The 144,179-nt window shown below is 36.8% G+C and overlaps 7 protein-coding genes across 12 annotated transcripts; 4 read left to right on the forward strand and 3 right to left on the reverse strand.

Moving 5' to 3' along the window:
- Nucleotides 1–5,279: 5,279 nt before the first annotated feature.
- Nucleotides 5,280–8,624, reverse strand: LOC111917630 (histone-lysine N-methyltransferase ASHH3). 5 transcript variants are annotated; one of them, XM_023913298.3, is made up of 14 exons: nt 8,300–8,622; nt 8,038–8,126; nt 7,811–7,865; nt 7,552–7,678; nt 7,350–7,467; nt 7,105–7,204; nt 6,943–7,021; nt 6,685–6,856; nt 6,502–6,582; nt 6,293–6,422; nt 6,087–6,114; nt 5,902–5,989; nt 5,779–5,827; nt 5,280–5,688 (listed from the first exon to the last, which is right to left on the reverse strand). In XM_023913298.3, exons 3-14 carry the CDS (start codon nt 7,826–7,828, stop codon nt 5,599–5,601), a joined length of 1,080 nt encoding a protein of 359 aa, XP_023769066.1. In that variant the 5' UTR covers nt 7,829–7,865; nt 8,038–8,126; nt 8,300–8,622; the 3' UTR covers nt 5,280–5,598. The 5 variants fall into 5 exon arrangements, 4 of the variants coding, with proteins under 4 accessions (XP_023769066.1, XP_023769063.1, XP_023769067.1 ...); XM_023913295.3 differs by having other exon boundaries at nt 6,245–6,422; nt 8,300–8,617; XM_023913299.3 differs by having other exon boundaries at nt 6,245–6,422; nt 7,788–7,865; nt 8,300–8,616.
- Nucleotides 8,625–73,092: 64,468 nt separating this feature from the next.
- LOC111917628 (ARM REPEAT PROTEIN INTERACTING WITH ABF2) lies at nt 73,093–78,623 on the forward strand. Its single transcript, XM_023913293.3, has 19 exons — nt 73,093–73,421; nt 73,782–73,939; nt 74,794–74,966; nt 75,050–75,170; nt 75,251–75,325; nt 75,423–75,517; nt 75,719–75,794; nt 75,917–76,024; nt 76,304–76,432; nt 76,540–76,608; nt 76,704–76,763; nt 76,837–76,960; nt 77,049–77,188; nt 77,288–77,351; nt 77,450–77,529; nt 77,622–77,686; nt 77,769–77,886; nt 77,981–78,105; nt 78,204–78,623. The coding sequence occupies exons 1-19, from the start codon at nt 73,178–73,180 to the stop codon at nt 78,295–78,297; spliced, it is 2,118 nt and encodes a 705-aa protein (XP_023769061.1). The 5' UTR covers nt 73,093–73,177; the 3' UTR covers nt 78,298–78,623.
- A 72-nt stretch (nt 78,624–78,695) lies between these two features.
- On the reverse strand, nt 78,696–81,337 carry LOC111917629 (cyclin-P3-1). Of its 2 annotated transcripts, none has more exons than XM_042901962.2 (3): nt 81,027–81,337; nt 79,276–79,708; nt 78,696–79,180 (listed from the first exon to the last, which is right to left on the reverse strand). In XM_042901962.2, the coding sequence occupies exons 2-3, from the start codon at nt 79,692–79,694 to the stop codon at nt 78,904–78,906; spliced, it is 696 nt and encodes a 231-aa protein (XP_042757896.1). In that variant the 5' UTR covers nt 79,695–79,708; nt 81,027–81,337; the 3' UTR covers nt 78,696–78,903. The 2 variants fall into 2 exon arrangements, with proteins under 2 accessions (XP_042757896.1, XP_023769062.1); XM_023913294.3 differs by having other exon boundaries at nt 79,276–79,688; nt 81,027–81,327.
- Nucleotides 81,338–88,676: 7,339 nt separating this feature from the next.
- LOC111917597 (uncharacterized) lies at nt 88,677–92,302 on the forward strand. Its single transcript, XM_023913261.2, has 5 exons — nt 88,677–88,923; nt 89,217–89,273; nt 89,696–89,753; nt 89,808–90,613; nt 90,819–92,302. The coding sequence occupies exons 1-5, from the start codon at nt 88,677–88,679 to the stop codon at nt 92,300–92,302; spliced, it is 2,652 nt and encodes an 883-aa protein (XP_023769029.2).
- A 13,499-nt stretch (nt 92,303–105,801) lies between these two features.
- LOC111917626 (RAN GTPase-activating protein 2) lies at nt 105,802–108,715 on the forward strand. The gene is made up of 2 exons (XM_023913292.2): nt 105,802–105,917; nt 106,716–108,715. The coding sequence occupies exon 2, from the start codon at nt 106,727–106,729 to the stop codon at nt 108,290–108,292; it is 1,566 nt and encodes a 521-aa protein (XP_023769060.1). The 5' UTR covers nt 105,802–105,917; nt 106,716–106,726; the 3' UTR covers nt 108,293–108,715.
- A 376-nt stretch (nt 108,716–109,091) lies between these two features.
- Nucleotides 109,092–111,328, reverse strand: LOC111917614 (NAD-dependent protein deacetylase HST1). The gene is made up of 4 exons (XM_023913276.3): nt 111,194–111,328; nt 109,993–110,406; nt 109,835–109,915; nt 109,092–109,439 (listed from the first exon to the last, which is right to left on the reverse strand). The coding sequence occupies exons 1-4, from the start codon at nt 111,239–111,241 to the stop codon at nt 109,407–109,409; spliced, it is 576 nt and encodes a 191-aa protein (XP_023769044.3). The 5' UTR covers nt 111,242–111,328; the 3' UTR covers nt 109,092–109,406.
- Nucleotides 111,329–141,968: 30,640 nt separating this feature from the next.
- LOC111917625 (protein FANTASTIC FOUR 1) lies at nt 141,969–143,176 on the forward strand. The gene has a single exon (XM_023913291.3). The coding sequence runs from the start codon at nt 142,099–142,101 to the stop codon at nt 143,002–143,004; it is 906 nt and encodes a 301-aa protein (XP_023769059.1). The 5' UTR covers nt 141,969–142,098; the 3' UTR covers nt 143,005–143,176.
- Nucleotides 143,177–144,179: the final 1,003 nt, after the last annotated feature.

Genomic DNA, 144,179 nt, shown 5'->3' on the forward strand with positions numbered 1-144,179 from the left:
TTGAGTCAAAATCGAAGGAATTGGAGAATTATTAAGGTTCCACCTTGGTTCGGTGCTATTCGGCTCTCGGGAGCGATCAATGCAGGGAGTAAGCGTGTTTTTGTGTTTCCTTGGGTCTTCGATTCAGGTGAGTTTCCTCACTATACTATATATTACAGTGTATATCCTTGTATGTTACGATATAGGAGTAGTGGTATGTTGGTTAGAGTACCAATAGGTTGGTGATAGTCTACTTGAGTGTCCTAGGGGATGTATGTAGTCACGTAGGATAGCTCGAGAACTCTTGATCTCGGCTTTATTGCATGTTTCTTGTTTGGTTGTGGCTCTAGATTGGGATCTCCTGTTTGAATATCTATCTCACATGCGGTTACATATAGTTATGCATTCCTTAGAGATCTACCAGTAGTGGCATAGTATATTGTATGAGGCATGGTATGCAGTAGTAAGCTGTTAGATGGGTAGGCTATGGTAGATAGCTACTTGTGTTTATGTGTTTACTTGATTGCTTGATTGTATCATATGTCGACATATTGTCCTGGGTTTGTTAAGGCAATCCTGCTTTATATTGTAGTCCAACATACTCGGGCGAGCTACTAGTGTGCAATACGCCAGTGGTGGGTCAACTGTCTGTCGAGAGCGGTCCAGGTGTATTATAGGCCTTTTAAGGTGGTTCAGTCAAACTGTAGGCTCAAGAGCGGTCCATGCATGTTTTAGGCCTTGTAAGATGGACCAAACAGACTAAAGACTCATGTGTGTGTGCATGCATTGTATCTATATTGTGGTGTGTAGTATTTTGGGGGAACTCACTAAGCTTTGGCTTATAGTTGTGGATTAAATATTTTTCTCGTACCAATGGTGATCATGGGAAGGCGAAGGCGTTACTGTACATATTCATCAGCAACCATGGAGATTCCGCATTTATTACATTTATCTAATTTTCAAACAAATGTATTTTGTGTAACATCCGGACACTGAGGTATATTTTAATTAAGTAAATTATAATTTTTTGGGCTTGCCATGACGTGGTGGAGGAACCACCACGATGTGGCCAAGCGTTATTAAACGTGTGTTCGGTTTTGGTTCCTACGGTGTGGTAGTATTTTGGGCATAGAGTGGCGGCCGCCTAATGACCAAAACCCTAATTTTTCGGGTTTAAACCCTTTTTAAAGGAAAGTGAGGGCTATGTTTTGCTCATCCCTAGCCTCTATCACTCTCTAAACTCAAAAACCCCAACCCTAGCCTCTCTTTGGTGAATTTTGCACCTTTTGGTGCTCTTGGTAGCTTGGAGAAGAAGAAGAATGTGCTTTAGAGTGTGGATTCAGCAAGCAAGCCTCATCATCTTTCTCTTGTGCATTCTCTGGACCTTTGTAAGTGTCCAAGATCTAATTTTTATGTTACTTACTTCTAGATCTAGGCCTTTTGTTCCTTAATCTTCATGGGTTGGAAGTTTGGAAGGTTGGATTCCATAAAGTTGGTAACTTTATGGATCCTTGTGGTCATCTAAGTGTTGTATGTTCCATATTTGAGGATCCTTGGAGTTTTGGTCCCATGCACAAGCTTTGAGTTCGTAATTGCCATGTTTTTTTTTACCTAAAATGGAAGGGACATGCATTGGGCATGCATGTCCATAAAGCTATGATTTTTTATGGTCCATTAGGTGTAGGAAACCCTTCTGGAAACTTTGGAGTAGTATTTCTAATGATTAAGTGCTTAATGAGTGTTTGCATTACTTGAGTTGCCTTTAAGGACTTAGGGTTTGAGATCTTAACATATTAAGATGTCTTAATGGATAAAGTTGGAAACTTTATCCATCAAGACCCTGGGAAGGACAAGATCTGAACTTTTGAGCTCTTGGAAATGTTGGAAAACAACTAATTATGTTTAGTTGTTCAGACTAGTCCCCACGACGTGGCCTTTAGCCTGCCACGGTGTGGCGACTAAGTAAGGACACGACTGTTTTGTCCTTACGTTGTCATAGCGTGGCCGATGGATGACCATGACGTGGCAACTCGCTAATTAGGATTTTTGGGGTTGTTGACTTGACCGTTAACCATGGGGGTTGACCTGTTGACACTCTGACTTAATTGACTTTCAGTTAACTTGTGAGTTTGGGTTTGGACTGAGGTTGAGTTCCTATTGTCTTATAGGTGACTTGTGGTGTCGGCTTTGATCTCGGGAGGGAGCTATTGTATTATTTACTTGATTTCGAGTTGAGTCTTCTCACTATGCCTATGGGTCTAAGGCACCAAGGCCAGCCCACACGATTTTGTTATGTTATAGCGATATGATAGGCATGTAGATTTGTTATGCTTACCTGTGTTTTCTTGATATTGTTTATATGTATATGTCGACATGTTATGGTTTGGTTGAGGCGGTCTAGTTGATACTGTAAGCCCAAGGTAAGCGGTCCAGCTATTATAGGCCTTACGAGGCGGGCCAGCAGTAGAGCGGTCCAGGCGGACTTAAGGCTCATGCTTGCATGCATTGTAATTGTATTTGTTGTATATGGTATTTTAGGGAGCTCACTAAGTGTTGGCTTACAGTTGTGGATTTCAATGTTTCAGGTACTTCAGAGGATCGGGAAAAAGTAAAGGCGTGATCGTGCACATTATCCCATGGATTTGATATTTAAGAGATGTATTGATACTTTTTTTTGTTTGATGTTTTGGTAAACATTGTTTTATTGACTTGAGGTTTTAAAGAAAATGGTTTTGAAAAACAAAAATTTTATTATGAGTTTTAGGGGGTTACATTTTGGAACGAATGAATTTATTAACATAACGTGATATTTTACCTTAATTAAAATGGAATTTTTTGTTGTGAAATGGGATGTTACGGTTTTTTTTCTATATTTTGTTTCAATTAGTAAATGTTGTTAAAGACAATATTGTGTTGGATTTTTTTTTGGGTGTTTTTATGATTAACTCGTTTGTATTCAAAATAACAATTTTTTTATAATTTAAAATGACTTATTGGTTTTTGAAAAAAAAAAGTGATTTTTTTGCAGTGGATTCGTTTTTATGAACAACAACCGACCAAATAAAAACAATCGAACCATTATCCGTAAAAATTTAATACTTTTTTAGACTAAATTATAGAATTTGTTCAAGTGTTTATATGAAATGACTACTTTATAATCCGTGGGAACTATGGTTATAAAATTAATTAAAATTTTATAGTAAAAAGTTAAAATTATTAATCAGTTATTTTAAATAAATTATAAATTTAAGAGATAGTTTTTTAGTTATGCAAAATTATAATCATTGATTCAAATAAATATGTAAAATTAATTTTTAATATATATTAGACATTTTTTATTTGTAAATTAATGCAAACATTAAGATAAAACTTAAATTTTAAAATAGAGAATAAATACATTGACAAATAGCATCACATTAATGAGGAGGTCTAAAAAATTTAAAATGGAGAACTAATATATTGACAAGTGGCAACACATTAATTAAGAGGTCTAATATGACGACACATGCAAAAGAACTACTCTTTTATTAGTATAGGGATAAGCACCAATTGTGTGGTTTGGTTTTTTCATAAAAAACCGAAATTGAATGGTTTTTCAACATAAAAAACTGAAATGGTGCTGTATAAATCAAAATTAGATGGTTCTTCAAAAAACACTACAATTAAATCATAAAAACTGAAACCGAATGGGTTTTCAATAAAAAAAAATAACTTTACGATTTAACATTAACATACATCGATATAAATGTGTGCTTGCGGAGAATAGAAGCTTATATATTTTTATATATTATCTTTTTTCGATAAAAATAAGCACTAATTTGAATATATATATATATATATATATATATATATATATATATATATATATATATATATATATATATAGAGAGAGAGAGAGAGAGAGAGAGAGAGAGAGAGAGAGAGAGAGAGAGAGAGAGAGAGAGAGAGAGAGAGAGAGAGAGAGAGAGAGAGAGAGAGAGAGAGAGAGAGAGGTTGCTATAGGACTTTTTAAAATATGGGTAGGTTTTTTAGAACAAAAAAAAGGCAAAACCAACAGTTGCATATCATAACTATGGCAATAGAAATTTATCTAAATACAGATGGTTTTTCAAACACAAGTTAAAATTAGGTTGTTAAATCGAAAAAAAAAAATCATATGATTATTATGAATTTAATATTTAATATTAAACATTATAATGTAAAAAAAAATAGTTCAAATTTAATAAAGGATTAAAGGTTAAATAATAAGAGAGATAAATGGGATATTAATAAATATAGAAGGTTAATTGTGTCAAACATTTAACTAAAAAAATTTAGTAATTCCAACCATTTTGTATTATTGACCCAAAAACAATTATCTCCAGTAGTAAAAATATTATTATAGCATTTATAATGTTTAATCAACTTAACAAAATATATTAGAGACAACTAAAAAAATGTAATTAAATTTTATACAAGCTAAAGGTTGTTCATTATTGTCTAGAATCCATATGTATACAAATTGATTATCGATTTCGAATGTATTATGTTTCTTGGGAGCTGGATCATATCTTAAAACACAAGTTTGGTATGAAACAAAAAAATCTTAGTGCCAACTAAACCAAATATAAAACTTCATTTGTTATGCTAATATAAGACAAGAAAGAAAGAAAAAAGTTGTACTGATAAAAATGCTTTGAAACCCAAACTTTATATAGCAATGTGTTATTGTACAAGGCAACATTTTCTAAAAGTAATGCTATGAAACCCTAATCTTACATGACAATGTGTTTGCTGCACAATGCAACCTTTTCTAAAAGTGTGCATTTGACTGTTTCGTGTCGTATAGTACCTTTTGTTTATATATAATCTTTTTTATATTGTGACTTGTTTATTGTTTTACAATAATTCAAAAATTATCATCTAATAGGAAATTATATGGTTATTACAACTCAGTAGAGGTCTTTGAGTTTGTTTATAACACTTTATACGTCTATATAAAGTCATTAAATATCATCTTTTTTTATCAATGCTTCATCCTTTTTATCTCGACTTTTCCCTTGGGATTTTTCAGCCTTGTGTACAATCTCACGTTGTTGATTTTATAAGAGAAATATGATGCATTAGTTGTATTGATATCTTGTCATTACAAACAATATAAATACACCATAATCGAAAAATAACCCTAAAAGTTTTGTCCAATTATGCACATTGTGACAAACACAATCTAAGTGGTCTTATTCATCCGTTAATGCCAAAAAAGAAAAACCCAACCTCTCTAAACCAAGTTTCATGTCTTTCAATCCAACCTTATAACACGATTAAAAAATCATAAAACTTTCATTAAATGACAAGGTTAGGCTAACCAAAAACAATACTTCGTTCACAATTATCAAGCAAATTTACAAAGAATTAAAACGTGTTCAAGAGCTCAAAACATCACTGACAAATTACATATAGAACCCAAGGATTTTGCATTGAGCAACACCCCTTAAAATAAAATTTGCACCAAAAAAAAACTCACCGAGGGTTTGAGTTACCACTTTGTCAGTGAGATCAAGACAACACATTTTGCATCTATGTTTCAGCCCACGAGGTTTATAAACAACACTATATGTGTCAAGAGAGGATTTTACGGTTTTACCCCTGTAAAAAGCTTGCTAAGTTACAAAGCTCCCAATCAACTTGCGCCAAATCAAGAAGCTCAGTCACACCATCTTCAAACATGATCTATGTGAAAACATAACCGAATTTGTCAACCATAAAAAAAAAAAACACAAAATATAAGCATAAATGACAAACAAAAAAATTTATACTTACCAAGTGTTTTCTTGTATTGATGTCAAACCGTTTGATCATACCAAATGAACTAAAAAAAACAACACATAAATCGTTAAAAAACAAAAGGGTATTCACGTCTTTTGCACATAAATGAAAGTATACCTCGTTGAAGCAGGGCGTACTATTCTGAGAACTTCCCCTATGCAATTATGAGGTATTCTTGTTTCATCAATGACATGTCTTGAATATGCTATAAACACAAAACATAACTTGCAACTTATAAAACTTTCATACAAATTAATACAAAATATATATAAAATAATTACAAAGTGAGTTAGACTTTGTACCTGGTTGTCGAACACCATAGTTGTAACCCTTTATAACATAACAAACAACAGCTCAAATTAGTTTCATTTTAATCAAATGACACAAAATGAAATATCGGTTTTTTAAAAGATTACACCATAAGCTTTATATATATAAAAAAAAAACCATACATACATACATCTTTCCCAGAAAGAAGTGCTTTTACTTTTGGAGAATTTATAGCCACCTGACATGCAACCATCTTTAAAGCGGTATCTGAAGAAGGAAACTTTGACTTATTTGGTTTGACTCCAAGTTTCTGTCTACACCCTTTTGCCCCACAATGACAGTCTTGGTCTGCACCAAACTGCACAAACCTGATAATTTCATTAAAATTTTAAAAATGTTTTCTGGTTTATAGAATATTATTAATAAAATTTAAAATGGTCATCATACTGATAATCATAGGTCAAATGCTCCCCCTCTTTTATATCCCGAGTTGCAAAAATCCCGATTCTTGTTTCACCATCAATCCGCCTGTTTTTGTTAGAAAACAAAACTATGGTTATTAATTTATTTATGATGCTTGATGATGAAATTCAAAATTAAAAAAATAAGGGGAAAATTAAAAAGTAAAACCATTTTTGCATTTCGGTATTTGGAGAACAACTATGATTTATATATCTTGATTGGTTTCCTTTGAATGTAGCATCAATCACCATGTCACGATTAATCTCACACAAATAAAAATTTGTTTCTCCTTGTCTCTTCATTCTCCATAGCCTTTCCTCACATGTTTTGTCATCAATAACTGCATTTTTGGGTAAAAATAATAAATAATGTTTAAAAAAATATTTGAGAAAAAACACCTACACACTTGAGAGCAAAGTTGGTTACCTTCTCCCACATATTCAATAATAAACTCTCCTCGCATGATGTTTTCTTCAGCAACAACCCCTGACCCACATTTTTCAGTCTAAGAAAACACATTAGCTTAATAAATAAAATGACATAAAATAATAATAATGACATCAGCAAAATAGATTAATTCAGTAATACCTGCACTATCTTCATTTTCTTCATAGGGCGTCTGTGGAATGGTTTATTGAGGCATGAATTATCACATTTACAGTTAGAGGAACAGCTTGATAATAGCATCCTGCAACAGATAACAGAGTATAAATTACAAAAATCTTGTTTTTGAGGGAGGGTTAAAAGTGTAAAAGTACACACATTGTGTATATATATATATATATATATATATATATATATATATATATATATAAGTAGTCATTAGTTCTTACCCACAGTGGCAATCTCTACCACAAGCTGCAGAAGAACCTGGTGTTGAGGTGCAAGAGCAGAATATTCCATCATCTTCCTCTCTTATTCGTTTCTTAACCTTCTTTGTTAGATATATATCTTAAATCTTGATTAAAAGAAAGCATAACTAGGAACATAAAATGTATAGTATAATCATTCATTCATAACACTTGAAAAGGATACTGCGCTTTATGATGCTATAGTTAGGCTTCCATTTATTCAACCAATCAGGAAGTTCAAATTCAACAGGTTCTCCAATCTCCTTCATCAATCGTTCAAACAATTGCCTGATATCACCAGGTTCAGTCTTCTGGATTAAGTAACCAATCAACAAAAACAAAAGAGTCAAAACAGTAAGTATACTATCTATAACTGCTGTTACAGCAAAAAAAAAAAACACATAGAGATAATCTAATTACACTAAAAACTTTCACAGTTGGACCTTCGTCATGGCAGGCATGGCGTTACTTGAATATGTATGTAGTTTCGAAATTTTCCTAGACCAAAGAAAGAAGAGATCAGTAAAAAAGGCAAAATCGACGCAAATAGATAACTCATTGAAAATTGCAGCAAAGTGAGGAATGGTAACATGAATTTTATACAATGCTTCAGATCTAAAAAGAATCTATGTTACAATTTCAAAAACTTCAGTCCTATTTCATAACAAACCTCAAGAAGAAACCCTAGCCGTCTGCCACATCGCCGTCGCAGATCTTGATACAGACTGTGCGTGCGCGAGTGTGGGTGACTTTTTGAAACTGCTTTCAGAAAGAGAGAGAGGATTAGACGTGGATTAGAAAGATAGAGAGGCATGGGTTTTGTAAACCCTGTTGCTGTTACAGTGTTACTGTTGCCGTCAACGATTGGGCGTTTGTATATAAAATCCAAAGTAACGGTAATGACGAAGAATAGAAGAGAGTGGAGACTGTACCGGTAAAAGGAGTTGAAGAAACTACCGCCCGCGGCACGGCAGGGGTTGAAGTTGAACCGAATCGGAAGTGGATTTTGAACGCTGCCACGCAGCAGGGTTCGCCGGAAGTGATGCAAGATTAGATTTTGTTGTGTTTGTGTTATTTCCGCAAAAGAAACCGACTCCACCCCTGGCGATCAATCAGAAGGTATGCTCGATTCTCAGTTTGGTCGAACCTGATTAAACTAGCTGAATCAAATAATTACTGTCCGTTCGATTTGAAATATTATCAAAGTACAGAATGGTTTACTGTTTAGTGGATTTACATTTTATATTTAAAAATTCAGAGGAAACTATAAATTTGGTCACGGGTACAATTTTAAGCGAGGGAGCTTATGAGGAGGGTTTTTACGGGCGTACACCGCCTCAAGTTCTAATGATTAGCTTGTAGAGTGAGGTTTTTACCCGCCTCCTACTTAAGTGAATGGCGTCTCTGTCTTTTTGTTCTTTCATCATTTTTTTTCATTTTTCTTCACCCCTAAACATCATTTTCATAGTCATGTGAAATGGTTGTGGAATTGTTAAATAATGATATTTTTCTTCACCCTTAAACATCATTTCCATAGTGATGTGAAATGGTTGTGGAATTGTTAAATCATCAGATACCGAATAGCTTAAAAATTTTTAATTTGCACTCATCATCAAACACACGAAATCTTTTTGTGGATTTATTTCTTTCCAAACTTGAAATTGGTATTTTATCTTTTGAACTTTATTTACAACTTTTTATTTATTTTAACATGTTGGTTGTTACTTAAAAAAACGTCTTACCTCCCAAAATAAACCAACGCATATTCTCCCTCTCTCTCAAATGCGTGCGAAACCAAGCTTCTATCGTCGGCCTTACCTTTATTGGCAGCAACTGAGTTTCTCTCCTCTCCACCCTATTTTCTTCCTAATCCCACACATGGGGCACCATGTACTCCGCCATCACCATAGAATTCCTTACCCTCGTTGTACCCTCAAAGAAATCGGAGGTGGTAGAGACCAAAGACGAATAGGAGAAATAAATAGACGACGTAGACTCATACATACATACATACATACATCTCTCTCTCTCTCTCCCTCCTAATTACATACGACAAATAGAGATTGAAGACAAAAAAGAAACTCATGGTGATGATGATGATTGACGATGACTATAAAGAAATCAATGGCATAGGTATATATCTCTCTTTATGTCTTTTATGCTCTACACATATTTGTTGTGTGGATGATGAAGGAGGCGGTCAAGTCATGGTTGAGGACAAAGAGTGTCGAAGTTGTTTAAAAAAAAAGACAGGAGATGTGTAAAGTACCACCTCTGTCAGTTATTGTACATCCCTCTCTCACCATTGTCGGACCACCACAAGAGTTTCCATCGTTGCCGCTCACCGTAGTCGGACCGTCACCGACCCCCGTCGACACTTCTCCATCCTTCTCTGCCATAGGTCTGCTCATATATGCTTGTAACATGTCAGCGGATGAATTCAATTATATTTGTCTGTAACAACCTTTTCTCACCTTTATCGGACCTCCACTGCAATCAAACCTAATGTTGATTTTCATATTCAACATATGAGGATGACTACACACTACACATACACACCAAATCATACCGGAAAATTCATTTCATGCTCCTCCTGATGAAGATCTATGTTATCTGATGTTAAAAATATATATTGGTTCAAACTTGACATGTCGGTTATTGTAGGGGTTAAATACAAAATAGTTTCAGGATTGATTTTGATATTTATTATGTGATTTTGGTTGTTTGTGAAATTGTTATGAAGTAGTGGGTTACGGTGCCTATTTGTAATAAGTGATACAGGTTAACACGCGGGTTAAATGGTCCATGTACCTGAAGTATATCTTCAAAGTTACAGTGCAATTTGGATTCACTCATTCGTAGACATTTCAGATCATTCTTTATTATCTCACATTATTTTTCCTTTTCGTTGTGTTAGGGTTTGTATACTCGTTTATGAGTTATTGAGTTGTTCTTAATCTTCATTGTAGATTAGTTTTGAGTGGTTGTAATGAGAATAGATTAGGGTTTATGCAGTGAGGATTTCTTTTGTAAGTACCTGAAAACCATCTGTCTATTTGTTCTAAATTTATATAATAGATGATGATGTTGGGAATATTTGTTTCTACGTTTTTTCACATGGTGTTAGAGCTTTAGGGCTCCGATTTTGTGCTTCGACTTTCATGGGTGGTCTAACGATCGTCTAAGTAGAAAGGTATCTCTCGTTTTTCTTTTGTTTTTTGGTCAGATCCTTGTAGATCTTCACAGTTTGGTTCATCTTGAGGTTTTTATTGAAATCTCTGATTTATTTGATCTATTTGTGGACATCTAGGGTTTTTCCGTTTCCAATTTAGGGTCTTCCTTTTGGATTTTCACCTAAATTGAAAACGTTGCCTGTTTACTGTTGTTTCTTAAGATCCTGGTACTACGAGTTCTTGTTTGATCTTGCAAGTTTGTCTCCGAGTGGAGATCCTTGGGTGACAAATCGTCGTCAAGTAGATTCCCTTAAGTGACGAATCAAGTATGAATCAATTCATCAATTGATTAATCATGTTCTCTGAAATAACTATTTTGTTAACGAATTTCATCACTGCTAACACTTATAGAGAGCGGAATAATAGGAGTCGATCCATGTTGGTTCTTCTGCTTACTGCTCTGTGAGCGTTTCTTGTTCCCTTCTACCCTTGTTCTAGCTGTAGTTGTCGAAAATCCTAGTTGTCTTGTGTACACCAGTTATTGTTTGTTGTTATTTGTTTCTTGTGATTGATTTTTTGACTCTACAACTCTTTTCTTGGGCCCCAATATACTATGGTGACCATCTGGACGCTTAAGGATCACAGTAGTTTGTGTTCTATTTGATTGTTTTTTGTGTTTTCTGTTTGATTAACTTTGTGCTTGCAATATGATTGATTCTACAACTCCTCCTGAGTCTGGTAGTGGTTTTAAGGTTGATCCTGTGAACTACGATGATCCTTTGTATATACATCCTTATGATAATACTGTTACTATAATTGTAAATTTCAAATTAACTGGGACCAAAAATTTCCGTGTATGGCGTAGCTCTATGATTAGAATTCTTAAGGCTATAAATAAATTAGGGCTTGTAGATGGGATTGTAGTAAAGGACTCTACTGATGAACTTAAATCCTTGAAATGGGAACGGGCTAATGTTATAGTATGTTCTTGGATCCTTCGATCATTGTCTAAATCAATTTACTCTAGTCATGCATACTCTGAGTCGGCTGTAGATATCTAGAACGAACTTTTTGAAACCTATAACATGGAATATGGCTCTGTTATCTTTAATGTACATCAACATATTAATTCATTTAATCGAGATGGGTCTTCTTTGTCTAATTATTTTAATAAAATTGATACTCTTTGGAAAGAATTGATGGTCTTACTAATTCTGCTGAGTGTACTTGTGAAGTTGCTACTAAATATAATAATCATTCAAAACTTATGAAGTTAATGCAGTTTTTAAGTGGTCTTGATTACACATTTAACAAAGTAAAGAGTGATCATATTCTTCTGATGGATCCTCTTCCAAATGTTAAAATTGTTTTCTCAATTGTTTCAAGAGAGGAATCTCATCAGAAGAATTGGGCTCTTCGTCTACCTCTAGTGTGTCTAAAACTCAGTCATCTGCATTTAACAGTAGGTTTAATGATAAAAGAAGTCAAAATTCTAATTCTAATATGGGAAGGAATCAGAACTTAGAATGTAAGAATTGCGGTCTTAAGGGACACCTTATTGAAAGGTGTTATAATGAAACATCCCAAAAATCATGACCAAAAAATTTCATTTTTAATTATTAAATAAAACTATAGTTATCAAACATAAGTCAAAACATCATAAACGATATACCCATATCAAAACATCCGTCAAATATATCATAGTAAACATACCAGGCTAAACATCATGGTGTGTACAATGCAGTTTTCCCGAGTTCTTCCCTTTGCTATCGGAAGTACCTCAAACCAAAACTGAAAACTGTAACCACGGAGCTTAGTGAGTCTCCCCAAACTACCACATACCATACACATAATGTCCCTTATGTTTTGAAAGGTCTCAAAACTTGCCCTCAAGTTTTGGGATTTAAAAGTTGATTAAAAGTTTAATTTTGAAATGTTAAATTCTAAAACCCTAGTAATTTGAAAAAGTTCAAATCTCACCCTTATGGTTTTATTAATTAATTAACATGTATAATTAAAAGTGATTTAATAAATCCATAAAGTTTTGGTTTACATTTAATTAAATTAAAAGTATAATTCACTAAATTAAACCACCTAGTATTTTAAAAGTGTAAAATACACCCTATACTATATATAACATTAAAAGTCTAATATTATATATGTATGAGTAATCAGTCAATCTTACCGTTAGTAGGCCTCATTCACGAAGCTGGTCTATAAGGGGTGTTTAAGGAAATTGCCTATAAAATGGCGATTGAATGGGTATCCACTCTTGCCCACCGCACTCTTGACTAGTGGAGGGTCGTTAGCCGAACAGGTAGGATAGGACAGAAACCTTCCATTATAAGTATAATGAAGTACAAAGTAACTAAATGCCTTTTCAAATTCCCAAATCATAGTTACTTTAGGAAAAATGTGAAATTGTATGCTAATCCATAGAATTACACTTCATACCCCTGTCAAACGTTAGTGGAGCGTGTGTGGTTAACCGGCACACTAATTTGGGGATGACATTGGTAGCGAAGGGTGACTCGATGTTTGTCATAGATCAATGGAGCGTGTGTGGCTAACCGGCACATTGATTAGGTGATTGTAGCATTGGGTGCACCACGTGATTCGTATGGTTATTCACACCTCGTTTGTGATCCTCGGCATCCCAGTCACAAATAGTAGGGCATAATCGAGATTAAACATGCCATTGAAAAGTTCAATGAATCTCAAAAGATCTAGGAGTTTCAATTCATTTAAAACTTAATCTTCTTTTTCGTTTTTCATGGTGGAAATTGGTAAATCGTCATTTACCTACCTTCAAATATTTTGCAACTAGATTACGGCATCCCTTTTCTAGGTTGTAGAATATTGTGTTGGATCCTAACTTGATGTTTCATTTGGGTGTTACATCAAGAATCCTAATCAACATAACTTGAATTTTCTCCCGTTTTGTAGATGTCTGAATCTTACAATGGTCTTCCCAAATCCTTTGGAACAAGCTTTCCAAATGAAGATGACGTTCCGAGATACGATCAAGGAAATGAGAGTCATGCTTCACTTCCTCCATCTCCTCCAATTGTTCTCCCTGACCCACAAGTTCAAAGGCTTGAAAAGTTCAAGCTCACTCAAGCCCTTTTGGCAAGTAAACACGAAGATGGGAAACCTGTGTGTGCACACGTCTTAGAGATGAAGTCACACATTGATAGGTTAAGCATGTTGGGTGTCGAGATTTTAAGCGAGTTGGCTGCTGACTGGGTTCTTCAGTCACTTCCTGAATCATATAGTGAGTTCGTTAGAGAGTACTATATGATGGATCACGACGTGACCCTCATTAATCTCACCTATTTGCTTATAGCTGTTGAATCAGCAATGATTTGGCGTGCTGGTCAAGCAAACTTGTCTGGTGAATCAAACTCCCAAACTTCAATGGACACTGGCAACATTGGAAGTGCAGAAAGAACTAAGTCTGTGATTGTCCGATGTGCTGTGCCAAAGGAGTCCATTTGCTTTTATTGCCAAGAGAAGGGGCATTGGAGCCGAAGCTGCCCTAACTACCTGAGAGATCTAAGAGATGGGAGAGTCAAGACGTATGGCTCTGCTTCAGGTAAAATCCATTATCTAACTCTTTTGAGTTCCTATTCTAGATTCTTAATACATGATGTGATAAGATTACATTTTGATGTTTTGTAGGATCGAAGAAAAGAGAGGAAGCTTGAGGGAAGAAGTGAGCCGAATCTAATCATGAAGAAATGGATTTCGATCGCATTACTTGAAGAATGGATTCTTGAGCTACTACTTGGAGTTAGAATAGATTGTTAAGAAATATGTAATAACATAGTTTTTCAATTGAATTGCATTGTAAGGACAATTTTTTTCCGCAATAAAATGAATTTTGATTTTATCTTATTTATTTATCCTTGCGATGGCATGTATGAAAAAATTGATGTTTGAATGTTTCTATTATTAGCAACAATGGATTTGATTCTTAATTATGTTATTTGTGGACATATCAAAAGTTTACCAAATAGGGAGAGTTTCTCATCGCCCAAGTTTCAATTGGACAGAAACTTGGAATCATGCAATGTGTATTGTATGATGAATGAAAAACTTTCACATTTGGGAAACTTAGACTAATTCTTTGACAAAGTGTCAATTGAAGGACTAGGAGATCAAGTACACTAGGTTGTGTGTTGATCAAGTCCACCACAAGAGTGACAAAGATATTCGTCATGATTTACTAAAGTTTAGTAAATATGATTATACTTATAAGATTAAGTGTAATTGTAAGTTGATTGAAAGAGTTTCAATGAATAGTAGAACGAATAAAGAAGAATCAAGTAGGCAGAAAGATAAAATTTTCTCCATTCTAAGAAGAAGGGAGAGTACCTTTTATTGTGTTTTATGATGAAGTCTTAATGATTAAGAACCATATCTCAATTGATCCTCTAAGTGAGTCTTAGTGCATTTGCATGTCTAAGAAGAGGAATCGAGAATTGTAGAAATGGTTAAATAAAAGAGTCAATCATACTTCGTTCCAATATCAAGTCTTAGAGTCATACTCCAAGATTGTGACATTGAGTGACAAGTATTAAGTAGGTTTATAACACTCATCAAATGTGGAATTTGGAAAAGTTTTCTTATTCTTGCACATTAGAAATTGGTAAGTTGTGATGTCTTGGATAAGACAAAGACTAACTAGGACCAATTTGTGAAGTGTTTTGTCTTGATAAGAACTACTCTAACTCTTGAATATTTGCTTTGTCAAGAAATGTTTCTTGACAAGAGAATCTTATATGTCAAGGAGTCAGTGGGAGTCTTAATGGTCTTGAAAGGTTTCAAGAACAAATCAAGAATATACCTTATCGATCATCACTAGCACACGACTTGAGGTTTGCAACCTATCGTGCTGACATTATTTTGTTTTTGTGCCATTCCAATTGAGTTAATTGCGTATGTAAGTTCTATAAGTTCTCATTTGAATGCATACTAGGGCCTTAGTCGATGGAAAGTACATTGATATGTAAGGACAAGTTACTAAACTACTTGGAAGACATGGTGGGTACTCGTGTTACCATAAGGCAAGAAATCAAGATTAAGAAAGTTCAGTCCATATGAGTTTGGATTTGTCCCAAACCTTGGTTTTGGAAAATTCACATGGATAGAAACTCATACACCATAAAATCTAAGTGTCATAACATTCCCTCCTTCATGAAAATGATTGTGAGGAAATGCTTTCACTAAAAGAGATTTTAAGAAGATAGCGATTGTGAAAATTGTATTCTCAAAATTCGATTATGGTTACGACATCCCTTTCATAGTTCGAATTATGAGATTTGGCAATTAGTTTCAACATTTGGAACTTAGTAACATAAGTTTTGAATTGTTTAAACACATATATGAGCTATCTAAGACAAAGGTGTATAAGGTTAAGAAGCCTAGATAAAGGCTTATCGAAGCATCTGGTATTAGAAATATGAATTTCAGAAATTCAATAGGCATTGTTTTCTGAAAGTTCATTTGTTTTCTGAATACATGTCAAAGCTAGTGGGAGCATAAGTGTTATGCTTATATGATAATAATCATCATGATAGTGGGAGCATAAGTGTTATGCTTGTATGATTATCATGGCGAGTATTGCAAGTTAGCAATATTAATTATAGAAAAACAAAGATTCAATTTGCAAAGTTGCATGGGTTGAAAAGTTGTTTTAATATAATTAAGGGAGAGAATATTATACTTCGTTTCAAAATCTAAAGCTTAGATTGAGAAATTTTAATATTTTCAGTCAAAGGATACATTGTGTGTTCTTAAAATTCGATTATGATTACGGCATCCCTCTTCATAGTTCGAATTGTGAGAACATGACACATAAAATATTATGGCAAAAGATTGGTAAAGTATCATATCTTTATGTAAGACATCATGCATCGTGTCCCATACGCTTCGGGTATAGGATCGATTGCAAATGTTATAATATTTGACCATTCTAAAATTTTCCAAATGTCTAGCGCATTAAGTGGGAAAAGGGATTAGAATCAGTTTTGACTAAAATAATTAAACAACTATCAAAGGACGATCCAAAGTTCACTGAGGATTGGTCGCTTGTGAGTAGTTGGAAGTATGGTATTGAATGGACCATATCGACATTATTATGAATAGATAAGATTCTATTAAGAATGAGTTGTCATATGGAAAATGTGGAAATGTTTCCATATTGGGAGTTGCATATTAAGAATCTATGTCTAGATTAGAAACTTTTATGCAAGAAGAATGTTCAAAGGAATGTACTTCGAATGTGAGACTTCACGTCTATAGAATTGTCTTGTAACAATTTGTGATAGAGTACTTTGTAATGTCATTGCCCAAGTCTTGGTGACTTTTGTACTATGACTTTGCGAAAGGATCGTTGCGTAAAATGTTAGAATCTAGCATATTCTAGTAGTGGCAAGAACCTTGTGTGCTTACACTGACAATGGGGATTAAGGAATTGTGAAATGAGCATCATTGAAAAGGTTTTTCAATTGATCTATTTCACAAAGTAAGGACCATAGGAAACATAGTGTGCATGCTTTATGCATGGGACAACTATTGTTGTAATTTGAGTAATAAGTTAATTTTCTGAAACAGTAAATGATAATAATAAGTAATCAATATGGTGGTTAAATAGAAGTGTTTTATTTACTCTCACAAGTTTGAGGCCATATAGGATTAAGTATTATTATTATGTTTCAGTTTGCATGTTTTGACTTCCAGAATAACTAGGTTATTCAAACATCCACAGTCGGTCATACGTTGGGAGTAGGTATGAATAAAGACTGTCATGAATCTGTCTGTAGATTGTCTGAAGTGTTTAGACATAGCACAAGTTTGCTGCAGAGTTCATGAGTGCTTTGATAAGATTAGAGTATTGTATTAAACCCACGCTCACTTTGATCACTTCATAGATTTATCACGAGTGATTAGTGAGACGATAATATTGTATATTCTTGAAACCGAGACATGTGAGTTGTTATTTGTTGGTCGGTTGCACATTGATAATAAGTAAACGCACCAGTAACTTGGTGTTATAAAACTTATTGTTGTGTGTGATTCGATCAGTAAATTCAAGCGAGTATTTGAGTCGAAGTTTATCCATTCCTTTTACCCAAAGTGGGATAAAAGCGATATATGTGGGCCTCTCGGTGATTTAGTGATGACACCTAAGCGCTTGGCCAAGCCGGGACTAAGTTGATGTGTTCAATTATAGTCTGTTATCAGTCGTCATAAATCGGAAGTCGGGAAACAGTATAGAGAGAATGATTGAAATTCATGTCCTTTGTCTATACGATATCTTGAGAATGGAGGATATATAATCCCTTATCTAGAGGACACGCTATCTGATAAGATCAGAGTTGACAACGGTTTTTGAAAGCTACGATTGCTGATCAGGTTCTGAAGTCATACGAAAAATAATTATTAGACTTATCCAAGTGGGAGACTGTTGGATTAGTGTCTAAGTCCATAACTATTTTGGTATGTACTTGACCCGATTATGAGCATGGTCCTTTTGGGTTGCCTTCACCATAGCAATATGTATGATGAATTAAGGAGAGAGAGGTTTAAATATGATTTATTAATATATTATGAGAATAATATATTAAAGGGGAAATCATATTGTTTAATTAATATTAGTCAATAATTAATTATGAATTAATTTTGTGGCTAAAAGAGATTAATTAAATTTAGGGGACTGGACTGCAATTATTGGATAATTGAGTTATTGGGCTAAAGAATGCTAAAGGAATAAGGGGTGAACGAAATTATGATGGAAGCCCATCATATTTTCGTCCATGGCCTTATCCAGAAGGTTCCATGGGCTGCTTAGAGTTTAAGTTGTCCATTAGGGTTTTGACTGAAACCCTAGCAACCTACACAAGTATATAACGGACCCCTTAGGCTCCAAAAACGTGTGGAACTGATTCTCTAGGGTTTCTAGTCGTTTTTGGGAAGCCTCCTTTCTTCTCCTCTTCATCCAAGTTGTATATGGTGTTTGTGACTCCATTAGAGGTGCAACACTTGAGGCACTAAGCTTTTGAAGCCAATCCAAGCAAGGAATTGATTGTTATTGCTATATAACAATCAAAGGTAATTCTCCAAACCCTAATTCAGTTTATAATATGTTGGATATAAGTTTATTAGTCTTGGATTCAAAGCATGTACAATAAAGAAACCTAGATCCAAGCATTAGGGTTTGTATGAGCACATAGGATTGTTCTTATGCCTAAAACCCATCAGTTGTATCATATATTTATAAATATAGATCATTCAAACTTGTACAATTTCACCATATAAAGGAAACTCTTATCCCACCCCATCGATCCTCACAACGACACGATCTAAACTCTCGTATCTAAAATTTTCCTCTTTACCTGATCCCTACTCATGGATCTAAAACTAACATTTTCACCCAATCCATACTCACGGATCTAAAACTAACATTTTCCCCTAATCCATACTCACGGATCTAAAACTACCTGATCCATACTCACAGATCTAAAACTAACCTCCTGATCTGATCCTTACTCCCGGATCAATAATTGTATCCATTCCATACTCTCGGAATAGGGACAATTAACTATACCTTAATCCTGATCTGATCCATACTCCCGGATCTATAATTGTGCCCAATCCATACTCCCGGACTAGGGACAATTAACTTAGTCTTAATCCATATCTGATCCATACTCCCGGATCTATAATTGTGCCCAATCCATACTCTCGGACTAGGGACAATTAACTTAGTCTTAATCCATACTCCCGGACTAATAGCAAGTTTATCTCTTTACTTGATCCATACTCTCGGATCTAAAACTAACCTCTTGGTCTACTCCATACTCACGGATCTAAAACTAGCCTCTTGATTTGATTCCTACTCACGGGTCTAAACTAATCTCTTGATCTGATCCATACTCACGGATCTCATCTACCCATGTCCTACCCAACATATTTATAGTTACAAAATACATATACAGTTTAACTCATTAAAACCTATATAATTCATGCATTCCACCAACATCTCAAATAAACAACAATATATAAACGCATAGCACGTGTTTCATAGCAAATATTTAATATTTATGTGTTAGAAGAAAGTGACCACACACTCACTTGATTAGAAGATGACCGGGCAACACTACGGCTTGTAGAAGTAGTATCCTTCGGTGAAACTGTGATCTCTTCACACACCAGACTTCTCGCGGGCAGAGCTTCGGCTCGGAAACTCTTTTCTTCTCGAGATCTTCGGTGCTTCGGGACTCGCTTCGGGTCTCGGGATGATATCGGGGCTTTAGGGGGTTAAAATTGCACATAAAACGATGTAATATGGGAGAGAGATGAGAGAATGAGCAACCAAACTCGGCTGGCCCTTCAAATCTATTTATAGGGCAAAATCTGCCCTTGCCACGTTGTGACACCTTTTTCCACGTCGTGGGCTTGGTCGTCATTGCATGCGTCATCGCAAGTTGCATATGGGGGGACTCCTAGAGGTGTCAGAAGACTTGCCACGTCGTGGCACTGCTTGCCACGTTGTGGTATCTGACAGTTTTGGGATTTCGCGCCACGAACATCAGAAATTCATAACTTTCGCATACGAACTCCGTTTTCGATGTTCTTTATATCGACGCGTAGGTGAGATTATGATATACAACTCTCGTTTAGACTCCATTGGCTAATTTTGACTTTATTTTTAATATATTATAAATATATTACTTATATATTATCTTTAGTAGGCCGGGACAGAAAAACTTCGTTCGAAATTCATAACTCCTTCATATGAACTCCGTTTTCATATGTCTTTTTATCGTTGAACTACTATCGAAGACATCTTCGACTCTCATTTACATCACTAAGGATAAATATCTATCTACCTTAAATTCACTATTTACGTCGCGCTGGGTCGTGCCGGTTCTGTCGCGAAACTTCGACAGGTCATAACTTCTTCGTTATAACTCGGATTTTGGCATTCTTTATATGCATGGAAACCTTGTAACATATACTAAAACTTGGTTAAGATTACTCCTTCTAAATAATCTTCCATCAAAAAGTCATTTTTGATGCTTATTGTCTCTAAATTGACTAGCCCGGATCTACGGGCGTTACACCACACTTAGCTACTAATCAGCACACATAACATACACGGGCCGACATTGGTGCCTTCGACCCATTCAAAACAGGAGGAAACTCACCTCGCAAAGCTAAATGCAAAATGTAACACCCATAAAATCATGCCAAATTTGAACTTTAAAAAAAAAACATTTCAAAACCATTAAATCATTAAAAACTTGTTTTCAAGATGTATAATATCAGAGTTTTTCCCAAAAACATAAAGAAAACATGAGGAGCTGTACGATCACGCATTTGCCTTGCTGCGATCCCCTAATGTACCTGAAACAATAAACTGAAAACTGTAAGCCCGAAAGCTTAGTGCGTTTCCCCTAAAATACTGATACTCTACACATAACACATATATAAATAACAACATGTACTAGTCCACAACTTTACAGACTGGATTACCCCTAGGGCCACATTGTGAGTTTAGATTGACTTAGGGGCCCACAACTCACATCTGGATTGCAATCGAGCCCACGGTACGAGTCTCCCTCAGCTCGTATTTGGAATGCTCCGGGGTTTGTTGGTTGTCGTTGTAACATCCATAAAATTCAAGCCAACTTAAAACTTTTTTTTAAAATATTCAAAACCATTAAGTTATTACAGTTTGTTATCAAAATAGTTTAATCATCAGAGTTTCCCAAAATCAAATCATAAAACATGAGGAGGTGCACGATCATGCCTTCGCCTTCCCGCGATCAACGTAAGTACCTGAAACAATAATCGATAAATGTAAGCTCAAAGGCTTAGTGAGTAACCCCTAAAATACCAACGCTACATATATATAACCATATCATATAAACATATAAGCAAACAACATGCATAATGAGCCTTCAGCTTGACTGGACCGCCTCGCAGGCCTACAACCTATCTGGACCACTCTCGAGTCTTCGGCATGACTGGACCGCCTCGCAGGGCCTACAACCTATATGGACTACTCGTTGGGCCTTTGGCGTGACTGGACTGCCTCGCAGGGCCTACAACATATCCGGACCGCCCCGAGTATGTTGGCCTTCAGCACAAAGCAGGACCGCCTCTACTCAACCATAACCACATATGTCGACATATATATAACACATAATCAATCAATAAACACAGATCATACAGACTGCTAAGAACAGCATCATCCTATCTACCAGGATATCAATATAACAGATCATAACCGCATAACAACACCCTAACTACCAGGGTACCGATCTAACAGATCATGAAAACATAACAACACCCTAACTACTAGGGTACCGATCTAACAGATCATGACAGCATAACAACACCCTGACTACCAAGGTACCGATCTAAAAGATCATGAATGTATAGCAACATACTAAATCCAGGATAAAAATCCAAAGCGACCGACCTAGTGTCGTAGACCCTGTCACTATAGTGAGGAGAACTCACATGGCACTGCTGAAGTCTCGTGAATGAAACTCTAGATGTTGGTTGACAGCTTCCTGAACTGTCAACATCAAACAATACCCAATTAATAATTGGGTTCCAAGCCTAAGGTCCAACTCACACTCTAAAGGCCCAAAAGTCAAGTAATGGGCCAAAAACCAATATATGGCCCAATTTTCCAAATTGGGCCCAGACCTCTACATGGTCTTTCCTTAAGGCCCATCCAATTATTCTAGTCCAAACCCTTGGTATTCCCATGGCCCAATATCACACAATCATAAAGGCCAAATTATGGCCCATCTATGGCCCAATTTTCAAAATTGGGCCCAAGTCCCTCACATGGTCCTTACCCTAAAACCCATATAAATATTCTAATTCATATGCTTGTCCTTGGATGGCCCATCAATAACCCAATAAAAAAAGTCCAATAGAAAGGCCCAGCACATGACCCAAGTGAAATTAGGGTTTTCACATGAAATGACGATTAGGGTTAAGTATTCCTACTTAACCCATTAAGGACTTAATCCATTAAGTCCAATATTATCTTAGGTTAACTTGAAATGATTATTAATTAACATTTTAAGTTTAGTAGTTAATTCAAGTACGGGTCCCGATCATTCCCAAATTTAGGGTTTCATGACATTAGGGTTTTCCGAACCCTAATTAGGGTTTCCAGCCCAATACTAGCCCATTAGTTACATGGTTGGGCTTTTAGGTCAATTAGGGTTTCACTAGTCGGGCACCACCCACTACCATCTCGGGTAGTGGTGGTCAACGGCGGCTCACGGTGGTGGTGACAATTTTTCTTTACTTTTCCAATTGATTACAACTTACAATACAATCTAAATAACACACACACACAAATAAAAAAATACACATACACAACTGTAACACCTGTGTTTCCGGTCTTGCCATTTTTAGCAATGTGATAGTCTAGGTTAACCTTTGTAACCCGTTTTGAAATAATAAGAATGTATTATTTGAGTATTATGTGTTTTGTGCTTAATTGCTTAATTATGTGGTTTGATTAATTAAGAATAAAAATAAGCGTCAAAATTTAAGTGTAAAATAAAGTTTATATCATTGGATAATGTTGTAGTGGTTGAAACGAGGTTTCCGAATATATATAGAACGCCCAAATCTGACTTCGTATGAGGAAGTTATGATTTATCGAAGTTTCGGCTTAGCGGTATGCAGCCTGAAATACTTGATTTGAGATCGAGCGATTTTTAGTCGAATCGATCTAAAAGAGAATCAAAGATCTCGTTGTTGGTATCGAAGCGATGAAAAGTTAGGAGAGAACGAACGTCAAACGAAGAAGTTATGAATTTATAACGAAGTTTTTCTGTCCCGGTCTATTAAAAATAAATAATAAAAATAAAGTTAAAATTAGCCGACAGAGTCTAAACGAAAGTTGTAGAGCGTAGTCTCACCTTCGTGTGGATATAAAGAACGTCGAAAACGGAGTTCGTATGAAGAAGATATGAATTTCCGAAGTTTATTAAATAATTTGTATTTAAATTTAATTGGAAAATCCGGCATTATCCGAAGAGGAGTCATCGTACTCATCCGAAGTACGCCCCGCGTACACCGAGGAATGTCGACACTCGCACTCGAGCACTTCGGATACGTAAGCAATGACGTTTCGGAGCAGTACGCCCCGCGTACTCCGAGGCTCCAGCCTCCTATAAATAGGATGCGAGGGCAGCCGACTCTTTTGCTATTTTTCTCTCTTCTCTCTCCCGTTTTGCATCGATTTGCGTGCCAGAAGTACCCAGAAGCCCCAGTAATATTCTCGAGCCCCGAAGCAAGTACCGAGATCCCGAAGATCCCGAGAAGTGCGATTCCCGAGCCGAAGCTCTGTTCGCGAGAAGTTCGATTTTTGGGAAGATCTTCCAGATCTGCTAAGGATTACTACTTTTGTAAGTCGTAGTGCTGTCCAATCATCTTCTGATCAAGTGAGTGTATACTACCTTTCATAAACACGATAATAATACAAATATGGTTTGAGTGTATTAAGTATATTGTTGTTTATATGTGTGAGTGTGTAGTTACTTTCTTCTAACGCATAATTATGAAGTATTTTATACGGAATGCCTATTATGTGTGTGAATGTGTATTCACTTTCTTCTATCTCATAGATATGATTTATTCTCTATGAAATACGTGTTATGTGTGTGTGCCTCATCTGTTATGTGGAATATGTATTGATTAAAGCATGCTATACAGGTTTTTAAACTATGTATAAAAATGTATATTTTTATCTACTAATATGTTGGGTAGAACATGGGTAGATAGTTGGTGTGTAATAAACAGATGAGAGGCCTCGTTGTTGTTTGATTTAGTCATCCAGCGGAGTTTAGATGACGACCACAGACTTTTCTAAACAGTCTTGTGGAACATTAGCAGGTTCGCCACATGTAGGTGTTAATGAACTTGGGTGTTCATTCGCTGTACTCCATCCCCCTCATGGTTGCCTTATTTGACTTATATTGCTGAGGAACCCCCGAAGCATGTGTTGTCGCCCCGATGAAATATTCTTAGATTAGGTCCCTTATGTTAGTTGTTTTAGGGACATAAAGTGAGAATAACGGGAATGTGTAATTGAGTTATTGTTGGTTGGTGGAAATTAAATATAATTATTTATTGTGGGTTGAAAACCCTATATGCTCACCAGGCTCCCAAGCCTGGCCCACTCAGTTTTATTTGTATTACAGGAAGTGGCGCAAGGGCATAAGATGGACGAACCATCAAGTTGTTTTGTTTACAAGTCTGTATGTGTATATATTTGTTGAATGACTTGTAATGTTATCGTTTATGCTTATTGGTCTGTATCGGAACATGACACCCCGAGTTTTGATTATATAATGAAAATACATTTCTTTTATGAAATGCTTTGGTAAACATTGTTTTATTATGTTTTGTTTTTGGGAACAAATTCCGCAACTCTTTCAAATCAAAAGGATTTACTCTAAAATTATTTTAAAAGCATAAATGAAAATCGGTCTTTTCTGGCCGAGATTTTGGGGATGTCACAACAACTAATAAAAATAAACATACACACAACCACCTAGTGGTGGTCGGTGGTGGTATATGGTGGCAGAAGAGCAACATCCGACCGATAGCCACCATAGTTGGCTGCCATGGTGGTCCCAACGTTCTCCAGCTGGCCCAAAAACACATCCACACGCTGACGTGAACAGAACCACGCACATAATCACCCACCTTACGGTGGCGCACAGCGATGGCCACCACCTTACGGTGGTGGCGATGCAACAGAAAATGGAGAAGCGAAGAGGGTGGCGACTCCGTCTTTCAAACAACAGCCATGATGGGTCACAACAATGATTCTCCAAATCATCCACTACCTCGTTGTCCAAGGCAACCCTCGTCTTCATGGTCAGTAGCATCGGCAACGGCTCAGAGTGGTATTGACGCCTTAACAGATGGCGAAAGGTGGTGCTGGAAAGGTCATCGGAACTGCAGCAATGGCGAAGCACCGAAACTGTTCTTCTTCAACCACGAAAGGCAGCAGCGACAACCATGGTTCGTCGTTGTCGGCAATGGAACAGTGCCCTTGAATATCTTGTCGGTAGCAGCGGTTCACAGTGGACTTTGGTGGTCGATAGCGGCGGTTGAAAGGGCGAGTGTAGTGAGGATGGCAGCTGGAAGATGACTAGGTTTAGGGTTAGGGTCTACTATATATATATATATATATATATATATATATATATATATATATATATATATATATATATATATATATATATATATATATATATATATAAAAGTTAAAGAGGGTGACGGGTTCACCCGTATCCCCTACAATGTCATATGATTTTACACTTCCAGCCCCTCCTCCCATTATTATTTTCAAGAAAAAGTCCTTAATTTACCATTTAAACCCCTCCTTCTGAAATTCCTTTCAAATTAAGTCTCATATTTATTCTTTAATCCCCTGCTTTCATAAATTCTTTTATATTAAGTCCAAATGATACCAAATAGTCCCTCCTCTACAAAACCTTTCAAAATAACTGCCGAAATTACACTTTAACCCCTAAAACTAACATCACGCTAATTATTATTTGATTTTGGGCTATAAAATAATAATGAAAATTACTTCTCGGGGTTTCGGGTTTTATTATTTAATTATTCTATTTTAAACAGGATGTTACAGTCGCACGGAGCAGCATCACCTCAACCCATCCCACATAATATGTCGACATATAACACAACTAATGCACATACAGATAATCACATAATACTACAGGTAGTCCTACAGATCCACCTAACTGGCATAGCAACTAACATGCAACACTAACTCATACTCATCATACTACAAACTGCTAGGATATCATATCCAATGGACCGGCCTTGGTGCCTTAGACCCCTTAGTATAGTGAGGTAACTCACCTCGCAACGACCGACTCGAAAGATAGGCTCAAACTCTCGGATCGCCGCCACAAACTCCACCACCTATATTCATCGTAGAACTATAATTGTAAATTTCCAATTTCCCAAAATGCCCCAGAAGTCAAATAGTCAACTCTTGGTCAATAATCCATGTTGATCTGACTCGTCGAGTGCAATCACTGACTCGTCGAGTCCTTCTAGAATTTCGAGTAGTTGTGAAATCCCCCAACTGACTCGTCGAGTTTTCTGTGCAACTCGCCAAGTCCATGTGTATACAAAAGTCAGGAAAACCCCAGTTGACTCGCCGAGTCACCCTACTGACTCGTCGAGTCCATGTAGAAGTCCAAGCACAACAATCTTCATCGAAATCGTTGAGTTGACCATACAACTCACCGATTCCCTTCAGTCCATTATCCATTCAGATGCTTATTAAGCCATTTTAAGGTTCCATATTGCAGATCCAACTTCCCAAGGCTTGTTTATCACGTAAAGTTGCAAACTTTACGTGCATGCAAGGCTCTAAATTCTTATAATGCCAAAACCAACTTTATAATGAAGCTGTACACTTAAGGAGAGGTTTTCACTTGCTAAAGCTGAAAGATTTATGTACTTAGAGACCAAAGAGAGTTCGTATATGAAGTTACAACTTCAGATCTGAACTCATACCCAAGAATAGCTTCATAATATGTTAGAAAAGCCCTAATATTTAACCAAATGAGATCTAGAAGGAAATAAGGTCAAGGTAACGACTTGATACCTTCCAAAAGATACTAACTGAGGTAGATATTAGATCCCCACACGTTCCTTGCTTCTAGCCACTTGCTCTCCAAACTCTTCTCACTAAGATCCACCTTCCAAAGCTCAAAACACACAAGAATGGAGCACACACACGGATTAGGGTTTGTTGGACTCTCAAGAGGCTGTAAGGGGGCTAAAGGAGGCTTATGATCCTTTAAATATGGTGCAAAACCCCGTAAATTAGGGTTTCATCCTCCAGCTCCTACTCTTCGAGTCCTATCTTGGACTCGGCGAGTAGGTTACTTAAACACTTGGCTCAATCCGCTTCAATTCGACGAATCAGGGCATATAATTCGTCGGATAGGCCTTGAAATTATGAAAATTAAAGCCATAAAATAATCACCTGAGAGTCCGGGCGTTACAATGCTCCCCCACTTGAACTAGACTTCGTCCTTGAAGTCTGCTACGATGAACAACCCTGGATAGTGCTCCCGCATTTCCGCCTCCGGATCCCATGTCCACTCGGACCCTCTTCGGTGCTCCCATTGTACCTTGACCAAAGGTATTTCTTTGTTCCGCAGAACCTTCACCTTCCTCTCCATAATGGCCACGAGCCTCTCAACATAATTCAGGTGTTCATCGACTTGAATGTCATCCAATGATACTACTGTCTCCCCATCCATAATGCACTTTCCACAATTGTGAAATATGAAAGGTGTTGTGGATCCAATTAAGCTTCTTCGGTAGCTCTAATCTGTATGCCACCTTGCCAACCTTGGCAACGATCCTGAATGACCTAATGTATCGGGGACCCAATTTCCCCTCTTCCTGAAGCGGATCACACTCTTCCAGGGTGAGACCTTCAGGAGTACCATGTCACTGACCTGGAACTCTAACTCAGATCGGCGCCTATCGGCATAACTCTTCTGCCAACTCTGAGCGGTCTGTAGCCGCTACCTGATCTACTGAATCTTCTCGGTAGTCTGCAAGACTACCTCCGTCCGCCCCATCACCCTATGTCCGACCTCACCCCAACAAATCGGGTTGTGACATCTCCGACCATACAACAGTTCGAAAGGTGGGGTGCCAATGTTGGAATGATAGTTGTTGTTGTAGGCGAACTTTGCAAAGGGGTAAGTGGGAATCCCAACTCCCACCGGAGTCGATGACACATGCCCTCAACATATCTTCGAGGGTCTGAATGGTCCATTCGCTTTGACCGTCATTCTACGGATGAAATGTTGTGCTAAAATGCAGCCGCGTCCTCAATTCCTCGTGGAACTTCTGACAGAAACGGGACGTAAATCTAACATCTCGATCAGAAACAATGGAAACCGGAACCCCATGGTGAACGACGATCTCGCGAACATACACATCAGCCAACTTCTCGGCCGAAGAACTCTCCCGTATATCCAAGAAATGGGCACTCCTGGTCAATTGATCTATGATGGCCCATATAGCATCAAACCCCTTCGCCGTCCTCGACAGTTTGGTAATGAAATACATCGTGATCTGTTCCCATTTCCACATGGGAATCTCCAGGGGCTGCAGCATACCATGTGGCCTCTGATGCTCAGTCTTGACCATCCTACAGGTCAAGCACCTACCTACGTACCAAGTGATCTCTCGCTTCATACATGGCCACCAGTAACTCAAACTCAGGTCTCTGTACATCTTGGTGGCCCCCGGGTGAATAGAGAAGTGAGACTTATGAGCCTCCTCCATGACTGTCTGTCTGACCCCACCATACATAGGAACCCATACCCGACGGCGTCGGGTCAATAATCCCCAACTATCTTGCACAAACCAGGTGTTCTCGCCCCTGATCCTCTCCAGCTTCCAGTTCTCTGGTCACATGCCCTCGACCTGAGCATCTCTGATCAAACTCACAAGTGAATAATCCACCGTTATCCTCATACATGTCGCTGGGGTAGAAGACCCAGCTGACTTGTGTCTCAAGGCGTCCGCCACCACATTCGCTTTACCGGGGTGGTAAAGGATCTCGCAATCATAGTCCTTGACTACATCCAGCCACCTGCGCTGCCTCATGTTCAGGTTCTGCTGATCCCTGATATGCCTCAAGCTCTTGTGATCCGTGTATATGGTACAATGGACCCCATACATGTAATGCCTCCAAATCTTGAGAGCGAATACCACCGCCCCCAACTCCATATCATGCGCAGGGTATCTAGTCTCGTGCGGTTTCAGCTGTTGCGATGCGTAGGCTGTCACTAGTCCTCTCTGTATGAGGACCGCCCCTAAACCTATGATGGATGCATCACAGAACACCGCAAAATCCTCAACTCCCTCCGTGAGAGCCAAAATTGGAGCCTCACACAAACGCTATCGGAAGGTCTCAGACACCCTCTACGTCTCAGGGCCCCACCGGAAATCCATCCCCTTCCTTGTCAGACAAGTGAGGGGTACTGCAATCTTGGAGAAATCCCAAATAAATCTCCGATAGTACCCTGGTAATCCCAGAAAAGTGATGATGTCTAAAGGAGATCTCGACACCTCCCACTACATGACTGCCTCGATTTTGGCCGGGTCAACCAAAATCCTGTCCTGGTTAACGAGATGTTTGAGGAAATAGACCTCTCGTAACCAAAACTCACACTTCGAGAACTTGGCATACATCCGTTCTCGTCTCATAACTCCCAGTAACTCCCTGAGGTGAACCTCGTGTTGTTCTCGGGTCTTAGAATACACTAAGATATCATCTATAAACACGATAACCGAGTGATCAGGCACCAGTCTGCAAACCCGATTCATCAAGTCCATGAATATTGTCGGCGTGTTGGTGAGCCCAAACGGTATCACCACAAACTCATAATGTCCATAACGGGTCCGAAACGCGGTCTTCTCTACGTCCTCCTCTCTGATCCGGACCTGATGATACCCATACCTCATATATATCTTGGAAAACCAAGATGCACCATGCAACTGATCGAATAGATCATTTATCCTCGGGAGTGGATAACGGTTCTTCACCGTCAACTTTTTCAACTCCCTATAATCAATGCTACATCCAGTGCGAACTGTCCTTCTTCCTGACAAAGAGTATCGCCGCTCCCCACGAGGAACTACTCGATCAAAGGAACTGCTTGCCCAACAGTTCTTGCAGTTGTGACGACACCTCCTGCATCACTGGTGGCGCCAACCGGTACGACGCCTTGGCGATAGGGGCCACACCCGACACAAGGTCGATCCAAAACTCGACCTACCTCTCCGGAGGTATCCCTGGCAACTCCTCCGGAAACACATCAGTAAACTCCCTGACTACTGGAACCTCTGTAACTAAAATCTGATCCTTGGTTCGCGTATCCACCACATACGCTAGATAACCCGCACGCCCGTGCTGAATATACTGTCAAGCTCTAGCAGCTAAACAAAACCCTGATCCCACTCTGGTTCCTTAGCCATATACAATTAGTTCTCCCCCACTTGGGGTTCGAACTACCACTCGCTGACCCTCATAATCCATCATGGCACCGAATCGACTAAGCCAGTCCATCCCCACAATCACGCACACCTCCCCCATGGGAATCGGAATCAAGTCTATCGGGAAGGACACCTCAGAAATCTCCAACTCACATCCTCGGTAGACCAAAGAAGCAGAAACCCCGTGTTCGTTGGCGATAGAGACTCGCAACGGACACTCAAGCTCGCATACTGGCATACTGAACTCCCTACTAAATGTATGTGATACAAATGACCGACTCGCCCCCAGGTCAAACAAAACCAATGCAGGCAGGGAGTTCACTAAGAACGTACCTAACCATAGGTACAACATATAAGCATAAAACAGATATAATAAAAGATATATAGAGAATAGAAACATACCAACAACCACGTCCGGCGCTGCCCTGGCCTTCTCAGCCATAAGCTGGAAGGCACACCCCTGAGCCTTCAGAGGCTCTGTCTTAACTGGCCTCCCATCTGAAATCCTCGATGTAGCCAGCGCGAGAGCCTGCACCGGCTTAGCGGCAAGCAACAGACAGTTGGCCTTCAAATGGCCAACATGATCACAGTGATAACATAACCTCATACTCAGAACCGGAGAGGTCTGGCGACAATCCTTCGCATAATTCCCCTCCTTGCCACACTTGTGGAACCCACTACCAGCTCGACAAACCCCATAATGACTCTTGTCGCACTTTCCACGAGTGCGGCTCTGCTGACCCCCGATTCTGGAATCTGCGGTCTTAAACCGTTTTGGCACCGGCTGTGACTGTGTTGGGGCCTGCCGCTGCTCCCTCAACTGCAGCTCAATCTCCAAATCACACCGCCTGTAACGCCTGTGTTTCGGGCTTGCCATTTGTAGCAATGTAATAGTCTAGGTTGACCTTTGTAACCCGTTTTGAAATAATAAAAGTGTATTATTTGAGTATTATGTGTTTTGTGCTTAATTGCTTAATTATGTGGTTTGATTAATTAAGAATAAAAATAAGCGTCAAAATTTAAGTGTAAAATAAACTTAATGTCTTTGGTTAATGTTGTAGTAATTGAAACGAGGTTTCCGAATATATATAGAACGCCCAAATCTGACTTCGTATGAGGAAGTTATGATTTATCGAAGTTCCGGCTTAGCGATATACAGCCTGTTTTACTCGATTTGAGATCGAGCGGTTGTTAGCCGAAGCAATCTAAATGAGAATCGAAGATCTCATTGTTGGTATTGAAACGATAAAAAGTTAGGCGAGAACGGACGTCAAACGAAGAAGTTATGAATTTATAACGAAAGTTTCTGTCCCGGCCTATTAAAAATAATTAATAAAAATAAAGTCAAAATTAGCCGACGGAGTCTAAACGAAAGTCGTAGAGCGTGGTCTCACCTTCGCGTGGATATAAAGAACGTTGAAAACGGAGTTCGTATGAAGAAGTTATAAATTTCCGAAGTTTATTAATCATTTTGTATTTATATTTAAATCAAAATTCGGAAGCATTATCCGAAGGAGTCACCGATCTGATCCGAGGTACGCCCCGCGTACTCCGAGGGATGTCGACACTCGCACTCGAGCACTTCGGATACGTAAGCAATGACGTTTTGGGCAGTACGCCCCGCGTACTCCGATGCTCCAGCCTCTATATAAAGGATCCGAAGACAGCCTTCTTTTTTGTTCAATTTCTTCTCTTCTCTCTAGTCTTTTGCATAGTTTTTCGTGCCGAAGCTATCCCGAAGTCCCGGTATCATACTCTAGCCCCGAGGCAAGTCCCGAGACCCCGAAGATCCCGAGAAGTGCGGTTCCCGAGTCGAAGCTCTGCCCGCGAGAAGTTCGATTTTTGTGAAGATCTTCCAGATCTGTTGTGGATTACTACTTCTATAAGCCGTAGTGCTGTCGGATCATCTTCTGATCAAGTGAGTGTGTAGTTATTTTCTTCTAATACAATAATACGAAGTATTTTATATAAAAATACGTGCTATGTGTATATATTTGGTTGTGTTATGTGTGAATGAGTATTCACTCTCTTCTATCTTATAGATCTGCTTATTTCTTTATGAGATACGTGTTATGTGTGTGTGTGCCTCATCTGTTATGTGATATATGTGTTGATTAAAGCATGCTATACAGGTTTTCTTTAAACTATGTATACAAATGTATATTTTTATCTACTAATATGTTGGGTAGAACATGGGTAGACCGTTGGTGTGTAATAAACAGATGAGAGGCCTCGTTGTTGTTTGATTGAGTCATCTAGCGGAGTTTAGATGACGACCACTGGCTATTCTAGACAGTCTTGTGGAAACATTAGCAGGTTCGCCACCTGTAGGTGTTAATGAACTTGGGTGTTCATTCGCTGTACTCCATCCCCCTCATGGTTGCCTTATTTGACTTATATTGCTGAGGTATCCCCGAAGCATGTGTTGTCGCCCCGATGAAATATTCTTAGACTAGGTCCCTTATGTTAGTTGTTTTAGGGACATTAAAGTGAGAATAACGGGAATGGGTAATTGGGTTATTGTTGGTTGGTGAAAATTAAATATGATATTTATTGTGGGTTGAAAACCCTATATGCTCACCAGGCTCCCAAGCCTGACCCACTCAGTTTTAAATTGTATTACAGGTAGTGGCGGAAGGGCATGAGATGGATGAACCATCAAGTTGTTTTGTTTACAAGTCTGCATATGTTTATATTTGTTATATGACTTGTAATGTATTCGTTTATGCTTATTGGTCTGTATCGGAACATGACACCCCGAGTTTTGATTATAATGAAAATACATTTCTTTTATGAAATGCTTCGGTAAACAATGTTTTATCATGTTTTGTTTTTGGGAACAAATTCCGCAACTCTTTCAAATCAAAAGGATTTACTCTGAAAATATTTAAAAGCATAAATGAAAATCGGTCTTTTCTGGCCGAGATTTTGGGGATGTCACAGTTGGTATCAGAGCATTAGTTTAAGCGAACTAGGAATTTGTTGGATTTCTAGACTTAAACTTAGAATGCTAAGTGAAGTTTTGAGATGCGTGTCTGTTATGTTTTAGACACGAGCACTAGTTTATTTTAGGAAAGTTGCCTAAAATGCTTTATGTGCTAAATGTTATATGTTGCCATATATGATATTATTTGTTCGGATCTATGGTCTGTTGCCGACTGGATCTAGAAACCTTATGTGTGTAGGATTCTAAGCGTACGTCTACGATATTAGAACTAGCATGTAAACGTTTCGGAGTGATAAGGATGATTTGAATATCTATCATGATTGAGGATCTAATTTCACCTTATTCGGTGTAGATCAAAATGGTGAGAACAAGAAGTGGAGTTGGAAATGCTGACGAAAACAGGAATCAACCACCAGTGATTGAGCCAATACCTGTCGTAGCAGCAGCACCTGAGCCAATAACCATGGCTGGTGTGCAATTGATGATTCAGACGATGTTGGATCGTCAGATGGATGAAACTAGACGGTTGCTTCAACAAAATCGTGAAGAACTGTCGATTCGTGTGGAAGAGCCTGAACTGAATGAAGGGCACTCGGAAGGTGGAAACTTCAGTGGGTCTGTTGGTCCAGCCAACCCACCGATAGTTAGGCAAGATAACCATGATGGAAGGAATGATGGAATGGGATGCAAGTACAAGGACTTTTTGACTTGTAAACCATCGACCTTCAATGGAAAGGAGGATCCGATTGGGGTTATGGATTGGATCTCCGAAATGGAGCTAGCCTTCATGACGTGTGGCTGCAGAGGTAAGTTGCAAACTATCTATGCCGTGCGTCAATTCCGAGGTGGAGCTGTTCGTTGGTGGAACACTCTAGGGAAGACCTTAAGCCCTAATGAGCCACTGCAATTGTCATGGGCAGAGTTCTTGGTGCAGTTCAAGCGCAAGTTCTGCTCGGCTCAAAATCTGTTGGAGTTGGAGAACAAGTTTCTGACATTGACGAAAGGTAGCATGTCAGTTGATGAATACACCAATAACTTCACCGATAAGATGGAGTTTGCCTTGCGTATCGTTCCAGACGAGCTGACAAAGGTGGATCTGTATGCGAAGGGACTTCCATGGGAGTACGAGGTGCCGGTACGTCAGGCACTTACTCTAGAGGCAGCTATCTGGGCTGCCAAGTCTGTGGAGAACATGATCAAGGGGAGAACCACCGTCAAGGTTGAGGTTGGTGAGAAAAGGAAGTTTGAAGGAACATCTGGTTCCAGTAAGAAGAGCAAATTCTCGAAATCTGATTCGAAAAAGTTTGGAGGAAAAGAAGGCGAAGCAAAGTGGTGTGATAAGTGTAAGAAAAGGCACTTTGGGAAATGTAGCAAGGATGTGACCTGCTACAAGTGTGGAAAGGTTGGACATTTTGCTAATGAATGTCCGAACAACAAAAGGATGTGTTTTGGGTGTAATGAAGAGGGGCATATTTTGAAAGACTGTCCGAAGAAGAAGGAGGCAGCTAGGCCCAACATTCCACCAAAGCCGAAGGCAAGAGCCTTCCAGATGACACTTGAGGCTGCTAAAGATGAAGCTGATGTCGCTTCAGGTACCTTTCTCGTAAACGAATTACCTGCTCATATATTGTTTGATTCTGGAGCCAACTACTCCTTTATTTCGCATGAGTTTGGTAGAAAGCTAGTTTTTCCTGTTGATAGACTAAATAATGCTTTATTAGTCGAAGTAGCTAGTGGAAAGTTTGTACCTGTTAGCCATCGTATGAAAAACGTCTTGATCGACCTTAATGGGAACAAGTTTCTCGAGGAATTATTGCCTATCGAACTAAATGGTTTCGACATCGTGTTGGGAATGGATTGGCTTAGCGCCAATGATGCCGAAATTTTGTGCAAGAAGAAGATAGTTAAAGTAAACCCGCCTGGGAAAGATTCGTTTATGGTGTATGGGGACAAACGCAGAGTGAATTCTGGAATCATTTCTCTAATGAAAGCCAGAAAGTGTTTGACCAAGGGATGTACATCATATTTAGCATTCGTGATTGATGCTAAGAAAGAAAAGAAGGTGATGCAGAGTATTCCAGTGGTGTGTGATTATCCGGAAGTATTTCCCGAGGATCTTCCTGGATTACCACCTGATAGACAAGTGGAGTTCAGAATAGACTTGTTACCAGGAACCACGCCAATAGCAAAAGCACCTTATCGATTAGCACCGACGGAGATGAAGGAGCTAATGATGCAACTTCAGGAGTTATTGGACAAAGGTTTCATTAGACCTAGTTCATCGCCCTGGGGAGCTCCGGTGTTATTTGTAAAGAAGAAAGATGGAAGTATGAGAATGTGCATCGATTACAGAGAGCTGAACAAGGCAACAATAAAGAATAGATATCCATTGCCGAGGATTGATGACCTGTTTGATCAATTGCAAGGTTCGAGCTATTTCTCGAAGATCGACCTAAGGTCAGGATATCATCAGCTAAAAGTAAGAGAGCAAGATATCGAGAAGACTGCATTCAGAACTAGATATGGACACTACGAGTTCTTGGTTATGTCGTTTGGACTAACCAATGCTCCAGCAGCGTTCATGGATTTGATGAATAGGGTTTGTAATCCTTTCCTTGATAAATCCATGATAGTGTTCATAGACGACATTCTGATTTACTCAAAAAGCCAGGAGGAGCATGGCAGACACTTGCGAGAAGTGTTAGAAGTTTTGAAGAAGGAGAAGCTTTATGCAAAGTTCTCCAAATGTGATTTTTGGATTCGTGAAGTCCAATTCTTGGGTCACGTGGTCAACCAAGAAGGGATAATGGTTGATCCAGCGAAGATCGAAGCTGTAACAAAGTGGGAACAACCGAAAAGTCCCACGGAGATCCGAAGCTTTTTAGGATTAGCCGGATATTACCGAAGGTTTATCCAAGGCTTTTCTTCGATCGCTAGTCCATTATTAGCTTTGACCCACAAAGGAGCTACTTATGCTTGGGATGAGAAGCATAAAGAAGCATTCGAGAAGCTAAAGAAGAAGCTATGCGAGGCACCGATACTTTCTCTACCCGATGGAGTTGAAGACTTCGCTATCTATAGCAATGCGTCTGGTGTTGGTTTGGGTTGTGTTTTGACCCAAAGAGAAAAGGTGATAGCATATGCGTCTCGACAGTTGAAAGAGCATGAAAAGAATTACCCGACTCATGATTTGGAGTTGGCAGCGGTAGTTTTCGCTCTGAAAATATGGAGTCATTACCTCTATGGCACGAAGTGCAAACTTTTCACTGATCATAAGAGTCTCCAATACCTCTTTAATCAGAAAGAATTGAATATGAGGCAACGACGCTGGCTAGAATTACTTAAAGACTACGACTGCGAGATACTTTACCACCCCGGTAAAGCTAATGTTGTTGCTGATGCTCTCAGTCGGAAGGTCAATCTTGAAAGGAAGAGGCCAAGAGCGTTGAGAATTGAAGTTTTCTCGACTATTGTGGAAAGTATAAAGAAAGCTCAAGAGGAAGCTTCTGAGAAAAATGACCGAAAGGAGGAACGTTTGGGTAAAACGTTGGTGTTTGGTACTAACGGTCATGGACTGAAGGTATTTCAAGATCGTATTTGGGTACCTAAGTCAGGAGGAATTAGGGATCTTCTGATGGAAGAAGCTCACAAGACCATGTACTCGATTCATCCGGGTAGCACTAAAATGTATAGGGACCTGAAACCCTACTACTGGTGGCCGACGATGAAGCTTGATGTTGCAAAGTATGTGGCCGAGTGTGTGACTTGTGCGAGAGTCAAGACACAACATCAGAAACCATACGGGAGTTTAGAACCTTTGTCTGTGCCTATGGGTAAGTGGGAAGACATTGCTATGGATTTTGTCACTAAACTGCACAGAACAAAGAATGGTCACGACATGATTTGGGTGGTCGTTGATCGATTCACTAAGAGTGCGCATTTCATAGCGGCCAGGGAGAAATGGTCTATGGAAAAGCTTGCGAATTCTTACGTGAAGGAAATTGTGAGGCTTCACGGTGTTCCGTTAACGATTGTATCGGATCGTGATAGCCGTTTCACCTCAAGGTTTTGGAAAAGTCTACAAGAGGAAATGGGTACCAAGTTATGTTTAAGCACAGCTTACCATCCGCAGACTGATGGTCAGAGTGAAAGAACAATACAAACACTTGAAGATATGTTGAGAGCATGTACCTTGGAATTCCTAGGTAATTGGGATGAACATTTACCGTTGGTAGAATTTTCCTATAATAATAGTTTTCACTCGAGTATTAAGATGGCACCTTATCAAGCTTTGTATGGACAGAAGTGTCGTACGCCGTCTTGTTGGCTTGAGGCTGGGGAAAAGCAGTTTATGGGACCGGAGATGGTTCATCAAACTGCTGAAAAGTTGAAAATAATTAGGGAAAGAATGTTAGCAGCTCAAGATCGTCAAAAGAGCTATGTTGACAAGAAGCGAAGACCGATGACTTTTGAGGTTGGAGATTCGGTTTTGCTTAAAGTCTCGCCGTGGAAGGGACTTATAAGATTTGGTAAAAGGGGAAAGTTGAGTCCAAGGTTTATTGGACCTTTTAAAGTTCTTCAGAGGGTTGGGAACCAAGCTTACAAGCTCGAATTACCCGAAGAATTGAATGGAATTCACAACACCTTTCATGTGTGTTATTTTAGGAAGTTCACGGGAGAAGTTCCCGATATAATTCCAATTTCTGAATTGAGAATTGATCAGAACAAAAGGTTGATTGAAGAACCAGAGGCAATTGTTGACCGAAAGACTAAGAAGTTGCGACGCAAAATGGTTGGGTTAGTGCTTGTCCGATGGAAACACACGAATGGGCCGAATCTCACCTGGGAGACGGAGAGTGACATGTTGAGTCGCTATCCGCATTTGTTTGTTGATGTGTGATTCCGGGGATGGAATCATTCTAAGGTGGAGAGAATTGTAACGCCTGTGTTTTGGGCTTGCCATTTGTAGCAATGTAATAGTCTAGGTTGACCTTTGTAACCCGTTTTGAAATAATAAAAGTGTATTATTTGAGTATTATGTGTTTTGTGCTTAATTGCTTAATTATGTGGTTTGATTAATTAAGAATAAAAATAAGCGTCAAAATTTAAGTGTAAAATAAACTTAATGTCTTTGGTTAATGTTGTAGTAATTGAAACGAGGTTTCCGAATATATATAGAACGCCCAAATCTGACTTCGTATGAGGAAGTTATGATTTATCGAAGTTCCGGCTTAGCGATATACAGCCTGTTTTACTCGATTTGAGATCGAGCGGTTGTTAGCCGAAGCAATCTAAATGAGAATCGAAGATCTCATTGTTGGTATTGAAACGATAAAAAGTTAGGCGAGAACGGACGTCAAACGAAGAAGTTATGAATTTATAACGAAAGTTTCTGTCCCGGCCTATTAAAAATAATTAATAAAAATAAAGTCAAAATTAGCCGACGGAGTCTAAACGAAAGTCGTAGAGCGTGGTCTCACCTTCGCGTGGATATAAAGAACGTCGAAAACGGAGTTCGTATGAAGAAGTTATGAATTTCCGAAGTTTATTAATCATTTTGTATTTATATTTAAATCAAAATTCGGAAGCATTATCCGAAGGAGTCACCGATCTGATCCGAGGTACGCCCCGCGTACTCCGAGGGATGTCGACACTCGCACTCGAGCACTTCGGATACGTAAGCAATGACGTTTTGGGCAGTACGCCCCGCGTAACGTAGTACGCCCCGCGTACTCCGATGCTCCAGCCTCTATATAAAGGATCCGAAGACAGCCTTCTTTTTTGTTCAATTTCTTCTCTTCTCTCTAGTCTTTTGCATAGTTTTTCGTGCCGAAGCTATCCCGAAGTCCCGGTATCATACTCTAGCCCCGAGGCAAGTCCCGAGACCCCGAAGATCCCGAGAAGTGCGGTTCCCGAGTCGAAGCTCTGCCCGCGAGAAGTTCGATTTTTGTGAAGATCTTCCAGATCTGCTGTGGATTACTACTTCTATAAGCCGTAGTGCTGTCGGATCATCTTCTGATCAAGTGAGTGTGTAGTTATTTTCTTCTAATACAATAATACGAAGTATTTTATATAAAAATACGTGCTATGTGTATATATTTGGTTGTGTTATGTGTGAATGAGTATTCACTCTCTTCTATCTTATAGATCTGCTTATTTCTTTATGAGATACGTGTTATGTGTGTGTGTGCCTCATCTGTTATGTGATATATGTGTTGATTAAAGCATGCTATACAGGTTTTCTTTAAACTATGTATACAAATGTATATTTTTATCTACTAATATGTTGGGTAGAACATGGGTAGACCGTTGGTGTGTAATAAACAGATGAGAGGCCTCGTTGTTGTTTGATTGAGTCATCTAGCGGAGTTTAGATGACGACCACTGGCTATTCTAGACAGTCTTGTGGAAACATTAGCAGGTTCGCCACCTGTAGGTGTTAATGAACTTGGGTGTTCATTCGCTGTACTCCATCCCCCTCATGGTTGCCTTATTTGACTTATATTGCTGAGGTATCCCCGAAGCATGTGTTGTCGCCCCGATGAAATATTCTTAGACTAGGTCCCTTATGTTAGTTGTTTTAGGGACATTAAAGTGAGAATAACGGGAATGGGTAATTGGGTTATTGTTGGTTGGTGAAAATTAAATATGATATTTATTGTGGGTTGAAAACCCTATATGCTCACCAGGCTCCCAAGCCTGACCCACTCAGTTTTAAATTGTATTACAGGTAGTGGCGGAAGGGCATGAGATGGATGAACCATCAAGTTGTTTTGTTTACAAGTCTGCATATGTTTATATTTGTTATATGACTTGTAATGTATTCGTTTATGCTTATTGGTCTGTATCGGAACATGACACCCCGAGTTTTGATTATAATGAAAATACATTTCTTTTATGAAATGCTTCGGTAAACAATGTTTTATCATGTTTTGTTTTTGGGAACAAATTCCGCAACTCTTTCAAATCAAAAGGATTTACTCTGAAAATATTTAAAAGCATAAATGAAAATCGGTCTTTTCTGGCCGAGATTTTGGGGATGTCACACCGCCTCACGGCCTCCTGTAAATCCAGAAGAGTATCACATCGTTGGGTTGACACAAACTGTCAGATGTCAGTCTTGAGCATGCTCAGATAACGAGTCATTTGAACCTGCTCGGAAGCAAGCTCTGGTCATAACATTTCCCTCTCTATGAACATGCAGGTGATCTCCGTCACCGACTCCCCGTCTTGTCTCAAACTCAAAAACTCCTGGGCCAATCGTTCCCACTCAACCCAAGGGATGTAACAAGCGCGGAACATATCCCTGAACTGCTCCCAAGTAACAACAACTATCTGATCATCAGTGTACAACCCTGTTGTCAATCTCCACCAGTCTTTGGCCCCGGACCTAAGCAGGTTCAGATCACACCTGACCTTCCGGTCAGTAGGACACGAATAGGTAAAAAAGCCCCCTTCCACATCAGAAACCCACCTCATAGCCTTGATGGGGTCTTGATTCCTATCAAAAGTAGGGGGATTTGTGTTATCGAAGTCCCTGTACTGGAAGCCCCGACTGGCTCCCCCTCCTCCTGCCGATGTTACAGCCGATGCAGTTGCAGCGACAGCTATCTCTGCAAGGGCTGCATAACGCTCGTCAAAATACTCGACCATGGTGGTCTTAATAGACTCAGACATCTCTGATATTTGTGCCCGGAACAAAGTGGCAACCTCATCATGCAGGATCTCTTGAATCCTGGCGTCTAGCTCATTTTTCCCCATTTGCACCACAGCCCAAGGTGCTGCTGGCCCTTCCTGGCCTCCGACTCCTGATCCTGATCCTGACCCGGATCCAGTTACAAAGCGTCTCGTCATCACCATTCTAAAAACATACCAAAAAATATAATATAATCCATATAAATAATGGGGAACCAACTCCCGACTAAACCTTAGGGGTTGTGACTTCCTTGCTACGTGTATAGGTCATGTGCTTTTAGTAGTACGGTCCATACTACCTTCCACACCTACCGCTATTTGTCTCAAGTATCATCACAACACCCTAACAATATATATTGACATAGTGGTCACTTAATCCTCACTCCTAGAGGAAAGCTAACTGCCTCATATCGACCTACCAGCCTCACACAACTCACTCATCCATGAAACTTCCACCAACCCTGCAACAATAGTGTATGCTAGCCATACACAACGTTGGACCCTATATACTTTCGAATATTTGATCCTGCCCTAAGTCCCTAGTCAACAAGAACACAACATAAGGCCAAATCAAACTTTCTCAGGTTATAAGATCATAATTATGTATAGTCGTGATACATACACAAGCAACTGCAGTAATGATGTCAATCTCATATAAGGAATGCCCTAGGCTAGCAGGCATCATGTAATCAGGCAATTCTATCATGCAATTTCAGAAGATCCCTAGCCTAGTACTAGAATACTATTCTAACATATCACAATATCAAATAACCGTATGGTATTTTGGGGTCTACTTACTGGCTCCGACTGATCATACACCCTACATCCTCCTTTTCTCATTTTGAAAACCATTTTAAAACTATTTGAAAATCCTTCCATGGTTTGAGACTGGATTCATACAAATGTTCCTCCAATTCACTCAAACCAAGACTCTGATACCAACTTGTAACACCTATAAAATCATGTCAAATTTTAACTTTAAAAAAACATTTCAAAAACATTAAATCATTACAAACTTGTTTTCAAAATGTATAATATCAGAGTTTTTCCCAGAAACATAAACAAAACATGAGGAGTTGTACGATCACACCTTTGCCTTGCCGCGATCCCCTGATGTACATGGAACAATAAACTGAAAACTGTAAGCCCGAAAGCTTAGTGAGTTTCCCCTAAAATACCGATACTCTTCACATAACAAGTATATAAAATAACAACATGTACTAGTCCACAACTTTACAGACTGGATTACCCCTGGTCCCATAGTGTGAGTCTGGAATGCCTTCCAGGCCCACAGCTCACATCTAGATTTCCATCGAGCCCACAGTACGAGTCTCCCTCAGCTCGTATCTGGAATGCTCCTGGGATTGTTAGTTGTCGCATGGAGCAGCATCACCTCAACCCATCCCACATAATATGTCGACATATAACACAACTAATGCACATACAGATAATCACATAATACTACAGGTAGTCCTACAAATCTACCTAACTGGCATAGCAACTAACATGCAACACTAACTCATACTCATCATACTACAAACTGCTAGGATATCATATCCAATGGGCTGCCCTTGGTGCTGTAACGACGTAAAATTTTAAAACAATTTTTCTTTCATATCTAAACCATAACATATCTCATAAACATAATCATTTCAAAACACAATTGTATCAAAAGTTATCACAATAGAACATATCCCAAAATCTCAACTACAAAAATCTTCTATCAGTGTGTACTAATCATGCTGGCGCCTTCCCGCGATCCTCGCTAGTACCTGCAACACATATCACATAACATGGTAAGCATAAATGCTTAGTGAGTTTCCCCAAAATACTACATACAACACATAAGCCACTCAAGGCTACAACTCTACGAGACCTTCCGGTCAATGTGTCTGAGGGGCCTTCTGGTCCCACAATCTGAGTAGACCTTCCAGTCCATACCATATCAACCTTCTGGTCCATCCACTGCTGACCTTCTGGTCCATACCCTGTTGACCATCCGGTCCATACCATACTACTCATAACATACATAACATATACATATCACATGGAAACATATATTACATATTCATCATAGCACATAAGACCTTCTAGTCACACATAATTACCATTCAAGGTAAAGCATATGAGAAGACTCACCTCGAATGATGTCTAGTGTACTCTCATTCTCGATATGCTCGATCTAGCCTCCTCCTATCAAAATGATAATATCTTTAATCAATACTCTCTTTATGTTCTCATCTCTTAAGAATGGGTAGAAGACCATTCTACCCTTCCATGACCTCTCTTGAATCAGTTTGACCAAAACCCTAAGGTCAACGGAAATCAACTCCAGTCAATGGTCCAACTTTGATCAGACTCATCGAGTGCACTCGCGTGACTCGGCAAGTTCATGCATGTCCTCTGAATCCTCCTAAGGCCTCACTCGACTCGTCGAGTTAACCTTTCACTCGACGGGTTACCACCGGTCACGAATCACGGGGCAACCCGATCTGACTCGTCGAGTCCTCTCATGGACTCGGCGAGTTTCCTCCATGATACTACTCATTTGACCTTCTGAGGTCAGATCTGCCCCTCTAACTTATAGATATGGCCTCCTAGCGCTCAAAAGTCACGTAAAGGTTCAATCTTTATGTCCATGCATCACACATCTAGCTCTATTAGGTAAAGTATCCCTTATAATGATGTCCTAGGCTCAATACTATTATGTGACTGCATAAAGCTAGGTTGTTGGGACTCTCTGGACCTCTTAAGGTCCAGATCTAATGTATGTGCCTCAAGGGGACACCACATACTCCATAACTCAACTCAAAAGGGGCAAGAAAACCCTAGATTCATGAGATCCACTATATACACGAAAATAGGCATGGATTCATACCTTAAACATCAATCTTTGATGAGGTGATAGAAGATTTGAGCTCGCCAATTGGCCTAGCTTGAATCCCTTCCTTCATTCTTGCAAGAATGCACAAATGGTGATGAAATTAGCTCCTTCCCTCACTCTCTATGCTCTCTGGTTCGTTTAGGGTTTCTCAAGAGTGTGTGGCCGCAAATGAAGGCCATAAGGACCCTTAAATAGGGCACATGCCCAAAGATTTAGGGTTTCTGTCCACAACGCGGACTCGTCGAGTCGACTTGCCGACTTGTCGAGTCCATTCATTAATCCGAGTCATCAGTCGCATTCCTACTCGACGAGTTTAGGCGTCAACTCGTCGAGTCCCTCTTCTTGACTCAAAAATAAATACTTAAATTATGATACCTGGAAATCCAAATGCTACAGGTGCCTTAGACCCTTTAGTATAGTGAGGTAACTCGCCTCGCAGCTGTCGACTCGAAAGATAGGCTTAAACTCTCGGATCACCGCCATAAACTCCACCACCTATATTCATTATAGAACCATACTTGTAAATTTCCAATTTCCCAAATGACCTAGAAGTCAAATAGTCAACCCTTGGTTAATAGTTAAAGTCAATGGTCAAGGTCAACAGTCCATGTTGACCCGACTCGTCGAGTGCAGTCACTGACTCGTCGAGTCCTTCCAAAACTTCGAGTAGTCTTGAAATCCCTCACTGACTCGTCGAGTTTTCCCTGCAACTCGCCGAGTCCACGTGTGTCCAAAAGTCGAGAATACCCCAGTTGATTCATCGAGTCACCCCACTAACTCGCCGAGTCCATGCAAAAGTCCAACCACGACAATATTCATTGGACTTGTCGAGTTGACCATGCAACTCGTCGAGTCCCTTAAGTCCATTATCCATTCAGATGCTTATTAAGCCATTTTAAGGTTTCCATATTACATATCCAACTTCCCAAGGCATGTTTATCACGTAAAGTTGCAAACTTTACGTGCATGCAAGGCTCTAAACTCTTATAATGACAAAACCAAGCTTGTAATGGAGTTTTACACTTAAGGAGAGGTTCACACTTGCTAAAGCTGAAAGCTTTATGGAGTTAGAGACCAAAGAGAGTTCAGATCTGAAGTTACAATTTCAGATCTGAGCTCATACCCAAGAATAGCTTCATAATATGCTAGAAAAAGCCCTAATCTTTAACCAAATGAGATCTAGAAGGAAATGAGGTCAATTTAACGACTTGATACCTTCCAAAAGGTGCTAAATGAGGTAGATATCAGATCCCCACACGTTCCTGGCTTATATCCACTTGCTCTCCAAACTCTTCTCACTAAGATCCACCTTCCAAAGCTTAAAACACAAAAGAATGGAGCACACACATGGATTAGGGTTTACTGGACTCTCAAGAGGCTTATAGGGGCTAAAGGAGGCTTATGATCCTTTAAATAGGGTGCAAAACCCCGGAAATTAGGGTTTCATCCTCCAGCTCCTACTCGTCGAGTCCTATCTTGGACTCGGCCAGTAGGTTAATTAAACATGTGGCCCAATCCGCTTCAACTCGACTAGTCAGGGCATCCAACTTGTTGAGTAGACCTTGAAATTATGAAAATTAAAGACAAAAATTTATCACCTCAGAGTCGGGGCGTTACACAAAATCTCACGGTAAGAAATCTCTAGCGACTACTCCGACGACTCCCCGAGCTATGAGTAGAAAATAACACTTAGTCAAAACCCAATAATCCTTCTTAGGGTAAAATGACCGTTTTACTCCTGATTTAATCTAATCCATTTTACCCCTCATCTAATCTAATCCATAACCTAGGCCCAAATCCATAACATGAAAGGCCCAATTCTTGATTGCCTTACCAAGCCCACTAGTGTCTCACCAATGGTCCGATTTTCTAAATTGGGCCTAACTCCTCAAATGGGCATTTTCTTAAGCATAAACATATTCTTAGCTAAAAACAACTGATTTCTGATGGCCCACTATGGCCTAAAATAGCAAAGTCCAAGGAATGGACCACCCGAGGCCCAAATAACACAAAGCCCAAATCTAGTGAGTACGAGGGGCGTACTCCTCTATACGCTAATAGTACAAGTTGCATGGCGTGTACACAGTGCGTATGGGGTTGTACGCCCAACGTACTACCCTGTTAAGCCAAAATCTCAAAAAGATCTTAACCCGTTAAGACCTAAAGCTCCAAACACATATATGAGTCCAATAAAGTGTCTTAACCCATAAAGTCGATTGCTTGGTGGCTTGAAAACCCCCAAATGGACCCAAACTTGAAATATGACAACCTACTTCCATGGAAACGACTAATACTCATGCATGGCCACATTAAGACCTTCAAGATTGTAACTTTTTTGTCTTTGGGACTCAAATAGCACTAAGGGTGGCAACCCTAAGCCTATAAACGGATTTAGAACCATAAAGTTCCATTCTTGGGACCAAAAAGGTCCAAAACCCAATTATAAGAGATCTAAGCATTCATGAGGCATGTTTTGAGTTTTTTTTTACCTCAAATGAGTGCTAAATGATGATGATGTCTCAGATCTTTAAGCTCAAGCTACACAAGTTCTTCTTAACCAATTTCATCTTTCTCCTTCCAAGCTCCAAGCTACTAAAGTGGACTTCACAAGAACAAGATCACACAAAGATGAAGAAGATTGGTTTTCAAGGGTTTTTGAGTTAAAGAGGCTGGGGTTTGGGACATAATGATGTATATATATGGCCTAAACCCTAAAAATTAGCGTTTTGAGTCAACTCGCGTACGATGCGCGTACCCTTTGGTACGCTGTGTGTACGTGCTTCATCCCTCCCGCATCCAATGCTCCAACTACACCCAACATACGACTTCAGTCAGCCTGACTCAATAAAGGCCCAACTCAATGAAGGCCCAACATTAATCACATGGTCCAGCAATTAATTACAAGATTAAATAGTTAGCATTACCTCAAGTCACAGATGTTATAATTCTCCCCCACTTGAATCATATTGCGTCCTCGAAGTCCGCTGCCCTGAACAACTTCGGATAGTGCTCCCTCATATCCTCCTCGGGCTCCCATGTCCACTTGGACCCGTAGCAGTGCCGCCACTACACCTTTACCAACTCTACCCTCTTGTTCCTCGGCTCCTTCGTCTTCCTGTCGAGAATGGCTACTGGTCTCTCGATGTAGTTCAGGTTGTCATCCACTGAAATATCCTCTAAAGGCACAATTGCGGAGTCATCCATTAAGCACTTCTATAACTGGGATACATGAAAAGTGTTGTTAATCTGGCTAAGCTTAGCTGGCAAATCTAATCGATATGCAACCCGGCCCGCCCGAGCCAAAACCTTGAACGAACCGATGTACGTGGGGCCCAGCTTGCGCCGCTTCTTGAACCAGATGACGCCTTTCCAAGGTGAGACCTTCAGGAGAACCATGTCCCCTACCTGAAACTCTAGGTTTGATCGGCGCTTGTAGACATGGCTTTTCTTCCGACTCTGAGCAGTCTGGAGCCAGCTCCGGACCTGCTAGATATTCTCCATGATATTTAGCACCACCTTAGTACTCCCTGTGACTCTTTGACCGACCTCGTCCCAACAGATTGGGGTCCTACACTTCCTCCCGTAGAGCATCTCGAAGGGAGGTTGGTCTATGCTAGTGTGATAATTGTTATTATACGAAAATTTCGCTAACGGAATATATGTATCCCAACACCCTCGAAAATCTAATACGCACGCATCATGTCCTCTAGAGTCCGAATCGTCCTATCACTCTGCCCATCCGTCTGAGGGTAAAAATTTGTACTGAAGTGAAGACGAGTACCCATATCGTCATGAAACCGCTTCCAAAACTTGGAAGTGAAGTGAACATCTCGGTCTGACACAACTGACACCGACACTCCATGACGTGCCACCACCTCGCGTACATAGATCTCGACTAGCTTCTCAACCGATATACTCTCCTGGATCACGATGAAATGAGCCCTCTTGGTTAACCGATCCATGATAACCCAAATCAAATCCACCCCACAAGCGGTCCTGGGAAGTTTTGTGATGAAATCTGTAATGATGTATTCCCATTTCCACACAAGAATCTCCAACGGCTGCATCTTGCCATGGGGTCGCTGGTGTTCGGCCTTGAATTTTCTGCAAGTCAAGCATCGCTCCACATACCATGCTATGTCCCGCTTCATGCAGGGCCACCAATAATCAGGGCGAAGATCCCGATACATTTTCGTCGCATCGGGATGGATGGAGAATCTCGGCTTGTGATCCTCCTCCATCAGAACCCGGCGTACACCGCCCCAGTAAGGAACCCAGACCTCCTATGCAGGGTCAGCAACCTAGGATTGTCGTAATCAAATGAAGCCACCTGACCTATGATTCGCTCACACTTCCGACACTCTTCTTCTATACCCTCGACCCGCGCCTCCCAAATCTGTTCCATCAACAGACATTGTCATCCTCAGGCATACATCTTGAAACGAAGTCACGACCGCCTTGCGTCCAAGAGATTCGACCACCATATTGGTCTTCCCCGGGTGATAAAGGATCTCATAGTCATAATCCTTCGCCACATCTAACCAACGACATTGCCACATATTCAGATTCGGCTGATTCATCAAGTAACTCAGGATCTTGTGGTCTGTGTAAATGGTACAACGAACCCCATAGAGGTAGTGTCGCCAAATCTTGAGGGCGAAAACCACAACCCCCAGCTCCAAATCGTACGTCGAATAGTTTTCATCACGAGGCTTCAGCTGCCTCGACGCGTACGCAATCACGTGACCCCGCTGCATCAGCACTGCGCCCATACCCGTGATCGAAATGTCACAGTAAACCACAAAATCTTCGACACCCTCCAGCAAGGTCAGAATCGGTGCCTCACACAAACATTGTCTGAGAGTCTCGAAAGCTGCATATTGCTCAGGCCCCCAACGGAATGTCATCGAGTTCTTGGTCATTCGGGTCAATGGAACAGAAGTCTTGGAGAAATACTAGATGAATCTTCGATAATAACCGGCCAGACCAAGAAAACTCTGAATCTCGGATGGAGACCTCGGAAACTCCCACTGCATCACGACCTCTACCTTGGCTGGATTGACCAGACAGATAGTCAGAGTGAGCAGAACATCCAGACCTTGGAGTACATGTTGCGAGTGTACGTATTAGACTTAAGTGGTAGTTGTGATACCTAACTTCCCTTGGCAGAGTTTTCCTACAATAATAACTACCACACGATCATCGACCGTCCTCCCTTTGAGATGTTATATGGAAGGAAGTGCAGAACCTCGATATTATGGGGTGAGGTTGGACATAGGGTCATGGGTAGTACCGAAGTGGTACTCAAGACGACTGAGAGGATCCAACAGGTTTAGAGCAGACTTCAGACTGCTCAGAGTCGGCAGAAAAGTTATGCTGACAAGCGTCGTTCAGACCTAGAGTTTAAGGTAGGAGATATGGTTCTCCTGAAGGTGTCACCTTGGAAGGGTATCATCCAGTTCAGGAAACGGGGAAAGTTGGGCCCCAGGTGTTGGATATAGTGTCTAAGTCCATAACTATATTTGGTATGTACTTGACCCGACCCGACATGGTCCATTTGGGTTGCACTTCACCCGAACAATTTATGGATAATCTTTTGAGAATAGTACAAGTTATGAGTTATTAATATATTATAAGTTCTAATATATTAATATAAGATCATATTATTTAATTAGTATTGATCTATAATTAATCTAGGATTAATTTAGAGATCAAAGATATTACTAATTAAATATGGGATTCTATATTTATATAGTGTGGGCTAATGCTTATTTGGAATGGGCTAGGCTTGCATGGAAAGTCCATGGATACTCCATGGAGATTTAACCCATGGATCTTATGGAAATGAAGAGACATGAGTATTAGGGTTTACATGGATGTAACCCTAATCCACCACACTATATAAAGGAGGTTTTGGTTCTTGAAATCACACTAGTTGAGGTGAGTAAAGCAAGAGGGTCGATTTCAAGATAGCAATTTGTGGTGATTTGTAATTTCCATTTGAGGCATCCACGCTATTGGTGCTAGGCTCTAAAACTCCAAGGAATCAACTACAACTACAAGGTAAGTGTTTCTACTAGCTTTATTTGATTCAAGTTCCCCATGTCATGCTAGTTAGGATATGAACCTTGGAAAAATAATTATTTGCATGTATCTTAGACAAACCTAGATCCAAGGTTTATTAGGGTTGCATGTACACTTAGGAAGTGTTAGAATGCTCAAAACCCATCAGTGGTATCAGAGCCTAGGCTTGTTTGTTTAATACTTGATGCAAATAGTGGAAAAAGTCAAAAAACTTGCTGTCTGCCTGATGAACTCGTCGAGTCCATGGGGGGACTCGCTGAGTTCATGTGAATCTTCAACCTACTTGTCGAGTAGGTTCATGCACTCGGCGAGTAGAAGCCTCAGAGTGCAGATTTTCGACTTTAGGTGCTGGAAATGGGCTAGAAACATTACCCTAAACTGTTTTGGTACTTGAAAACTTGTTTTAGATGGTGTAATGTCTTTGCTAATCCATTTACAACAACTTGTTATCAAAATTATAAAGTTTTAAGTGTAATTTTTGATTCATGAAAGTGTTCATATTGATGTTCTTGATCTTATGATGTTTAGATGATCATAGGAATTATTTGTAACATATGTGGTAGATTAATTCATGATCATTATGTGTTTTAATGGAGTCCATAACTTGTCCTCAAGTTATGGAAAACCAAAAGTCACTTGAATTAAAACCATTAAAAGAACATAAGAGTTAGAAAAATGAAGAGTCTTCATTTTTATTACTCTATTTAACTCATAAGTTACAAGAAATGAAAAGTTTTGAAAGTTTACAAAACTTGCCCTCAAGTTTTGGAACAAGTAAAGTCATATTAAAAACTTTAGTTCCAACCCTTAGAATTTTAAAAGTTAAAATTCAACCCTTATACTTATAATATTATAAGTTAATAATAATATATATATGTATAAGATTAAAGTCGTCTTACCGCTAGTACGAATCATTCACGAAGTCGGTGTATAAGGTTGTTGCCTATAAAATGGCAACTTAATGGGTGTCCACTCTCACCCACCGCTTTCTTGACTGGTGGAGGGTCGTTAGCCAAACGGGTAAGACAAGGACTTATAAATTCTCATTAAAAGTATGATGAATATTATAAAGTAACTAAATGTTTTATTAAATTCCCAATCTTAGTTACTTTAGGAAAAATGTGAGTAAGGTGCTAATCCATGAAATTACACTTTACACTTTGTCTAAGTCGTTAGTGGAGCGTGTGTGGTTAATCGACATACTAACTTGGACTTAACAAGGTAGGTAAAGGGTGACTTAATATTTATCATGGTATCGATGGAGCGTGTGTGGTTAACCGGCACATCGATTGAGGGGTAATTTATTAAGGGTACCAAGTAATTTGCATGGTTACTTCACACCTCGTTTTGTGATCCTCGGCATCTCAGTCACAAAACTTGGAGGGCACACTCGAGATTGAAACATGCATTTGAAAAGTTCATTGAATCTCAAAAGAATCTAGGAGTTTCTAAAAAACAAATTAAATATTTTTTAATATTTCGACTTTGGTGGAAATTGGTGAATCGTCATTCACCTACCTTTCAAATATGTTCTTACTTAGATTACGGCATACCTCTTCTAAGTATAATATATTGTGATTGGGTCCTAGCCTTAATATTACATTTGGGTGTTTTATTAAGCACTATCTCTATATCTAAACTAATCTAATCCTAGTGGCTCCTTTTCTCTTATGAACTTGTGTGGGAAAGTCACTTTTGATGGATCCAACTTTAATGAATGGATCAGAAACATCAGAATTATTACTCGCTACGAGGACAAGGAATATGTCCTCGATAAGGAGCTTAAGGAGATTGATGAGACAGTTGCTACTCCTCAAGAGATCGCTGAGTTAGGGCACATGAAAGGGATGCCACCAAAGTGGCATGCATCATGATGGCCACTATGACCGCAGATGTCCAAAAATCCTATGAATATTTCTACCCCTATGAGATGCACCAAGACTTGATGGAAAGATACCATCAAAGTGCTCGTCAAGAGAGGTATGAAATCATCTCCTCCGTGATAACAACCCGCATGAAGGATGGCGAACCCATCACGGGCCACATGCAGAAAATGCAAAGATTTGTGGACCGGTTGCTGAAGCTTAATGTGAACTTCCCCGAGGAGCTTGCAATAGATATCATTTTGCACTCCTTACCTTCATGTTATGATCAATTCTGCATGACATACCACATGAACAAGGAAGAGGTCACACTCAGCAAACTTCAAGGACTCTTAAAGACCGCGGAAAGTGGTCTTAAGGGTAAGGCGGTTGTTACTACCCCTACTCATACCAACTTCGCCCCTGTCTTGGCAATCGGGAAAGGACGAGGGAAGAAGAGAAAGAGTTCTTCAAAGGGTACCAAGGTTAGGACCCTTGATGGCTCTCCTTCAAGTGGAACTAAGAAAGGTTTCATCACTCCTTCTTCTGACCCAAAAGAGGCTGAATGTTTCTATTGCCATGAAAAGGCACATTGGAAGCGGAACTGCCCAAAATACCAGCAAGATGTGAAGGATGGGAAAGTTAAACCCAACCATGCATGTATTTACACTATCATTTCTAATAACTCACCCAATTCTAACTCTTGGGTCCTTGATACCGGTTGTGGTATTCATATTTGTTGTGACTTGCACGGACTAAGAAGAAATGAGAATGTGGAGCAAGGAAGGATAAACTTGATCATGGGAAACAGAAAAACTTCACCTGTCACCAAGATTGGAGTTTATACTTTATCGCTAAGTAGTGGGTTTAGTTTAGATTTGAATAAGTGTTGTTATTCACCAGAAATGGCAAGAAATATTATTTCCTTTCATGCATTGTATAAACAAGGTTTCACCTTTTCATTTGATAATGAAGTTGGTTCGATTAATGCTTTCTTTAATAATGTTCTTTATTTTAAAGCATTACCTTGTAATGGCGTGTATGAAACAGTATCTGTGGTTGATAACTTAGGAAATAATGTATTGTGTACTGGTTCTGTTAATAATAATAACTTGGATAAAGCATCATTATGGCATTGTCGTCTTGGACATATAAGCAAGAAACGCATAGGCCAACTCCAAAAGGATGGAGTATTGGAGTCGTTTGACCTAAAGTCAGATGATAGTTGCGAATCATGCTTACTTGGAAAAATGACAAAGTCACCCACTCACCCTTCACAGGCTCTTGTGAGAGGGGTGAAGGTTTGTTGGACCTTGTACATACAGATGTGTGTGGACCATTCAAACATGCCACAAGGGATGCTAATCGTTATTATTTGACTTTTACTGATGATTACAGTAGATATGGACATGTCTACTTAATCAAGCATAAGTCAGAGACTTTCGAAATGTTTAAGGAATTTAAACAGGAAGTCGAGACTCAATTGGGCAGGAACATTAAGATGCTTCGATCCGATCGAGGTGGTGAGTATCTTAGTTCAGAGTTCCTCGACTATCTTAGGGAATGTGGGATTGTCTCACAATTGACACCTCCCAGGACACCACAGTTTAATGGTGTAGCTGAGAGGCGTAATCGAACCTTGTTGGATATGGTTCATTCCATGATGAGTCAAGCTTCGCTACCAATCTCATTTTGGGGGTATGCCTTAGAGACTGCCGCCCATATTCTTAATCTAGTCCCTACAAAGAAAGTTGCCAAAACTCCTCACGAGATGTGGACTGGTAAAGTACCCAACCTAGACCACATCAAGATTTGGGGTTGCGAGGCTTTTGTGAGGCACGAGATTCATGACAAGCTAGAACCCCGAAGCGAGAGGTGTATTTTCATCGGCTACCCACAAAGATCCTTTGGTTACCTCTTCTACAGACCTAGTGATAATGTGGTCTTTGTAGCAAGAAGAGGAGTCTTTCGAGAGAGAGAGAGAGTTTATAAGCCAAGGAGACAGTGGGAGGCAAATTGATCTTGAAGAAATTCAAGAGTCAAGTGGTGAAGGAACTTTAAACGCTAGCCCTCAACTTGAGGAGGAAACTCCTGTTGAGCCAATTGATGAGTCTGTACCTCTGAGGCGTTCCACGAGAGTTAGGAATGCACTTGAGCATTACTATGGTTTCCATATTACTGCAGAAGGTGAGACACTTATTAGTGATGAGACACTAGTAGGTCTGGATGAGCCTAACAGCTACACGGAAGCCATGGCAGGCCTTGAGGCTGCTAAATGGAAAGAGGCTATGGATAGCGAGATACAATCCATGTATGACAATCAAGTTTGGAACTTGGTTGACCATGTACCTGATCGTAAGGTAGTTGGGTGCAAATGGATCTTCAAGAAGAAGACCGACATGGATGGTAATGTACACACTTATAAGGCACGACTGGTTGCAAAGGGTTATTCTCAAACTCCGGGAGTTGATTATGATGAAACCTTTTCGCCAGTGGCCAAGATAAAGTCTATTAGGGTTCTGTTAGCCACTGCTGCATTTCATGACTATGAAATATGGAAAATGGATGTCAAAACCGCTTTCCTTAATGGAAAGTTGGCTGAAGATGTTTACATGGTTCAGCCATAGGGTTTTGTCGGTACAGAGTACCCCAATAGAGTGTGTAAACTCGAGAAATCCATTTATGGATTGAAACAGACACCTCGCAGATGGAATCTTTGCTTTGATGAGAAAGTCAAGGAATTTGAATTTTCAAGGAGTGAAGATGAATCTTGTGTCTATATCAAGGCTAGTGGGAGCATAGTCAGTTTTTTGGTACTGTATGTGGATGACATACTACTCATAGGAAATGACATCCCAACCCTGCAGGAAGTAAAGTCCTGGCTTGGGAAGTGTTTCGATATGAAGGACCTTGGTGAAGCTGCCTATATCCTAGGGATAAGGATTTTGAGAAACAAGAGTAAAAGACTAATTGGACTTAGTCAAAGCACCTATGTAGACAAAGTGTTGAAAAGATTCAACATGCATAATTCCAAGAAATGTGAGTTACCCATTCTGAGTAATGCCAAATTGAGTAAGACACAAAGCCCTAGTACTAAGGCTGAGATAGCATAAATGAGTCGACTACCTTATGCTTCAGCTCTATGATCGATCATGTATGCTATGACGTGTACTCGACCTGATTTAGCTTTTGCTTTGAGCATGGTGAGCAGGTATCAGGGGAACCCTGGCAAGGCACACTGGACCGCGGTAAAGAATATCCTCAAGTACCTGCGAAGGACTAAGGACTGGGTCCTTACCCTTGGTGGGAGTGATGACTTGAGAGTTGTAGGGTATAGTGATGCTAGCTTTCAGACTGACAGGGATAATTTCTGCTCTCAGTCGGGCTGGGTCTTTACCTTAAACGGAGGGGCAATTACTTGGAAAAGTTCCAAGCAGGAGACAGTGGCTGATTCCACTTGTGAATCAGAGTATATAACAGCAAGCGAGGCAGCAAAGGAGGCTATATGGCTAAAGAACTTCATCGGAGACCTTGGAGTTGTACCAGCTATAAATGAACAAATGGAGATTTTCTGTGACAGCAATAGTGCGGTTGCCTTAGCCAATGAGCCAAGAGATCATGGGAGATCCAGACACATTGACAGAAAATATCACTTCATCAGACATCGAATAGAAGAAGGAATCCTCATGGCAAAGAGGGTATCATCGGATGAGAACCCAGCAGATCCCCTTACTAAGGGACTAAGTAGGGTTAAGCATCTCCAACATGCTCGGAGCATAAGGCTGAAGGATGATATAAGTTTAAGTAGTTAGATAAATTATGAAATTTGTAAAGTGTAATTGACATTAGATGATGAATAAAAGGTGTTTTATTTATCAGTAAAGTGTTTCTATCTCTTGTCGATCGTTTACTATATTTCGTTTGCATGTTTTGACTTCCAGAATAATTATGTTTGGTATATCATATTATTCAAACCTCCACAGTCGGTCATATGTCGGAAGTAGATATGAATCAAGACTGTCATGATTGGTTGCAGAGGTCTAAGGTGTTGGACATGGCTACAACAATCATGAGTGCTCATAAGTTATGAGCATTGGACTCAACCCACGCTCACTGGAATCACTTCATGGAATTTTATCTCGAGTGATCGTGAGACGGTAATATCATATAACTCTTCAAACCTAGATATATGATTTGTTACTTACGAGTTGGTTATGCATTGATTGTACGAAAACGCATTGGTAACTCGATGTTATAAAACATGCCTTTGTGTATAATTCAATGAGTGGTAGAACAAACATATGAGTCGAAGTTTATCTGTTCTTTCTAGGATTAGAAGCGATATCTGGGCCCCTCAATGATTTTGTTTTGACATATGTACCGGGCCCGGTCAGAACTAAATTGATGTGTTTAGTTAAGTTCTATGTCAAACAAATCGGAAATCGGGAAACAAATGCTGGACAATAAGTAAGACCATGTTCCATGTATTTTTCCGGCTGATATCTAGAACAGAGGATTATATGATCACTTATCTAAAATGGCGCGTTCTAGTTCAACGGAGTTTAAAGAGCTACGATTGCTGATCGGTTCCTGAAGTCATACTTGCAACTATAGTTATTAGACTTATCCAAGTGGGAGACTGTTGGATATAGTGTCTAAGTCCATAACTATATTTGGTATGTACTTGACCGAACCCGGCATGGTCCATTTGGGTTGCACTTCACCCGAACAATTTATGGATAATCTTTTGAGAATAGTACAAGTTATGAGTTATTAATATATTATAAGTTCTAATATATTAATATAAGATCATATTATTTAATTAGTATTGATCTATAATTAATCTAGGATTAATTTAGAGATCAAAGATATTACTAATTAAATATGGGCTTCTATATTTATATAGTGTGGGCTAATGCTTATTTGGAATGGGTTAGGCTTGCATGGAAAGTCCATAGATACTCCATGAAGCTTTAACCCATGGATCTCATGGAAATGAAAAGACATGGGTATTAGGGTTTACATGGATATAACCCTAATCCACCACATTATATAAAGGAGGCTTTGGTTCTTGAAATCACACTAGTTGAGGTGAGTAAAGCAAGAGGGCCGATTTCAAGATAGTAGTGACTATTCTCTCAAAGTTCCAAGTTTGTGGTGATTTGTGATTTCCATTTGAGGCATCCACACTATTGGTGCTAGGCTCTAAAATTCCAAGGAATCAACTACAACTACAAGGTAAGTGTTTCTACTAGCTTTATTTGATTCAAGTTCCCCATGCCATGCTAGTTAGGATATGAACCTTGGAAAAATAATTATTTGCATGTATCTTAGACAAACATAGATCCAAGGTTTATTAGGGTTGCATGTACACTTAGGAAGTGTTAGAATGCTCAAAAGCCGTCACCAGGTACATTGGTCCTTTCAGGGTTATAGCCCGGGTGGGCAAGGTGACTCTACAGTGGTGCCTCTAGAGGATATTCAGGTGGATGACAGCCTGAACTACATCGAGCGATCGGTAACCATCCTTGTTAGGAAGATGAAAGATCTGAGGAACAAGAGGGTTGAATTGGTGAAGGTGTAATGGCAGCACTGCAAGGGCTCATAATGGACCTAGGAGCCGGATGACAAGATGAGGGAACACTACCCAGAGCTATTCCCAACTGCAACAGATTTTGTGGACAAAGTCTAAAATAAGTAGGGGAGATTTGTAACGCTCAGATCCTGGTATGTATTTTAAATCAAATTATTCATTTTTGCATAGGGACTCGGCGAGTTGGAGGCCCCAAACTCATCGAGTAGGAATGGAATTTGGACGCGGGACTTGAAGTCTACTCGACGAGTTGAGAGCCTTAACTTGATGAGTAGGGTTTCCAGAGTGAAACCCTAATTTTCAAGGTTTTGCGTCCTATTTAAACACCTTAACCTCCAAAGGCTGGCCTCACCTGCATACTCCATCACCCCAAACCCTAGCCACGAAACCCTAATCCACTTTTGAGTGTTTTGGAGCCATTATTGTGTGTTCTTGTAGATTTTGAAGCTTGGGAAGGAAGGAGAAGCTTGATGATTCAAGAGGAAGCCAGTAGATCCGGAAGTTGAGCTGCATTTTTTGACTCATTTAAGGTATAAAGTTGATACCTTGGCTTTCTATTCCTTAGATCTTCATTTAGGGTTGTATTTTGTCACTTTTGGGCCATATTGAAGTCATTTTTAGGATTTGAGTGTATCATGAGGTTGTGACTTCAGATTTAGGCACTCACGAGCTTATGAGGCTTAAAGTTGTCAGCTTTACCAAGCCTTGGCCCTTCTTCATGCCCTATATCTCTTATATAGCTTAGTTTTGGTGTTTCTAGCTGCATGACACCATGCATGAACACCAATTTGGCAACTTTACGTGGTAACTTAGTCCTAGGGGACCAGATCTATGGTTTGGAAGCATTGAACTCGATTAGAAGTGACTAAATGGATTTAGACCAATGGGTGCTCGACGAATTGTTCATCTAACTCGTCGAGTTGGGTCGTGGTCCTACAACCTTTTCTATTATTGGGCAAACCCGTTGAGTCTAGGAGATGACTCAGCGAGTTGGACATGGTTTTTGGGTTTTAAAGATTGAAGAACTCGACGAGTTCAAGGAGCAACTCGGCGAGTTGAGAGGGAAATGTTCTGACTCTGTTATGAGGAAGAACTCGGCGAGTTCATGAAAGAACTCGACGAGTTGGATCGCGATTTCCAGGGTTTTATGGATCATGGAACTCGACGAGTTGATGGACCAACTCTGCGAGTTGAGTCAACCAGGATGTTAACTTTGACCAGGATGTTGACTTTAACGATAGTTGACTCTTAATAGGGTTATGGGTATGAAAGAGTAATTAAAGGGGATTTTTATGTTTAGAAGTTTGAGAGGAGTTGATTCCAGAACCGAGGACAGGTCAACTACTACGCAACATTTGAGGTGAGTTACCTTCCAGTAGAAGTGGGTCGAAGGCATCAATGTCAGCCCACTGGTAAGAGTTATGTGGAGAAGTTTGTCTTTGTGATAATTTTCTGGTTTGCCACTATATGTTATGCTTTATGTGCTAGTATACTATGATATTATGTGATAGTGGTAGGAGGGGTAAGATAGACCCCAATACCGGTCGTAAGGGCCGAAGGGGTATGCCAACACCCAGATAAGCTAGGCAGTATATGATTTATGTGTTTATGTACTAGTATGTTATATGGTAGAAGTAGGGGTGAAATAGTCCCCGATATCGGTCGAAAGGACCGAATGGTAGGCCAGCACCCTGATATGTTAGGCGAGGTACCGGTCAAAAGGACCGAAGGGGTAGGCCAGTACCCTGATATGATAGCTAAGTTACCGGTTGAAAGAGACCGAAGGCGTAGGCCAGCATATGCTAAGCATTTACAGGTTGAAAGAGACCAAAGGGGTAGTCCATTACCCGAACATGTTAGACAATACATTATTGTATGGTATGTGGTATGATGAGGGAACTCACTAAGCTTTGTGCTTACAGTTTTCATCTTTTTGTTTCAGGTCCTTCTTTTTCGAAAGGAAAGGAGCCAACACGATAGTGATGTATCACACACACGATTTTCCGCACATGATATTCTTGGGATTTGTACTCTGACATTATTTTCCTATGATATGTTTTATAGATGGTTGACTTATGGTTTTCATGATATGAGATAACATTGATGGAATTTTCAGTAATCTGTTTTTATGAATCTTTAAATTAAAAAATGAAAATTTTGGTCTTGAAATTTGGGATGTTACAAATACCCATGGATGACATATGGGTCATGGGTCAATTGTGCCGGTTGTGTTTTAAAATAGGTTGATTTTTTTTTCAAATTCTGATTTTTGACAAAACTACCCTTACTAATCGAATATGTGTCATGGTATGTATGAGGGCAATTAGGTCATTTATAGTCAACATCTTGTAGGCGCCATAATTTTTCCGACGAATCACGTCTTCTCAGTTCTTTAGGATTATCTCAGTCACTTGCAATCAATCCCAATTTCAAAATTCCGACCGTAAAAAACCATAAAATCATTTTTAAAGAATCGTTATCTTAGTCGATTAATAATATTATGGAAGCCAGTACTTCTTCAAATTATGCAACCAAGAAAGCAAAGCAAAACGCTAACTGACATGCCATTGGAAGTGATTGAGAAGATAATAGTTGAAGTGGGAAAAATTTCAGCAATCGACGCTTTCAAGATGAAGGTTGTGTAGGTTTTGTCTTCAATCCTTCTATTACACGTGTATATTTGATTTGTGCTTACAGTTAGGGGCCAATATTTTTTTTTCGTTTTTAGTTGCATAATCTTAAACAAGGCAAGAAAAACGGAAGAAATATACAAACAAATGGAGATAGATAGATTATGTTTTTGTCGTTGGTCTGATGAGAAATATGTAGTTGTCAACAAATGCAAAGAGTTGAGAAACCCAAATATTATGTTCAGGGATGGATTGGTACGTTGTTATCCGCCTAAAATTAATTTGTTTATTGTTTTGCATTACTTTAACTAGAAATTGTGTGTTTTTTTCAGATGAAGTTATCTTTATTGGAAGGTGATGAATGGAAAACGATGCTTGAAGAAGCATCTGCATCGGGACATTTGGATGCAACATTTGTCCTGGGAATGATGATGATGGCAGAAGACATACAGAGGAATCAGGAAGCTTTGGACATGTTGAACCATGCCTACCGCACAAAAGGTATTTGGAATCTTAGAGTAACTTGTTCCAAGGTTCATCTCCACTTAAATAAGGACGGGAGAAAACATTTTCACCTCCAAGGCTTCCATAGAACCTGTGTAATGCATAGGTCTATGATTAGTGTGCCAGATGCTTTTGTGTATGGATACAAATGGGTGTTTAGGTGTGAAATTTGTTTGTGGGAGGCTTGTTGCGTTCGGTTTACTAGGGAGTTTGGGATCATTTATGAGTAGTTTGTTATATATACTTTCATATTACGACAACTAATGATATGTACGCTATTTTGGTTTAATATATGCAAGTAAAGTAAGGTGTTGTTTGTTTTTTCAAAGCGAAAATTCATGAAGTTTGCGGACCACCTCTACAATCTTCTGTAGCAGAAGAGGTGGAACAAACAACTGCAATCAATAATAAGAAGCATGCTTGTTTTTTAACATCTGCAGACTGCTGCAGTAAACTATAATTTAAATAAACTGAAAATAGTTCTCAACACCGAAATTTTAATAATTCCATATTTAAAATATTGAAAGAATACTAAAAAGAACATGTAAAAAAACAAAAATATAAAACTTAAAAAAAAAACTTAAAAAATATAAAAGAAGCTAACAGTTTTATTTTAGAAAAAAACTAATTTTAAAAAACATAAAAATATAAAATAAAAAAATAAGAAAGTATTGCAAACTATGTCTACAAAATTCGTAAAAAATTACACATGTTAAAAAAGATGCAACTGAAACTCAAAATATTATTAACAGAAATGGTAAAAAAATTAAATAAATCATTTTTTTTAAATCAAGTTAAATTTTTTTTGTGGAAACTATAAAAGGAAATTGTATCAAATCAGTAAATAAAAGTTAAAAAAAAAGTAAAAAAAAAGTTATACCAAAATTCTAAAAAAAACACTTGGAAAAAATGAAAACTGAAGATGTTTGAAGAGACAAGTCAAGTGTTGCGCCATTCAGCACACGTACATAGGTTTTGTAGTCTGAAGTCTTCCAAAAAAACAAACTGTTGCGAGAAGGAAAGTGTTGCGTGTGCCTTGTGCCGCGCAGCAAAAAGTGGTTTGAATAGTTTTTTTTAAAAAAAAAAAACAAACAACACCTAAAAGTGTAAAAGTTTGGAAATTAATGTGGTAAAATGAAGGTCAACAAAAGTTTATTAAGGGACAAAAAATGTAAAAGTTTGAAAAGTCGTATAACAAAATGAAAGTCAACAAAAGCTAACTATTCCTAACTTGGTCAAGCTTTAATATATATAGAAATAATAGTGTTTATATTATGTTAGTAAAATTAAATGGTTGTGTTATAAATAGCAATTTTGATGTGTATATATATATATATATATATATATATATATATATATATATATATACACACACACACACACACGCGCAGTGTACCCGCGCAAAGCTGTGGGGCACGTAGGTTCTTTCGGTGATATGTTTCCTTTACAAAAATATTATGTTCCAAAAGAAATTACATGTTGAAGACAATATAATCAAACTATGGTGTTATTTTTTACATGATACATCAAGTAACCAATAAAAAGAAACCAGTCAAAACGACACAAAATATTAATCGTATAATACCTCTTTATACACCACATTTGTTGTATAAACCCCATCACCTTTTGAATTTTTGTTAGGCTTCACTAATACTTTTGTATCGCAACGTGAAACCCCTCTGGACAATGCAACATAAAGTTGTCCATGTGAGAATACTGGGTCTGGAAGATAGATACCTACATTTGGAATTGTCTGTCCCTGAGCTTTATTGATTGTCATTGCAAAGCACAATCGAATAGGAAACTGTTTCCTCTTCAGCTTGAATGGGAACATATCATCATCAGATGGACATAAAGGAATCTTAGGCAAAAATATCATTTTTCCAGCATGTTGACCAACAACTATTTCTGCATCAATAACTTTTTGCTGAAAGCTTTTGCATATCAATCGGCTGCCATTACACAACCAATTTGTTGGGTCAATATTCCGTAACAGTATTATTGGGCATCCAACTTTTAATCGAAGGTAATGCGGAGGTAAACCACTAACACTGATCGAGTTTAAGAATTCCAATGGATAGAAGCTATTTTTATCATCTATGGCTTCATCGACACTATAGTAAATTCTCTTTTCTCCGTGAAATCGATCGATCATGTAATCATTAATCGCATCGACACTATCATTTTTTGTGGATAATATTGTCCGCGGTATGATATAATTTGATTCGTACCTATTAAATTCTAAGGAGGGAAACACTGCATCAATCAAAAAATCCAATGATTTTTCTTTATCAATGTATGGAATGACCATATCATCAGGGATGCGAATAAAACTTCCGTCCACTGTTTCTTCAACTCCATCACCGACACGTAATAGAAAGTTTGAGAAAAACTCTGTTTTGAACAAAAAATCTCGTTTGGTACTACATGCTTTTTAGCGTTTTATTTAAATAAAACGTACCAAATCTAAAAGTTATCTCATATAAAAGATCATCAATTTATTTAAAAAAAATATTATTCCAACAATCCAAAATAAAAAAAAGTACAAAAATAGTGATTATAACTTCAATGTAAACCAAAATAGATGACCGATCTCACGACTATTTATTAATAACATTTATAAAAAATATACATGAAAAGTATTAAACAAATAACTTGAACATAAAAGTAAAAATCCCAGTTATACATATTTTTTGTTTCAGACGCCTAAAAAATTGTCTCCCTTATTCACTTATAGATACACACAGAGATACATTAAGAAAGAAATTGTCTCCTTCCTGTAACATGAAACTATTAAACTTAAATGATAAACTTTACAAGACCGTAATCACAAATTATATGGATCAAACCTATATGCAAAAAGGAGAAATATATTATTAATACAAAATATACTTCTTCCATTTTTGACAGCTTTGATCAATGACAATACATAATGCATATAATTTTCATACTTCCTAATTTAAACCCAACAAAAAAAGTAATTAAATCCCATCAAAAACACATAACCCCACCAAATAGAATGATATCATTTTAAACCTAAAAAAAGAGCTCAAAGAGCTCAACCAAAAGTAATTTAAATTACTTTGAACTTGACTATCAAACACTAATGTTGATGATTAGTTTGAATTTAGTTGTAAAACATTAATACTCAACGAAACTTTGAGAATGAAAGACAAACAAAACCTATTTGAATAAACAAAGAAAAACCTCATTTTACCTTCAGAATAAATAAAAAAACACAAGTTGTGTTTGAGTCAAAACAAGGCTAAACAAGGCTGCATTTGCGAGGTAATTACCAGTTGTATAACTTTAAAGTAGCAATATGTCATTTCAAAGATATATGGACCAAGCAACATGCTACAAAAAACAGATAACATAATTTGTGTTTAGAGAAATGCAATTCCTTTTAGCAAATCCATCTGGTCATAAAGTGGTTGTTTCTTTGAGGTTATAACTTAAAAATAGAAAGAACAACATACACAGATCGATATTATACCACTTTTAAAACTTCCATTGGTTTTGTTAATCTTTAAATCATATATTAGCAACCAACATCATGTTTGGTCATAAAACCATATATTAATAAAAAAAATGCATAAATAGAAACATGAACGGAAAGAAAATGCATAAATTTAGAAATAACAACATACTCAAAAGTTTAGGTTAGAACTTACAGAAGAATGTGAGATAGAAAACTTGAAGACTTTGTCATACTACTCTGCTACATCAACACACATATACAGTCATATGCACACAAATTCATTGTTTTCTTCAAAATGACCAATATACCCCTCCCTCATTCCCCTGCTATGTCCACACTCCCCTGTCACAACCACATACATATATAGTTAAATGCACATACATCCACATCCACATCCACATTTACATGTAATCAAAAACCAAATCATACTCATAAAATCAAGGAAAAAGGTAAACAAAATCAAGAAATACCAACTCTATCTGCTGGTCATTTCTATTGATTGTTCTCAAGAAAACTCTACATAAAATCAAGAATTGTACCATCGATATCCGATAAAATTGCAACATTTTCTTTTCCAAAAAGTTTGAAGTTAAAATTACCTAAAGTCAAAAAATCAAGAATGGGGAAAACACAAAATCAAAAAATCAAAACAAAAACAAAATTAGACGTTACAAATGAATGTACCTGGAAAATTAACCACTACATCTGGAAAAACATAAAAGAAGGTTGGCATTGAGAGTGATACATTAGAAGGGGAATGGTAGACCCACCCACTTGCAAAAATACGATTCTTCAAATCAACATAAACAATAATGTAATAATCATAGTAAAAAAAGCAAACATAGCCATTTAAATCTTCAGAATTCAAGAAATCTATAGAATTCAAGAAATATCAGGTAAAACATTGATTAAATCAAACTAAGATTATATAATGAGTAAAATCTTATCAAGGTGGAATGTAAATGAGATGAGATCCAATTCCACAGTTAATTAGCTGAAATTAGCAAGCAAGAAGAAGTAGTTGCCATTTGAAAATGCACTATTAGCCTTTATTTGAATGTTCCAACAAATCCACACTATAAATCTATAGAGACCAAATCCCTGATGCAGATCAGGAACAAAGCTTATTATCTTTTTCTGCCATAAAAATTATACAAATACATATCTTTGTGTGACGGAGCAATGGAATCCAAAACTGAAACTCGATAATGAAAGGGAAAACAAAAATCAAAGATACAACGAACCTTTATGAATATTGGTAAATATAATACCACCAAAATGTAGGAGGAGAAAAGGAGCATCGACTGTGAGCAAAAACAAAACCCAAAAGAAATTCAATGCCTCTTAATCACATAAAAAGAAGAAGAAACATACATAGTTAGAAAAAAATCAAAGTTTCCAAATCAAATATTCTTCATTTCTGAGTCGTTAAGTTAAGAATCAAGATATGCAAAAAAAATCAGAATCATTTGTTTCTTGTAGATGAGAGGATGTAGATATAGAGGAAAGGAGTAGTTGATGCTTCATGTTCTTACTGAAACACCCCAAAATAAAAAAAACAGGACCATGTTTTTCTTTACATACCCGTCCCAAATATGTTCATGTTGTTGGAATGCAAAAAAGGGAAAAAATCACGATTTGCGAACAATGTTCATCGAGGAAGGAATTAGTAAACAAAATCTTACAAAAGTAAAGATACAAAGAAGTAAATCAGAGCATGGTCGTCATAAAGGCAAATAGAAAATGGACATTTGCGTTGTTTATCAAGTCATTACTACCTTATATTGTAAATTCTCTAATATCCGAAAGTAATCTTTAGTTACTGGATTTTTGTGTCCCTCCCAACTGCCCACTGGAAAAGAATTCATGGAATTGTCATATCACCACTTGAAAAGTGGTTACTTTCGGTTATGGTGATTGTGCCATTTTCTTGCCCAACCGTAAAGCTTTTCCCAGACAAATTTACACAACTGAACGCAAAAGCCTCTCTGAATGGTGGCTGCTAATCAAGAAATCGATGACTCTTGTTTTGAAAAACTCGACTTTTCATATTTTTTTTCAAGAACAATCGACCAAGTGAAACCCTAACTGAATCGTCACTCAATTTACATTTGATTACTCTTCCGATTAGGTCTTGGCTCTTAAGCAGCTATCGTTGGGTTCGACCAGTCAAAATCAACAAAAGAATCGACATGGTGGGGTATGTGTAACAAAAATGATTAATGAAGCATATTGACAGTGGTAGTGAGGTGGGCGACTGCGGTAAGCCGCAATGGTGGTGAGGTATGTGGTGATCGATTTTGGTGGTGGTGGCAGCAACTTAGGGTTTGTAGAGTGAAGGAAGGGAGACATTGAATTATTGAGGGAGCCAGAGGTGATTTCATAGAAACGGAGCCAATGCCGAACAATGGTGAAAGTCAGGGTAGGAGGAAGTCAATTATACAGGAGAAAGGCGTTGAGAGGTAGAGCTAAAAATCTGGAGACGGAGAGGACCGAGATATGAGGCTTTGATTACAATGTGAGACCGAGTAAAAGATCTCATTCAAAGTTTAATATTATTTTATTCACAATTTGTTGTACTTTAGGCTTAGAGACTTGGACGTCTTAAAAAAATTATTATTATATTGAATATATTTATGGAAATAGTTAGATTGCTATTATAAGGTCGTATATATATATATATATATATATATATATATATATATATATATATATATATAGTCTATGTTACTTTAATGACAATGAGTGAATTTTGTATACAATTGCTGAGATTGTTATTTTGTGTTAATAAGTATAATAATGTTTCTATACTTTTTATAACCTGTTATTATGTATACAATTTTGGTAATTATTTTATTTTTCAAAAAGATTTCAGTTTTTGAATTAATAGTATTGACAAAAATACCCCTACCATTTACATATGAAGCTTTGTATGTAAAAGGACAATTAGGTCAATTAACAGTCTAAACTCTTAGGCGCCATAATTTGAAGTCAGAGTCATTCCGTCGTTTCAGTTTTTCGGCGATAGATCAACTAAAATCCATTCCCAAACATCAAACTTCCGACACGGTGATCAATAAACCCTAAAATCCTTGTTCTTGCATTATATGTATTACACTTGAAGCAATTCAACATCATGATAATGAGTTCTTCATCAACAAGAATGCAAACAAGACAACAAGGAACAACGATTATTGCTTTGCCATCGCAAATGATCGAAAAAATAGTAACTATGGTTGGGGGGAAATCACCAATCGATGCTTTTAAGTGTCAATTAGTGTAGGTTTCGTGTACAATACTTCTATTATATTTGTATATGTAGTTAATTTTGTGTTTAATAGATGAATTTTGTTCATTTGTAAATTATAGTTGCAAACTCTTTAGAGATTCTGCAACATCAGAAGCAATATATCAAAACACTGACACAAATCGATTAAGGTTCGTCCATTTAGTGTTAATATGGATGAAGTCATCCGCATATCTAAAAAGTCGAACAACCCACACATACTATTCAACGATGGAATGATACTTTTTTTATGCATTCTATTTATTACATATGCAATTTGTTTTCTCTTTTTGTATTTGTTTATATTAAAATTGCATGATTACTTAATGTATTTCAGGCACAATATTTTTTGTTAGGAGAAGATGAAGCATGAAAACAGTGGCTTCAAGATGCAGCCGATAAGGGACAGTTGGATGCAATATTCATTTTGGGAATGCTGCAGATGGTCGAAGGTAGTGAAAGGAAGCAAAAAGCTCTGATCATGTTGAATAATGCTTACATTAGTATAAGAAGAGGTTGGAATATGAGACAAACCTGTTACAAGGTTCGAAGCTACTTGGTTAGGGAAGGAAGATCAAAGCAGACACAATTCCATGGCTTGTATAAAAGTTGTGCACAACATCCTTCTATGAGCATATATGAAAAAGCTTTTATGCATGAATACAGTTGGTTTGTTTAATTGTGATATTTGTTTGTGAGATGCATGTTTGGTCATGTTTTCTAAGATGTTTGAAATTAGTTTAGAGTAGTTATATGATGGTTGTTTGAGTTCGGATAATCAGTGATGCATATTATACTAGTTTATAACCCGTGGGAACCACGGTTACAAAATTAATTAAGCTTTTATAGTAAAAATTCAAAGTTATTAATCAATTATTTTAAATAAATTATTAGTTAGGAGATTTTTTAGTTATATAAAACTATAATTATTGATTTTAAATAAACATGTGAAATTATATCACTTTATAATTTGTATTAATTTTATTTTAATGCTATTAATTTAATGTAGATAGAGTGAAAAATTTAAAATTTAAAATAATAATCAATAGGTTAACATGTGTCAAGTATTAATTAGTAGACATAAAATGATGACACATGACAAAAAAATAATAAAACATGCATTAATTAAGAGGTCTAATAAAATGACACATGTCAAAAGGAGAATAAAACTATTCTTTTATTAGGATAGGAAGATTAAAAACATCAAATTAGCCTAGAAATAGATATTTTTAACAATTATTCATTAACTACAGAAACTCACGCCACCAATGACGGTCACACTATTATACTAGAAATAGATATTGTTATAAACCATAAACTCTAAATCTTAATAGTGGAAACAAAACCCTTGGCGAAAACCAAACTAATAGCCTAGAAAAAACAATTCATCGACCCAAAAACTAATCGCTTTCCGCTAACTAACCGACAATAGTGAAAACACATATTAAACTATTCTCTGCTTGCCAAAAGAAACCTAACCACCGCTCCGGAATATTCGTCGCCGATGCATCGCGCGAGTACCTTACTAGTGTGTATAGGTCTATATATATATATATATATATATATATATATATATATATATATATATATATATATATATATGGTGATCGAAAAACAAAATGCATGTATAATGCAATGAATTATCATAAACTAGTTTATAACCCGTGGGAACCACGGTTACAAAATTAATTAAGCTTTTATAGTAAAAATTCAAAGTTATTAATCAATTATTTTAAATAAATTATTAGTTAGGAGATTTTTTAGTTATATAAAACTATAATTATTGATTTTAAATAAACATGTGAAATTATATCACTTTATAATTTGTATTAATTTTATTTTAATGCTATTAATTTAATGTAGATAGAGTGAAAAATTTAAAATTTAAAATAATAATCAATGGGTTAACATGTGTCAAGTATTAATTAGTAGACATAAAATGATGACACATGACAAAAGAATAATAAAACATGCATTAATTAAGAGGTCTAATAAAATGACACATGTCAAAAGGAAAATAAAACTATTCTTTTATTAGGATAGGGAGATATGTATTTTGGTGTAATGTGAATATCTACTTGTAATTTGGTGAAATGTTAATATATATTTGTAATTTGGGTTAATATCAATACTTGATGATGTTAATTGGTTTAAGTTTGATCATTTATTACATCATGGTAAATTTCAAAAAGTTTTTTTTGCTTACCTATTGAATTTCTATCATTGTAATTATTTAAAAACATTAAACATTGTTTTTCTTTTTTTAGTTATTTTGGGGTTACAATTTTGGCTTTGCATTTAACACTACAATTTATATATTTTAACTATTTATAAAATAATATTTGGATTTAATTTTAAGTTTAATTGAAAATTTGATTTAAGTGAACCCTTTAACCTTATATTTAAACCAATAAGTTGAGTATTTAATACTATTCAAAGTTGTGACTTTATTATGCATCTTATTTAAATTTATTAGCCGTGTGCTACACGAGTTTTAACATAGTATTGGATAATATCGACCAAAATACTTTGACTTAGTATCCATCCACCACATCGAAATAAAAGGTTGTCGAAGGTTCCCTCATACACTCTTTCTTTGAAATTGTGTTATACGATTCTCAAATTCAATTAAACCATTCTATAAATATTGTACGCCTTTATCAAATCATCAAAGTGATTCTATCATACAAAAGACAAAATTTTGAAGATTAGTTTATCAATCGACCATTAATTTTGTGAAACGATTTGTAGTAAATGTATCTTTACAATATTTATATTGTACACATATACTTCAGATCCCATCTATCAATTTGAAGCCATATTAATGAACAATGTTATTTAAATGTATATTTTACATATTTAACAATATGAACAATACCAATAAAACGTGGATGTTTGAAAGAAAAGATAATCGTGGTTGTGTATCCTCTGTTTTCATACAAGGAGTGACAAAATTCATAGACTTTGCTACCAGTCAACAAAGGTTCATGGACGAAAATAGAATCAAATGCCCATGCATCAAATGTCGTAACATACTATATAGGATGAGCCAAATGCACTAGATAAAAAATTCTATGATATGCTAGAGGCAGCCGATAAAGAGTTGTGGGTTGAAATGATACTTCCATAGCAAAACAAATGTTGTCACAAATTAGCTAGTTTTTTTTTTCCATAGCAAAACAAGCAAATGAAATCAAATTTCCTAGCAGAATTCCCTAGCAAATACCTACGAATGGTACTTCTATAGCAAAACAACTATGAGATTGTTTTTCGTAGAAAAATTTCGTTGCATATTAACCACGATAATTAATTCCATAGCAGCAGTACAACGGAAAGTGTTTTCGTAAAAAAATTCATTGGAACATTGTTACGAATGTTTTTTTCCATAGAAATATCGGTAGCATAATACCAAAGGATATGGAGTCGGTAGCATTTTCCCTAGCAAGTCCCATGCTCACTACCGTAAATAAATTCCGTTGACAATGTGGTAGCAACCTTGCTATGGAACAACATTCCATAGCACGATTCATTGTAAATTAACAACGTAAATACGTTTCATAGCGCCATTCCCTAGCAAAATCGTTTTTCTTATAGTGTACTAAAATAGTTTTCTTTTGTTTTGTTTTTATTAAGGAATTCGACCGAAAGTGTATGTTGCAACTATTCTCCAAAAATACCCTTATATTCTTATCAAATTCAAACACAATAATACTTTCATTATACTTTATAGTTGAAGAGCATAGTGTTGAGCATTATTGCAATGCTTTCAAGTCCCAATGACGAATCTCAAATATTAAAAATGTTGTAATGACCATATTACCATTGTGTTATCTGTTTTTCCTATTGAAAACTGGTTTGAGATGTTTGTGTTTATTTTTTTAGGTGTACATATAGCAGTTAATGTTTTGGGACACATAACTTAAGCACATGTAACAATTTATGTTTTTGCGTTCCCATGGTCCCTTCACTAGTTAAAATTTAACACAAAGTAAGTTTGATAAAAATGTAAGCACATATACTTTATATCATCTAACAAAAAAATGATAACAATGAAAAGTTGGAGATACATAAATAAAAAGACACACTTTAAGGTTAATATTAATGAATGTTAAAAAAGTATAACCATTTACGGATCCTAGTAATTATTTATGGATTGCATTAGATATGAATATTTAGTATAACTATTTATGGATTCCGTTAACCCGGGTTTTATACTCATTGAATTAGCCTATATAAAATATTCTTAAGCCGATCTTGGATAAACGAACAAAACATGAAAAAGTTAAAAACATTCATAAGTTATAAAAAAACTATACGATTTTTGGATTAAATAATTTATGTTTTTTCATGTTTCGTATTCGTTTATAACCGTCTTTGGACTAAATAACTTATGTTTTTTAACGTTTAACAATTTTCGGATTAAATACTTATGTTTTTTTTTTCATGATTTAGATTAAATAACCTAAGGTGTAAAGAAAGTTACGAATTTGAATGATCCAGTTTTCTAAAAGCCGATTTCAAATAGACGAATAAGACGTTTAATTAACAGAACTAAAAAATTCGTAAAAGAAAAATCAAATAGTCATCTTGATAAAAAAGACACCTATCTGCAAAATATAAAAATAAAGTGAAAAGAAAAAATATCTAATTCAATAAAAAAGTATAAATGTAAACCAAATAAAAATAAATAATAAGATAAATTAAATAATAATTTTAATTTAAATAATTAATTTAATAATAAACATTAATTATAAACAAAATTAGAAAAGTAATGAAAAAGGAAAAACAAAAGAAAAAAATAATAAAAAAAAAATTAGATAGGTTGAAGGTTCTAAGTAACGTAAGATGTGACTTGGTGACAATGTAAAACCATAAATTTTTTAAGCCGTGACGAGCCACATTGTTTGTGAAGTGTGATTTAAGACGATAATTTTATATATAATTAATAATTATATATATATATATATACATATATATATATATATATATATATATAATCATATTTTTATATACATATGTGATTTAAGACGACATTCTATCAAAATCTGACGCAAATGCATGTTTTGAAGTCATGACATGACGCGTCTTGACGAGCTTTTTAGAATATTGGATAGATGTGACAAGGGGTCATAGAAGTTTAATGATATATTGAAAGAAAAAAAAAACTAAATATATATGCAGTTAACATCTATCATTATTTAAGTCATTATTTCAAAGGATAAAAATAACTAAATACGTATAACTGCCATAGTTCATCATCGTGTAGTAATAGCGTTAAATGTGTACAGTGGACATATTACATTATCAAATTTTTATCCCTAAAAGCCGGATAATCTGTCACCCTATATATGAATTTTTATCACAAATGGACATCTTATTTTAATTTTAGAATTGTATAACTTTGTTTCTTTCTCTACGAAACCGACACAAACATCCCCCATTTCATATAAAACACTATCCCCAAATTGCCCCTCCCTCCACTCTCTCGCCTCTCATCATCATTCACTTTTTTTTTTCCTCTCGCTCGCCCTCTCTCATCTCTCTCTCATGGAGAACCAGAAACGCCATGAACAACCTACAAACTCCGTGAGAAGAAGCTTGAAGAGGAAGCTGGAGGACGAATTCATCGTGGATCGGAAGATCACTTCATCTGATGACGCGGCTCAACAAGATCTAGTATCTGAAGTTCGCGCTCAGGTCGAAATCCTCGACTCTACTTTTTCATCGAACGAATCAGATCGTGCTCTAGTCAAACGTTCGATTCATATCCTCTCCGAGCTCGCGAAAAACGGTATGAATCTACGCTTAATTTGTTTTTATGTTTCAATTTCACGTTTCTCCGTACACATCCCCTTTTACGAGTCACGCTATAACGTTTCGGTGGTGTTCAATTTGTGGTGGTAGTTGTCGTTGATTTTTGTTTATGCGGTGGTGAAATTGATTATTCTTAGCATCTGCACATAGCTATTGTTTTGTTTTCTTAATCGCACCTCGTTGATTTTGTAGTTACCGGTTTAATTCTTCATTTGCGCGAGTAGTTGTGGATGATTATGTTAATGCGGCCGATACTTTGCCTGAATTTTTTCTATACGAATTCGGTTCTATGTGTTGTTGGTTAGAGTTTTGATGTGATTAATATACATGACTGCAGAGGATATTGTGAATTTGATCGTGGAATCCGGGGCCGTTCCAGCGCTTGTACGCCATCTTCAAGCGCCACAGTCAAAAGAAGTCGTTGCAGGACCAAGGCCATATGAGCATGAGGTGGAGAAGGGAAGTGCTTTTACCCTAGGACTTCTGGCTATAAAGGTAATTATCAAGAGAAGCTAGATTCTTCATCATTGTTGCATGTCCTATATCGTTGTGTTTGGCACTTTGGCTGGACTAGTGGATTATTTTCTTCGAACTTGTAACATGGAATATTGAAGATGTGTTCAATCATGCTTAGTTCTGTATTCTTTTTACTTAAGCATTTTCATGTGGTTTTATTTAAAATCTACAGTGTCACAAGAAATGCTACTAAAACGTTAAGTTGCGTTTTCACATGCATATTTTTTATGGAACACAATACAGTTGGGGCATGGGACGAACTTGCAGATACAGCATATCTTTTATTTACTATTTAGAAGAAATAGTATCCAACATATATCAGTTAGGCTTGCTATTGAGAGAAACCAACACTGAAAGAAGATATTTTAAACCTCATGCTTGTAGTGGAAGATTAAATTGCTTTTCATGATTGTTTAGTTCCCCTCCTGAAGAGCATCATGCACTATGATTCCATGACTCACCCAATCACAATTGATTAAAGTGGTTAGGGGCCGCCAGTTATTTATTTATTTATTTACTTATAATTACAGTTGTTTTCTTTTATCAAATTGTAATGATGTATTGGGGTCATCCTCTAGGCTACCAGGCTGATAAAACAGCAGATAGTAAATCATTTATCTATATAAGTTTCCTTTTTGACTAGATTTTAGGATGTTTTTTTTATGAGCATTTACTCCATTGCATCTTTACCTTTTTCTATCTAACTTCAATTCAAAGCGATGATCTACATCAGCTTCCAAGAACTATATCCGAAGTTTGATTGATTGTAATGATTACACAATACACATGGTCACTAAAGGGATACTACTTTTGGTGATTTCTGGTGTTAACAGCCAGAGCATCAACAACTCATTGTCGATGCTGGAGCTCTGCCTTATCTTGTTGCTCTCCTTAAGCGACACAGGGATGGCCAGAACTCTAGAGCAGTCAATGGTGTTATAAGGAGAGCAGCAGATGCAATCACAAACCTTGCTCACGAGAATAGCAGCATCAAGACCCGTGTTAGGTCAGTTCTTTTGTTCCCTTTTCTGTTACAGTTTTGGGTATTTCAGTTTGTTTGACATCACATTCTTAATTTCTTATGTTCAGGGTTGAAGGTGGAATCCCTCCTCTTGTTGAATTGCTTGAATTCATTGATGCAAAGGTGCAGAGAGCTGCTGCAGGAGCCCTACGTACCTTAGCTTTCAAAAACGATGAAAACAAAACTCAGGTTGAATGATTGATATAAAATGTGTTTTGGTGATTGTTTGGACAAAGTTTTTTAACATTGGAACCTTGCCATGTCTGCAGATTGTGGACTGTAATGCTTTGCCTACTCTTATTCTAATGCTGCGGTCTGAAGATGCTGCAATACACTATGAAGCAGTTAGTTCTAGTTTTTAAATTCACTTTTTTTCTTTTTTTCTTTTCAGCTCATAAGATTGCTTGTATCTAGGAATGATTTTTGAATGGTATATCTCAGGTTGGTGTGATCGGGAATCTTGTCCATTCATCCCCCAACATTAAGAAGGAAGTTCTTCTTGCTGGAGCATTACAACCTGTAATTGAATTGCTCAGGTAACGTGATACATACCTTTAAAGGGTTGCGTTCAAAACTGCAAGTTCTGTCTATGCCTAAAACTATCCTGTTGGAACTTATTATGTCGCCTACACATAAGATCAGTCTTCAAATATTAAACAAAATTGGCTTATTTTTGATAGCAAAGTAACAATTTGTTGAAAACTACAACAATTTTAATTCTTGTATTAATTTTACAGTTCCAGCTGTTCAGAGAGTCAAAGAGAAGCTGCCCTATTGCTTGGACAGTTTGCTGCTGCCGATACAGACTGCAAGGTTTGACCGAAATGTTGATTCATTTATTATCATTTATCACTTAATTTCCATTTCTATATTATTATTCATATGTCTTGTCTACTGCCAACCCTAACAACACACGCTCATGAATCTTTTCATAGGTTCACATAGTGCAAAGAGGCGCTGTTGGTCCACTAATCGAGATGCTACAGTCACCAGATGCTCAACTACGTGAAATGTCGGCTTTTGCCCTAGGAAGGTTGGCACAGGTAACCGAGTTATAGATATATATTTATTTATTCACTTAAATTCACGAATCTTTATTTTATTAAAATACTATATCATAGATTTGTAAGTTCTCACTAGCATCTATGTATATGCACGGGTTTCCATGCATGCAGGTGTAGTAATTAAAGCTCCAATTTTAGTAATAGCAGTCATAATTACACACACGTGTGCTACTAAATAAGTGATAACTTTGCATAGTAAAAAGATGTTTATTTTAGGGTAGTTTATATAATTAATGATTGTGATCTACCTATCATCAGGATACTCACAACCAAGCTGGGATTGCACATGGTGGTGGTATACCTCCATTGCTGAAACTTCTTGATTCTAGAAATGGTTCTCTGCAACACAATGCTGCATTTGCCCTCTATGGTCTTGCTGATAATGAGGTAATACCATGTTAAATCTTATTATCAGAACTACTATAATCCCCTGAAGTTAAGATTCCTATTCTATGATCTTTGCCTTCTATTGAAATAAATCCCTTTTATTTTAGGATAATGTTGCTGATCTTATAAGGGTTGGTGGGGTACAAAAGTTGCAGGATGGTGAATTCATTGTCCAAGTAAGTTTGTTATCTTTTGCAGTTCCTTAGAATTTTTGTATCATTTTGCTTGGAATAATAAAGACTCATTTGAATGACATAATCTGGTTTGACAGCCTACTCGGGATTGTGTAGCAAAGACATTGAAAAGGCTAGAGGAGAAGATTCATGGACGGGTAATTAATTATCTTAACTACTTGATCCTTTTTTGCAAAAGATATTAATTTGTATTATTGTTTTTGTCCTCAGGTATTGAGCCATTTGTTATACCTGATGCGGATTGCTGAGAGATCTGTTCAGAGACGAGTTGCTTTGGCTCTTGCTCACCTTTGTTCGCCTGACGACCAGAAAACAATATTCGTTGATGGCAATGGTAAAATTTTAATCGCCTTTTTTAACACTTGATATTTATTTAGTGATGATTTATATTTTACCTTTTTCTGGATGGATAAATTTCGTAGGACTTGGCATACTTTTGGAGCTTTTGGAATCAACCAATTTGAAGCATCAACGAGATAGTTGTGTAGCCTTGTGCAAGTTGGCTGAAAAAGCTAGCTCACTTTCCCCTGTTGATGCGGGACCACCATCTCCAATATCTCAGGTTTTTGTTTTTTATTTTTGTTCTTTTTATTTTTTTGAAGTTTTGTATACATTTTAAACTATAATCGAGGGTGAAATTTTTTCATACTTTGTGTTGTAGGTATATTTGGGTGAGCAGTATGTGAACAGTCCTACACTCTCTGATGTAACCTTCCTAATCGAAGGTGGAAAAACTATCTTCTACTTTTGTCCAAAAAAAAAGATTTAGTTCTATTTTAGCATTTCTTGAGCCTGACAATTTATATATGTATAATATCTTCAGGCAAACGCTTCTACGCTCACAGAATTTGTCTCCTTGCTTCTTCTGATGCATTCCGAGCGATGTTTGATGGCGGATACAGAGTGAGTGGCATTAAATATCTGTTCGTTTTTGTCAACTTTTCGATCCATTTGGTTATATAGTTTTTCAATGATGATTTTTATATCCATTTTAGGAGAAAGATGCGAAAGACATCGAAATTCCAAATATTAGATGGGATGTCTTCGAATTAATGATGAGGTTCATCTATCTATAATCTATATCTTGCCTTTGATTTCAGTTATTGTACAGGATTTTTCATATATATTATATTATGTTACAGATATATATACACGGGGTCCGTAGATGTCAATTTGGAAATTGCACAGGATCTTCTTCGAGCTGCAGATCAATATCTTCTTGAGGGGCTGAAACGTCTTTGTGAGTACACCATTGCACAGGTGAGTGACAGCTTTGCTCTAAATTCATTAATTATTATATCAGCAGCATATGATGATGATAATAATAATATAAATATAAATATTATTTTATCAGGATATACTGGTGGACAATGTATCAGTTATGTACGACCTATCTGAGGCCTTCAATGCTGTGTCACTAAGGAATGCATGCATTCTATTTGTGCTCGAGAATTTCGACAAGTTAAATGCTAAGCCAGGGTACAACATATTAATTAATTTCAATTTCTTTCGTGCTCTTTTTAGATTTTGGAAAGTTTGACTGAGTTGACTGAAATGGTAAAAATAAAATGAATTAGGTATGGGGGTTTGATCCAGCGTATAATGCCAGAGATGCGTAATTACTTTGTGAGGACACTTGGAAGACCCGTGGAAGCTGACATGCGACAGTAGGCGATTGAGTTTCAAATTTTTTGATCAATTGATTTTTAACCAAACCTAGATGAAAAAAAAACAAGGAAGAAGAGAGGATGTACAGAAAGTTAAGTGGTTTAGGTTTCATTTGTCGAAAAGAAAAAAAAAAGGTGGCGACTTCTGTTTTGAGATTGGAACTTTGACAACCAACATGGTGGCAGTTGTTTTAGTAGATGGGAAGGAATGCTTGCTTGCTTGTTGTGCCAAATGTTGTTGACATGCATTGCATGTACTGCTCTACTACTCTTATCAACTGTTGCTTATCTTACTATATATAATATATACATATTCTTCTTCTCTTCTAATCATGAATTTCATCTCTTGCTTCCTCATCTTTTTATGTCGGAAACAAAACTTGAGTTATTGACCCAAACAGATGAAATTGAATAATAGTTAAAAAAAATTAAACAAGGCTTTCCACTCGTATGTATTTCACTCACACATAACATCACTCTAATACAATAACACCAAACTTGCACTTCAATATGTGCATAGGAATCCCAAAAAATTTATTCCCTAACTTCTACCCCAGTTTTAATACAACCAACACACAAAAAAAAACATTTCTAAGCCTAAACTCTCTACCTATACGATATGTATTTCAGCTGTTGCATAAGAACCAGAGTCATTATCAGTGGTGGACCAGTTCTCCTTGAGCCCACAAGCAGCATGGATCACACGTGGCAGTCTTTCCACCTGAAGCACTTCCTTTTCCTTTTCCAATTCAGAACAATATTTCCCAAACGTACCGACGCTAACATGGAGCCGAAAGTCGAGACCAAATAGGAATTTCATTTCCAATCTGTTCAATTCTGCTGTTGTCACTCCTCCCACTTTAGCATAATACGCATTGTTGTAGAATCTGCAAATAAAATCCAAACCTCAGAAACACAACACAACTATACATACATATTTAAACTAAAAAAGGTTACGACCAAAAAGACAGACTTGACTTACGCATCATCAATGAACTTTGCAGCAAGCATGACACTGGTGATAAGAAGGCGATGAACACTAAGAGACGTCAAATTAACATTTCCACAATGAATAAACCGATCTATATACACCTGTGCAACAACGAAACATGAAGGGCTGCAGCTTGAGTATTTAAAGATGCGATCAATGTACTCTTTGATGCTAAGTGTAGGGGCTCTTGAACCATGAAAAGCTGTAACAACATCTTTGGTTTGTGTTGCCTCGAGAAGGGCCTCGTTCTTTATTATAGATCTTTCAAGAAGTGAAGAAAGGAGGGATAGAACTTTTGGATTTCCCGGATTTTGCTTGTATGTTTCTTTGAGTCCGAGGTTGCGGTATGTTTTTGGGCCCGGGATATCATTTTCAAACCCTAAGGATCCCATACTCACACAAAGCTGCATGGATAAAGTGTTGTCTGTTTAAAATTATTTTATAAAATGACATCATGATTTGGCAAAATGGAAGAAAAAGGTTTTGTAAAAAATTACAACATAGCAAGGAAGGCCTACATTCCCTGACTTTCTCTATTAAGTCTTTCCACATTAAGTAAAAAAGAAGCAACATTGGAATACTACTTATGAAAGAATCAATGAAACACGTAATCATGTGTGATTCTTCATTTTGCTTCGGTTACATGTGACATTGAGTAGGCAATATTAAACCAAATAGGGTATCATTTAATGACCAAACTATTCGGCAAAGGGTTATCAATATGAATACAAGATGCGCCGAAATGAAAGATTAACAACAAAAAAATAAATTAAAAATCAAGTCAAACATGTTAACAGGCTAAGAGAATAATAACAAAGCAAAAGACAACATCTCCTGTACACATATAGACACCAAAAAGACGAGACAATTTTTGTAGGAAACAAACGTCTGTAAATATGTTAGTACACAATTTAACTAATTTTCACGCCTAAAGAAATTTTTGGTCAAACTGTAAAATTAGGTTAATGAGTTATTCATTTTACCAGATCATGCATCGAAGTGGATATATGCAACCGTGGTCAAATTTGTTACAAAGAAATTACCAATTTATGCATGAACAGATGAGAAATCCATTTTGTTGTATAAATTGGTAATAAGATATTGACCCTTTGTAAACTTTTCCCCAAAGGTCAACACTCTTTGCATCTTTACATCCCTCAAGAGTCAAGATACCCCTTGAAGGACATCAAAATCAAATGCAAAAGATAACTAAAATTCAATTGCTTGGGTTTATAATCAGAGAGTAAAACCAATGAGAAATTAACGATAATTAGATTGATTTCTAGTAGCAACAATAACAAAACCAACAAATTTCATGTTCATAAATATCCGCCTACATTCTTTACTGCCATGGACAAATTTTTTTTTTCTAGCTAAATGTGGAAGGTGGTTAATTAGGTAGGTTTTTCTTGCCTTAACTACTAATACTAAGATCTGAAAAAAACAAACCAGATTTTAAGCTATCAGATATCTAGATCAGCCCTAATGGAAGAAATATTCAAGATCCATGTAGAATTACCCCTAACCTGACGAACCCACCAACAAAATCCAGACTTCATGTCATATAAATTAGGTCGAAGAACAAATTTAGCTTCGAGAAATCAAAATGAGAACAATTTAACAGAAACCCTTTAAAAAATTAAATCTGGATTGTAGGACAAATCCCTAAAGAAAAAGTTGGGAAATCCGAATAGAAAAACCCATGAAAGAATTATGACCAACACTTGGAGTTTGGAACTTACAGAGGAGGTTCTTGGAGCATCCATGGCGGCCACACCCAGAGGTCCAAGAATCTTCTACATGAGCAGCAACTGGGTGAATGTGAAAGTGAAAGTGAAACAATTCCTTTTTTTTTTCAGAGAGAGAAAGATGTAAAGGACTAACAGACGTACAGCAGTTCTATCGCTGTCTGTCTTTCTCTCCCTTTCCTCTTCTGGTGATGTCACAAAGTAAATAATTTAGTGCTCTGATGAGTATACATACACGAGATTAAACGTATGATTTTATTGGTTTTTGAAGCAACGTATTAAAAATGGTAGTCGTACATGATAGCTCAATTGATATTGGTAATTCTTTGATTGATATGTGGGCTATGGATGGAAAGATACAGTTGGATGGATTATGATGGAAGCCATTAAAGTGTCGGTCGTTTTTCTTTTCTCATAAAAATATAAATTCCGCCTAATAAAATTAGACTTTACACTCGAATCTAATTAGGAAGTTTTAGATTAGAGTCCAATCTTAAATAATCCGAGAAATAAATTCGATTAAATATACATAATTAGACTTTTTTCCTTTTCCAGCCCCAAAGATGATTATTCACACTTTTGAAGGCATTAGAAGGAGTTTCTTATAGGGTGGCAATGAGGATAAAAAGAGAATTAACTGGGTCTTTTTGGGAGGTTGTAATTAAGCCGAAAGACTTGGGTGGTCTTGGTGATAGATGTCTCGATTCGACAAATTTAACTATTTTTGCTAAACGGTAGTGGAGATTTAAAAAAGGATTAGACCCCTTATTGTTCTCTTGTATCAAATCCATATATAACTTATTGTTTATTGAGGAAAACCGTTGGCTAAGAAGTCAATAAAAGGAGTTTGGTTGAGTATCTCTCAAATTGATATGAAATTTGCAACGAAGGGTATTTTTATTAATAACTTGTTTAAAAGGGTTGTCGGTATTGGGGACAAAACTGTCTTTTGGAAGGATTATTGGTGTGGTTTTGAAGGTCAATTAGAGAAGGGAGAGAGAATAAAAATTGCTTGCTTATGATAACAATTGCTTGTTTATGGATAGAATAAATATTAATATTGATTTGAGCTCAAGGTGGAATTAGAGATAGTCAAGGCAAATTGGAAAAGAGAGAGAGCAGAATCGATTCTTCGTCTTGAAAATGTATGTGGTTGACTTTCAGTTCAACAAAGGTTGTGACAAATGGCTTTGGAATGGAGAATGTGATAATCATGTTTTCTCGGTGAAGGCTTTAAAAAACCTTATTAATGATCCGAGTGATGGCAACGACTATAAATTCTCTTGGGTTAATTAGATTCGGTTAAGATAAACTGCTTCGCGTGACGTATGTTGAAGAATCATATTCCTTTGTACACAAATCTCATGGAGCGAGAGATACCTGTGGATTCTACTCTATGTCCTGTCTGTCATAGGTCTAATGAAAATCTTGATCATATGTTTTTTTTCCTGTCCTACTACTTCAAAACTATAGGTGTGACTTATAAATTGGTCTTCAATCCTCAATCATATTCCTGTTTTGTGTGTTGATCTTGTCGAGATGTTGGAGTCGAATGATAAAAGCAAAAAGATAAGAAAGTTGAAGCTGAAGCTAGTGTATATGATATTGTGGATGTTCTGGATTGGAAGGAATGTGATCGTTTTTTCAGAAAAAGGCGAGCAATTATCCTTATTGCAGATGACATTAGTACTTGTGCTTTTAATTTTATCAAACATAGATCTAATTTGAAAGTGCTTGATTGATTTTATTGGTGTATGTCTCTTATCTCTAACACTTTCTTGTAATCTCGTAGAGCTTCTTGCTTTAGTCTGTTTTTTTTGCTAATATAATTGCTCGTCGTTCAAAAAAAAAACATAAATAAGGATTGGTGTGTGGAAATGAAATAAGGGTCAGGTCTGTGTGAAAACAGATACAGGGTATTGATCTCATAAGTATGTTTTTAAAATTTGAGATTATGAGATTATTGAAATAAACAGTACAAATTTGAACTCGAACAACCTTAGATAAATTTAGACACAATAGTTTTTATATACTGCATAATATTTTGTTGCTCCATATAGACAAACTTGTAGCACCAACTATATTCGGTGGTGTTAACGGATCCTACTAGGAATACATTAAAGATAACAAAACTGCTATCTTTAAGACGACCTAGCTAACGGTCGCGAATCCATCCTAGCGCGAGACTCGGCCCCTCGCCCTTGCGCTAGCACCCTCATGCTTTGTGCCCTCACGCAAAGGTCCAATTCTTGACCGAAATCTCCGATCTACAATAAGAAAAAACACAGTTGGTCGTTTCCCACAACAACAAGTGTAGTAATCCAGGGCGTTGTCCTCTGTTTATTCTGCACCAATAGCAAATGACCACTAGTGGTGCACGATCCACCAATGGGGCTCTTCTACGTCATGTCGGCTAAAACAGGACAAAGGACATTGTTGGGATCATGTGCATGGAGCAACAGGTATAAAAAGTGTCGCACCCCCTAACCGAGACGTCGGAAACGTTCGGGGGCGGAGGACGTCATGTACAGTATCACAATAATTGCATCATAGTAATCAAAGTAAACACAACCATTACATTGAATAAGTAAGGTATTTACATCTGTTCGGTACATAATTTGTATAACCACAAAAGTGTAACAACAATATAAAAGACGCGACTCTATATGCTCCGTCTTCTCAAAAGCCTGCGGGTGTACCTCTCTATTGGTTCCCTGAGAATACAAGCAATTTTAAAAGTGTATCAACATTTAAGTTGGTGAGTTCATAAGTATGCTTTTGTAATGAAAACCTGCATTTGAATCTGGGAAAATATTTGTATGTTTCTCAAGAAAACCCAATATTTTCTTTAATAATGTAAAGTAGTCTTAAACCCTAAGACCAAAGTATATGTTCGTTACTGTATTATGTAGTTGTATATGAAAATGTTAGTTTGTATGTATGGTTACCACCAGCCGTATTATATTGTATCGTTTTGTATGAAAACTCTCGTTTGAAATCTTTGGATACCATTAGTATTGTAAAGTAATGTATTGTATGAAAAACCTGGCTTACACCAGCATGTATAGTGTGTTTTGTATGAAAAGCCCCAGAATTCTCCAGTGTAGTGTATAGTAGTCTTATTAATTAAAATAAAACCATTTGAAGAATTGAAATCCCATAAACAAATGGTTAGTTTATACTATTGTGAGTTTGGTATAACCATGCTTGATATGACCTAGTGACCTCTACGACGTTCTTCAGGTGTCGGATGTTATGACATTTGTCACCCCAGACATGCCTGCCTAACTGTAGCTAGCAGTTCAGGTGTGAGATTGTTAGTCCCGAATAGATCTATTCACAAATCTCATGCTCTCCCTCTAGGATACTCTGGTTATACTGTGGTAGGATTTAGTTCTGCACCCCGAGGGGTGCAATTGAAGTAGTGCCTCACAACCCTGTATTAACTAGTTTACGTGTAAAGTTGTAGTGTTCTCTCGTACTTGAAACTGTATGTATACTTGTAAAGTAAAAATAATTATACTTAAATAATTATTTAGTATTGTACTCTTGTGTTCAGAAACTAGTGTTGTATGCCATAAACTATATCTATCATAGTTTATATGTTTGTTCATGTATAAGCTCTAGAATTGATAAAACCGTGTATTGAATCCCAAACTATACCTATTATAATTTGCATGTATGTCATGTATTTTGGTTCACGTATTGTACTGAAAACTTTGCAATTATGGTTGTAAATTGAAATCTTCCCTTATGCTCAACATGTTACAAAAGGGATAAAATATCTAAATATTTTATAACATGTAGTGATCTCTTGATTGTATCAATTGCATAAGTTTTATTTTTGTTGAAATCCTTTATGTAAGAACACAAAATTTCTTAGTGTTTTGCTTGTATCCCCCCTGAAAACATTAAAAACAATGAAAGTGTAGGGGTATGAACTCACAGTTGATTATGTGCACGAGTTCGACAGCAAAACTGAAAAGATGACCCTCGAGTTGGAGTATGCGGAATTAACGGTATCCTAAGGATAATTAAACACATAATTGTATTTAAATTAACGAAACCATTAATTAATGTGTTAGAAAACACTTGTTTTCAGGTTAGGAATGTTACCGAGACTTGTTTGTAGTGGAAAAAGAGGGTTTGCGGCCAAGGTTCACGACTTAAGGCTGTTCTCGGTTGGGATCCAGGTTTGCGGCTACGAACTGGGTTTGCGGCTGAATACAGGTTTATGGCTGTAAACGGATTTACGGCTGAATACATATTTACCATATTTGATATTATATCTTCATACACAGCCACCATTAACTCAGTCTCAAATCCCAATACATCTTGGTGTCCCCCGGGTGTATAGAAAAACAAGACTTATGAGCCTCCTGATGGTTTTGAGCATTACATCAAACCTATGGTGCACATGCAAACCCTAAAGCTTTGGATCTAGGTTTCTCTAATTGTACATGTAAATCATCTAAAGCTTGCAAACCCTATATCTAGCATACGAAACTCGAAATTAATAACTAAAACTAGTTTAGATGATTACCTTTCAATTGTAGCAAGAATCTTCAACCTTCGAGAGCTTTAGTATCACAAACGTAATACCTCTAATCGATCACAAACACCAAGGCAATTGGAGAATGTAATAGAGAGAGAGGAAGGAGGCTCAAAATTGGCTGGAACTCTTCTAGGGTTTCAAGTGGTCGATTTGGCTATCCCAAAGGGTCTTTATATAGCTGCAGAATTAGGGTTTCAGTCAAATACCTAACCTGGTTGCTTAAGCCCTAAGCAACCCATAGGAATCTTCCAGAATATAAGCCCTTGGACGAAATCCTTATGGGCTCCCATAAGATTTCATCTATCCCTTGCTTAAGGGATCCACAACCCATTTTGCAACTATCTTATAATTACAATTCCAGTCCCCTTAGTTCAATTAATATCTTTTGACCACAAAATTAATTCTAAATGAATTCTTGACCAATATTAATTAAACAATATGATTTCTCTTTTAATATATTATTCACATAATATATTAATAAACCACAATTACCCTCTTTCTCTATTATTCATCCAATCAAGTTGCTTTGGTGAAGGTAACCCAAAAGGACCATGCTATAACCGGGTCAAGTACATACCAAATATAGTTATGGTCTTAGACACCTAATCCAACAGTCTCCCACTTGGATAAGTCTAATAACTATAAATGCAAGTACGACTTTAGAATGCGGTTAGCAATCGTAGCTCTCAAAAGTTGTTGTCAACTCTGATCTTGTCCTTTAGATAAGGGATCATATAATCCTCTGTTCTCAAGATATTGTGTGGACAATCACATGGAACATAGTCATACTTATTATCCAACAGTTTGTTTCTCGATCTCAGATTTGTCTAACATAGAACTTAATTGAACACATTAATTTAGTCCTGACCGGGCCCGACACATAAGTCAAAACAAAATCATCGAGGGGCCCAATATATCGCTTTTACCCTTATAGGATAAAAGGAACAGATAAACTTCGACTTATATGCTTGTACTATTTATTCATCAAATCATACACAACAATGTGTTTTATAACATCAAGTTATTGATGCGTTTGCACATTATCAATGCACAACCAACCCGCAAACAACAAATCATATATCTAGGTTTGAAGACTATATGATATTATCAACTCACAATCACTCATGATTAAATTCCATGAAGTGATTCATGTGAGTGCGGGTTTAATCCAATACTCAAATCTGATTTCACGAGCACTCATGAACGTTGCAGCAGACGTTTGTTATGTCTAAACATTTAGACAATCTACAAGACAATTCAAGACAATATTCACTCATACCTACTTCCAAGGTATGATTGATTGTGGAAAGTTTGAATAATCTTTTATTCTGGAAGTCAAAACATGCAAAGTGAAACAATAGTAAATAATTGACACAAGACAGTAACATTACTTATAAATAAAACACCTTTATTTAATCATCAAAATGCCAATTATAATTTATCTGTTACACGTTTCTAAAAGCTATCTAATCACTAAAACTAATATCATCCTTCAGTTCAATGCTCCTAGCGTGCTGCAAGTGCTTAACCCTACTCAACCCCTTCGTAAGGGGATCTGTTGGGTTCTTTTCTGACGATACCCTCTTCACTACGAGGAGTCCTTCTACCCGACGTCTAATGAAATGGTATTTTCTGTCGATATGTCTGGATCTGCCATGACCCCTTGGTTCCTTGGTTAAGGCAACCGCACCTTCATTATCGCAGAAAATCTCCATAGGATCCTGTATGGCAGGTACAACTCCAAGGTCTCCAATGAAGTTCTTTAGCCATATTGCCTCCTTTGACGCTTCGCTTGCTGCTATGTATTCTGATTCTTATGTTGAATCGGCTATGGTCTCCTACTTGGATCCTTTCCAAGTCACTACTCCTCCATTATAGGTAAATACCCAGCCCGAATGAGAGCGGAAGTTATCTCGGTCGGTCTGAAAACTGGCATCACTATACCCTCACACTCTCAAGTCATCACTCCCACCGAGGACAAGGAACCATCCCTTAGTCCTTCATAGGTACTTAAGAATGTTCTTGACTGCTATCTAGTGAGCTCTACCAGGGTTCCCTTGATATCTGCTGACCATGCTCAAAGCGAAGGCCACATTAGGGCGATTACACATCATAGCATATATGATCGAGCCAACTGTGGAAGCATAAGGTACTCGACTCATCTCTGCTACTTCAGCTTCGGTACTCGGGATTTGAGTCTTACTCAACTTAGTATTGCTTTGGATTGGTAACTCCGCTTTCTTGGAATTCTCCATGCTAAATTGTTTCAACACTTTATCCAAGTAAGTACTTTGACAAAGTCCTATTATCCTCTTACTCCTATTTCTCAATATCCTTACCCCTAGAATATAGGCAGCCTCTCCGAGGTCCTTCATAGCGAACCACTTCCCAAGCCAAGACTTAACTTCCTACAAGGTTGGGATGTTACTTCCTATGAGAAGTATATTGTCCACATACAATACGAGAAAGCTAACTATACTCCCACTGGCTTTGACATATACGCAGGACTCATCCTTGCTTCTCGAAAAACCAAACTCTTTGAATTTCTCATCGAAACAAAGATTCCACCTTCGAGACGCTTGTTTCAATCTATAGATGGATTTCTCAAGCTTATACACTTTATTCGGGTACTTTGCATCAACAAAACCCTCTAGCTGACTCATATAAACATCCTTAGCCAACTTCCAATTAAGGAAAGCGGTTTTGACATCCATTTTCCATATTTCATAATCATGAAATGTGTAAATCCTTAGTGCTGTGTAAAAAGAACTTTCTCCATAGCCATTTCGGCAAATAAAGGTTCTTCCAAACCTAAACAAAATAAGAATAATAAAACCTAATGCGATCCGTTAGTCGTCACCAGTGCCGGCCCAAGCCCAGGGCGAGCTGGGCCACGGCCCAGGGCAGCAAGGTATAGTGGGGCATCAATTGAAAGCCTATTTTAATGTTATTGTATATTGGGCTTCAGTAAAATATGAAGACAGGTAGGAGGCGAGCAACCTAATTACACAACACAGATGCATATCGCCTCTTCAGTTCATCTTCGTCTCTTCAATCTAAAGCACACGTGACACGCCAATTCGCCAAAGATGAAGAACACGAGGCGTCGGGGGCGTCGAATGGAGAGAATCAGAGGACCTTTACAGTTTATACCCTTGGCTATATCGATCGACGATTCGAAGATCGCCCACAAGTCATCGCGCTCCGCCTCTCTCGCTCTCGTCCACAGTCGAAACTCGAAAGTCCACCTGAAGACTGAAGTCCTTTCTCTCGTTAGTCGTTACAGTTTACACCCTTCACCCTTCAGCTTTCAGCCTTTCTCTCACCCTTTCTCTGGTTAGCTTCTTGCCTTCTCCTATGTTCTTTCTTTCTGAATCGATCTCTAGTCCTCTATTATTTTAAAGCTGTAATACTAATAGTTTATCTATTGCAGCAAATCTATTGTGTTAAAGTGAAGATTCAAAGGTGCCAAATTGGGATTCATTGAATTTGTCCTCCTGAAGTCCCAATCCTGTGATCCAGTAAGTTTTATTTATTATTTCAAGTTTCTTGCATAACCTACTTAAAATTTCGAAAATCTTACAGTTATTACAGGTTAAAATTTATGAAATTTCAGTTTTCTTATATAGGTTACTGCCCAGGGAAGGGAAATTTCGATCAAGTTGAAGTTGCAGACTTGCAGTCTTGTTCATTGTGAACTACACTAAGCAGTCTAGGTAATTCTTTTTTTCTATTTTTTGTAACTATTCTGATAAACTGTTGTATTTTTTTATAAACTGAAACTGTGGTTTTATATAAACTTCATTATATAAACTGTTCTGATAAACTATTGTATTTTTTTATAACTGTTCTGATAACAGTCTAAGCTTCATTATATAAACTGTGGTTTTATATAAACTGTTGTATTTTTTTATATAAACTGTTGTATTTTTTTTTGAATAATGATATGGTTTTCTGAATTCTAAATAATTTGTTATATATAATCAGAAATTAAATATTGATATGTAAATTATGAAGTTGAAAAAATTATGTGCTTTTTATTTTTGAATAATATGTTGTTAGATTAATTTTTGAAAATCTAAAGGATACTATTTCTTTTTTTGTTTAGGTTGTGGATACATATTGATAACTTCAAGTTGTGGATACGGATTGCTAAGTAACATCAGGTTGTATCCTTCTTTGTTATTACCACATTTTTTACTTTTAATTTTTTGGTGAAGTTTAAATATGTTTCCTAGAAAACAGCCATCTGGTGCTCAAAATAGAAAAAGAAAACAAAGAGAAGAAGATCTTACTAATAAATTACAAGGATCTTTAAATAAGTACTTTTTTAGAAGTGAAAATAATCATGAAAATTCTAATGATGTTGAAACTAATGATTTTGTTGATAATTCTAAAGGTCCAATTGAAACTTCTAATGAACCTATTGAAAATTTTAATGATCTTGAAAATAATGATTTTATTGATAAATCTAGTGATATTAATATTTTTGATCCAAGAGTATGGGATAAGTTAGATTTAAAAATGAAAGATTTGCTTGTAGAAAAATGGCCTATTAGGGAAATTGAAAATTACAAATTTTTTCCAAAAGATGCATTAGGTAGACATTTTTCTTGTGAATTTTATGTTCGTAAATTAAGAAATGGTGACTCTTATGATAGAAAGTGGTTGGTGTATTCGAAAGAACTTGATAAAGTGTTTTGTTTTTGTTGTAAGTTATTTAAAACAGCTCGATCTAGAAGTAATTTGGCAACCGAAGGAATTAATGATTGGAAACATCTTAGTGAAAAATTGAATGAACATGAACATAGTTCTGAACACATGATTAATTTAAAAACATGGACACAAACACGACTTAGGTTAAGGAAAAATGAAACAATTAATAAAGAGTTACAAGAAAGAATAAAAAAAGATATTCAACATTGGAAAGAAGTTTTGATAAGAATTATTGCTGTTGTAAAATGTTTAGCTGAATATAACTTGGCTTTTCGTGGAGCTAATGAAAAAATATATGAGAAATCTAATGGTAACTTTTTAGGTGTACTTCAAATGATTGCTGAGTTTGATCCCATAATGAAACACCATTTTCAACTTATTCAAGAAAAAAAAAAGTCATTTTCATTACCTTAGTCATAAAATTCAAAATGAATTAATTGAAATGTTGGCATCCGAAGTAAAAAGTGCAATTATTAGAAAAATAAAAAATTCAAAATATTTTTCGATAATTCTAGATTGCACTCCGGATGCAAGTCGTAAAGAACAAATGACTTTAATTATTAGATGTGTTGATGTTACAAGTGTTCCAATAAAAGTTGAAGAGTTTTTTTTAGAGTTTTTAATTGTAGAAGATACATCTGGTTTAGGACTTTTTAATGTGTTACAAAATGCTTTAAAATCTCTTGACTTGGATATAAATTGTATCCGAGGACAAGGATATGATAATGAAGCAAATATGAAAGGCAAACATCAAGGTGTACAAAAAAGACTACTTGATATAAACTCAAGAGCTTTTTATATGCCTTGTGGATGTCATAGTTTAAACCTAGTTTTGTGTGATATGGCAAATTCTTGTCATAAAGCTAAAACTTTTTTTGGTACGTGTCAAACAATATATAATGTTTTTTCTAGCTCCACACATAGATGGAGTGTTTTACTTGATCATGTTGATGAATTAACCCTAAAATCATTATCTACTACTCGTTGGGAAAGTCACATTGAAAGTGTTAAAGCAATAAAAACTCAACTTTTTGAAATAAAAGAAGCATTAACAAAATTAGCTCAAGTGAGTGATGATGGTAAGGTTTGTAGAGATGCGGAATCACTAGTAAATGGTGAATTTTCTAATTTTGAATTTATTTTAAGTTTAGTGATATGGCATGAAATTTTATATAGAATTAATTTGGTAAGTAAAAAATTACAATCCAAAGATATGATTCTTGATGTTGCAATAAAAAACTTAGAGGGATTAGTTAATTATTTTGAAAAATATAGGGAAAATGGGTTTGACTCTGCTATTAATGAGGCTAAAGAAATAGCAGAAAATATTGGAGTTGAACCAAAATTTCCTATCAAACGTGTTCATAGTAGAAAAAAACAATTTGATGAAATTCCAAATACCGAAAGAGAACAACAATCTTCTCAAGAAAATTTTAGAACTGATTATTTTATTGTTATAGTAGATATGGCTCTAAATCAATTGAGAAGTAGATTTGAGCAAATGCAACATTTTGAATCTATTTTTGGATTTTTGTTTGATGGTTTAAAGTTAAAATCCTTATTTGATGATGAATTAAAAAAATGTTGTAAGAAACTTGAAACTAGTTTGACAAATGGTGAAGACCTTGATATTGATGGAAAAGATTTATTTATTGAGTTACAAGTTTTGCAGGAAATGTTGACGGATGAAGCATACAAAGGTGAACTTCCTTGGACAGCCATTCAAATTATGGAGTTTGCAAAGGAAATGGACATGTTTCCCAATGTGTTGGTGGCATATAGGATTTTGTTGACGGTACCGGTCACGGTTGCTTCCGCGGAAAGAAGTTTTTCGAAATTGAAGTTATTGAAATCATATCTTCGGAGTACCATGACTCAAGAAAGATTAAATGGATTAGCAATTTTGAGTATTGAAAGTCAATTCCTACGAAGTCTTGATTATGATAAAATAATAGATGTTTTTGCTTCAAAAAATGCAAGGAGGCATCGTTTTAGATAGATTTTATGTATACTTTTGTTTGTGTAACCTTGTTTTCGTTTGACTATAAAATTTATTTCATTTTTGCTATTTTTTTTTATTAAATAAAGGCATAATTTAGAATCTCGCCCCGGGCATTGAAAATCAATGGACCGGCCCTGGTTGTCACTCGTATTTTAAACCGCACGAAGTACCCAGGAGAAGGGTACCACGTGCTGTTAACCAACCCATCTTAGACAGATTGGAACCAAAGAAAAAGGCACTGCAGGCATTCCAGAAGACGAAAACCACCCAAAGCAGACACCGTAGAAACCCAGAAAGACCCTTCGCACCTCGCAAACAGGTTCGTGAATCAAGAGGATGGAACTCATGGGACTGACCACTATAACTAAGTATATGCCTAAGGGTGGTATATAATTGAGATCAAAAAGATTTAAGATGTGTGCTTCCTCCCTACTCCCTGTTCCTCGTTGGGTTGTGGGTCTGGGGTGGAGCCGCACAACTGAATATCCTGCCGACCTCAATTATATACGGCTTGCATACACCAAGTATTAATGGTTAAGCCAAGTATGAGCTTTACCACGAACCTCATAGTAAAACCCTTCATCCTATCCCACGGAATGGGAGCTAGAGTCAAGAGAACCCCTGCGGGTTGAGCTACTATAATGACCACAAATCCGAAATTTGTTGTCATCCCGGTTAAGCCAACATAGTAGCTAACACCCTCAGTTGGTAAAGAAATCTGAGTCGTAAGAGTCAAGGACATTGACTACGACCATCCACTCACGCTTAATCCCACGAATTAAGCATCTCAGCGGATATCCCGTGTCCCTAGAAGCTACGATAAGTTAAACTATGAGAAGAGTGGATGAGGAGATTAAAGTTCCGAGTGATGGAACCCTATACCCACTAGATTTGACCTAGACCGAGAAAACTCAGAACCTTCGAGAGAGTAGTTGCAGAAGATGTTCGCACTACTCAGGCACTTCGTCCACCCTGTTACCAACGAGTAGTGCCTAGGACACTCCGCCTCCTTACATGGAGGAAGTCACAGTCGCCCTGTAGACGATAAACTGCATTCTCCGAAGCGAACACTAGAATACCAAGAACCACAGGATAACCCCCGCAGCCAAGAATACTTGAATAAAGTACGAGAGTAGGTTGCGTTAAGCCTGATAAGCCAGATCCCGAAGAGATTATAGACTTGACACCAGTCTAGGTGTTAATCGATGGGTTATAAAAGAGCACACACTTTCTGCAACCAAAATCACCAACGCATTGGAGAATAGGACATGTCGTAGAGATTCATTGGACCACTAGGTGTTCCACGAATACTATCTCTCATAGAAATAGTAGAACCCCCCCCCCCCCCCCCCCCCCCGAGGTAGTCCAACACTTGTCTGGTAAAACCCTATCTACCCGACCCTGAGGGTTTCCGTTAGAAATATCTCAAGAATCAGAAGTGCAGGTTCATTTTGCACAAGACTGAGATAGACACTCTGCAACAAACAGATACCCGTAGACACGCAATCCATCCGGTGATCTTGAAAGCCTCGGTGAGCCAAACAACAGGAACACGAATCCAAGGACAACCCGAGATTTTTAAGAACCAATCCGAAGGACTACACTCCCAGAATGAGAGAACGTTTGGAACTTCAGAATGGTGATCACGCCAGTGATGATCTCGCCATATAAGTACACTGTGAAAAGCTCTACCCTTCCGAGAGCTTAGGACCATCCGAGATTCTTTACGGAGATTGGTCCAACCCTCATCAGACCACTACTAGTTTCGGAAATTCTACAAGTTCCGCCCCAAATCAATCCACTTCTTAGACTTAATAAGTGTTTGCCCGACGTCACTCTTTGTATCCCACTCATCTTGATAGGAACCATTGGGAACCCTAAATTCGTAAACGAACTCGTAGGAATCGCTAACTGCACGAGACGGAATCCGCATCGCGTAAGTGAAGGCTTGTTAGAATGCCAAGCAAAGGCCAGAGTTCACTTGGGAGTGCGAGGATCAACCGAATAGGAAGCGCCCTCATACCTCTACTCGATCATTCATACCTACTTCCTTGCCTAAACCTGAATTTCGGGACAAAATTCCCTTTAACGGGGGGATGATGTGACAACCCAAAAGTTTCCGTTAGTTTTAACGTCGAAGTTAAAGTCGAAATTAGTTACGTCAAAAATTAACCAAATTATCCCGAAAATATTTTTGACCGGAATTAAACCCGTTGGAATATTTTAAATAATATTCGTCAAGCGAACAAAAATTAAGGCGGTATAATTTTAAAATTTTCCGTGATTAAGATAGTGGTGAAAAACCCTGTTCGCGGTTGGTGTCAGGAGAACCCCAGCCAGGCCATAAGCTCCACCCTATATAAGGGAGGAGTGGGTTTCACTCCCACCTTTTTCCCACCTTAGACTCTCTCTCTACTTTCTCTCTCTACAAACGGGTTTTGGTAAAAAAATCGCCTCCTCAAGCTTCAAATTGGTAAGTTAACCTCCCTAGCTTGATATTCATCTCATCTATCCTTCAAATTCGTGGATTAAACATTCAAAAACCCCCAAGAACATCTGTTTACGGTCTTGGGAGCATCCCAAAACCGTAAACCCCTAGAATGTGGGTTTTAATGCTCAAAAACCCTTCCAAACCACTTCTCATGCTTAGCAATGACTTAGAGGCTTACCCGAAAGGACTTAGAACACCAAAATCAGACCAAATGGGGAGTAAACATGAGTTTACGGTCTAAGGAGGTTCTTAGACCATAAACCCATGTTCATGGACCATAAACACCTTTTAAGGTGTTAAACTACCCCTCAAACACTTCCAAAAGCTTCCATGAGTGCTTAGAGCCTTGTAATCCTTCGTTTGATGCAACAAAACATAGGATTCATGGACAAAATGAGTTTACTACCGTAAACTCATGTTTTTAAGGTAGTAAAATCCCCAAGTGCATCTCCTTAGACCGTAAACACCTTTCTAAGGCGTTTAAGTGCCCTAAATACCTTCCTATGCTCCTAAAAGTGGCTAGAACCTTACATGCATGAGTTAGAACCACCAAACAACCAAGGAAATAGACCAACATGAGTTTACTACCATAAAATCATGTGTTTACGGTCTTAAACTCCTCAAGGAGTCTTCATAGGCCGTAAACTCCTTTAATGGCCCATTTTGAAGCCTTAAACCTTTCATAAGCCCTAGAATTGAACTTAGCCTAATACCACAAGTGTTATAAGACCTTAATGCATCAAAGAACACACCATCCATGAGTTTACGGCCGTAAAATCATGGGGACAAGGTCTTAGGGATGTAAACTCTATAAAGAGTTTACTCTTGAAGAGTAAACTCCCTATATAGGCCATACACACCCTTAGATGTTACTTGGGGCACTTCTAGCACTTGTAGCAAAGTGTTTTTATGTCGTAAGACATCCTTAATTGCTTAATTAGTTATTAAATGACTAATTAGATACTTAAATGTATCATTACATGTTAAATAGGATTCGCGTGTGTGGTCAAGTCCTCACTTGACACTTAGCATCCTACACCGGCACCTTCACCCGATCCACTTACAACAGGTGAGTTCATACCCCTTAATGACCCTTTTCAACTGTTTTACATGCTTTTATGGGGGGGGGGGAATACAATTTAAACATGTCAGTTATCATATCAATCACATGTGATTGATAACCCGCATGCATAAAGATTTATTACACTGTTAACTGTTTTACCAAGTATGATACTGTAAATGGTTTTCTAAAATGTCTTTACTTGTTCAAAGCTTTCCTCAAATTGACTCTCGCACTGAATGTTATATCAAAGTTTCATTTAAAACTTGTTTATGAAAGGATTTCAAAAGGTTTTCAAACTTATTTTACAAATGAATACCAAGTCGTGATTTTCTTAAGTATAGAGGTTTTCCAAAATTTTCATCAAAGTTTTCTTCCATGTTTTTATACTCCTACTTAGTTAAGATACTACTGCTTCACTTCTACTTAGTTAATGCTTCCACTTCGTGATACGCTTATACTTATTAACGCTCCTACTTCACGATACGCTCCTACTTCACGATACGCTTCTACTTGTTAACACTTCTACTTCGATAAATAATTCAACTTCGTTAGATGCTCTTACTTAGTTAAATGTATGCTTGTACTTGTATAGTTATATAAATAATGATTAAAGGACTTAGGAAGGCTAGTTCGCCCTATTTCCTTTTCTTCGTTGAGATGTGGTCTGGTGGGACCGGATATCCATCCGGAGGTCGTTTGATCATTAATTATATATTATGTATACATGTATAGACATATAGGTTTACATCGGTCGGTTCAGTTGTGAGTCTCTATCATTAGTCCAGTATTGTATATCAAAACTCACTATACGAGATGCATCTTCAGGACACGACCTTCTCCATTGTCTAGTTGGTAACCAGAGTCTCTTGTAGGGAGAGCGGGCATTGTGTGTATAGATCTATACGGGATTGACACCCCACACCCTGACTGCTAGCTACAGTCCAAGGCTTACCAAGCCAAGGGGTGACAGATGTCACATTTTTATTTTGACGCTTGCAGGGCGTCGAGTTCTCTAGTGTCTATCAGTATGGTTACGAGTATCTCGGGGTTACCTTATAATTCATGGCCTTAAGGTAACGGGTATTAACATTGTATTCACTGTTTTAGACCTTGTTAGCTGTATCTTTCATTTGATACTGTCTGGGGTCTGTCTTCACTATTTTGGACCTTGTTAGCCGTATCTTTCATTTGATAGTGTCTGGGTCTGTCTTCACTGTTTTGGACCTTGCTAGCTGTATCTTTCATTTGATACTGTCTGGGGTCTGTCTTCACTGTATTGGACCTTGCTAGCTGTATCTTTCATTTGATACCATCTGGGGTTTGTGTCTCTCTTTTGTTAGACTGAGCCAGGCGTGTCGTTCATTCGATACTCTCCTGGAGTCTATGATCTCTTTTTCCTTAGTCAGCAGTCTTCACTGCTGAGGCATATGTTATTTTCCTTGATATTCTCTTACTTTCTTTAAAATCAAACACCGTATTTTGGTAATGATAGTGTTAAGGGAAAATTACTTTTTACAACATAACTCTGTCGGGTCTTGGTAGAAGACTACTTTTATTTAAGAAAATATAGGATTTTCTGGAAAGGACTCTAATACACTGTTGATTCTAAACTACTACTTTTATAAAGTTATTTTGAACTTACACAAATGACACTAAATACTTATGAACTCACCAGCATTTATAAAAATGCTGATACTCGCTTTCAAAATAACTTGTATTCTCAGGTCAGCTATAGACAGGTACATCTCAGGCGCTTTTGGTGAAGACAATATAGTACCAAGCTGCACCTATATTACTACTTGTACTACTTTGATGTATCTGTGTAATATAAACCATGTAAAACTATTACTATTAATGCAATGGTTGTTGTACTTTGATTACTATACTGCATATGTTGTGATACTTGACATGACGTCATCCACCCCAGAACGTTTCCGTCGTACCGGTTTTGGGGTGTGACAATAGAAGAGATATCCAAAGGAATTCCGCGAATAGCCGATGAAAATACATCACTCACTACGAGGTTCGAGCTTGTCGTGAGTCTCTCGTCTTACGAAAGCCTCGCAACCCCAAACCTAGATATGTGCTAACGAGGGAGCTTACAATGTCCACATCTCGTGAGGTTGTATGGCAACATTCTTAGTTGGGACTAGATTAAGGATATGAACGACGGTCTCTAAGGCATACCCCCAAAATGAAATAGGTAACGAAGCTCGACTCATCATGGAACAAACCATGTCCAACAAGGTTCGATTACGCCTCTCAGCCACACCATTCATCTGTGGTGTCTTAGGTGGTGTCAATTGCGAAATAATTCCGCATTGCTTGAGGCAGTCATGGAATTCAACACTAAGCTACTCACCACCTCGATCGGATCGGAGCATCTTAATTTTCCTGCCCATATGATTCTCTACTTCCTGCTTAAACTCTTTAAACTTTTCAAAGGTTTCTGACTTGTTCTTGATCAAGTAGATATACCCATATCTGCTATAATCGTCAGTAAAAGTCACATAAGAAGCGACTCGCATCCCTTGTGGTGGATCTAAAGGGCCCACACACATCGGTATGTATGAGATCCAATAAACCCTCACCCTTTTCACAAGTGCCATTGAAGGGTGACTTGGTCATCTTTCCAAGTAAACAAGACTCGCACACGTCATCGTCCCTAAGGTCGAATGACTCCAACACTCCATCCTTTTGGAGTTGGGCTATGCGATTCTTGTTGACATGTCCAAGACGAAAATGCCACAAGCATGCTTTATCCAAACTATTGGAAGAATCGACATGCAACACAATATTTCCTAAGTTGTCTACAACCATCACAGTTTCATATATTCCATTACAAGGCAATACTTCAAAATAGAAAGTACCATTAAAGAAATAATTAATAGAACCAATTTCATTGTTAAACGAAAATCTAAAACCATTTTATACAAACCATGAAAAGAAATAATGTTTCGTGTCATTTCTGATGAGCAGCAACAATTATTCAAATCTAATCCTAACCCACTATTAAGCACTAAAGAGTAAACTCCAATCTTGGTGACATGCGACACTTTCCTATTCCCCATGATCAAGTTTATCTTCCTATGCTCCACATCCCTACTTCTTCTTAGACCCTGCAAATCAGAACAAATGTGAAAACCACATCCTGTATCAAGGACCCAAGACATAACATGTGATGAGTTAATAGATTGAATATTATAAATACCTGTGAAGGATGGATTTATCTTTCCATCCTTGATGTCTTGCAGATACTTTGGACAACTTCATTTCTAATGCCCTTTGTCGTGGCAGTAAAAGCACTCTGCATCCTTCGGGTTAGAGGAAGGAGCAGCACAACCAACTTTGGTCCCACTAGAAAAGGTTCCATCGTGGGGCTTGCCCTTGTGGCTCTTGGAAGGAGCCTTCCTCTTCTTTCCTTTCCCTTGACCAATAGCCAAGACAGGGGCAGAAATAGTAGGAGTAGTATATGCAACATATTTTGCTTTCAGACCACTCTCAGCGGTCCTTGAAGCTTACTTAAAGTGACCTCCTCCTTGTTCATATGATAAGTAATTCTAAACTTGTCATAACAAGGAGGTAACGAATGTAGAATGATATCTATGGCCAACTCCTCATCGAAGTTGACATTTAACTTCAACAAGAGGTCCACGAATCTCTGCATTTTCTGTAAGTGGGCCGAGATGGACTCTCCATCCTTCATTTTGGTAGTGATCATTGCCGTAAAGATCTCGTACCTTTCCTGCCTAGCACTTTAATGGTACCTTTCCATCAAATCTTGGTGCATCTCGTAGGGGTAGTAGTCCTCGTAGGACTTTTGGAGTTCAGAAGTCATTGTTGCAAGCATGATGCAATGAACATTCGTAACATCTCTCTCATGATCTTTGAACGCAATAATTTCCTCGGGAGTAGCAGTGTTTGGATTAACCTCCTTGTCAAGAACATACTCTTTGTCCTCGTAGCGGGTGACCATGCGGATGTTGCGAATCCAATCGTTAAAATTGGATCCATCAAAGATCACCCTCCCACTCAAGTTCATGAGTGAGAATGAGCCAGCAGGGGTTTGAGCCAAAAGCGTTGTTGTTTGGAGTAGACATCTGAAAAAGAAAGGAGACAAAGTTTAGATATCATTGTGCCCAATCAGCGATTGCTCTTGTGTTTACTATTATCTTTGTTACTTGAACTGCATAGTGGTAATTCGTTTGGAAATTAATTTGGTGCCATTCAAATCTTCTGAAATTACAGTTTATATTAGTTGCAATTCATCATCTCTGAATTGGAGCACAATCATTGTCAAATTTGTGTTTATTCCTCTTTCCTAGAAAATGAAATTCTCCTTAGGTTTGTAAGTGCAGTTAATTTTCACGAAAATATGTGTACTTGCCTAAACCTGCATACTTGTGTTTCCTAATCCTTCAATTTTCTGAGAGACAAAATGCACAAATTAGACGTCTATTTACCTTTGTGACATCCCCAAAATCACGGCCACAAAAGACCGGTTTGTTTATGCTTTGTTTAAAAATCAGAGTTACATTTTAAATGAAAGTGTTGCGGAATTTGTCCCAAAACAAAAATATGATAAAGATTTATCAAAAGCATTTCCATAGAAATGTATTTCATTAAAAGACTCGGGATGTCATGTTCGTACAGATCAAAAGCATAAACAGTACAATATAAGCCTTACTACATTATTTCATATCTACAGGCCTATATCCGTAATCCCTCGTCCAAAACATCACACCTATGCTCATGCGCCACTACCTGTAATACATAAAACTGAGTGGGTCAGGCTTGGGAGCCTGGTGAGCACATAGGGTTTTCAACCCACAATAAATAAGTTTATTAATTCAATCAACAATAACCCGATTACCCGTTCCCGTTATCCTCACTTTACGTCCCTAAACACCTATCATAAGGGACCTAGCCTAAGGATCATCATCGGGACGGACACTACTGCTAAGGGGATTCCTCAGCAATAAATGTCCTAAAGGCAACCATGTGGGGGATGGAGTACACCGGTGAACACGTCGTTCACAAACACCTACAGGTTGCGAGCCTGCTAGCGTTCCACTGGACTGTCTAGAAGAGTCCGTTGTCGTCATCCATACTCCGCTAGATGACAGAAACAACAACATCAACATCGAGGCCTCTCATCATTTTATCACACATCAGCTATTACATCTACCCATGTTTTACCCCAACATTTTCGTAGATATAAAATACATATACAGTTTAAATCATTGAAAACATGTATAACAATGTTCATCTAGCATAGATAGCAAGTATTCAGATAATATGCACATATAGCACGTAATTTATATAAAATACTTCATATCTATGTGTAAGCTGAAAGTAACTATGCACTCACTTGTTAAGGTGATGATTCCAAAATCGGGCAGCGCTTGCTTCTAACGATTCTATTTTCCTTCGACGAAACCTAACATTATTATCGCTAAATTTTAGTCTAATATTTACCGTGACCAACTATTAGTCTTAGTATTATTATTATTATATAAGCGTTAAACAATATTTTCCAACCACTATGTACAGACAGGGGCCAGACATAAAACACCGGAGGGCAGGACCATTTTGGCATATAGCACTTCTGAAATCCAATAACCCTATGCGGCCCTTTAAACCAGATTCCTCGTACCGCGAGTAGTTAAAAAAAAATATTATAACGACACTTATATAAGTTATAACAATAGCTCAAATATTTATTATAAGTTCATAATAACAATACTAATTTTAAATATAAGCTATATTAAAATAAGGTAAGCATAACTTACTTACAAGGGGGTTTTAGCTAGGAGTCGGGCTCTGCAGGGGCAGAACTTCGTCGCTGAATCTTTCTAAGAAAGATTCGTGCAGCGCTTCAGCGCTCACCTTACTATACTAAGCTACAGAAAGAGAAGTCGAATCACGAGGGACCGAAATGCTCGGGGGATAAGGAGAGAAAGACTCTTGAATCAAGAGAATGGTGCAAGAAATATGAGAGCCCAAGGCTCTTATTTATACTAATTGAATTTTCAAAAACTACCCTCCATAATTACTTAATGACCTTTTAGTTATATAAACAACTAAACACCCCTCTATAATACTATTATAAATGGATTTAATGATATTTGTACTAAACTAATGTCGAAAGAACTCAACATTAGTCTTATAATGACCGCATCGTCGATACCTTTCTAATGATATATACATATGTATATATATGTGTACGTATACATGATTTATACTTTATTTTAATACGTAAATATGTTATTATAATTTGTAACTCGTTCATACGAACTCCGTTTTTGACGTTCTTTATATCCACGCGTAGGTGAAGACGTACTCTACAACTTTCGTTTAGACTCCGTCAGCTAATTCTTGACCGATCTCAAATTTAACAGTAGGAGGCCTTTAGACTGTTAAATGACCGCGAAGAATTCGTAACTCCTTCATACGAACTCCGTTTTCGTCCATCTTTTTACCGTTGAGTTCCTATTAATGAGATCTTCAACTCTCATTTAGGTTGCGTAGGCCAAAAACCGCTCGAACTAAAATTCGAGTTTCGGGTCGTGCACTGCTAAGCCGAATCTTAGAAAAATCATAACTTCCTCATACGAAGTCAGATTTGGGCGTTCTTTTTATCGACGCTCTTAGTTTAACATATTCTACAACTTTTGTTTAGATTGCTAAGGCTAAATCTCGCTCTATCGTAAATTCACTATTTACGCTTCCTGGTGCCGTGCCGGTTTTGCCGTAAAACTTCGACGGGTCATAACTTCTTCGTTATAACTCGGATTTCGGCATTCTTTATATGTACGAAAACCTTGAGACATATTCTACAACTTTATGTAGAGATATCGGGATTATCTTATACTTTAATTTTGACGCTTATTTTTATTATTTATTAATCATACATTTATAATTAAATTATAAGCGCATAAATACACATAATTCACATAATACTCAAATATTTCATTTTTATTACTTCAAAAAAAGAGTTACAAGAGTTGACCTAGACTATTACATTGACAAAAATGCTTAGCCCTGAAACCCGGGCGTTACAATTTGAAAGTGGGTTAGATTTGATCCCACATCGGCTTGGAAGGAGAACGAAACATTTCCTTATAAAGGGGTGTGGATACCTTCCTTGTCACAACGCGTTTTAAAGCCGTGAGGGCAGCAGATCCCATAAGAACTCTGTAGTTAAGCGTGTTCGGGCGGGAGTAGTACCAGGATGGGTGACCCCCTGGGAAGTCTTCGTGCCGAGTGGCCCAAAGCGGACAATATTGTGATACGTGCCAGAGGGGGATGTTACAAATGGTATCAGAGCTAGGGCACGGGTTGATGTGTTCGACGGGGACGTCGAACCCTATAATGGGGGGTGAAAGTGGGTTAGATTTGATCCCACATCGGCTTGGAAGGAGAACAAAACATTTCCTTATAAAGGGGTGTGGATACCTTCCTTGTCACAACGCGTTTTAAAGCCGTGAGGGCAGCAGATCCCATAAGAACTCTGCAGTTAAGCGTGCTCGGGCGGGAGTAGTACCAGGATGGGTGACCCCCTGGGAAGTCTTCGTGCCGAGTGGCCCAAAGCGGACAATATTGTGATACGTGCCAGAGGGGGATGTTACAACCTTTTCAGCAGTCCTTTAGATAATCAATCATCATGACATTCTATTCATGGATCATGATATATAGTTGTCTTCCTTCCATGTTTACAGGATAGTTGGATATGGAGTCAACTCATGGTCACATGCGTTCAATCAAGCTATAAAAGGAAGACAACTATATATATATATATATATATATATATATATATATATATATATATATATATATATATATATATATATATATATATATATATATATATATATATATATATATATCATGATCCATAAAAGACCTTATATTTTGACTTTTTTTTTTTTTAGACCTAGAATTTTTTTCCTTTCCGAAAAGACCCAACTTTTACTTGTTACTTGTTATTTCAGACTCTAGCAGGTCACCAACAGGTAAATTAGGTATTTTTTTTTTCATAAAAGACCCTATATTTTATTGTTTTTTCCATTTTAGACCTAAAATGTTTTTTTTTTCAAAATAAACTAAACTTTAAAATTGGTTATAATCTTCAATACCAAATATATAAGGTACTTCTTGACTATACCAAAAAAGAAAGTATACATGTATAAACTAAAAAATATTATCTAATCTATTATCTTTTGAGCGAATCTAACCTAGAAGAATTGCAAAATTTTATTTTTATGTAAAAGATATAATTAAACTTTATCTTGGATATATATTATATCATTAAACTTGATATATTGTTTATAAAAATGTTATTATTACCGCTAATAAAAAGTTTAACGTTAATTTGATATTTTTTGGTAACATGGATAATACATGGCTAGGAAGAATCTTTTAGCATAATAACAATATTTTTTATTTGTAGAAAAAAAAAACATACCATGTAATTTAACAAACTGTATACAAAATAATTTTCTTAGTTTGTCTATTATACTTATTTCGTGAGTTTGGACATATTTCCCTCTCTCACTTTTCTATATTACATGTTTGGTCGAATTTTTTTAGAAGAGTTAACAAACGCACTCGCTATCATACCCCTAAACCAAAGCCATAGAATATTTTGTAGCATTAGCCAATTATTAAGTAAAAATATGTTATAATTATATCAAATACATGCATAAAAATATTAATCATAAACATTCGTAATAGTTTTGTTTAGATATATCATATTCAAGTTTAAGACATTCTTAAAAAATTTTAACATCACATATAAATACATAAAACTATATTATGGGAATGAACCATTTGAACATAAATTGAAAATCCTAATAACAAAAATGATACCGCACACTTAAATATCTATGGTTGACATTATTATTAATGGTTGGAATGTGGTGAATGAGCAAAAATGAGAAAACTATGAAATTTTTGTAGAAAAAAGAAAATTAAATAATTGGCCTACTACCTCATTTTATTAATCTATCTTATGTTATAATTATATCAAATACATGCATAAAAATATTAATCCTAAACATTCGTAATAGTTTTGTTTAGATATATCATATTCAAGTTTAGGATTTCATTTTTATTTAAAAAGGTTTGAAGGTGTTTGGTACTCAGTTGGTTATTAAATTTATGATCTTAAAATTATATAAAATCTCTTTTGTGCTGTTAGGAAATTTGACTTCACATGTATATATATTCTACTCCTAGCTTTTGGTAATTATTTTATGTAATTGAAATCGAAAAACTAATTAAACCAAATAATAAAAGAAAAACGGTTTTGGAGCTAGAAGCTGTAAATTTTCCCGACAACATTTTGTTATTATTTATATTACACTTGTGAAAAAAATTATACTATACAATTTCATTGTATGTGTAATTGTTTACAAAAAAAATGATTCATGTGTAAAACAATACGATGCGAAAAGATGCAAAAGTTAAATCGTTGTCTATTATTTAAACTAAAAGAATATAATTGTGTCATTTATGCCTTGATGAAATTAAGCGACATAAACTTGGTGTAGCTAAGAAATAACTTTTACAACTATTTTTTTTAATAAATATACGTGGACAAAGAATTATCTAATCATAAATAAATGTAGGCATAATAATTACATTGTTTAGATCAATGTCTATATTTAAATTAAAAAGATATAATCACGTTTTTATACAACTAGTCTTGAAATAAAAAATATTTTAGGTCTAAACTTGAAAAAATATAGGATCTTTTATGAAATAAAAATACTTAATTTCCCTTTTGGCGATCTCCTAAGATCTAAAATAACAAGTAACAGGTAAAATTGGGTTTTTTCGAAAAAGAATAAAGTTTTGGTCTAAAAGGAAAAAAAAATCAAAATATAGGTTCTTTTATGGAAATAACTCTTTTATTTTCACTTTTGCATTAATTTCAAACGGTCTCTTAGAGTTTGATGCCTACCACTGTCATCTTTTCCCGGCGACAAAAGAGTAAAAACGGGGCACCGGACGTTCATCCACCGGATTGTTTTTCTCCGTCACCGTCATCACAGGTCTGGTGCCTGCTTTTTTGTATTCGTTTATATTACTCGCGCATTTGTCAGATCATTTATGTTTACGAGACGCATTCTATGATTGGATCCTGCGCATTAATGTATGTCGTTAAAATCTGGATCTTCTTATTGTTTTTCTTCTTATTTTATTCACGGATTTCGTAACATTTTCGTTTATTAATGCATAACACATATATCCGTTGTTTGCGATGAATTTAACGAGTTCATAACCATGGCAATTTTCTTCAGCGATAAGGACTATGATGTTTCTCATATTCGTATAAATTCCTTTCGGTTTATGGATTAATTTGATGGAAAGGATTGATTAATCATCGATTCACATGATTATGGTTCTGTAACCGAACTCAAAATGATTGATCATTGTGCCCAATAAGCGATTGCTCTTGTGTTTATTATTATCTTTGTTACTCGAACTGCGCAATGGTAATTCGTTCGGAAATTAATTTGGTCCCATTAAAATCTTCTGACATTACAGTTTATATTAATCGCAATTCATCATTTCTGAATTGGAGCACAATCACTGTCAAATTTGTGTTTATTCCTCTTTTATAGAAAGTGAAATTCTACTTAGGTTTGTAAGTGCAGTTAATTTTCACGAAAATATCCTTACTTGCCTAAACCTGTATTCTTGTATTTCCTAATCCTTCAATTTTCTGAGAGATAGAATGCACAAATTAGATGTCTATTCACCTTTTCAGCAGTCCTTTAGATAATCAATCATCATGTCATTCTATTCATGGATCATGATATATTGTTGTCTTCCTTCCATGTTTGCAGGATAGTTGGACATGGAGTCAACTCATGGTCACATGCGTTCAATCAAGCTATGGCCTCCTAGCCAAATCACGAGGCAAGTTCTTGTGGATCGTATTGTAAAAAATCTGGCAACCCCATCCATTCTATCAAGAAAATACGGTCTCCTAAGTAAAGAAGATGCAGAAGAAGACGCCAAATTAATCGAGTCTGCAGCTTTTGTTGCTGCAAGCCAACACTTTGACAAAGACCCCGATAGCGATGGAGGATCCGCTGTGCAACTCTACGCTAAAGAATCCAGTAAACTTATGGTACAAGTTATCAAAAGAGGGTCCAGAGGAAAAGATGACCGGGAAACCATCATCCCGGAGTTGGTCACACTTCCATCAGACCACGAAACTGTTTTTGACATCTCCGGTGGCCGGAGAGCCTTCATTGAAGCAGAAGAAGCTAAAGAACTACTGAAACCATTGAAAGAGTCTGGAAACAAATACACAAAGATATGTTTTAGCAACCGAAGCTTCGGTTTACCCGCTGGACATGTTGCTGCATCGATTCTGTCAGCCATGAAAGATCAGTTGACGGATGTTGACTTCTCCGATATCGTTTCGAGGAGGCCGGAGCCTGAAGCTGTTGAAGTTATGAGAATGTTATCTTCAGCCCTCGATGGGTCGAACCTAAACTATCTGAATCTTTCAAATAATTCATTGGGTGAAAGAGGGATTCGAGCATTCGGGGATTTATTAAAATCTCAAAAGAATCTCGTCGAATTATATCTGATGAACGCTGGAATCTCTGAACACGCTGCAAAAGCATTACGCGAGTTGATTCCTTCTACAAATAAAATTAAAATCCTTCATTTTCACAACAACGTAACTAAAGACGAAGGTGCAGTTGCAATCTCTCAAATCGTGAAAGAATCACCAAATCTTGAAGATTTCAGATGCTCCTCCACTCGGGTCGGGTCCGTAGGTGGGGTTGCGTTATCCGAATCACTACAAAATTCTACCCTTCTGAAGAAACTCGATTTACGTGACAACATGTTCGGACCTCAATCCGGCGTCGCACTTGGCCGGGCTCTTTCCGTTCCGGTGAAACTCACCGAGGTTTACCTCAGTCACTTGCGTTTGGAAGACGAAGGAGTCACCGCCATTGTAAACGGTCTGAAAGGTTCCGCTTCCGCCCTCGAAATCCTCGACCTCGCCGGAAACAGCCTCACTTCTGAAGCGGCTCCTGCTGTGGCTGCGTGTATAACTTCAAAGAAACATTCTTTAACGAAACTAAACTTATCGGAAAACGAATTGAAGGATGCAGGTGCTATGGTGATCGGGGTGGCGCTTGAGGGTGATATTGGGCGGTTGAATATAGTCGATTTGAGTAGCAACGGGATCAGAACAGGTGGCGCCACCGCATTGGCTAAAGCGGTTGTGGGGAAACCGGAGTTTAGGATGCTGAATATCAATGGGAACTTTTTGTCTAATAAAGGGGTTGAAGATGTTAGAGAGATCTTCAAGAACTCACCACGTATGCTTGGATCTCTTGATGACAATGATCCTAATGGAAAAGATGATGATGATGGTGATAACAATCAAGATGCTTGATCGAAGCTTCAACAGGTTTGTGTTTCTATTTTCTAACATGAAAACATGGTTTAACACATGGTCAACGCTTCAAAACGGGTTTGGGTCGAACAAACGAATTTTTAAATCTTGTCAAAATGAAATGGGTAGGGTCGTGTTGGTTTGACGTGACAGCATTTTTTTATTTCATAAATAAATATTATTATTAAAAATAATAATATTTTTAATAAAAGAGCTCATAAGGTTGTAATCATGTACATTTTGTATCGCTTTTAAATTGTTGTCTTTCATTTTTTTTTAAAGCTTTGATTAGTTTTAGTCAATAACTAAAAAAAACATGACTTTAAAATGGATGTATGGGATAATCTTCATTCTTCTATTAAATAAATATCTTTAGGATTTTTGTAAATTTTTTGTATTTGTAACTATTTATTTTTCTGTTTATCCTTAAATGTCTTCTGATTAGGTAAGCTGAAAAACCGTCTCTACACCATTAGTCACATTCCCCAGTCCCCACTCTCGGCTGGAGCTTTCTTTTTTTCCACCAATTTTATATTTTGACAATAATTTTTTTTCTATATATAAAAAACTTAAAAAACAATTTTCATAAAATTTGATTATCTAAAAGATAAACATAATCATAAAAATTGAAAATAAATCATAGACATTTATAATAATAAAAATCCAAAAACCAAATTCTGAAATGTCAAGAAAATTTAAATGACTCTTCTCATCAGAGTTTACAAAAAGAATTTTAGAATTAAGTTTAAAATGGGCTCAAATTATAACAGAAAATTTATGTCTCCAAATTCAAATAAGGTTTTGAAAAGTTGTGATTCTATTTATGAAAACAGTCTCATTATCCTTAGGTAGATATACGATTGGGATAAGTTTTCAAACCAAAAAAAAAAACACGGTTTTTCAAGATCCCATATATTGGCCAAAGACCAAGTTTCAAACCACCCACCAAAAGATTAGAAACCAATCCATGCCATGTCACTAGACGACATGATTATATCTCCGTTTCTTGGCTGACTCCTCTTTAGCCACCACACCACCACCACCACCTGCCTCAGCATCACCACCGCTAGAAGAAAAGTATGATGCAGGCCTAACCAATGCTTCAATCGCCTTTTCAAGATTCGATACAATAACCGCTTGGGTAGACCTGTTAATGTTCTCATACTATCACAACAACAACAATATTTAATATATATATATATATATATATATATATATATATATATATATATATATATATATATATATATATATATATATATATATATATATATATATATATATATATATATATATATATATATATATATATCAGTTTTTACACATAACATATATAAAAAGATTGTTAGAGATAAGTGTGATGATACCACTTCAAGTTTCGCTAGAACGATTTCCAACTTTCTTGCAAGGTCATGATTTTCTAAAGTTAGAGTTTCAATATGAAATCAAAATTAAACTTAAAAACCCAAACACAAACACAAACACATTGAAGATAAATGGGGCCCATAATCATTAACAAAAGGGGCAAAATAAAAGAGTAACCTTCTTTTGGGAATCGAGGTATAAACTCTTGTAGATTAAGCCAACCGATGTGCTTTCACTTGAAACAGGCCCCTGTCCTCCCTGTTTTTTTTTTTTTGAAACAATTTCTATTTCAGGAAACGTACTCTTCTAAAATACAAGGATTTTAGAAAGCTTGCCTTGGATTTATATTCTTCAATTGTTTTTACAAGATGATGAACCTGTTCATCTCTTATCTTTTGATCACCCGAGTCCTCATTACATGGCTCTTCTTCTTCTTCTTCTTCTTCTTCTTCTTCTTCTTCTTCTTCTTCTTCTTCTTCTTCTTCTTCTTCTTCTTCTTCTTCTTCTTCTTCTTCTTCTTCTTCTTCTTCCAGATGGTTTTCAATTGCATTTTCAACATGAAGATCCTCTTCTTTTTCGCTCTCTAAAAGATCTATTTGTTCAACCACTTGATTCTGAATCTGAACAGGCTTTACTACACTTTGAAGCCTTCCGGATCGCCTAACATTGCTTTTGTGGTTTGATACCTTCTTTGATACAATACGATGGTCTGAACCATTTATTGGTATCTCCGGTGTAGGATCCTGATTCTACAAGGGATGTTCATTGTTATAAAATGGGTGTCCTAAACTCCTAACAAGAAAAAAATTGAAAAAAGAAATAGGTTCTTGAACTTCTTAAACAATTATATATTATTAATACTTGCGAATTAAGTACAATTAATGTGTTAACGTTTATGAAGACTTGTTCTTTCATCTTCTCAGCCTTATAAATTACTAACATTTAGTAATAATAAATTCATTTTTTTATTGTACTTACATTTGAAACTCCTACCAAATTTGATTTTTAGATAGACAATAGACAGACAGAATTATAACAAACGAAGGGTTTTTTTTTTAATTTCAAATCAATAGATATGTTAGTCTCCTAACATCCGTGAATTAAATTTTATAGGTTATTTTTTAGAGCAAACTGAAAAGAGTTCATACTTTTCATAGACAGAGACAAAAGAGTTCATACTTTTCATAGACAGAGACAAATCATAAAAAAGTAAAAGTCAAGTACACTTTTCACTTTAAATAAAGAGAGAGGGAGAGACATGCAGGCATATATGTGCAGAAAAACATGCCATTTTTGGAGGAAAATAGCATTTTCTATACGTTTTCTGAAAACCCTAAATGAAACCCATCCCTAAAAAACTTTTTTTTTTCCCGATTAAAAGCAATGTTCAACTGAGACAAAAGTGACATGGCCCACAATGTGGTTTTTAGAGTTTTCAAAAACATATCTCCGATGTTCGATAATCTCAATTTTAAGATCATAACAACTAATAAGAGTCAACGAGGAACAAAAATCAAAGAAATAAGTTTCATGTACCGTTTCAGTAGCAACATTGAGTTTCTGCAGTTTAGATTTCTTCCCCATTGAAACGATAAGTTTTGTGAAAGTAAAAGCGAAAGATCAAGAAACAGAGTTTACCGAAAAACAAAGATATCGCCTAATGCTTTTAACTTTAAAGCGGTGTCAGTGTGTGAATGTGATCTTTTTAGTTCTTCAAGTTTCGGTTATGATTTTGTTGGGCTCAACATTTGGCCCAAAACACTTCACCACATTTTCCCAATTTCCCTAAAAAAAACATTAAGGACCATGCAGATTTAAGGCATCACATATTCAAAAATAATAAATATATATATTTTTTATTTTTTTTAACCTAATGTAATAAAAGAGGTTGATGGTTCCACTTGCAGAACTATCAATCCGAACACGACCATTTATACCACACATTCACATGTGTGGCCGTAGACGCAAAATCTCATGAGTAACGTGTGAATATGAACTTTTAACCTAATGTAATAAAAGAAATTTTTATTTAACCACTTAACTTATTATTGTTGCTAACTCATCGACTTGGCCCTTCGAGCTTATATATATCTAGTGATAAATTTCATCTGGATTGATTTATAGTGTTATGTCGGACTAAGTTGATCAAGTATAAGTTTGCGGATCATTGGACTAACAATTGATCTAACAGACCACCGATAAATAGTAGTACCAAAATCTGGGGTCACATACACGGCGGCGACGACAACAGCAACAACATTAACAACAGTTTGAGAGAGATATATATTTTGTTCTATTTGATCAGAATTTGTGAACTCGTTTATTAAAACATCATACAAGTTTTAGGTAAACTCAAAATATAGTTGTTTTATTAGTTGATCATGAACGAATAAATTAGGCCTATTGGAACGATACTAGACTTAAACCCTAGCAGCATTTCTTCTATGAGGAAAAGAAAACAAAAAAAATGTATTTTTAAGTGTTTTTACTTTTTAGCAAGTTAAAGAGACAAAATTTTCTTGTTTTTTCTGTAATTGTTTTTTTAATAATGTTATAATTGTATAAAAAATGTTTAATTCTTATATACTTTGAACTATTTTGAACTATTGAGATGATTTTAATGGGTTGTTTGATAATCAAAGTTCTTCAAGATTTTAAAGTTATGTTCGTTTAAGGTTTATGGATTTTACGAAGCTCTTCTAGTTTTGATACTATTAAATTGTTAACAAAAGTATTTGTATTGTTTTTTCTTTCATGTGAACTAGACTTGTGTGCGGTAAAATATTCGTATTGTTCGATAATATGAATTTTAAGATCATAACAACTAACAAGAGTCATAGTTAGGGTGTAGACCCATCATGAGACTAGATAATTGGGTTTTTCTTTGGCGACAAGTATGACGGTGTGTGAATGCACAATATGATTCTTGTGGTATGATTGCCTTGAGATGAGATCAAAAGTTTGCTTTCTTTGAATAAAGTTGGAATAAAGTTGCTTTCTTTGAATACAGTTGGGTTATGTGCTAGATGATTGTTTTAGGTGATCAAAGGAGGTGAATTGGGAACAACAACTTTTGTTTCCTCTGATGTATACAAACTATTAGATTGATGCCTCTTGTATTTTTGAATGATTCTCGTGACGAATAAATGATTAAGGATTTGCAGACGAGGTGTGTGGTAGTTCTTTTTTTTTTTCTAGATAGAGAATTAATGTTATGAATGGACTGTCAGAAGTATTGCTTGTGCGTCTGCATGGGATTCTTGATGTTAGAAACAGTTGTGATTGGGGAGTTTCTGAGGTCTCCATCTGATATTCAGAATCTCTTTGATTTTGTTTGGTCTTTATCTGGAAGATCATCTTGCGTTGTGTTATACATTCCTAAGGTATGGGATGTTATGTATCTGGTTGGGCCGTTTTGGAGATTTGGCTTGGTTGTAATGCCAGTTGGTGGTAATTAGAAGCCTAAGTGAGGAGAATCATCAATCTTTTAGAGTTACTGGTTTTAGAAGAATGGGTCACAGGTATCTACGGTTTGGGTATGCGAGACTTTGGTTCAAGACTTTGTCAAGTCGAGGGCGCAGAGTAAGTTGCTATCAGATATATGTGCTTAGGAATGCATGAGTTGTCTTCGCGACATGGAGTTGTGGACAAGATGCTCGTTGTAGACAATGGTTCCTTTGGAGAACACCAATGTTTAGGTCATGAGGTGATTGGGTCGCTCAGGTTGAGTACTGATTGTTGAGGGATTTGTTAGCTCGTTGCATAGATTGCTATCTAAAGTCCAGGATGAGCAGTTGCTGATTGGTAAATTGGCTTTAGAGTTTGGTATGTGTAGTTTCACATGGGTTTTCTAGTGTATTGGGTCATCATATTAGTTGTTAATGCATTCTCGATCGTTGGTCATTTCGTTCATCATCAATAAATGAGGTTCTTTGAAAGTTTTGAGCTTTATCAGTTGAAGTTTAATGGATGCTTCAACCTATCGTCAAAATCTGTACATTATACATTTTGGTTTTTGGGTATGGGTACCCTCAATTGTTGGTTATGGAAGTGTTTGTTCATAGCGGTCTTGGGTTTGGCAGTTGTCCTTGGTTATTGGAAGTTCGGATGTCAGAGTGACATTGTTTAGTTTTTCAGGTGTGGCTTAGGATCTGCGTAAAATCCAATTTTGGCATGTCGTGTCGACAGGATTGGTATTTGGATTGGTCAAACCAGGGTGTTAGGAATGTTTCTGAATAACTTTGGAAGTTTATCAAACTAGTTACGTATTGGTGGGATCTGTTCGGTTTCAATCGAGGTGTGAGATCTTGTGTCGGTCGTTCATGAGGATGTTTTTGTTAACGGTTGAGGTTCATCATTTCGTTATATCTATTGGTACTTCACCCTTTGGGTAAGGTTGTAAAGAAGAAAGAATGTAGTAGATCCATGGTTGGTTATGTGTCTCCTGATGGGGGTGTACATTGTGGTAGTGTCTTGCTTATGGTCATGAGGGGTACATGTGGATTGAGTAAGATAACATGAGAATGCTTGGTTAGTATTATTGGCATGATTATTATTTGGGTTATAGGCTTCGAATTGGAACAAGATTATGACCTTTTATCTTATTCTCTGGTTGTTTACGACCATGTTTTCGTCTGGTTTTGTATTGGTATCAACCTGTGCTATGAAAGGAATTGTGTGTGATAGAAGGGTATGGCCCATGTTATATTCGGTTAGCGTTGAGGGGATGTTGATTGGGTTCCTGCAAGTCGGTATATTGATGGTTGAGTATCTTTAGGCCCTGTGGTGCCGATCGTGAGTCTTCAGGATAGTGATGGGATAACAGCAAGATCGACGTAGTACCGTGAGCTTATCGTTCTAGTGGCTAGAGGGTGTCACAAGGTATTGTGAACTAGTGGTTGTATGATTCATATGGGTAGGACCCGGTAGTCATCTGGTTAAGACTCTTAGGTCTTAGATCATTAGTACTATTGGCATGGTTGGGTGTTAGTGTATTTTGGGAGACGAGAGACTCAGTGACCAGATAGTTTGGATCATGTGGACAGTAAAAAGTTGTGGGGAGTATTAAATGTGCATCAAAAGTCACTTGTTGAATGTATGCATCATGAACCTTGTTGCTTGTGAGCTGTTTATAGGAGTTGGGCTACCAATATTAGGTATCAGTTCAATAATCTCCAATCATGAAGTTCAATGTAAATACTTTGAGTGTTTTTTCAAGTGGGAATACACCTAAGCTGACGAGGGATTTGGATGCAACATGAGAATTTTTGGATTGACCATCATTATACTTGTGGAAGTAACGGGTCGGTGAAAACTTTTCGGGAAGTAAAGTGTGTATACAAGGTTTTCGGGCATGATTTTTGGAGTTTGGAATCTGGCGAAATTCAGGATCAAGATGTTTTGAGTATTCTTTCTGCATGGTTGGGTGGTGTTCTTGTTAGGGAACTGGGGTAAGTATGATGGTTGGATGATCATCGGCCCTATGGTATGGTTTATGAAGTTTAGACTGATGGTTTCCCATCCCGGGGAGTATATTATCGGATTTGGTTTGTACTTGTAGTTCTGAGAGAGTTCCTGGTTGGAGTGGTTTTATATAGAAGTGGAGTAATGTAGTTAGGGAGAGAATGAAAATTTTGTGGTTGAGCATTTTTAAGTTAGTGGGTCGTTTGTTGATAGTTGTGGGTTCCCGAATGTTCTCTCAAGTTTCTTTATAATATGCCTTGGTGTCAAGATGGTTATAGAGAGCTTACAGAAATGTTGGTGTTGCTTCAGAGATCTTAACCAAGATAGATTTCGAGGACGAAATCCAGTTTAAGTGGGGGAGAATTGTAACATCTTGTTTCAAGAAGATCCTATTTCAGGATTTATATCCAATGGATCAAATGGAGGCCTTGGGCTTCAATGGGATGGAGTTTGGACTCTATTGTAGTTATATGATGTTGGACAAGTGATTTAAACCTTGGATTGTTCGATGGAAGTTGGGGGGTAAAATGGGAAATGTTATGTTTCAGGTTTCTTTCATAAATTAAGGATTTTAGTTTGAGATGTTTTTAGTCATAAGTATCAAGATAGAATTGTAGAGCTCATCGATACCTTTCTGTGGATATAAAGATCATCGAAAACATAGTTGAAATGAAGAAGTTATGGTTGTTGAAGTTAAGCTGGAATATGGGAGTATGGCAGTACGTGGAGCGTACACTAGCTAGTACGTTGGGCGTACTAGGATGAAGAAACGCGTTTTTAGGGCGTTATGCTGGGCGTACCACCGCAGAGTAAAAACCCTATTTTCATAGTTTTGAGCCCTATTTAAGGTCTCTAACCCATTGGGGGTCCTTCTTATCATGAGTCTCCACCCTCTTGAGCCTCTAACTCGAAACCCTAGCCTCCTCTCACTTATTTTGAGCCTTAGCATCATTTATGAGCTTTTTTCTCCATTTGAAAGTGGGGTCTTGAAGAACAAGGTAGTGGAAAAGTATATGGAAGAAGGATTCAAACATTAATCCAACAAGATTACATCATTTATGGACCTTTGTGAGTACAAAGCCTCATATCTGAGTGTTAACTTTCTTATTTGTCACTTTTTGGTCACTTTAAGTTTAGATCTTTAAAGCTTTTTACATTGTTATGGATAATGTTGGAAACTTTATCCATCTAAACATCATATTGATTTAGATCTGAAGGTTAGAGACTAGGACTTAATGGATTAGGTTGAGAAAGGTGCGTTTTTGGTCCCTTTGAGATTTAAAGACTAGATCTTGGTTATTTGGACCATCCTAATGGATAAATTTGAAAACCTTATACATTATGGAGCTATTATAAACCATAAAAATGCGATCTTGGTCCCTTTCTTCCCTCCATGCAAGAGTGATTATGTAACACCCCAAATTTCAACCAAAAATCATCAATTCAAACTTTAAGTGTTTATTCAAATCACAACTACAATATCTTAAAACATTTATCAGAGTATCATTTAAATGTTATCATGTACACAAGACCCCATTGATGCGTTGCAATCGAGCCGTGCCCCCTCCTTTATTATAAGAAAACCTGAAACATTTAAAACACAAATCGTAAGCACAAAGCTTAGCGAGTTCCCCAAAATACCACACACAACACAACACAAATAAACATCTATGTGTTATCAACAACCGTAGGGACTATCAATAGTCCTAGTGGGCTAACAGCACGCCCGGTGGGTTATCAGCAACCCTGGGGACTATCAGCAGTCCTAGTGGGCTAATAACAATCCCGGTGGGTTATTAGCAACCCTGGGGACTATCAGCAGTCTCAGTATACAACATCACATATCATAGTAACAACAAGCAAGACCCAGCTGGTTAGCACACATATCAATATATTACCACACAAACTCATATAAACATGGAAGAGTCACAAAGATAGCTTGCATCCTACATACACAATTTAGTGAGCTCACATTGGTGCCTTTGACTCACCAGCACAAGGAGGAGACTCATCTGAATCGAATAACTCTAAAACACTATGGCATGATCCTTTCTCTGCACTGCTTGCACCCACAAATCCACTAACACTAGAACCAGATGAAATCTTAATTAATAACCCAAAACCCTCAAGTTTGGCCCAAGGTCAAACATAGTCAAAAAGTCAACGGTCAACGAAGTCAAATTCAACAAGTGAACTTCAGGCTGAGTACGCCAAACGTACTCAGCTCGTATGAATGGCGTAGTCACCATCTAGAGTCGAGACCCCATATGAGTACGCGCAACGTACTTAAAGGTATGCCCAACATACTCGGCCAAATGACACTTTTCCATTAAGTTCTTAATCTCTTAAGTCCTTTCATCCAACACTCAGATCTAGTCCGACAACATCATTCTAAGTCATAAAGTTTCCACATTTATGACTTTCCATGTCTAGAAAAGGTCCAAAAGCCAAAACCTTAACTTATTAATCCATTAAGACATCGTGACACTTTCATGGAAGGAATAGAAGGATCAAGATCACATTTTTATGGATCCTAATAGCCCCATAAAGGATAAAGTTTCCAACTTTATTCATTAGAATGGTTCAAATCACCAAGATCTACCCTTTAAGTATCAAAGGGGCCAAAAGGGTATATTTTTCAACTTAATCCATTAAGTCCAAGTCTCCAACCTTCAGATCTGAATCACAATGATGTTTAGATGGGTGAAGTTTCCAACTTTATCCATAACAAGGCCACAAAATCTCCTGATCTAAACTTTATGCAATATAATGACCAAAAGCTCATAACATCCAAAACTAGCTAGATCTAACAAATACATCATCAAGATTCAAACTTTATACCTCTAGAAGATAGATCAAGGTAAATAAGGTCTAGATCTACAAGCTCTAATGCAACCAACACTTCTTCAATGAGTTCCTTCTTCTCTAATGTGCACCAAGAACACTCCATAGCACTTAACAACACTTTATTTTTGTTCACAAGGCTCAATCTAGGGCCAGGATTACAAGAGAGGGTGTTGGAGAGGTGGAGGCTGAGAATGGAATGGGTTTGGGGGAGTCAAGGAGCTTAAATAGGGCTCAAACCACGGAAATAGGGTTTAGGTATTGATCATGTACGTCCATCGTACTTAATTTACGCCTAGCGTACTACGGATTCCCTAGTGCACCCAACGTACACGTTGAGTATGCCCATCGTACGTGGCTCAACCCAAAGCCACCCTAAGTTCAAACGGTCATAACTTCTTCGCTTCAATTCCGTTTTCGACAATCTTTATATCCACAGAAAGGTATCCAAGAGCTCTACAACCCTATCTAATTACTTTTGACTTAAAAAAATCAAACTAAAATCCATAATTCATAATCGAAGTCTAAAATACTACTTTTCCATTTTACCCTTTGACTCTAAAGCACAAACCGAACTATTGGATCACATATCTACATCACCTACATGCAAATGGGCCTAAACCTCTCTTCCCCCAAAGCCTGAAGCCTTATAATACTTGATATTCAAGTCATGACCCCGAGAATCTCAAAGATGACTAGAAAACTCAACTAACCAATGTTTGAATGATCTCCAAACGATGACTAGAAAAGTCCCTGAATCTCGAAGATGACTAGAAAACTCACCTCACTCCGATTACCACCCACCCTTATTACTATACAAGTATGAGTGATTTACACAATCAACCCATATATTTAATTAGTCTTCTTTTGATCACTTAATTAATTCCAAATTAATTCTTGATCAATACTAATTATATAATACTGTTAATATATTAGAACTTATAATATATTAATAAACCTTAAGTGTTATTTCTCTCATTTAAGTCTATCCAAATGCATGATGCCATGCAACCCAAATGGACCATGCTAAACGGGTCAAGTACATTCCAGAAATAATTATGAACTTAGACACCTAATCCAATAGTCTCCCACTTTGATAACTCTAATAACTATAACTGCAGGAATGACTTCAGAAACCGATCCGCAATCATAGCTCTTTCAAGGTCTCGTGGAACCGAGATGATGATGATACACCATTTAAGATAAGTGATCATATAATCCTCTATTCTAGATATCAGCCGGACAAATACATGGAACAATGTCTTACTTATTGTCCAACAGTTTGTTTCTCGATTTCCTGATTTGTTTGACATAGAACTTAATTGAACTAGGGATGAAAGTGGGTCCAAACCCGGACCGGAAGAACCCGGACCCGAAAAACCCGGAACCGGTTAACAGGATTTTATAGAACCGGAAACTGGACCCGTATATAGGAATTGGTTCCGGTTCGGTTCCGGGTATGGTTCCGGGTAAAGTGGGTCTAGAACTGGAAAACCCGGAAACATCAAAGTGGGTAGGTTGGAACCAGATAAAGTGGGTTTATAACCGGAAAACCCAGAAAAACCGGAATTTTTTGGTAATTACTTACTACTTAGTAGGTTGAACTTTGAAAATTTTCATATTGATATCCCGACTTTGGGGGACTGTAATTCATTGAATATGAAACCAAAATTAACAAAATTATAGTCTAAAATCATGTACAAACTCTAAAATACACTATAGAAAAACCCGCATGTCAATCCGACTTTAAACGAATGAGATATGCTTGTGTTGATATTTTCACATAATACAAAGTAAAAAACAAATAGCTGAAAAGTTGAAAATTTTCAGTTTTGATATCCCGACTTCGGAGGACTGTAAATCATTGAATGTTAAAAAAAAATGAAAAAATTATAGTCTAAACGCATGTACAAATTGTAAACTAGAAGTTGGAAAAAACCACATGTCAATCCGACTTCAAATGGATAAGATATGCATGTTTTAAAACTCTCACCGAATACAAAAAACTGAAAAACTAAAAACTTCCAGCTTTGATATCTCGACTTTGGAGGACTGTAAGTCAATGAATATAAAACTAAAAATGACAAATTTATAGTCTATAATCATGTACAAACTCTAAACTACATGTTGGAAAAAACCGTATGTCAATTGGAGTTGAAACGAATAAGATATGCATCTTTTAAACGTTTCATAAAAACCGGTTCCGACCCTAAAAGTGGTTCCAGTTTTTAGACCCGGTTTAGCCGGACCCAATGGAACCAAACCCGGATTACCTGGAACCCGGATAAAGCCAATTTTTAAACCTGGAACCGGACCCGATTCTACATATTCCGGTTCTAACGGTTCCGGTTCTAACAGTTCCGGTTCCGGTCCAATTCGGTTCCTGTCCGGTTTTTCGGTTCTAAATCTCATCCCTAAATTGAACACATCAACTTAGTTCTGACCGGGCCCGGTACATGGGTCAACACAAAATCATCAAGGGCCCATATATCGCTTCTAATCCAAGAGGGAACAGATAAACTTCGACTCATATGCTTGTTCTACTACTTGTTAAATCATACACAAAGGCACGTTTTATAACATCGAGTTACCAACGCGTTTTCATACAATCAATTCATAACCAACTCATAGGCAACAAGTCATATCTCTAGGTTTGAAGACTTATATGATATTACCGTCTCACGATCACTCGAGATAAATTCTATGAAGTGATACCAGTGAGCGTGGGTTGAATCCAATACTCAGAACGTATGAGCACTCATGAGTGTTGTAGCCATGTACAACAACATAGACCTCTGCAACCAACTCATGACAATCTTGATTCATACCTACTTCCAACATATGACCGACTGTGGAGAATTTGAATAATATGAAACAACATAACATAATTATTCTGGAAGTCAAAACATGCAAAGTAAACGATTGACTAAAGATAGCAACACTTTACTCATAAAAAAATACAACTTTTATTCATCATCAAATGTCAATTACACTTTACACATTTCAAAGCTATCTAACTACTAAAACTAATATCATCCTTCAGCCCTATGCTCCTTGCATGCTGGAGATGCTTAACCCTGCCCAGTCCCTTCGTGAGGGGATCTGCCGGGTTCTCATCCGATGATACCCTCTTTTCCATGAGGAGTCCTTCTTCTATTCGATGTCTGATGAAATGATATTTTATGTCGATGTGTCTGGATCTCCCGTGATCCCTTGGTTCATTTGCTAAGTTCACTACACTTTCACTATCACAAAAAATATCTATCGGCTCCTTTACTGTCGGTACAACTCCAAGGTCTCCAATGAAGTTCTTTAGCCATATATCCTCCTTTGTTGCCTCGCTTGCCGCTATATACTCTGATTCGCAAGTTGAATCAACTACTGTCTCCTTCTTGGAACTTTTCCAATAAATTGCTCCTCCGTTTAAGGTAAAGACCCAGCCTGACTGAGAGCGGAAATTATCCCTATCAGTCTAAAAGCTAGCATCACTATACCCCAATACTCTCAAGTCATCAATCCCACTGAGGGTAAGGACCCAGTCCTTAGTCCTCCGCAGGTACTTGAGAATGTTCTTTACCGCAGTTCAGTGAGCCTTGCCAGGGTTCCCCTGATATCTGTTGACCATGCTCAATGAAAATGCCACATCAGGAGGAGTACAAGTCATAGCATACATGATCGAGCCTACAACGGAAGCATACGGTACTCGACTCATTTTTGCTATCTAGGCCTCTGTACTCGGACTCTGAGTCATAGTCAGTCTGGTGTTACTCTAGATCGGTAACTCTCCTTTCTTGGAATTCTGCATGCTGAATCTATTCAGCACCTTCTCCAAGTAGGTACTCTGACTAAGTCCAATTAGTCTTTTACTCCTGTCTCTCAGAATCCTTATCCCTAGGATATAGGCAGCTTCTCCAAGGTCCTTCATAGCGAAACACTTCCCAAGCCAGGACTTAACTTCCTGCAGAGTTGGGATGTCATTTAATATGAGTAGTATGTCATCCACATACAGTACCAAAAATTTGACTATACTCCCACTAGCCTTGACATATACACAGGATTCATCTTCACTCCTCGAAAAGCCAAACTCTTTGACTTTCTCATCGAAGCAAAGATTCCATCTGCGAGGTGCTTGCTTTAATCCATAAATAGATTTCTCAAGCTTACACACTCTATTAGGGTACTCTGTACTGACAAAACCCTCTGGCTGACACATGTAAACATCCTCAGCCAACTTTCCATTAAGGAAAGCAGTTTTGACATCCATTTGCCATATTTCATAATCATGAAATGCAGCAATGGCTAACATAACCCTAATAGACTTAATCTTTGCTACTGGTGAAAAGGTCTCATCATAATCAACTCCCAGAGTTTGAGAAAACCCCTTTGTAACCAATTGCGCCTTATAAGTGTGCACATTACCATTTATGTCGGTCTTCTTCTTGAAGATCCATTTGCACCCGACTGTCTTGCGACCTGTTACATTGTCAACAAAGTTCCAAACTTGATTGTCATACATGGATTGTATCTCTTTATCCATAGCCTCTTTCCATCTAGCAGCCTCAGGGCCTGCCATGGCTTCCGTGTAGCTGTTAGGTTCATCCAAACTCACCAGTGTGCTATTACTGATAAGTGTATCACCTTCTGCAGTAATATGGAAACTATAGTAATGCTCAGGTGCATTCCTAACTCTCGTGGAACGCCTCAGAGGTACATACTCTTCTGTCGGATCAACAGGAGTTTCCTCCTCAGGTTGATTGCTAGGCTTTGAGGTTCCTTCACCACTTGACTCTTGAATTTCTTCAAGGTCAATTTTCCTCCCATTGTTACCTTGGCTCATGAATTCTCTCTCGCGAAAGACTCCTCTCCTTGCTACAAAGACCACATTATCACTAGGTCTGTAAACGAGGTAACCAGAGGATCTATGTGGGTAGCCGATGAAAATACACCTCTCAATTCGAGGTTCGAGCTTATCGTGAGACTCGCGCCTCAAAAAAGCCTTGCAACCCCAAATCTTAATATGGTCCAAATTAGGAACTTTTCCGATCCACATCTCATGAGGTGTTTTGGTAACCTTCTTTGTAGGGACTAGGTTAAGAATATGGGTGGCAGTCTCTAAGGCATACCCCATAATGAGATTGGTAGCGAAGCTCGACTCATCATGGAACAAACCATATCCTACAAGGTTCGATTGCGCCTCTCAGTCACACCATTTAGCTGTGGTGTCCTGGGAGGTGTCAATTGTGAGATAATCTCACATTCCTTAAGATAGTCAAGGAACTTTGTACTGAGATAATCACCGCCTCGATCGGATCGAAGCAACTTAATGTTCCTGCCCAACTGATTCTCCACTTCCTGTTGGAACTCTTTGAATCTTTCAAAGGTCTCTGACTTATGCTTGATTAAGTAGACATATGCATATCTACTAAAATCATTAGTAAAAGTCACTTAGAAGTGGTTAGCATCTCTTTTGGCGGTTCTGAAGGGTCCACACACATCAGTGTATGTGAGGTCCAACAAACCCTCACCCCTAGCACAAGTACCAGTGACTTTGTCATTTTCCCAAGCAAACAAGATTCACAACTATCATCTAACTTTAGGTCAAATGACTCCAAGAATCCATCCTTTTGGAGTTGGCCTATGCGTTTCTTTCTTACATGTCCAAGACGACAATGCCATAAAGATACTTTATCCAATCTAGTGGAAGAATCGAGACACAATACATTATTTGCTAGGTTATCAACAACCGACACAGTTTCATATACACCATCACAAGGTAATGCTTTAAAATAAAAGACATTATTAAAGAAAGAATTAATACCACCACTATCATTATCAAATGAAAAGGTAAAACCTTGTTTGTACAGACCATGAAAGGAAATAATATTTCTCTCCATTTCTGACGAGTAACAATATTTATTTAAATCTAATACTAATCCACTACTTAGAAACAAAGAATAAACTCCAATCTTGGTGACAGGTGAAGCTTTCCAATTCCCCATGATGAAGTTTATCTTCCCATGCTCCACATTCTCACTTCTTCTTAGTCCCTGCAAATCAGTACATATGTGAATACCACACCCTGTATCAAGGACCCAAGAATTAGAATGGGGTGAATTATTAGGCAAGATAGTGTATGTACCTGCATGGTTGGGTTTAATTTTCCCATCCTTCACATCTTGGTGGTACTTCGGGTAGTTTTGCTTCCAGTGTGACTTTTCATGGCAATAGAAGCATTCCGCCTCTTTAGGGTTAGCAGAAGGAGTGATGAAACCTTTCTTGGTTCCACTTGAAGAGGAGTCATCAAGGGTCTTCCCCTTGGTGCCCTTCGAAGGGCTCTTCCTCTTCTTTCCTTTGCCTTGCCCGATTGCCAAGATAGGAGCTGCGGTAGGAGTAGGAGTGGTAACAACCGCCTTACCTTTAAGACCACTTTCCACGGTCTTCAAAAGTCCTTGAAGTTTGCTGAGTGTAACTTCCTCCTTGTTCATGTGGTATGTCATGCGGAATCGATGGTAAGGAGTGCAAAATGATGTCTATTGCTAACTCCTCAGGGAAGTTCACATTTAGCTTCAACAAACGGTCCACATACCTTTGCATTTTCTGCATGTGGCCCGTGATGGGTTCACCATCCTTCATTCGGGTTGTTATCATGGAGGAGATGATTTCATATTGCTCTTGACGAGCACTCTGATGGTAGCGGTCCATCAAATCCTGGTGCATCTCAAAAGGATAGTAGTCCTCATAGGACTTTTGGAGCTCGACTGTCATAGTGGCCAACATGATACATGCTACTTTGGTAGCATCTCTTTCATAGGCATGATATTTGGCGATCTCCTCGGGAGTAGCAATTGGCTCGAGTTCTTTAAGCTCCTTGTCGAGGACATATTCTTTGTCCTCATACCGAGTGACCATCTTGATGTTCCTGATCCAATCCATAAAGTTGGATCCATCAAAGATGACTCTCCCACATAGGTTCATGAGAGAGAAGGAGCCGGTAGGGTTAGAGCCAGAAGCAACATTGTTGGAAGACATCTGAAAAAGAAGAAAGACAAGTTTAGATTAGATATAAGATAGTCCTTAATAAAACACCCAAATGTAATATTAAGGCCAGGACCCAACATAATATTTTATAACTTAGAAGAGGGATGTCGTAATCCAAGCTATGAAATATTTGAAGGTAGGTGAATGTCGACTCACCAATTTCCACCATGAAAAACAAAATAAATTATTAGGTTTTAATTGGTTTTGAAACTCCTAGATTCTTTGAGATTCATTGAACTTTTCAACGACATGTTTTAATCTCGAGTGTGCCCTTCAGGTTTTGTGACTGGGATGCCGAGGATCACAAAACAAGGTGTGAAGTAACCATGCAAATTACTTGGTACCCTTAATATTTACCCCTCAATCGATGTGTCGGTTAACCACACGCGCTCCATCGATACTATGATAAATATTAAGTTACCCTTTGCCTACCTTGTTAAGTCCAGGTTAGTGTGCCGGTTAACCACACACACTTCACTAACGACTTAATCAAAGTGCAAAGTGTAATTTCATGGATTAGAACCTTATTCACATTTTCCTAAAGTAACTAAGATTTGGAATTTATAAAAACATTTAGTTACTTTATATTCATCATAATTTTAATGAAGATTTAAAGTCCTTGTCTTACCCATTCGGCTAACGACCCTCCACCGATCAAGGAAGCCGGTGGGTGAGAGTGGACACCCATTAAGCTGCCATTTTATAGGCAACAACCTTATACACCCCTTATACACCGGCTTCATGAATGAGGCCTACTAACAGTAAAACGACTTTTTCTGATACATATATAATTAGTATTAAACTTATAATATTATAAAGTACAAGGGTTGAATTTTAACTTTTAAAATTCTAGTGGTTGGAACTAAAGTTTTTAGGTGACTTTACATGTTCCAAAACTTGAGGGCAAGTTTTGTAACTTTACAAAACTTTTCATTTCATAACTTATGAGTTAATGATGTAATAAAATGAGTGACTTTTCATTTTATGTAACTTATGTGTTTCTTTAATGGAATTTAAAAGAAAGACTTTTGGTAATCCATAACTTGAGGACAAATTATGGATTCCATTAAAACACATAATGATCATGAATTAAACATTAACCAATTTTAACAAGTAATTCCTATGATCTATCAAGAACTCATAAGAACATGAAGATTCTTATCAAAATTCCAAGAACATATGAGCACATATAAACATGAAATTTTGATATTAGTCATTGTAAATGGATTAGAACAACCATTAAACCATCTAAAACAAGTTTTATATCATCAAAACAGTTTAGGGTAATGTTTCTAGTCCATTTCCAACAGCAAAAATCGAAAAACTGCATTATGTGGCTCCTACTCGTCGAGTGCAAGAACCTACTCGATGAGTAGGATGCGATTACTCATGGACTCGTCGAGTCCCCCCATGGACTCGACGAGTTCATCCTAAGATGTACATGCAACCCTAGAAACCTTGGATCTATGTTTTATCTATGATACATGCAAAATTTGTTTTTGATCACTTAATTAATTTCAAATTAATTCTTGATCAATACTAATTATATAATACTATTAATATATTAGAACTTATAATATTTTAATAAACCTTAAGTGTTATTTCTCTCATTTTAGTCTATCCAAATGCATGATTCCATGCAGCCCAAATGGACAATGCTAATCGGGTCAAGTACAATCCAGAAATAGTTATGAACTTAGACACCTAATCCAACAGAGAGGTCCTAACGCAACCCTCGACCTGAACCTAACCATGAATCCATATCATTTCTCCGATGCTCATCACTAACTAAATAAAACTATTTATTGCTTAACTCTGAACCCTCTTGCAACCAGAACTAGATCTCTAGTTGACTGACCTTCCTGGTTAATCCTTAATCAAACAATATCTTACCCGCACCACCCGATTAGCCGTTCAAGGCCCTGCTGGCCAAATGGTAGTTTGCTCTACGCTCATAATCCTGACCTATCTTGGATTCTTCCCAACCTCAAGGAACCGTGGCGATCCCTCCAGATATACCGATCCAAAACTCTAACACGGGCACAAATTCTAAAGTGGCTTGCGCTTAGAGCTATCCCTGGAAGCCCCAAGTACCATCCCTTACTTGGATTCATCTACATTCTGATAACTTCATAATCACTAGATTACTTAGCCATCCCACAATCTTCCTACCCAGTTACCACCACATTGAGCTTACTAGACTAAGATCCCATGATCAAACGATATTGGGCGCTCACAACCTAAACTAGATGAATCACTTTACTACTCTTGACAAAAATTGTTGTATCCAAAGTACCTTCCCTTGCTACAATTCCACATCTTTCTACAATCCCAACTGATGACAAGGAATCCAAAAGACCCACAATTGGAACATATAGATAATCACTTCAATGTTCTTCCTATCACCAAAACAAACTTGAGTTTGCTATAGACTATAATTCCACAATCCTACAATTCAGGGCAACGTGCCCAGAAGCCATGTTATACCATAAACAAAATATGACGATAGGTTGTCACAATCATTGACCTTTAATTATACAACTCAGAACCTTCAAAGCATCCCCACCCATTGACAATAAACGGAAACATTCAACGATCGAGGATGCACTAGCAACTACCTAACAATCCAATCTTCTACTGAACTAACCCATGCGGAACTACACATGCCAAATTCTGAAGTTGATCGACAGACCAACGATAGTAGCAATCTATACCGTAAGCTGACAAATTCTTGAACAACCGAAACTCGACCTGAGCAACTTAACCACATCTTGACCAATTCCTCGGCATCCCTGAAAGGGACCACTAGTTACTATGAGCCCCCTAACCAGCAACAGATAACTCGTGCATTCCTGAGCCCATACAACAAATGTTAACTTGCTTTGCACCTCGTCTTGACCACATCTTGAACCCAAGTCTTGCATATCCGAACCACAGATCCCTATAACCTATTCTTCTAAAACCGTGAACTCAACAGATCGATGATCTTTCAAGTAGCATGCCCATTTCTCCCCCACTTAGGTTCGAACTATCACCAATTGACGTTGCAGATAAACCCCACTCAAACCAACTCAGCCATATACATACCACCCCTAACTCTTGGAATGTATAACACAACGCAAGATAATCTCCCATATAAAGACCCAACAACTCAAAGACATTCTGAATCTCAGATGGAGACCTCAGAAACTTCCCAGTCATAACTGCCTCTATCATCAAGAATCCCATGCAAATGCACATGCAATAACTCTGATAGCCCATTCATAACATCGATTCTCCATTTAGGAACAGTTAGACTACCACACACTTCACCTTTGAATCTCTGACCTTCACTCCATCGTGATACACAATCATAAAATCATGAGGCATTATCCTCATAGTCGAGATATAACATAGACAACGAAAGTTGTCATTCTCAATTCACTTCTCTTGATCACCTGGAAGAACCTGCAAAACACGCTCTAACTGAACTCAAGGAAAGCATACCCCTGGTCCTCATCTTGTACAGTCTCCATGAAAATGACTCTCTTTCCACATATGAAAAAATTTCAAGAACAAAATCCTCATCATAGAATATGACATCATAAACCACCGACCAATCACTCAACCTCAAAGTTGCAATCCTCAAGCCGCTCATCCCAATCGTTCCGTTATTGAGCCCCACGACTCCGACTGTCACTTATTCAAGTAAGGCCCCTAATAATTTGAAATTAACTACTCTTCCAGGTCTGCACCATTCAACCCCAACTGACATGGCCCCTAAGGCCCAAATAATCACTCAACCCGTCTTCTTCCTGGACAACCATAACCGAAAAGCTGATAATACCTAAAATGATGCAACAGATTCATGGTGCCAAACCATGTTCCTACCCTCAAATAGTTCCTTAGATTTTTTGGGACTTTACTTGATTCGAGTATGGATCTTGTGCTTCCAGTAGTAAGGACCCAATACTACCTTCCACACTTATCCGTACTTTCATCATAATCATCCCGAATCCTCTAAGTCGCTTCCTCATAATGATACCCTCCAAAATCTACTAAACAACGCATCACTAGCACTCAAGCGCTTCCTAGGCTCTCCTAGGATTCCCACCTCACCCTGCCATCAACTACTGAAGGACTCCCATAACTACTTAATGAGTACAATTACATACAACAAAACCTAAATAATCCTTCGACTAAAAGACCGAACCTTACAACGGTTAGACTCAGACAAGAGTTGCGTAATAGGGCCAACTCAATCACTCTGAGATTATTTAACCTTTACAACATGTAACTTAACATATTCATGCAATAATTAATTATCATCAATATGAGTCTTATAAAGCACAAAGCAAGCATCATTTGAGCACCTAGAACTAAAATCATCATATAAACAGGCAGTCCTATCTCAGAAGCTCCTGAAGATCTCTAGTCTCTAGCATGCATCACTACCAGCTCACACAACAAACATAAAGGCATCTATCCTATTTAGGCATCCTACTATGCAACACTGAGCAATTCCTTATCCCTAATCTAGCATGAAATTCTCATATACTCACATCAGACATCAATCATAAAACATGCATGAGTATTTTGGGAAATACTTACTTGAGCTTGGCTGATTGCACACATTACACCCTTTTTTATTTTATAAACTTTTAAAAAAAAATCATTTTCTTTTGGAAAATTTTACAAGTTCCTCAGTTTAAGTTCAGGCATACCCGAGAGTATGCATGAATCCCTCAAACCAAGGCTCTGATATCAACTTGTAACACCCCAAATTTCAACCCAAAATTTTTAATTAAAACTTTAAGTGTTTATTCAAATCACAACTATAATATCTTAAAACATTTATCAGAGTGTTATAAAAAGTTATCATGTACACAAGTCCCCATTGATGCGATGCAATCGAGTCGTGCCCCCTCATTTATTAAAAATAAAACCTTAAACATTTAAACCACAAATTGTAGGGACAAAGAGTAGCGAGTTCCCCAAAATACCACACACTACACAACACAAATAAATAGTTATGGGTTTTCAGCAACCTTGGGGACTATCAACAGTCCCAGTGGGCTAACAGCACACCCGATGGGTTATCAGCAACCCTGGGGACTATCAATAGTCCTAGTAGGCTAACAACACGCTTGGTGGGTTATTAGCAACCCTAGAGACTATCAACAATATCAATACACAATATCACATATCATAGTAACAACAAGTATGACCAAACTGGTCAGCACACATATCTATATATTACCACACACGCTCATACAAACATGCAAGAGTCACAAAGACAGCTAGCATCCTACATACACAATTTAGTGAGCCGAAATTGGTGCCTTAGACTCACCAGCACAAGGAGGAGACTCATCTGAATCGAAGAACTCTAAAACACTATGACACAGTCCCTTCTCTGCATTGTTTGCATCCGTAAAGCCACTAACACTAGAACTAGATGAAATCTTAATTAATAACCTAAAACCCTGAAGTTTAACCCAAAGTCAAACATGTTCAAAAAGTCAACGGTCAACGAAAGTTAAAGTTAACAAGTCAACTTCAGGTTGACTACGCCTAACGTACTCAGCTCGTACGTATGGCGTACTCACCATCCATATTTGGGACTCTATACGAGTACGCACAACGTACTCAAATGTATGCCCAACGTACTCGGCCAAATGACACTTTTCCATTAAGTGTTGAATCTCTTAAGTCCTTTCATCCAACACTCAGATCTAGTCTGATAACATCATTCTAAGTCATAAAGTTTCCACATTTATGACTTTTCATGTCTATAAAAGGTCCAAAAGCCAAAATCTTAACTTATTAATCCATTAAATCATCGTGACACTTTCATAGAAGGAATAGAAGGATCAAGATCACATTTTTATGGATCCTAATTGCCCCATAATGGACAAATTTTCCAACTTTATCCATTAGAATGGTTCAAACCACCAAGATTTAGCCTTTAAGTATCAAAGGGGCTAAAAGTGAATCTTTTTCAACTTAATTCATTAAGTCTCATAAACGAAGTATCATAAACGAAGTCTGAAACGCTAATTTCCCATTTTACTGTGTGACTCTAAAGTATAAACCAAACTATTGGATCAGATATCTACATCACCCACATATTTGATCTTTGGGTCACGGCCCCGAATTATGAAGCGACTCAAAATAGGGTGTTACATATGATGCCTTGGTTTATGTATTAAGTTAGGGGTTTGGTTTGTGGACTCCTTATAACCATGAAAAGAGATAAATTTAGAAACTTTATGAATTAGAATATTATTTGGGACAAGATTTGAACTTTGGACACAAGATCTTAATGAAATAAGCACTTAATGAAGGAAAATGGAACTGGTCGAGTACGCTGAATGTAATAGGTTGGAGCCACATAATCAGGAAGGGATGTACTACATTGAGTATGGTGAGTGAGTACAATGGGTGCACTCAGTCTGTGTTGACCTCTTTTGACTTTTTGACTTTTTGAACCGTTGAATTTTTTGATCAATTTGAATTTTGGTCAAACTTGGGTAGAATTGAGTATTTGACTAAGGATTAGTCTCGGTTTGGTTGTAGGAAGTTTGGGTTGACTTTTGTGACGCTGAGGTAACTGTTAGCCTTCTATTGAGTAGTTTAGGTGAGTCTTCTCACAATGTTTGGCGGGTCGAAGGCACCAATACCGGGCCACTGATTATTGTTTATAGGATGCTAGCTTTCTGTGTGGCTCTTGTGATGGGTTTTGAGCATAACAACAATTCTTAAGTGTACATTCAACCCTAATGCTTTAGATCTAGGTTTTCTCTAATTGAACATGCAAACTTGAACACAAAAGGAGAAACCATAGGAGAGGCATACTATTTTCAAAATTCATACAAAACTAGGGCTATGTTATATACCTTGATTGTTATATTGTAATAACAATGAATCCCTTGTAGAACTTCAATCTTGAGAACTTAGTGTCTCAAGTGTAACACCTCTAATGACTCACAAACACATAATGCAAGAGAATGATATGAGAGAGGAGTAGGTAATTTTCGGTTCTAGCTTCTTCAAAGATTGGCCGAAATTTCCATGCTAAATGACTTTATTTATAGTGCACCAATGATGCTATAGATAATCCTAATCTAAATTATGGTAATTATCTACCTCATTTGATTATCCATATGTGATAAGATATTCTAGAAACTCTATAATAATCTTATACATATACCAATTTTTCGTCCATGACCTTCCCAGTAAGGTTCTGGACCTTTTTGCTCAAGTATTGAACAATTGCAATTTTAGTCCTTGCACTTTCGATTAATTCCTTTAATCCAAAAACTAATTCCAAATCAATTTCTGATTAAATATTAATTACTAACATGATTACTAATCAATATATTATTTTCATAATATATTAATAAATAACTTATATTGATTTCTAATTAATTTATTAACAAAGTAATAAATTAATAAATCATACATTCCAATTTATTAATAAATTAATAAATTCTTCCTCTTCCTCAATAATCATCCTGTCCAGTTGCAAGTGTGAAGACAACCCAAAAGGACCATGTCATTGTCAATTCAAGTACATACCAATTATAGTTATGGACTTAGACACCTAATCCAAGATCTTGCATGTATTGTATGCTTTTTATATGTATTACCGGGCGGGGCCCGATGTTAGCATGAGGCCTGATGAATGTGTTGGGCGGAGCCCATCGAATGTTACCGACAGATCTGTACCGGGCATGGCCCGATTGCAACATTTTGTTTCCTACCATTTCTGAGCCTTGGACTGGAAGTTGATTGTGTAAGTTTTTGGGCCTTAAGGAGTCAAATTTTAGTCCTTGTGGAAGGAGGTAATATAGTTAAGAGATTTTACCCTTGAATTGCGTTTTGGGCCGAAGGGTAGAAAAGGAAAAGTCATAGGTCGGGCCTTTACATGAAATATGGATTTTTGTTTGAGAACTTTTTAGTCCAACATGTTTATATAATATTGTGGAGCTCTTCAACACCTTTCCGTGGATATAAAGAACGTCGAAAACGGAGTTAGAATGAAGAAGTTACGACCGTTTGAAGTTAGGACGATTTTTGGGTTAGCCGCATATGCAGGGAATACGAGGAGTACGCAGGTCGTACTAGGGCATCCCTAGTACATTGGGCATACCAGGAGTACGTAGGGCTTACGTGATCAGTGCCTAAACCCTATTTTCATGGTTTGATCCCTATTTAAGCTCCTTAACTTCCTCAAACCCATTCCATTCTCAGCCTCCACCTCTCTAACACCCTCTCTTGTAACCCTAACCCTAGATTAAGACTTGTGAGCAAGAAGAAGGTGCTTTTAAGTGCTTTGGAGTGTTCTTGGTGCGCCTTGGAAAATAAGGAACTCATTGAAGAAGTGTTGGTTACATTGGAGCTTGTAGATCCAGACTTTGTTCACATTGATCTTTGTTCACCTTAAGAGATTTTACCCTTGAATTGTGTTCTGGGATGAAGGGTAGAAAAGGAAAAGTCATAGGCTGGGTCCTTGCATGAAATATGGATTTTTGTTTGAGAAGTTATTAGTCCAAGATATTTAGATAATATTGTAGAGCTCTTCAACACCTTTCCGTGGATATAAAGAACGTCGAAGACGGAGTCGGAACGAAGAAGTTACGACTGTTTGAAGTTAGAACGATTTTTGGGTTAGACACGTACGCAAGGCATACGAGGAGTACTTAGGGCGTACCACGACATCCCTGGTACGTTGGGCGTACATATCAGTGCCCAAACCCTATTTTCGTGGTTTGAGCTCTATTTAAGCTCCTTAACTTTCCCAAACCCATTCCATTCTCAGCCTCCACCTCTTCAACACCCTCTTTTGTAACCCTAACCCTAGATTGATCCTTGTGAGCCAAACGAAGGTGATTTTAAGTGATTTGGAGTGTTCTTGGTGCACCTTGGAGAAGAAGGAACTCATTGAAGCAGTGTTGGTTGCATTGGAGCTTGTAGATCCGGACCTTATTCACATTGATCTATCTTCTAGAGGTATAAAGTTTGAATCTTGATGATGCATTTGTTAGATCTAGCTAGTTTTGGATGTTATGAGCTTTTGGTCGTTATAGTGCATAAATTTTAATTCTTGAAATTTGTGACCTTGTTATGGATAAAGTTGGAAACTTTATCCATCTAAACATCATTTTGATTCAGATATGAAGGTTAGAGACTTGGAATTAATGGATTAAGTTGAAAAAGATGCACTTTTGAGTCCCTTTGAGACTTATAGACTAGAGCTTGTTTGTTGGGACCATTCTAATGGATAAAGTTGGAAAATTTATCCATCATGGAGCTATTATGAACCAAAAAAATGTGATCTTGGCTATTCTATCCCTTCCATGCAAGAGTTGTGATGCCTTATTGGGTTAAAAACTTAGTGTTTTGTACATTAAGAACTTTATAGCCATGCAAAGTCATAAAGTTGGATACTTTATGAATTTGGGCATCATTTTGGGATTGGATTTGAGTTTTGGACGTAAGGGCTTAATGGAGTTTTGGGACTGGGCTGCATATGGAGTTTTGACTTTTGGATCTTGAACGTTGACTTTGACTTTGACCAGGGTTGACCAAGTTTGACTTAAGGGTATTTTAGGTATCTTGAGCTATAGTTAAGCCTTGGTCTCTATCTGTTGAATAGTTGACTTGTAGAGTCGGTATTCAGAGCAGTATATTGTTCAGCAATTCGTCGGACCGTGAGGTGAGTTTTCCTCACTGTACTTGCGGGTCGAAGGCACCAAGATCAACCCATTGGTTTGATAACTTGTTATATTGATTGATGATATGTTGAGTATGCGGTATATCTATATTATTACATGATAACTGATGATAGGCATTAAATTGGTAGATCTGTGGGACTACCTGTAATTTCAGGTTATATGAGTATCTTTCTGCTGAGTATGTTTGTTATTTGTTATATGTCGACATGTTATGTTGGGGTTGAGACTACTGCGTCGTGTTGTCAGTCAACAGACCGGGGGAATCCAACCGTATGGTTGTGGGCCGGGGCATTTCGACCGAAAAGTTCTGGGTCAGGAGGTAATCCAATCGGGAGGTTGTAGACCCGATATTTGTTTGATTATATGTTTGTGTGGTGGTACTTTGGGGGAACTCATTGTTTCAGGTACTTCTGAGGATCGTGGGAAAGCAAAAGCGTGATCGTGCACATCTTCCTGTTTTATGTCACCGGGTCTTGGGAAAACTCTAATTTTGAAATAATATTTTTGAAACAATGACTCTTTCTGTAAACAATGTTGGTTAATGGTTGATTTTGAAATTTTTAAATCCCTTTGATTTTTGGAGTGTTACATCTATGCTGGGCGAGGCCCGATGGATGTCAAGCGATCATACTACAACTCCTGATTTTTGGGGAACTCACTAAGCTTCGTGCTTACGGTTTATGTTTAAAATGTTTTCAAGTACTTCTGGTTTCAAAAGGAAGGGCCAAATTGATTGTACTACATCTCCTGAAGATTTATTCCGCATTGACTGTTTATGATTTTATTCTGATGTTTGGAGAATACTTTTATTATAATCATTTTTTAGGATAATGAATGAATGATTTTGACTTATTTAAAATGAAAATTTTACTCAGAAAATTTTGGATATTACAAAAAGTATGTTTAGCTATAAAATACATTGAATAACGGCAGAACCCGTTATACCCCTGGTCACATTAGTACTTTTTGAACAATTTCAACAAGTCCACTAATATATTGAGCACAAAAATAAGTTCAGTGACTAAAGGGGTGTTTGGAATTGCTTATTTAAGGTGATTATCTGCTCATTGTGGCTTGACATCACTATATTTAAAAGTGCTTATTTACTCAAACAATGAGTTTTTGATAAGTTAGTGGGTTCTAACTTATCTAAAACAACTTATGACTTATTTAAACCAATTTACCATGTCAAACTTATATATATATATATATATATATATATATATATATATATATATATATATATATATATATATATATATATATATATATTGTTCTTATTGGTCATTTTACATCTATAAGCAAAAATTATCAAACACTAAAAAATAACTTATCAACTTATTACATTTTGATATCGGACAAGTTAATCCAAACATTTTTTTAAAACTTCATTTTAACACCGGAAAAGATAATAAACACTTTTACAAATAAGCATAAATTGTTTTAAATACGCAATCCCAAACACCCCTAAATGTATATACAAATTGAAGTTCGTTATCTTTACAGGTCATTATCTCTAATATATCACTCCTATTTCTTTATATAATGTATGGGACAAACATCTAACAAATACAAAATTTGTCACTAAATTATACCTTTTCCGGTTCCAAAAATTATACCTTTCCACCGCTTGAATACACACTTAATATATTTTAATAAAAAAAAATATATTTTTTTTGGAAACAACCAATATTATAAAACACACCCAAATAGTAAGAAACTATAGGGGAAAAAGAGCAAACGGTTACATACATATCACAAAGAAAAAAAAATCTAATCTAATAAATGAAAAATATTTTTTGCCAGATATCATGTTCTCGTTCAATTTTGACACATGTTATTTTTTGAGATTTTTTAAATTATTTTTTTTCCATTTTTCATTTTCTTGTGTTTTTTATTTTCTTAAATTTAAAATCAATATTAGAAAAAGTTTATATATGTAATATAGATCATTCTAATAAATTTTATAATAAATGTTCTACATTCTTTCATTTTTAATTTAATTCTCCTAGAATAATCTTAAATCACTATATCACACATTTTTTTAAAATGTCAATATTTTTTTATTAATATTTATTGAAGCACTTATTTTATTCGTATATGCTATGTATTTATGTAAAAGCATTACTTTAAAAAATACGTAATATTTACAAATTTTTTATTAAACTTTTATTTTTAATAAATGTGTGTACTACATGGGGCTCACATTTAGTATATGTATAGATAAACTCAGTAGCACATTTGTTGCACATTAAATTCTAACTTAGGTGTTGTTTGTTTTTTCTAAAACAAAATGTCTGCAGTCTACGGACCACATCTGCATAACTCTGAAGTAGAAGAGGTGGACCAAACGTCTGCAGTTTGTAAGAAAAAAGCTGCTTGTTTTTTAACATTTGCGGGCTGCTGAAATAAACTAAAAATCTAACTAAACTGATTTAAAAAAAACTTAAAAGAGTTTTTTCAATAATTTTATGACTTTATTATAGATAATTAACAAATTTAGATCAACTTTTATATATTATTGTATAAAAAGTGAAAATAAAATGGTACAAATTAACCTATATATTTGATAAAAAATAAAAAACTATGGTCGCAAACTTATAACCAACCACTGTAACTAGGGATAAAATAATTTAACACAAAAAATAGATGGAAATAAACTTTTATTTTAAATAAAACTTTTCAAAATTTTCATTTTACTTTTTCAATTAAATCAATCAAAAATTGACCATGAATATTTTTTTCCAAGAAATAAATGATACTGTATTAAATAATATTTTATATAAGTTGTCATAAAAATATAAATCAATAGTAGGATTTTGTTTATATCTATATAAACAGCTCTAATGATTTTTATTGTAATAAAATAATTATTTATAAATTTGTCTCAAATGTCATTATTGTATCGTTGAATTTTTTTTCTCTAAGTATTGTAACTTTTTTTTCCCAAAATAAAATTAAAATAAATCTAAGTTTAAAGAAAAACAAAGAAAGATGTATGTGTTTTTTAGGTTAGAAGAGGTTTGAAGACTCTGGTCTACATCTACGCCAAGAAGATGACGTGCAGATCTTTTTAGGTCTACGGTCTTCACAAAAAAAGTTTGTGAAATTTAATGTCTTCGTATGGTCTGTACAACTCTGTACAGCGCAGACATAAAATACCAAAAAAAAATCTATAGTAAAAAAACAAACAACTTGTTGTCAAATCCATTTTAACCGTTAGCATTGCCTCTTCCATTTTTCACATATCGTATTGATACGTGTATGGGTGTATGTGAACCTGACATCAATTTTTTTATTGTAATTATGTAAACCATACTTTAGTTGTATGCTAGTGGTTGACTTTTGTAGGTATTAATTTAAGCCGATAAACATTGTACATTAATAGTGGGGTTCCACTGTTTAAAAGGAAATAAATGTCGGCTCCTTTTGTAGTTTTAGCATTGGAACTTATTCACATACTTATGATTACGGATGTTTAAAAACCTTAAATTTAATATTTTGTCTTAAAATATCATTTAAACTATTCTGTCTGTCTCATAAGAATATGTCACTTTAATGACAACGTTTAACCATTTATCATATATAAAAATATATACGGATATGTTGATTGATTAGAACCATCAAATGACATGGGTCCGTTTTTTATATGTTTTATACGTTCGTAAATAGAAACGATCGACATTTGGATAAAAAAAAATTGTACATTCAATGAATCCGTCTATCTAATTTCAAATACTGTTTTCTGTAATCAGATGCCTTATCTGATTATCAATTTATAATAAATATTATGTGGTATTGTTTTAAAACATAATATTTTTAAACAAAACTTAACCAAAATATAACCTTTTTACGTACAATCTATAAAATAGACCACAAGGCTTGTGTCAATTTTATAGAAATTTTTTGAGTTGGACTACAATGGAATTTGGGCCCAAATCACGTTTTACATCCAAAATTTCAAGGAATTCCGAAATTAAATGATTTGCAATGTGTTGAAACTTAAAATAACTCGAGTCGAGTCACATTCCATAGTTCCAAATTCCAAATATAAAACCTTAAAACTAAATTTTAATAATAATAAAAAAAACTTTAATTAAATAATTATTTTTTTAGAGCACGGGTTACATTTATCTAAAAAAATCGTAATCCAAAATCTAGTTTGATGTCACTTTTGAAAGTTTTTAAGGTTTTTTAGCCTTGATGTCATTTACATCATTTTTATAATTATTTTTATCGAAAACTTCTAAGCAATATATATATATATATATATATATATATATATATATATATATATATATATATATATATATATATATATATATATATATCACAACTATTAGCTGGTTGTGTCAAATATACCTTTAATCTACAAGTTTTTGTTGTTAATCAGTGATTTATAAAGTAGAATAATCAACATAGTTACTGAGAAATGTTATATTTTGTTGTTAATCAATAATTTATGTCTTTTGTTCCGTAAATGATAAATCCCAGACTCGACTCGCACATACGTCCATTCAAGCATAGATCATGCAGAAATGAATAGGACACTCCTATTGTTCAAAAGTTGATTCCAAAAAAATAAAATAAAAAATAAGACATGTTAGCGACATAAAAGCTTTTATTAAACCATGAACTTTGATGGGAAAATGGTCATGTCATCTTAAACAAATCTAATAATTCTTGTCCTCACTTAAAGACAAAGCAATATAGAAATCAACAAAATATATCATTTCTTAGTCCCTTGAATTTGGCATAATAACATATACGAACTTTTGAATTTTAAAAAGTCAAGACTTAACAAGTTTTTCATTAGTCGCCCTCTATTTCGTCATCATGCCAATTGACTTGAGTTTGTAAAACCACCAACTCCACAGAACGCCAAACAAAAACGAACATCTAACTTTGAATCGGTGAATTACAAATTAGTATGTTACCGCTTTGGTATAATGACATATTTGACATTTTAAGTTCAAAAAACTTAGTTAACAAATTTCTTCATGAGCATCTTGTTTTATCTATGGAACACAAATCATCAAATTACATTCATAATATGAATCATACTGTATATATTAGTAGGTGTAATATCAAAATAAGTAGGAAGAAAGAAAGATATTTTTTGTTGTAAGATATTCATATGAGCATATTAATGTTATATTTTGTGAAAAAGGTACAATTAATGGTTGGTTGGTGTACCTATTTTCCAAACCAACATTCCAACATAGGTTTTGACCTTAGTGGAATGAGGCAAACATGAAAAGAAAGTTGAAAAAAGAAATGATAAAAGGCACTAATTTGAGAGGAGGAATGCAAAGCAAAGTAATGACCTAAAAATCACTAAGGGGATCTTGTCCCTTTGTAGGCTCACTTTTGCTTATGAAAGAAGGTTGTGCCAATCATAATGCTTTTGTACCCTTAAAGAAAATTTTTTAATGGCCGATTGGTTATTTGGGTATTTCCCAAAGTAACCAATCAAATTCAAAGGTTTTCTTATTTATAGCCCTCAACCAATTTCCCTTTTCCCAAAGTGCCTCACAATTTCCCAAGTTTTAAATATTTTATCTTATTTTGATAGATCATGACAACTTAGTCATGGCTTCTTTCCATCCTTTACTTTTTTATTGGCTTTTATTGGCTTCTTTCTATATAATGACCTATTGACATTGTAATACCAATATAATAGAAAATAAAGGATAGTGAGATCATGCCTTTATTATGTGGATATCATTATTCTAATATATAATCCGGTTTTGAATTCTTATTTTGGCAACATTTCTAGCATGATGTAATACACTCTTTACTTCTTATATATGTTGCCATATTATTTATGTTCCTTAATCTACCCTAAGGAGTTTTTTAAGTTCGAATAAACAGATCATGTGGTCATAACTTGATCAAATGGTTGGATAATGCAGTCAACAAAATAAATCCCTAACTTAGAAGATTGAATATAACTTTGGTCTTAAGCATAAAAAAAGTACTTTTAAATTTGGAATGGGAACAAGTTTCAAATACCATCAATAACTATATACACCAATTTTTAAATACTATCAATAACTACTATATCATCAATAACTCCTATATATAGATATGACAATTTAATACACAATACGACATGAGTTTTGAAAATTCGTGGTTATTTGTGTCGACACGAATTTTAAATTTGTGTTTTGTATCTTAAACAAATTATACAAGAATTTGGTTGTTTAAACATGTATATGACACCGATTAAGTTCATGTGAAACGTGACTGTCACAACGTGTATAAACATGCATATACATGTATAAATTTAATAAAAGTAAACATGTATATGCATACATAGACACATGTACACAAATTAAATTCATATGACAAGCAACATGTACATACCCATGTAATATTTATTTTTGTGTATCACAGTTACATATGATATAAGACATATTTTACAATTCGTGTCGTATAAATTTGTGTTTAACTCGTATATATATATGACACGAGAACACATATTGCAAGGTCTAACTATTAGCAAGTTGGTATGGGCAAATTATTGACATGTTTTTTCTCATTAATTATGATTTTTTTGGTTAAATTACACAAAATTAATAATGATAAAATATTTTCCAAGATTATCAAAGAGTTTGTAGCCCAACGGTATCAAGTGTTTGTGGAAATATGCAGGTTGGGGATTTAAGTCTTGTTGAAAACGAAAGAAATAACACAGAGATTAGGGAGTGTGTTGTGTTTGTTGTTCTATCAAAAAACTAATAATAACAAAATATATACAATTATACTTAAATGTTGGCTTTTGGAGTTTAAATATCATAAACACATTTCCATTGATTCTCTCTCTCTCTCTCTTCTCTTCAGCCTATCAATCTTAATTTATACATATGTCTTCTCGAACTAAATAACTAACACCACATGCAAACAAATGAAACTTAGACTTCTCACTTTGCACATATGAATATTTGGTTTATTAAATTCTTCCGTGCGATTACACCACACATACACTGATGGTAAAATAAATACTCGTATTGATACATCAAATCTGTTTTGGTAATTCATCCGATACATTTACTTATAAAAACTAATTAAAAATCTTTTAAAAGATCAAAAAAAAAAAAAAAAATTGGAATAAGGTTTATACCTTTTTGTTGATAATAATATGTGTGGCCAAGTAAAAAAGTTGAACAAATTCCAATTGTATTAAAAAGTCGCCTTTCTCTCGAAGAACCCACCCCCACTCGGCCTTTTGCACCTATAAATACACCCTTCACCCTTTCACCTCTCTTTTCATGCCATAACCACACTTCCCACACTATCTTATCTAATTTTTACCCCATTTTTTTCGAATTTATTGCATAATAAATTCTTGAATTTTCTCTGATTTTAGCTATAATGGCATCAATTGTGTATCAAGGTCTACAATCGTGCCTTGAACCTCAAGTAATCGAATCATTTGTTCTCCGGCAAACCCTATCTCCACCACCACCACCACCACCACCAAAGATTCAAGAACCCCAAAACGGCGGAGAGAGAAACAGTGGGTGGAGTTTTCTTAAAGCTCTTGAAAACCCATCAATGGCTTCCAAGAATTTTGATGAATCGGATGAGGTGTATGTACATCCAATGGTGAAACGCTCGGCTTCTGCATTGAGTACAAAGAGCTTGGAAATGTGTACGGAGAGTTTGGGAAGTGAAACGGGGAGTGACGTTAGTGAAAGTGGTGACGAATTCTGTGCACTTTCAATGGAGGAAAGAGAGAGGATGAGGGGGATTCAGAGGTCAAAGCACCAGAATTTTGACCGCAAAATACGCCGGAGTGACTTTCCTCCGCCCTTGACCTCCATCAGCGGCTCCGACGGAACGGTTAAGGTGAGACATCACCGAGAAGGTGGTCGGTTGGTTATAAAAGCTGTAAGCTTTTCTAACTGTGGTACAAATTTTCAAACTGAACGTACAAATGGGAGACTTAAACTTTCTTTGTTCAAGGACTCTTCTGTAAATTATGAAAGTGAAAGGGTTGAAATGGAACAATACGAAGAAGGTGGTGAAATGGAATCAGATGATGAGGATGATGATGATGATGACGACGAGGAGGAGGAGGTGGTGGTGGTGGCTGAAGCGGAAGAAGAGGAAGAGGAGGGTGGTGCTGGTGGTAGTAGGCGGTGGGACATTGACGGAAACCGGTTGAAAGTTGCCGGAAACGGGGAGTTGCGAAGGCTAACAAGGTGCAAGGAGGGTGGAAATGGGAACAAAGTGTTCGCAAATTGGGGCACCCGCTATTGGGTGGCAATTTCTTAAAAAAAAAAATTTAATTATTTAAATTTAGAGAATTTTTAGATTCTCTATTTAATATTATAATTTTAATGGGTTTCATTTTAATTTTATGATTATTTTTGATATCCTATTTATAGGATATTTTTAATAGAATGGTAGTTATTATGGTTATTAGAAATTGTCCATTTTACTTTAACTAGTTTGTCTTTTCATGAATCTTTGACATAATAGATCATGTATGTCGTTCGAAATAGAAAAAAAAAAGTTACTCAAGTCATGTGTAAAACTCAATTATGAACGCTAATTCGTTTGTACATGCACTCAAGTTAAAATGCAAAGGAGCATGTTTCACTATGATATAAGTTATAACATTCCAATTATCTAGTTCAAGTTATAAAAAAACAAACACGATGAGTGGAAAATCTGACTAATTAGGGCATGCTAATTACAACATACTTTGAAATAATGATTACCCAAAAGACAACTTGGATTGCTAAAAACATGTCCAATTGATATGTATAAATTTGGTTCGATTACCAAAATTAAAGACTTATCTCTTATACATGTCCCATCCAATACCCATAAATGATGGTACCCTTGCATGTGTGAAGCTACGAGGAAGCTTCCAAGGTTTATAGTCCTTATACCAATTATCTGTACGATTATGATTGGATGTTGCTAATAATACAGCACCATATTATCATTTTTATTATCAACTATCTATAATCATTTTTTTTTAGAAAAATAAAAAACAATAAAATTTCAACCAATAAAATATTTTAAAAATTAATTAAGATGTCTGTATGGTAAAATGAGATGTCTTTTTAGCCAACTCATTTTGATTACAAAATAAACACGTACGTTTTTAGTATTGGAAATATAAAATTCTCTTACTTTTGTATTTTATTATTATTATTATTATTATTATTTTATTTTTTTTGCTTCTATGAACCATGTTATGTTATTACAAAAGAGTTATCATGTTAAGTTGAATTACTTGTGACGCTAAATTTTAATTTTGTTGGCTTAATCAACTAAAGTCATTATCAATGAAAAGGCATATATGATTATAAGTGACAAAAGGATATGGTAGATTGGTTAGTAATGAGTTAAATTATTTTCATATTTAGGATGACTAAATACATAGTTAGTAATGACTTAAAATATTTTCATATTTAGGATGACTAAATATATGTTAA

The sequence above is a fragment of the Lactuca sativa genome, chromosome 5 (genome assembly GCF_002870075.4).
Source record: "Lactuca sativa cultivar Salinas chromosome 5, Lsat_Salinas_v11, whole genome shotgun sequence".
NCBI classification, from domain to species: Eukaryota; Viridiplantae; Streptophyta; class Magnoliopsida; order Asterales; family Asteraceae; genus Lactuca; species Lactuca sativa.

Coding starts and splice junctions, on each gene's coding strand:
- LOC111917630 (XM_023913297.3), bottom strand. Junction 7,468..7,551: donor CTATAGCATCATAAAGCGCA/GTATCCTTTTCA, acceptor TCAAGATTTAAG/ATATATATCTAACAAAGAAG. Junction 6,115..6,244: donor CACTTCTTTCTGGGAAAGAT/GTATGTATGTAT, acceptor TATGTTATAAAG/GGTTACAACTATGGTGTTCG.
- LOC111917628 (XM_023913293.3), top strand. CDS start 73,178: ATGGAGAACCAGAAACGCCATGAACAACCTACAAACTCCGTGAGAAGA. Junction 74,967..75,049: donor AGCATCAAGACCCGTGTTAG/GTCAGTTCTTTT, acceptor TCTTATGTTCAG/GGTTGAAGGTGGAATCCCTC. Junction 76,609..76,703: donor ATGGTGAATTCATTGTCCAA/GTAAGTTTGTTA, acceptor CTGGTTTGACAG/CCTACTCGGGATTGTGTAGC.
- LOC111917629 (XM_023913294.3), bottom strand. CDS start 81,050: ATGGATGCTCCAAGAACCTCCTCT. Junction 79,689..81,026: donor ATGCTCCAAGAACCTCCTCT/GTAAGTTCCAAA, acceptor TTATCCATGCAG/CTTTGTGTGAGTATGGGATC. Junction 79,181..79,275: donor GCAAAGTTCATTGATGATGC/GTAAGTCAAGTC, acceptor TTTTATTTGCAG/ATTCTACAACAATGCGTATT.
- LOC111917597 (XM_023913261.2), top strand. CDS start 88,677: ATGAAGAACACGAGGCGTCGGGGGCGTCGAATGGAGAGAATCAGAGGA. Junction 88,924..89,216: donor TTTCTCTCACCCTTTCTCTG/GTTAGCTTCTTG, acceptor TTTCTTATATAG/GTTACTGCCCAGGGAAGGGA. Junction 89,274..89,695: donor AGTTGCAGACTTGCAGTCTT/GTTCATTGTGAA, acceptor TTTTTTGTTTAG/GTTGTGGATACATATTGATA.
- LOC111917626 (XM_023913292.2), top strand. CDS start 106,727: ATGGAGTCAACTCATGGTCACATGCGTTCAATCAAGCTATGGCCTCCT.
- LOC111917614 (XM_023913276.3), bottom strand. CDS start 111,241: ATGGGGAAGAAATCTAAACTGCAGAAACTCAATGTTGCTACTGAAACG. Junction 110,407..111,193: donor TCAATGTTGCTACTGAAACG/GTACATGAAACT, acceptor CATCCCTTGTAG/AATCAGGATCCTACACCGGA. Junction 109,916..109,992: donor TTGAAGAATATAAATCCAAG/GCAAGCTTTCTA, acceptor AAAAAAAAACAG/GGAGGACAGGGGCCTGTTTC.
- LOC111917625 (XM_023913291.3), top strand. CDS start 142,099: ATGGCATCAATTGTGTATCAAGGTCTACAATCGTGCCTTGAACCTCAA.